A 144,179-nucleotide genomic window follows, 5' to 3' on the forward strand; every position below is an offset into this window, starting at 1 on the left:
CTATAAATTAACAGTTTAACAACTTTAAAAAGCAGTAAACAAAAAACAATGCCCCAATTTGATTTTTTTCCCCCTGAATGACAGCAGTATTACACAGAATTCTGCCATGAATTCCAACTATTCTATTTTGTTACTTTGGTTTTGGATGTTTTTACACATAAAAACATTAATTCCTTCTGAATATACCATTAGCTCAAGAAATTTGGTCAATTATCATGAAACATCACGCTATTCAGACCAACAAGTAAAAAACCACTGATGTTGTTATGTATTAAAATAATAGAGTTTCCTTTCTACTATCTAAATTCTTGCTTCAAATGATAGTTTCCATTACTGTTCTTAACCTGTGTGATGAAGCAGTGTTACTTTGGAGTCGTGAACTACCTTACACCACTAAAAAAGCAAGGACTGATGAAGTAGCCTCTCTCTAGGATAGGAGGTTTGAGGCAGCACTGGCAATGTAACTATTTATTAAGGTAAAGGTAAAGGCCCTCCCGTTGATCGTCGATTTGCTCGAGCGGGCCCAGTAACGTCTCCATTGGAGACTTTGTTGTTACTGTGTCTGGCATATCGAATACTCTCGGTAGCTTGCCGGGCTCTCCGAGAGGGGCGGAGGAATCGAACTCGGGTCGGCCATGTTGGCCACTTGTAAGGCGAACGCCCTACCCGCTGTGCTATCGCTCCAGCCCAACTATTTATTAAGTAACTTAAAACTCATTCCTGGGCCAAAGAAATAACTCAAGGAGCTGAGCACATGCTTTCTTTGAAAGGGGTCCATCAGATCCCCAACACATCACGATCCCTCAAGTATGATGACAAGGAACTATCTATAAACAGAACTGCAAGTAGCCCCTGAGTATGGCCAAGAGTAGCACCACCAATTCCTCAATTATCCTATTTATGTTTTAAGTATATAATAGCTAGCATATAATAATAATGAATAAGCATAGTATAATGTGCACAAAATGTTCTATTGGACAGCTATTCTAGAATGTGAAGCCCTATCCCTATGTATCAATGTAGAATCTAGAAACAGCTGTAATACAGAGTGGCATGTCTTCTTTGTTAATTCTCGCCACTCAACTTGGCTCCTGTGGGATCAAACTCAACTGGAATTGTTTCTGGCTGGTGTACCTATCATTTGGGGGGGAGGGGGGAGGGCTCAAAACCATGGCGCCTTCCATGAAGTCAAATGCTCTACTACTGAGCAACACCAAAGCCACAAAATATTTTTTATTTTGGGTAGAGTTGTGAACTGAAAGCCCTACACTTGCAATCACATCTTGCCACCAAACAGACTGGTTTCTGTATTTTTTTGGTTTTGGAGCCATACCTGGTGCTAGGGGGCTTTTTCCGACTCAGAGTTCAGGGCACCATGGAAGGCTGGAGAAATAACCCAGATCTCTATGCAAAGCGTGCACTCCAGTCTGCTGAGCTCTCTCCAGTGCGGAACCAAGCTCAAGATCAAAGTAAATCTCATCATTTCAATACAAAAAATTTAATTAAAATACTGATAAAAACAATCAAATTATTTTTCCTCAACTATGTAAAAATAAAAGGACGCTAATTTTAGACAATATGACTTTAGATTTAATAGTTTCAAGATTAAAGGTCAAGTTTTTGTTGTTGTTAAAAAGTAAATATACAAAATACTCAGTAAAACTGACTAAAACTCAGTTTACTAGATTTTTTTACTTTTCTTTGATGGGGCTCTGAGGAGGTAGGAGGGTAGGGTCACACTCAGGGGTGCTCTAGACATACTCCTGGTTCTACTCAGGGATCACTTCTAGCAGGACTCAGGGATCAGACATGGTTCCGGGAATCAAACCCAGGTCAGGCATATGCAAGAAAAGTGCCCTACTGACTACTACCTCCATAGGCCTAGATACACAACTTTAGGATATGTACCTAATGCATGGTCTTTACACTCAAGATTTGTATTTACACTGACTTTATAGTCTGAGAGCACAAATATTCTAACAGAATTAAGTTTTTAAAAAATGAGTCAAATTCACTACACTTAAAATTAAACAGAAACAACAATTAAGCATCAAGACAATAACAACATGATTAGGAACTAACCTAGTAATATTTAGTTTTCCTCGAATGCAGAATACTCCAGCAGCATCTGAGTCTAAACGAAATACTTCAAATTCTAGTTCATCACCTACATTTATCTCCAGAGTTTGCCACTGCTCAGCTGGCATCTGCTCAGGTTTAGGAATGGAGGCATTGAAACACCCATGGACTAAACAGCCAATGTGGCTGAACGACACTTTATTGACTATACCCTGTGAAGAAGGAAAAGACAGCATAGCATCAGAAAGAAATCTCATGATTTGGAAAACAAAGTTTACAAACTTCAAACTAAAGAGAAAGCATCAAAACAATCGTTTAACAGGAAAAGTGTATCTCAGTTACAATGTATGACACATTTTACGAAAACATCATTTTAGACAGAACTTCTATGCAGTGGCTGTGTCTCAATGATCTAACTCAGTATTTCCAAAGTGGGGGACACCAGAAAGGAATGGGCAGTGGATCAAGTAGCTTTGTTATCTGGCGGCACTTCGTTGGCTAAAACGAGGTAGATTTTCAAGGAGGATGGGAGGCACTGAGTGATTTTCTATTTTTCTTTACTTTTTTCCTGAAAGAGGGATAGTAGGTCTCTGGACTGTATAAACAACTATGCACCCACCCATGTTTTCCTCAAAAAGCCCAACTTAACTCCCACTACAGGATTCACTAAGGTGTAGATTACTCCACAGCTGTATTTAAACCAAGGAGCAGCTACTCTTTGATATAAACTACAAGTCAAAAAAACCTCAAGGCAGAAAGCATACGCTTTTTATAACTCAGATCTACATTATATTTCTATAAACAGTATGGATTTCCAAGCCTGAAGAGTATTCTTTAATGATTCAATTTAGCAAGACGTAAAAGAGTCCTTACCAGAAAACAGTTTACCCTCTATGTATAAATCTTTGGGGCATTGGCTTTGACTGTATCACAAAACATTATAGAAGCTTTTAAATTAAAAGTATGTGCTATATCATTTTACACTTAAAACTTTTTCATAAAATTTAAGTTTCCATTTTCCCAATAGAAACACTTAAAAGGCATATGAACAAAAACTGAAATATTAAAAATAATATTAAAATACTTAACTAAATATTTTACAATCCTTTTTTATGTAAAAAATTCCTTACACTTGGAACAGAATAAAACTCCACTATCTGTCCACTTCAACTTGATATCCCCAAAGGTTGTTTCTGGATCTTCTGGACAACTACTTTTATACAATTAACAATATTCAGTGATCAAAAAATGAGCTATCAAGCCAAAATCATAAATTAAGACATGGTAAGGATTAAAAGCTAAACTAAACACCTCCAGTTAAAGAAGTTAATCAGAAAAAACTCCATACTGTATAATTAAAACTATAACATTCTGGAAAAAGTAAAACAGAATGAAGAGAAATAATCAATGCTAGGGTTTCAGAAAATGAGAAAAGAAAGAAAACAGTAAAGGTAAAGGTAAAGGTAAAGGCCCTCCCGTTGTTCATCGATTTGCTCGAGCGGGCCCAGTAACGTCTCCATTGGAGATTTTGTTGTTACTGTGTTTGGCATATCGAATACATCACGGGTGGCTTGCCAGGCTTTGCCGTGCGGGCGAGATACTCTCGGTAGCTTGCCGGGCTCTCCGAGAGGGGCGGAGGAATCGAACTCGGGTCGGCCATGTTGGCTGCGTGCAAGGCAAACGCCCTACCGCTGTACAGAATGAAGAGAAATAATCAATGCTAGGGTTTCAGAAAATGAGAAAAGAAAGAAAACAGTACAGATAATATTTCTTTATTCTATAGCATACTGTAATGGTAGGTGCCTAACACTATACACGTGTCAAAACCAATATAAAGTACAACACAAAAAAGTAAAAGCTACTGTAAAACTACTCTATAATATTGTATCCATTAGTCTCACTAGTGGGCTGGAGCAATAGCATAGCAGGTAGGGTGTTTGCCTTGCACGTGATCAACCTGGGTTCGATTTCTCCGCCCCTCTCGGAGAGCCCAGCAAGCTACCGAGAGTATCTCACCCGCAAGGCAAAGCCTGGCAAGCTACCTGTGATGTCTTCGATATGCCAAAAACAATAACAAGTCTCACAATTTGTTGTGAGATGTTCCTGGTGCCCGCTCCAGCAAATCAATGAACAATGGGAGGACAGTGCTACAGTGCTACAGTCTTACTAGTTTTAATACACATACCAAGCAAATGCAAGATGTTAATAGGAAAATTCTATCAGTGAGAAAACTATCCAAAAAGGAATAGTATATGGGGCTGTAATAACTGAATATGGACCAAAAGAAAAAAAAAAGATCTTACCTACATCAAAAATAAATTTAACACTGATCACAAACCCATGTGGAAATGCTAAAACATCTCGAAGAATATTTTTACAACCTGGAATAAGTGGGTTCTTAGTGACTCGGAGAGCAATAACCAAAAAAAAAGAAAAAAGAAAATTCCAATTCCACCTAAAAATGGGGGAAAGAAATTAATAGAAACTTCCTCAAAAAAGGTATTACAGATATAATAAAAAATGCTTCGCATCACATATCACCAGGATCAGGAACGCTGTCTCATTTGCCAAGGCATCAAAAATCAGATGGGCTGGACATGTAATGAGGTTTACAGACAACCGCTGGACTAGAGCCATTACTGACTGGATTCCACGGGACGTCAAAAGATCGCATGGACGCCCACCTACAAGATGGTCAGACTTCTTCGTCAAGACCCTGAATGATCGGTTTGAGGCTCTGCATGTTCCTAGAACGAACAGATGCCATTGGGCTACGCTAGCATGCAACAGGGATGAATGGAGACGTTACTGGCTCCCGCTCGAGTAAATCGATGAATAACGGGGATCAAGTGATCACCAGGAAAATGAAAATCATACTACAATGCATTATCATCTCACACAGTGAGGCTGGCACACATCACAAATAACAAAAACAATCAGTGCTGCCATGAGGGGACAAAGGAACCATCATATTCACCGCTGGTGGGAATGTAAACTGGCCCTGGGTTTTTATTTTATTCTCCACCACCACTGATCGCAGTCCCCCTCCCACCCCCCTCATCTCACGCCACCCCTGTGGCAGGGCATTCCCTTTTGTTCTCTCTCTCCTTTTGGGTGCTGTGGTTTGCAAAAGAGGCATTGAGTGGCAATCATGTTCGGTCTATAGCCTACTTTCAGCATGCATCTCTCATCCTGGGAGGATCCTCCCAACACCCTTTACTTGGTGCTCCCCTCTCTATCTGAGCTGCCTTTTCCCCCAGCATGTGCGGCTTGGCCCTGGGTTTTTGTAAAATATGGACACCTACAAAAGCAGAAGCTTATCTTCCATATGACCAGCAATTTCACTTCTTGGCACCTACCCCAAGGGCACAAAACTCTATCCTGAAAAGGTATCTGTATTTCTATATTCACTGCAGCACTATTCGTAACAGCCAAAATAAGACAGGGAAAAAAAAAAAAGAGTGTCCAAGAACAGGTGACTGGCAAAGAAACAGGCATATGCACTATGGAATGACACTCGGCTACAAGTAAAGAGTAAATCATGCAGTATATGGCTATGTACATAGATCTAGTTACTACACCTGTCCATTAGTAAAATCAAGACTGAAAATAAATGTTGGAAAGCAAGCAACGGTGACTTAATATATCAAATGGGAAATTAATCTGACAGTGCTTCTTTTCAAACATATTTATTCTGTGACCTCTAAATTCTTAACTAGGAAAAACAAAAAGATCTACGCTGACAATCACTGTCACTGTCCTCCCACTGTTTATCGATTTGCTTAAGCGGGCCCAGTAACATCTTCATTGTGAGATTTGTTGTTACTGCGTTTGGCATATCGAATATGTCACGGGTAGCTTGCCAGGCTTTGACTGCGGGCGAGATATTCTCAGTAGCTTTCAGGCTCTTTGAGAAGGGGGGAGGAATTGAACCCGGGTCAGTCAGGTAGGCCTGGGTCAGTCAGGTAGGCCTTGCACAAGGCAAAAGCCCTACCGCTGTGCTATTGTTCCAGCTTTAGCTTTAGCTATAATAGTTTTAGACAGGAATAACCCAAATGAATAAACCAACAGTAAATGGATAATCAGAGGGTGATATGTTCATAACTAAAATTATAAATAATAAAAGAAAAATTACCAACAACAGAACAGCATAAGAGAAACAAAACAAAAAATGTTTTTGTTGAGCAAAGAAGCAGAGTTCAAAAGATCATATAACAAAAATTACTGTTACATGGAATTAATGCACAAGCAAAACTTATATATTAAAATCAGAACAGTGGTTTAAAAGAGGTATAGCCAGAAAAAGGCATTGTCATTTCTAAGGAGAGAGAATATTATATGCACTTATTCATTAAATTAATAAAATTCATCATTCAACTTTATACACTATGACCTGTGTAGTATTTTTGCCTGAAAGTTGGTTTTTTTAAAATTATATGATTAAGAAGGGGCTGCAGCGATAACACAGCGGGTAGGGTGCTTGCCTTGCACGTGGCCGACCAGAGTTCGATTCCTCCGTCCTTGGAGAGCCCAGCAAGCTATCAAGAGTATCCAGTCCGCATGGCAGAACCTGGCAAGCTCCCTGTGGCGTATTCGATATGCCAAAAACAGTAACAAGTCTCACAATGGAGACGCTACTGGTGCCCACTTGAGCAAACTGATGAACAAGAGGAGGACAGTGCTACAGTGCTATGATTAAGAAGTAAAAATTTTAAATGGTCAAATATCTGAGAATTAAAAAAGTGAAAAAGAATAAAGTATAAGGGGTACTTTTCACTTTATATTTTCTGTACAATTTGAATGCTATTTCTAGACCCTGAACGAATGGTTTGATGATCTTCATGTTCCAGGAGCAAGCAAACATCTTGCTACACTAGCACGCAACAGGGACAAGTAGAGACGTTACTGGCAGTCACTAGAGCAAATCGAAGAACAACAGGATTACAAGTGATTACAAGTGATATTTAAGAGAGCAATTTAAAGATGAAAGTTTTAAGAGCAAACCTACTGCCAGTTTTAATAGTACAAAGGCTGATTGTGGGATCTCTAGTAGATTGGGTAGGTTAGTACTCAAGGATACTATTTCTACTAGTATTAACTAAAATCAAAAAATTAAACTTGTCCTATAGATCATTTTGTCATAATAAAACCTGACTATGACTTACAAAATCAAGTTAGTTATCAGGTCAAGTAATTCCTGTGTTTAAAACTTTTTAAGAAAAAAATACATAAATATATGGCATATGAAAAGAGAAGAGTTCTTTTTTATGCCAGCAGTAATCTCAGAGCGCAGAAACAGGAGTAAGTCAGAGCACCACCAGATGCAGTCCCCAAACTCACACTCAAATCAGTAGACATCACAGTCATTTTATTTTTGTACTCCCAGCAACTTCCAAAAGCTGGAAAACTTTCCATACATGGCCTTCTTTCCCAATATACAATATTCCCACAGTCCTGACTCCCATCCTCCATAACTTTCACTACAAATCCTTGAATTGCAAATCCTGGTTTTATAGTATTATGTTGTCTGAATATTTCATAAAAATCTGTTTACAAAACTGAAATACTGAAATATTTCCCCTTAAGATCATTATGGCGCAATGCTCCCTCCCCCACCAAAAAAGAGCTGGAGTGACAGCACAGTGGGGTAGGGCGTTTGCCTTGCTCGCGGCCCACCCCGGGCAACCCGGGTTTGATTCCTCCGCCCCTCTCAGAGAGTCTGGCAAGCTACCGAGAGTATCTCGCCCACATGGCAGAGCCTGGCAAGCTCCCTGTGATGTATTCAATATGCCAAACACAGTAATAAGTCTCACAATGGAGACATTACTGGTACCCACTCGAGCAAATCGATGAACAACGGGAGGACAGTGCTACAGACAGTGCAGTGTTATACTATAGGCACGTGATTAGAGGATGATATTATAAACTGAGAAAGGGCAGGAGTGATAGTACAGCAGGTAGGGAACTTGCCTTGAGCTCAGTCAATCCAAGTTCAATCCCCAGCACCATATATGGACCCCTGAGGTCCAACAGGAGAGACCCCTGAGTGCAGAGCTAGGAGTAAGCCCTCAGAACTGCAGGGTGCAACTCTAATACAAACCAACCACCCCCCATTCCAAACAAACAATAAAAACACAAAACTGAAGTAGGCTGAACTGACAGAAAATGTTTCCATTAGTTTTACTGTTACTTTTATGTATGTATACATATTACATATACTAGGAATCCAATTGAGTACCAAGTAGTAATATTTCCTAAAATTTTCAAATTACACTATAAAACTACACAAAGAAGACAAGAAAAAAATATATACAAACCATAAGCTTTTGCCCTGGCTCAGGGCAGAAAATAACAAAATCTGCTTCAATGTTAAGATGAATGTGTCCTTGATCATCATAAATATCTCCCAATTCACCCACTACTTTGATGTTATCATATGCCACAGGGACACCTAAAAGGCTGTTTAAAAAAAAACAAAAAGGTTATCTTCCATTCTTTTAAAGACAGTAGTATCATAATTAGATATTCTGAGTCCTAAAGTATGCACATACAAAATAAAGCCATCCAAGACTTGAAAAAAAAAGAAATATATATATATATATAGTATAAATATTCTGTAAAAATACTCTGAAGATCTCAATGCAATGACTAGTAGGAGGCCAGGTCCAACCCAAAGTACCACAGACTGCGTCAGAACCACTGGGAGTAACCCCAGCCCCCAAGCTAGGAGCAGTTGAGTCCTACTGGGTGTGGCCCCAAAGCAAAAGCTAAAACCACTGCCAAGTTCACAATCACAACTACCAAGAAGGAAGATCTGGTGGCATCACCACTACTCCCTCCTCCACAGAATGCTCTGACCACTGCTTCTCTAGTCCAACTGCACTGCCTGCACGGTAAACGGCCCAATCACTTCTTAATCTCTTCTTAATCTCATTTTATGGAATCTGCTCACAAGTTTGCATTTCACACACAACTCTAAGAGACTTGAGAGCAGAGAACATTTAAGTCAAGCTCTGTGACATTTTTGAATGATTCAGAGTAAGTAACAAGATTCACCCCCCACGGCTTCCCTTTAAGTAAAACAACTGAGAGCAACTGGAAAAGTACAGTAAAGACAACCAAAATAAAAAACTAGAAACACTGAGACTTCCTCAGGAAAGCACTGTCAAGTTATTACTTTCTGCATGTAGTGTTCCTGAAGAAAAACTTTTCCACCACTAAGACAATTTTTGGGACAGAGAAAAAAAAAAGAATTGAGAGCAAGAAGTGGGGAGAGATAACCGCTGTATTTAGACAAAGTGGAAACTAAAATAACTTCCTTTATAGACTACTAGAGTTAGTATAAGTGGAGGTAAACAATACTGTACCAGAGGAAGTATTGGGGCATTTGTGAAGTTAAGGTGGTTGTTCCAAACAGTGGTAAAGTCAAGTAGGGGTTGGGGGTGTGGTTTTAAGGTACTTGCCAGGGAAAAGGACAGGCCTAATCCTGAAGGACCTTTATAAACTGATTGTCTTTGGGGAAGCAATTCACAGCACAGAACTAGGTGGGACCCTCCCAGACATTCTGAAAACAAAGAAACTAGGTTGAGGGAATGCTTTTCTAATTGCCTATTTAAAAGTTCACCTGGAAAGAATGGGGTTAGAGAATAAGAACACACACACACACACACACTTTAAAAGCAACAATGAAAAAACACGAGTTGTCATAAAGCAAGAGGATTGGGATTTTCTTCTTGGGTCCTCTCAAAGATGTAACTTAGAAGTTATGATGCGATTTTGAACACTTTCTCTACGCAGACTTCCCAAAGTCGAATACGAAGTATCTTTAAACACGAAAAAACACAATCCCGTCCGCCACTAGGCACAATCCCGTCCCGTTCTGCAGGTGCAGAACCTCTCCAAAGGGTGGCTGCTACTGAAACGGCAGGCACATAAAGGGGAGAGCCGTAATTCTCAATCCCCTGCCTGTCCTCGTTTTTAAAATAAGAAGCAGCCAGAACTCTCCTTCCACAGGCTGCGCCCCAGGTCTGGAAACAGTAACGGTAAAAAAAATTCACGCGCGCGATTATTCTCCACTTCCTCTAACTTAAAATAATTCTGGACGACTCGGTCTTTTCATTCCCGTGACGGGAGGTCTCGGTTTTGCGGTGCAAAGAGAAACTGTTGGGGGGGCGGAGGGGGAGAGGGGAGAAGGCCACCCGGCAGTGCTCTCCCGGCTCTGCGCTCAGGGATCACTCCTGGCGGGGCCCAGGGGCCACGAGGAGGTGCCGCGGATCGAATCTGGGCGGGCAGCTTGCAGGACAAGTGTCCTACCAGCTGACCCGCCCCCCCCCCCGTCCCTCCTAGCCGGGCTTGGGGAGCCGCTCTGACTTTTCTCACTCGCTCTTTTCCGGCGGCGCCTTAAGAGCGTCCACAGCCGCCGAGGACGCTGCCCGTGCCCCGAAGGCCGAGCGGCTGACTACGCTAAGGACGTGCTGGGCAAAAGGAAAGAGCTGACCGGCCTGATACCTCTCGGAATAGCGCAGGAGCTCGGCGTCCAGCTGCTCCCGGATGCCCGTGCGCTTCCGGTGAAGGTAGCGCGGGGACAGCGCGATGTGTCTGCGGTGCGGCCCCGCCACCAGGCAGGAGTAGCGACTGCTCACCAACGCATAAGCGGCGGCGTAAGTCGGCAGCTCGAGGCAAGGCAGAGCCGCGGCTGAGCCGACCGACGGCCCATCACTGGCCGCCTTTGGCCGCGGGGTCTCCGAACAACCCGCAGCCATGTGGATCTACCTTTCCCGCGGCGCGCGGTAAACACGTCACTCTCATCCCCTTACTTCCGGTCGCCGGTATCTGCGTCATCCACAAGCTGCCACGCCCCCTCGGAATAGTTTCGCTTCGAGCTGCAGCTTGTTAATTCAACCAGCAGGGGGCAGATATCCTTTTACTCTTGGAAGAAGAGCGCCGAGCCAGGTGTGACGTATGGAGCATGCGCACAGAGGAAAAAAAAAAATCCGTCCAGCAAGGTAAACCTGTGTTCTCGCTAGCGCCTCAGCAGATTTACTACGTAGATTGAACCTGATTTTGCGCTTTGATCACATTCAGTAGCAAGTCGAATTGGCGGGGTTTTAATAGTTTGGACGGTAGAAGACAGTACAATGGTAAAAATACATTTATGGAGTATATTTTATGCTGAGATGTCATTCCTAAAAAGTAACCCTAAAATATCTAAAGAAACGTATTGAAAATGAACTCATCACTTCTCATTCTGCAATGGCTAATTCAGAAGCTCGTACTACTGCGTTCCAAGTGGCTCAATATCCTTGTCATCCTTGAGTCTTCTCCTGGATCCTCGAGCATGAACTATCCTCAGTGTGTGTGCAACCCTCCTCCCGTACCCAAAAAAACACTATTTAGAGCTTCTCTGTCCTGGCTACTAAAACTGCAAAACTACAGCATTCTTCAACCTGTGGGAGCCTAGCCTAAAGGTTACAAGGATAGAATAAAAAATCTCACTAATCTCCGAAATACAAATAGGGCTGGCACTTGTGCTGTTAAAGACCCCATAAGAGCATAAATTTCCTCAGTTTAATACAGTTATAAGTAAAAGGAAAAATTATGCTCTGTTTCTGGTTGCTTTTATCACATTCTCCGGCTTGTCCACCCCCAGTCCCTTTTGGTCACTTTCTCACACCCCGTTGCTATTCTGCTCCTTCTGAAAAACAGAAGCTTCTCATATTCATTTTCACCTGCAACCACCCCTACCCCCACTACAGGAAACTTCTAATCTCTAATCTGCTTTTCGACTTGAACAAATACTGCTGTGATGATAGGAGGTCCAAATAAGCTAAAAGCAGTGTCTTCAACATTCTTTGATTTCAAACTCAGGATGAGATGACAGTGAAACCTCTCCTAAAGTGCAAAGAAAAACAGTGTAAGGGGGCTGGAGCAATAGCACAGCAAATAGGGTGTTTGCCTTGCACGCCGCCGACCCAGGGTTCTGCATCCCATATAATCCCCCGAGCACCCCAGGAATAATTCCTGAGTGCAGAGCCAGGAGTAACCCTTGTGCATCGCTGAGTGTGACCCAAAAAACAAGAAAGCAAGCAAGAAAGAAACACAGTTTAAGTCCATAAAGGAGAGTGTTAATAGTCATTGCTTTTGCTCTGAAGTCTCACAGTGGTCCTACATAGGGCCCCTTTGTGAGGTGCTCTCAACAGTTCTCAAATTCACTTGAGGATTAATCATTAAATTACAATTTATTTCTGCAGTCAAAAATGAATCTAAATTTTGTCAGCATGTGATTCATCCAAAATACAGTTTAGTTGGGGTTTTGTTGTTGTTGCTGTTTTAAGACAAATTAAGCTGAGCACAATAAAAATCCCCAGTAAAACAATATTTTACCTTAAATTAAAAAATCTTAATGGTGATTTTTCACAGGTTTCACTTGTACCCCTAAAATGCCATAACAATTTTTTTGGTTTTGTTCGCTGGCCACACCCAGTTGTGCTCAGAGCCTGCCCCTGACTCTGTGCTCATGGGCCACACCTGAATATGGTACCCTGGATCCAGATGTGCTGCTGGGAATCAACCCTGAATCAGTGGCAGAGGTGGAAGCCCCTTACCGTCTTTGTCCTCTGGCTCCTGTCAGGAGAAATTTGGGGAGTTGTCTGGGTCATAGCAGGCAATGTTCAGGGATCAATCTGGCAGATATGGAACCATATTCTGTGCCAGGGATGGAACATGGGTCCATTTCATGCAAGGCTGGCACCCTCCCCTCTGTACTATCTCTCTGACCCCTCCATAACATTTTTTTTCTTTTTTTTTTTTATTTCTTTATTGAATCACCGTGGGAAAGGTTACAAAGCTTTCAGGTTTAGGTCTCAGTCATGCAAATATCAAACACATTTCCCTTTACCAAAACTTATTTTTTACCATGAAGAACCCCAATAAAACCCCACCCCGCACCCCTCCCAGTCCCTGTGGGGCAGATGAATTCTAGTTAACACTCTATCTGCTTTGATTAGATTCATTGTTTCAATAAAAGATTCACCACTATTATTTAGAGTTTACCCACCCACCCCCAAAACAGACATGCTGAAAAAGCATTGTGAAGTGATTTGCTTTCTACAGCTGGGTTCAAGAATTAAATGTTGGTTTTGGATTTCTGCTATTTTACTTATTGAACCTGGAAGTATTTCTACTGAAAGTCAGATAGTTAAGAATTTGGTTTCCGTGCACTGGAGACGTGGCCGTGCTGGAGAGCCACTAGTGGGGGGCAACTGGTGGCCTCGGTAGGGCGTGAAGGGCGGACCGAAACGCCCCCCTTCCCATGAGGTTTTAGTCGCCCCCACTCCCCCGGCTCATACCTGCTGTCCACAAGGCTCCCATGCGGCCGCCATCTTTCTTTCCAGAGAGGAGAAGGCGACTGGGGCAACACCCTTTCCCCTCTGGACAGACCTGATGGCCTGGATTAACGCATAGTCCATTCACTTTTCTGCTCCAAGCTGCCGGGTTCTGCATTAAGTCCTTCTGCTTCTGGGGCCGAGGCCGTGCTGGAGAGCCGCTCGCGGGGGGCAACTGGTGACCTCGGTAGGGCGTGAAGGACGGACCGGAACGCCCCCCTTCCCATGAGGTTTTAGTCGCCCCCACATCCCCGGCTCATACCTGCTGTCCACAAGGCTCCCATGTGGCCGCCATCTTTCTTTCCAGAGGGAGGAGGGCGGAAGGGACCAACACCCTTTCCCCTCTGGGCAGACATGATGGCCTGGATTAACGCATAGTCCTTTCACTTTTCTGCTCCAAGCTGCTGGGTTCTGCATTAAGTCCTTGTGCTTCTGGGGCTGTGGCCGTGCTGGAGAGCCGCTCATAGGGGGGCAACTGGTGACCTCGGTAGGGCGTGAAGGGCGGACCGAAACGCCCCCCTTCCCATGAGGTTTTAGACGCCCCCACACCCCCGGCTCATACCTGCTGTCCACAAGGCTCCCATGCGGCCGCCATCTTTCTTTCCAGAGAGGAGAGGGCGAATGGGGCAACACCCTTTCCCCTCCGAACAGACCTGATGGCCTGGATCAACGCATAGTCCGTTCACTTTTCTGCTCCAAGCTGCCGGGTTCTGCATTAAGTCCTTGTGCTTATGGGGCTGTGGCCATGCTGGAGAGCTGCTCGCGGGGTGCAACTGGTGACCTCAGTAGGACGTGAAGGACGGACCGCAACGTCCCCCTTCCCATGAGGTTTTAGTCGCCCCCACTCCCCCGGCTCATGCCTGCTGTCCACAAGGCTCCCATGTGGCCGCCATCTTTCTTTCCAGAGAGGAGAGGGCGAATGGGGCAACACCCTTTCCCCTCTGGACAGACCTGATGGCCTGGATCAACGCATAGTCCGTTCACTTTTCTGCTCCAAGCTGTCAGGTTCTGCATTAAGTCCTTGTGTTTCTGGGGCCGTGGCCGTGCTGGAGTGCCGCTCGCGGGGGGCAACTGGTGACCTCAGTAGGACGTGAAGGACGGACCGGAACGTCCCGCTTCCCATGAGGTTTTAGTCGCCCCCACTCCCCCGGCTCATACCTGCTGTCCACAAGGCTCCCATGCAGCCGCCATCTTTCTTTCCAGAGAAGAGAGGGCGAATGGGGCAACACCCTTTCCCCTCCGACAGACTTGATGGCCTGGGTTAACGCATAGTCCGTTCACTTTTCTGCTCCAAGCTGCCGGGTTCTGCATTAAGTCCTTGTGCTTCTGGGGCTGTGGCCATGCTGGAGAGCCGCTCGTGGGGGGCAACTGGTGACCTCGGTAGGGCGTGAAGGACGGACCGGAATGCCCCCCTTCCCATGAGGTTTTAGTCGCCCCCACTCCCCCGGCTCATGCCTGCTGTCCACAAGGCTCCCATGTGGCCGCCATCTTTCTTTCCAGAGGGAGGAGGGTGGAAGGGACCAACACCCTATCCCCTCCGGGCAGCCATGATGGCCTGGATTAACGCATAGTCCATTCACTTTTCTGCTCCAAGCTGCTGGGTTCTGCATTAAGTCCTTGTGCTTCTGGGGCCGTGGCCGTGCTGGAGAACCGCTCGCGGGGGGCAACTGGTGACCTCGGTAGGGCGTGAAGGACGGACCGGAACCCCCCCCTTCCCATGAGGTTTTAGTCGCCCCCACACCCCCGGTTCATACCTGCTGTCCACAAGGCTCCCATGCGGCTGCCATCCTTCTTTCCAGAGAAGAGAGGGCGAATGGGGCAACCCCCTTTCCCCTCTGGCAGACTTGATGGCCTGGATTAACGCATAGTCCTTTCACTTTTCTGCTCCAAGCTGCTGGGTTCTGCATTAAGTCCTTGTGCTTCTGGGGCTGTGGCCGTGCTGGAGAGCCACTCGTGGGGGGCAACTGGTGACCTCGGTAAGGTGTGAAGGACGGACCGGAACGCCCCCCTTCCCATGAGGTTTTAGTCGCCCCCACTCCCCTGGCTCATGCCTGCTGTCCACAAGGCTCCCATGTGGCCGCCATCTTTCTTTCCAGAGAGGAGAGGGCGAATGGGGCAACACCCTTTCCCCTCTGGACAGTCATGATGGCCTGGATTAACGCATAGCCCATTCACTTTTCTGCACCAAGCTGCTGGGTTATGCATTAAGTCCTTGTGTTTCTGGGGCTGTGGCTGTGCTCCAAACTTAACTATGATTTTCAGAGAGAAACGTTGGGTGGTTTACTTTGTATATATGGATCACTTTGTATGTAGAGAGATGTCGCGCGGCCGCACAAGCGGCCGCGCAGTTTTGAGGAAAAGTCCTAGTTCCTGCATACTCGAGCTGTGGTTGTAGAGGTTTCTGGTCACCGGGGTTCCATCTGGGGGAGGCGGGATGCGAAACCTACCCCATCTGGGGCTTCCCGATGATCTCGGCTCTTTTTGGAACCTGTTTTTTTTTTTTCCTTCAGGATCTGCGGGTCCCGCCCTCCATGTTGTCCTTCTCTTTGGCTAAATGCTGTAAATATGGCGCTGGGGGGCGGGCTGTGGGTGTGACTTCCGGAATCAGAGGTTACCTGGGAGGTGTAGTCCCGGGAGATTTGAGGAAAAGTCCTAGTTTCTGCATACTCGAGCTGTGGTTGTAGAGGCTTCTGGTCACCGGGGTTCCATCTGGGGGAGGCGGGATGCGAAACCTACCCCATCTGGGGCTTCCCGATGATCTCAGCTCTTTTCGGAACCTGTTTTTTTTTTTTCCTTTGGGATCTGCGGGTCCCGCCCTCCATGTTGTCCTTCTCTTTGGCTAAATGCTGTAAATATGGCCTCCATAACATTTTTTAAGGTTTGTTTTTTAATTATGAAAATTGTTTTCAACTTTTTTAGTTGTCTGTTGTAGGATAACATTGCTTTGTCCTTTCTGCCTTGCCACAGGGAGTTTGGGTTTGTTGGGTTACTCCCATCTCAGTACTCCCATTCCTTTGTGTTTATTCGTAATCTCTTTTTTTTTTTGTGCTCTGCTTCCCTAACCTGCATTCACCTTTATCTCCAAATCAGACTCTGTTAACTTGTAAATATTGCTTTTCTCTTCTCCTTAAATCATTTGCATAGTTAATTCAGAGCACTGTCTCTTTTGCATAGACAAAAGAAAACAGTTAATGCTATGCTTTTGTAACTTAGAAGTTAATTGACTCCTGGGCATCTATTCTCTTGACTTAAGTCTTAGTTGCCTTTACTTCCTAGCAACCCAAAAGCAGGGACCCAACTAGGGACTGAATGGACCCAGGGCAAGTTGTGAGTGACTCTGGCATTGATATGTACCTGGCCAAAGAGTATTCGATATGCCAAACACAGTAACAACAAAGTCTCCAATGGAGACGTTACTGGGCCCGCTCGAGCAAATCGACGATCAACGGGAGGGCCTTTACCTTTTACCTTTTAAAGAGCCATAATACTTAATTACAAGTTAAGGGTATGGTCATGGAAAAATTCTGTCATGATCCAAAAGGTAATAGCTGGACTAGGACCCTGCTAGGGTTAGGAAAGATTAATCTGGTCTGAACACTGTAGTCTGAGATCTATAGTGAGATGTCCCCAGGAGAGCCACCCTACTAGCTTGATGTATTTCTTACTGTGTCCATACAAAATCACTAATATTAAGAAGTGGAATTAAGATGTTAATTAAGTTATTGTACTAAGGAGAGGAGAAACACCCCTAAGTGATATTATGCCCTTGTGCAGAAGAAGGGCTTTCATATGTTGATTTTGCTACCCCCAAAGTTGGGAGTTGGAGAGAGATGAGAGAGTTCAGGCTGTGAGAAGGAATGGGGAGAGATGAGCTAGGGAGACAGGAGGAGATAGGAATGAGGGTCAGAGTGAGACTAGAGTGAGGGGCTTAGTGAGATTGGAACAGGCGCGTGGGGAGAATGGAATAAATGGCGACTGATCACCAATCAGCCTGGTGGCCCTGTTCCCTCCTTCATGCATCTGTTGTTGGCGGTGACTGCAGGCTGGGTGGGAAAGCGCTTGGGACCACTTCCCCAGAGACAGCTGCTGGGTTCCCTAGTCACATGGTGATTACAGTCTGTTATTGTGATTTTGTTTTGTTTTGTTTTGTTTTTCTGATTTGGTAGTCACTACCGTACTGTGTGATTTGGAGGAATGAAAAGGTAGCCTCCCTTCTGCCACCTAGGGAGAAGAAAAATAGAAATTCTGTGAAAGCTCTCTTAACTACCTTTCATCTCAAGCACATGCATAGAGTTTTTATGATCAAGGTCTTATAATTGAACTGTAACACACTCCTTTTTTCTGAAACTTGATCAAGGCAGTCATGATCTCTCCCGTGATGCCTTATCAAGTCAGAGTCAAGTAGAAGCCAAAAAGCTGCTTTTCTACAATGAAGGGGGACCACAGATGACTTTTACTCAATGTACACTAATCCCAGAGAGAGAGAGAGAGAGATGGATTCCTGTAATGCTCTGTATTTTTTAAAGATTGACATTTCCCCTGTTACATGTTGACACGTACTTGTATTATATCATTAAGAATGTCCCCTATAATCAACAACAAAGCAATGTAATTGTGAAGTAATTGGTAGCTTGATGAGTTGTGAAATAATTTGTGCAGCATGTTACAATATTTTGTTTTTTGGGGGGACACACCCTGAAGTGCTCAGGGCTTAGCACTAGTTCTATAATTAGGGGTGACTCCTGGTAGATGCAGGGGACCATAATGGATGCTGGAAAATGAACCTGTTTTGATTGCATACAAGGCAAGTGCCCCACCAGCTGTACTATCTCTCCAGCCCCTGTATATTAAAATGTTTATAAGAAATATAAATACTAATATGCTTTTAAAAATAAACCAGGTATATAATTGCAATGTATAAACATTATCTATGGAAGGTAGAACTCTTGCTTTTTTTTTTACTTGTGTAGGTTTTAATATGCTTTTTTGAGTGAGTATTCATTTTTTTAATGAATTAGTGTAAGTATTGTTATTACTGAAATTTTGTTTGTTTTATGATATCCTCTATATTTAGTTTGTTAATTTTAATTCAAGACTAAGGACCTGAGTGTCTACGTCACTTTGTTTAAGTCTGAATCCTGATTTCTACCATTTTTAGGTAGTGTTAGAAAATTTGCTCTTTTTTTTTTGGAAGCTGAAATTATGTGTAGATTTCAATGAAGAGATGGAATCAGGAAGTTTAACTAGGTTTATATAAAAGAGCTTCTTAAAATGACCACTCCTGATAAACATGTTATTGCATCAGTTGACTTTTGCTACATAACAAGACATCCTCAAATTCAGTGACTTTAAATAACAACCATGAATTTAGATGGTAATTCTCCAAATACAGATTTGGGCTGGACTCAGCTGGACTCACATATGCATTTGTGGTCACATATGGGTATACGAGTCAGTGTCCAGCTGGATAGAAGCCTAGATTGGAATGGCTTTTCTGATGGTGTTGGAGGAAAGATGAAGGAGTGGGGGGCGAGTGCAAAGGTGATGGCCAAGAAGATGAAGAGAGACGAGATAAGCACAGAAGACCTGGTCCAGACCATGAAACTTATACAATGTCAGTACCACACATGGGACACTTCTAATCAAGTATATTGTTTTTGCTTAAGAGAAGATGAATGACTTTCTAACACAAGACATGCAGTGGATGTCAATCAAGGATTCTAACTAACTCAGGTATAACTCATTGCAATGTTCATACTTTGCAAAAAGCCTTATCTCTTTTCTTTATATATGATCAACATTGATGAAGGCTTAAGTTGTAAAAATCAGGAAAATGGTTTTCTTACTGTAGCTTCTGCCAACAACAACAAAAACAAAATGTTAAGGGGGGAATCAGAGCACCTTGACTTAGCAAATTGTGGCACTTTAACAGACATGGCCAGATGTCCATGAAACACCAAGTTTATTCAAAGAATAGATGCTGGAAATCTTGCAGAAAATAAGTTAGGCAACATGGTCTTATAGATTGGACCAAAATCAGGCTTTCTGAGTGTCATTCAAGGGTCTCTCAATTCAGACAATTTACCTAGTCCTTTTGAAGGTAAAGTTCTTAATCTGTAGTATAGACATGGGATGACATGGAGAATTTGTGCAAATTAAACAACATATTACCAGAGCACTGAGACTGGCTTTTATTAAGTGCTCAGTAGCTTTTTTTTTTGAGTCCATTATCAAGGTTTTGGTTATAAGAACATTTGTTCTACAGTTAAGGTTGTAGAGCTGAATTTGGGAGCTGATGCATATATCATTTTGAATGAACAGAGAAGTAGAGCTATACACTTTAGAGAAAAATTTAAGTACGAATATAAATAAATTCTGAGGAGTGCCTTGACTCTGATTCTCTGAGACTGATAACTTTGTTCACACTGGTTTTATTGGCATGATTAATTTTAGCTATTGTTATACTCCCCCTTGGTGTGTTATCATTTTAAAGCCATACTAATACATCAGTATTTGATACAGTTTATTTTATTTTTAATTAATTTAATTTGTCTTGATTGTAGGAGTATGACACCCTGTAGTATTTGTCCTCCACCCAGTAAGCCATCTCTCTGGTCTTTTTATTCTCCTTAAAGTAAATATATCAATGTAGTATATTCGTAAAACATTTTATTAATAAAATATACTTTAGATATGAACCCGAAAGCACAGCGGGTAGCACGTTTGCCTTGCACGTGGCTGACCCGGGTTCGATTCCTCCATCCATCTCAGGAAGCTACTGAGAGTATCCTGCTCTCACAGCAGAGCCTGGCAAGCTTCCCATGGTGTATTCCATATGCCAAAAACAGTAACAAAAACAGTAACAATAAAAACAGTAACAAGTCTCAAAATGGAGACGTTATTGGAGTCTGCTGGAGCCAATCGATGAACAAAGGAGGACAGTGCTACAGTGCTTAGATATGAACTGTGTATACTGAGATACAATTTATAACTTCATTTATCAGTAGGAAGAATTAAAATCAGTTCCATATTAGTTGCTTGAAATATGTTTAGTTAGGGAAATAGTTTTCTTTAAGCACTCTCAGGATATTGCAAAACATCATTCTTAGGGAAAATACATGCTTGAATTTTGCCAAATGGGTTTTGGAAAAGAAAACAAAACAAAGAAAAACAAAAACATCTGAGCAGTGTTCTGTCAACCAGCTCACTTGCAATTTATAGATGTGTCAGCAGATGGCAAACGTGAGCTTTAAATGTAAGTGTGAGAATCTTGACTTTAATCCCAGTGTAAGAACTGAGCGAGCGAGTGAGCAAGAGACAGAGAGAGACAGAGAGACAGAAAGAAGAGAGACAGAGAGACAGAGAGAAGAGAAGTGCCTGCCATAAAGGCAGGGGTGGATGACATGGAGGGGAGGGTAAATGTCCACTGGGGAAGTAACAGTGTGTTGAAACATTGTATCACTGAAACCCAATCATGAACAACTTTGTAACTCTTACCATGATTCAATTTAAAAAATAAAATTTAAAAAAGCTTTAAAAGATGACAAAAATCAAGACAAATGCCTACAGTGTTTTGATCTGTACTCCTTCAAAAGAAAGTTTAAGATCAATTTTTTTACTTTTGATCAACTCATACTTATTAGATTGTTAAATTAACATGTTTACCATGTTTGCAATGGGAAAAGCATAATATATACATTGCATTACACTTTATTGACTACAGCAGATGTTAAAATGGGCAAACTAAAATTATTGCTAAAAATGCACCTAAGTGAAATGACTCAAATCCATTTGTTTATGAGTTAATATTCAAACAATTTAATAAAGTTATATTTTATTGATTATTAAGTCATTTCCAAGCAGCACCTGGAGAGTGGCTAGACATGTATCTTTTGTGGGCTGGAGAGATAGTGCAGTGTGTAGGGTAGTTACCTTGTATGTGTTTGATAGACTTGATCCCAGGCATACCATTTGGTCACTTTCATACCCTTCCAGGTGTGATCCATGAGTCCAGGACAAGGAGTAAGCCCTGTGCAGTGCACCACAGGTGTTTCCCAAACCCCAACAGTACTCTTCTCTCAAAAATAATGGGTGGGAGGGATACTGGGATCCATGGTGGTGGAAAATGGGCACTGGTGGAGGGATGGGTACTTGACCATTGTATAATTGAAACCCAAGCACAAAAATTTGTAAATCTACAACTGTACATCATGGTATTTCACCCACAAAAAAATCAGAAGGAGAAAAAAAAATAATGGTACAAATTCTTAGTGTACACTGCAGACTTAATTGAATCAGAACTGTGAAGAGGGAGTTTTACGAAGTCTGTCCTGTGACTATAATACCTGCTTAAGTTTAAGGGTTGAGTTTCCCTCTCCACCCTGAAGACCTCCTGGACCCAGTCACAACCATGCTGAGACCACTCTCCACATGCTCAGATGAGCCTCACACATGAAGGAAGCGGCAGAAGAACCAAGGTGTGTGGGATCTGGGGCTGAGATCTCCAGGTTTGCTCGGATCAGGACTGGTCCTCCTCCACCCAGATCCCCCATCTTCCAGTAGCTAGATAGTTACTCCCACCAGCTGCCATGTAACCCCATCAATGGCCAAGAGCCAGAGACTATAAAACCAAGCTCCCAGAAGTGCATGACCGCATTTGAGTCGCACGACCTCTTGTTGCTAGTTTTCGCTCTCAGAGAACCCGGCAGGCTACTGAGAGTATCTTGCCTATATATATGCCTGACTGGAAGCACCTGTAAAGGTGATTAGAGGCTGCCCCAAAAGCTTTCATCCCTCTCGGAGATCCTGGCAAGCTACCGAGAGTATCCCGCCTTCACGCAGAGCCTGGCAAGCTACCTGTGGTGTACTTGATATGCCAAAAACAGTAACAATGATGGTCCTCATTCCACTAACCCTGAGAGAGCCCCCAATATGCCATCGGGCTACACTAGCACGTGACAGGAACAAATGGAGATGCTACTGGTGCCTGCTCAAGCAAATGGATGAACAATGGGATGATAGTGATAGTGATAGACATTTAAGAATAGAACTCCTAGATACACTTGAAATACTAAAGTGAAGTTCTAAATTACATACTTTCATTTTACTTACACATAGCGGTAGGGCGTTCGCCTTACACGCGGCCAACATGGCCGACCCGAGTTCGATTCCTCAGCCCCTCTCAGAGAGCCCGGCAAGCTACCGAGAGTATTCGATATGCCAGACACAGTAACAACAAAGTCTCCAATGGAGACGTTACTGGGCCCGCTCGAGCAAAATCGAGCATAATTGTTATAATGCAATATAATCAACAATGAGGTTGATCATTTCTTTTATTTGAATTAGTTTTCAAAGCATGAATTTGGGTAAGGAATGAACATTAAATAGTATACAAATTATATGTGTTTGGGGGGTAAAATCCCATTGCTTATTTTCCACAAATGTCTCATACAGAATGAAGAATTTCAGGTTTTGTTCTTCATTAAAAGGAATGCCACTGTTACATTCTACATATGAAAGAGATATCTATTTGCCCTTCTCCTGACTGACTTCATTCAGGATTATACCTTTCAGTTCCATCCACAGAGAAACAAATTCCATTATTTTATCTTTTCTTATAGCCAGTAGTATTCCATTGGATACATCGATCACATTTTCTTTATCCAGTCATTTGTTCTTAAACACCGTTGTGAATAGTGCTGCATTTAAACATACAACCACAAGAATCTTTTCAAAACACTAGTTTTAGGCCCTTAGAGGAGATGTCAAGAAGTGGATTTGCTGGCCAAATGGAAGCTCAGTTTCTGATTTTTTGTGTTGTGTCCATATTATTTTAGAAAGAGATTGGAACCAGTTGACATTCCCACCAGTGCTGAATAAGGGCTCTTTTCCCCACAGCCATGCCAACACTGGTTGATTTTATTCTTTTTAAAGTGTGCTAGTTTCACCAGTCTGACTTTCAACACCTCTTTTGAAAGTTTTCAAGTCAAGAATCAGGGTAAAAAATAACTATTATGCTGGCAAGAACATTTTTGAAATGCTCATGTATGTTCTTTTGTCTTTATCCTACTGCAGAGCAAAAATAGAAAGCCTTTGACATCTTTATATTTAAAATATTATTTTTAAATTGTAGTTTAATAAAAATCCTTGACGCAGACTTTCTGTGGGCTGTGTCACAGATCTACAACATTAACTATTTTCCAAAGATAATAATATGAGTACTTTAAAGGTGAAACAGCAAAATTGTGAAATTTAGGCTTGTAAATTCTTCTCTGCAGTTTTCTCTCAAATCATTAAGCAAAAACTTTAATATATCATATAATATTCTCCTTTTTTCCCTTCGGGAGGAGACACACTCAACAAGGCTCAGGGCATACTCTTCACTCTATGATCAGGGATCATATCTGGCAAACTTGGGGGACCATATGTGGGGCTAGGATTAAATAACTTACCTCTTACTATCTCTTACTTATCTTACTATCCTCTTCATATCTTACTATCTTGCTATCTCTTTCATATCTTACTATCTTGCCAAAATATATTCTCTTAGAATGACAGCACCATAGAATGGCCATAAAGCTTCTATGCTTTGGAAATTATTTTAATAATTAAATATAGCTCTATCTAAGGTCAAAGTAGTCTTTACCAGTCATGAACAAATTCAGCCTTTATAAAAAAAAAAGATACCACATAAAAACCATGTTTGTTAGCAAAGCAAAAATCTGAACTTTGGAGATTTGCACTTACAGGTTATTGCTTGGTGTGGAGGACTTATTAATAAATGAAGACTAAATTAGAGGTTTAATTTGGTGGGTGGCACACCTAGTGCATCAGGACTACTCCTAACTCTGTGCTCAGGAATGACCCCTGTCAGGGCTCAGGAGACTATATTCAGTGCAGGGATGAAAGAGTAGCCTACAAGTCGAAGGCAAGAGTCTTCCTATATTATCTCTGGCCCTAAATTAGTTATTTAAAGGGACAAGAAGACAAGGAATACAAGAAATGAATAGGCAGAATTCTGATCAAGATAAAGATGTTTTCTCTGGAGTTCTTGGTCTGCACCATTATTTGTAGACCCTTCCTCAGCCTGGGGGTTACAGCTACCTTCTGGTCTTTAGTGACCATCCAGGTATTTCAACCTCTGTGCATCCAAGGTCTATGGAGATCAAGTTTTACCTAGAGTCATCTGAGATCCTTCCTTTGAATTACTGTTGACAATCTGAGCTTCTAACAGTTTGCCAGGTGACTACAGTCATTGAAGCTACTGGGAGATGCTGAGGGCCTGTAAGTCAAGGCTGCATTCACTGTCTGATTCAGGCACAGGGACTTCTTAAACAATGTCCTATCATATTGATGTAGGAACAGGTGTTGGGGCATTGTACAAATAGAAAAAAAATTTACTAGGCATAACATTTCTAGAAATTTCTCAATTGATTTCCTCTACTATGAGTAATGGACAAGCTCTGACTTATGGATTTGGAATAACACTGTCAGACATTCTGAATAAGGGATATTACATATGCTTCTTTAAGGAATTTAAAAGACGAAAAGCAGAAAGCAATGCCAAGTTCTGCAACTTTAATTGGAAACGGTGTTCAACAGTCATTTAGAAAACTCATTTTAGAAACTGAGTTTTGGCACTGAAGAGTTTTCTCTGAGTTTCTAAAATGAGTTTTCTAAATGACTGTTGCAAATGTAGTATTGGACATAAGATTTCTTAACAAACTTGGGGGTATGGTGCCGCCAGCAGGTCAATCTGTACCGGTGAGGCGAGTGCATCAGCAGCCTCATGGCGCCTTCAGATTTCCAGATACCCCAAAATTGCTGCTCTGCCTTTGGTCAGACCCCAAAAACTTGGGGCAAAGTTTACCAAGAAAGTAAACGGCCAAAAGTTAGGTAAGTGGGAGACACACCCACAAACCACCTCCAGCTCAGCCATATAATTGGCGGCATGGCCTCTCTGGTTCTTGATTGAACTGCTTAACAGCCACGACCCCAGATTCTCAGAAACAAATCTCAAAACCCAATCTCAAATGGCTTTTGGCAGAAATGCGTCCTATCCCTGCAGTAGGTTACCAGCGCTGGGCCACCCCAGGTGGGAATAGGTTTCTTGCCTTGGCCTGTTCCCCCTAGTGGCCTGGTGGCCACATCCTCCAGAGGCCACTGGACAATCAGGTTTGGGCCCGCAATGATGAGACACATGGGGCCTCATGGGATGGGGGTGGAGCCGGCCATTTTCTCCCCACCCCAATGAGACCCTGAGTCACCGCCCATGAACGGCCTCTATAGCTCCTGATCAAGCTGCTTAATGACCATGATCCCAGAGACTCAGAAACAAATCTCAAAACCCAGCGGCTTTTGGCAGAAATGCGTCTGGACCCTGCAGTAGATTACTGTCACTGGGCCACCCCAGGGGGGGAAAGGGCACTGTCCTTCCAACTGCTCCCCTTTGGCGGCTCAGTGACCACCATCCACCAGAGGCCATTGGACAGTCAGGTTTGGGCCCACAGTGACAAGATACGCAGGGCCTCACAGGATGGGGGTGGAGCCAGGCCTTTCCGCCTCATCCCAACGAGACCCAGAGTTGCTGCCCATGAACAGCCTCTCTGGCTCCTGATCAAACTGCTTAACGGCCATGATCCCAGAGACTCAGGAACAAATCTCGGAACCCAGCAGGTTTTGCCAGAAATCCCTCTAGATTTAAGTGTTAAAAAATCAAAATTTCAAAATCGCATGGCCACTACTGCAGCCATGCGACATCATTTGTTATTCATAACCAGCAATAGAACACAAATTGTCTACTGTTGCCTTTTCAGCAGATCTGAGTGTTGGGGCAAAATCTCAAATAATAATGGTGGGTCTGGTGTCAAAATACTGAATGTGATCAAAGTAGAGAGAGAGAGTAATGTGGAAATCATCTGCCTCACAGGTAGAGGGAGGGTATGGGATGGAGGTATACTGGGGTGTGTGGTGGTGGAGAATGGGCACTGGTGAAGGTATTAGTGTTTCATTGTATGACCAAGACTTAAACCCGAACGCTTTGTAACTGCTTCCACGGCGATTCAATAAATAAAATTATTAAAAAAATTTAAAAAAAGTAAGGTGGAGTTCATGCCCAATTCAATGAGCTAATCAGTGGCTGAATAAATAGCAGAACTCCTACATAAAAAAACAAACAAACAAACAAACAAAAAACAAGCTGAGTGTTCCTAAATAGCGAAAGACAACATACAATGCAGTTTTAGTTATTGATGCATGGTATAACCTGAGAAAACTTCTTTTAACATAGAAACTACAAAAAAGAGTTATCTTGCAAAATGTTTAGTAATTTGGTAAATTTTTTTCATAAACAGATTTAGACATGCAATCTTTAAATTAATTTCTCAAGTTGATTATAAGTTTGGCCTTATAGTGAATTTTGCCTAGTTTAGCTAGTTTTGGTCCATGGATTTAGCTGATCCATCAGCTTCAAACTCCATGGAGTCCTTGCCAACATCTTTGCATGATTTATTAATTTTTTAAAATTTTTATTTATTTATGTATTTGGCGTTACTGTGTTTGGCATATTCAATACATCACGGGTGGCTTGCCAGGCTCTGCCGTGTGGGCGAGATACTCTTGGTAGCTTGCCGGGCTCTCCAAGAGGGGCGGAGGAATCGAACTCGGGTCGGCCATGTTGGCTGCGTGCAAGGCAAACGCCCTACCACTGTGCTATCGCTCCAGCCATACCCATCTCTCCACCAGTGACCATTTCCCACAACCACGGATCCCAGTATCCCTCCCACCCACCCCCCATCCCACACTGTCTCTGTGGCAGGGCATTCCCTTTTGTTCCTCTCTCTCCTATTGGGTGTTGTGGTTTGTAAAAGAGGTAAGCCTGATTTTCAGGGAAAAATGTTGGATGATTTACTTTCCATTGATCACTTTGTATATAAGGAGATGTCTCACGGCCGCGTAAGCCATTTGGAATAAAAGTCCTGGTTCCTGCATGCCCGAGCTATGCTTGGAGACGCTCATGGTCACCGGGTTCCATCTGGAGAAGGCGGGATGTGGCACCTACCCCATCTGGGACTCCAGTGCTGGGGAGGGGCCGGTTGTGGGCATGACTTCCAGAATCAGAGGTTACCTGGTAGCCAGGGGAGTCCCGGCAGTTTGGAATAAAAGTCCTGGTTCCCGCATGCCTGAGCTATGCTTGTGGAGGCTCATGGTCACCAGGGTTCCATCTGAGCATTCAGGTTTACCTTGCACCAACACTGCCTATACTACACAAATATTTACATTGACTACTCTGGATCAACTTCAAGGATTTTCCTCAATGATACTAAATTATAGGCAATTCCTCCCTACTAAAGACTCAGTGCAATTTTTTTGTCCCTTAAGATGACCAGATTGCCCTCCTGGCAATTTGTGGAAGAGAATATGCACTAGTTAAGTTGCAGGAAGTCTGCTTAATGAGTTATCTACTCCAAATACCAGTAGCAGTCAATTTGACAAACCCAAATGGGAAGGAAGATTTCCCTCTACATTGTGGTTTTAGTTGTGATGTTCTGAAATCTCAATTCAACCAATAACAAGTTCTGACCTCTATCTATATCATATATCTTACCACCTCCTTAGCAACCTCATTGTCTTACTAATACTCTTTGTCTTTTTCTGTTCCCAAATAACCTGTCACTGTCACTGTCCTCCCACTGTTCATCGATTTGCTCGAGCGGGCCCAGTAATGTCTCCATTGTGAGACTTGTTGTTACTGTGTTCTGGCATATCGAATACATCACGGGTAGCTTGCCAAGCCTTGCCGTGCGGGCGCGGTACTCTCGGTAGCTTGCAGGGCTCTCCGAGAGGGGCAGAGGAATAGAACCTGGCTTGGCCTGGCTAGCTGCACGCAAGGCAAATGCCCTACCACTGTGCTATCACTCCAGCCCTCCTAAATAACCGTACCAGTCTTAATCTCAAATAGTACCCTTTCTTAATTCCATATCTTCTAGCTGGCACCCCTCCATTTACAATATCAAGTTCCCTGACAATCTCGGAATAGTTTATTTATTCATATGGTCATCAAACAAAACTTTTTGTATCGTAATGAAAGTCCACATCATTTGTAGTTTTAAAACACACCATTTTATTACACAAACATATCAATAAAGTCACTATACCATGTTCCATCATACTACTTCTAAACAATTAAATGTGTATCCAAACACACAATAAAACACACAGAGATTCAAACACAGACACTCACATAATAGGTTTTAAAAAAACTCTAGGCAGAGTCTATATTTATTCTTTTATTCTTATATGGCCAACCCTTTTAGCTAGTCTTGACAACAAACCATGTTACTATTCACAATACCTTTTTCCTATTTTAAAACATCACATTACTTTTTCCAAGGGCAAAACTTTAATGTAGTCACTTAAAAAGTCTAATTCATCATTTAAGGTATTGTGAAAAATTAATTTTCAAGTACTTAAAGATCTCTCTAACGTTTCCCTACTTATTTCAAAAAAACTCACATCCCAAATAAATTACTCTAAATAATCAAGTCTTGAAATTATCAGGTAAAAATAATTACAGTTAAAGATGATAGATAGATAGATAGATAGATAGATAGATAGATATACTTGGTTAAATACAGTATTGGATAACTGTGATGAGTCCATGTTTTCTTAACTCTATGTCAAAGCAGTGATAAGCTTAATTTTTGCCTTTAATGTGTGATCTCATAAATTATTCCAAAAGTCATTAAAACATCTCACTAATATATCAAACTCTATATTGTACAAACATGTCTACAAAGAGTACCACCTAAAATTAAAGTTGGTGGTTATTCTTTCAGTACAAAACTACATCCTTGGATAATTCAGTAAAGCCATGTACACACAAAAATATATGCATTGTATTGTACTACTTTTTAGTGATAAACATCATTCCTGCTTGTGACTTCAAATGAGAACAATGATAATATTGATTCACTATTTGAGGTTGTATTTTGGGGGCAACATCTATAATCTACTGTTAACAAAGTGATTTAAATGAGTTGGAAGACTTAAAAAATTACACCAAATAACTATAGTCAAATGATTTTTGAATATATACATCTAGAATATTTAAATAGCTGTTTGAAATATGGTAGATGATGATAACGTTTCTTCAGATTTCCATTAACCAGAATTGCTGTTATTTTGTTAGCACATTTCAAATGCCTATTTTGTTTCTAAATTATTTTATGGTTTAAGTAACTCATAAAAATAACCTGAAAATTAGCTTTGTAGAAAGAAATGTATACAATGCAGTGAGGAGTTATGTGTGTTAAAACATTATAGTTACTTACTTTTTTCCAAAGTTATATTTTCAAAAATCTTTTCAAAGACCTATTGTTTTCTTGTCAATAGTCACATATCATCATAGGTTTCTATTTTACCATTCCATTACGAAATAGAAACATTGAATCAAGCTATGTTATTTTAAAATTTTCTTCTATATTATGTTTTCATGTACCTTGAACCTGTGTAATCCTTAAATTAGTCGATTTTATTATTCCATAATAATTGTAAAAGCTTTAAAATTATAGCAAAGATAATTATAGCTTCATATTCTGGGTGTACACCATCTGTCCTTTTACATAAATTAATTGGACTATACTAAATGATTATGTCTGTATGAATGTAGAAGCATGTGATTTAAAGTTGTTTGATTTGAGAATCAATTTTAATAATTACCATTACATAAATTTTATAATATGGTAAAATATAGACTTATAATGATTTGTCTTATGCTACACTATTCCAAACACCCATGTCCATAAATATTAACCAGAATCTAAATAAAAATAGAAGAAATAATAAAATAAAATTTAAAATGAGCAAATGGAGGAAATAAAATTTTTTATTTTATAGGCATTAAATAAAAAGCCTTTCCCGTCTCTATGGGGACAGTATGTTGAAAATATTCCCCACAATATCACAAATTTCTTTTCTACTTCCTCTGTACATTTATGAATGCTACAAATATATGTTGTATATATTTTCTATATATCCAGTGGTATATACACATACACACTTTTATTCTTCTGCTCATTCAATAAAATGCAGATCAATCTGCATAGTAAATAATTGAAACATGTTTATTTTCCTTAAATGATATGCATGTACAACTTCTCACTCCTGTGCAAAAATGCAAAAATATCATACAGATTAATATTGTCTCTCTCTAAAAAAATCACTTGTTTATGCTTTAGGTTTATGTTGCTTACAAATAAATTATGAAATATAGTTCATTCACAAATTGAAAATAATTACAGTGTTTTTATAACAAGGCATTGCTGAGGTTTTATATTGTGGCATTCCTGAAGCCATCGTCTTTCAAAACAAAGACATCAATAAGTTATAATTATTTCTTGATATTTGCACTTTTAATTTACTTATATGAAACATGTCATTACAAATCTAACACTCATGCTAATCAAATAGTGTTTTATAGAATATGAATCTTTCTGTTTTGTTTCACTTTTCTGATATGTTTTCCATAGAGCAATCAGGAAAGTCTGTTGAAATTTCTGTTCTAGAGCATTTCTGGAAAGTTTCACCCAATAAAAAATATCAAGGAAATAAGTGAGGCAAAATTGAAAAAGAATAATTTTAGTGTTTGCTCAGAAGAGATAACAGCAAATGCAAGAAGTGTTTAGTATTTTTCCTAATCCTTTGGTATTTGAAAATGGTATAAAATGTTCAGTTATTCAAAACATTGATTATACTCTTCCATTAAATATCAGTTGTGGTCCTCCATTGCTCATGTTGTCTGTCATTTCCTGTTATGAAAATAAAATTAATTAATCAACATTCAGAGTAAGATATAAATTTTGTTCATGTGTTTTGCATAACAGAAATTTCAGTCCTTTGAAAAACTTGTTACATTTGGGGGAAGGCCAAAGATTGAAAATTGTTGCATGTAAGGAAATGAAATTTCATGGTATCTTAGAGCACATAAAAATCCTGAAGTGACAATCTGTTAGACCTAAGACCTAAATCTTTCTATCCACAAAAGCAATTCAGTCTCTGGTTCCTCATCTTTTTTTTGGATAGACCTCATCAAGAAGGAAGAGGGTATTATAAGTCCAAGTTTTCCCAATCACAGGCTCCTCCACAGAGCATTGAAGCAAAGTGCTAAGAGAATTTAGAGCTTATCTTTGACTCTATAGAAAAATGTGTGGTCTTTTTCCTAAGAACTGAAAAGCCCACAAGGAAATCATTATTTTTCTTGTTTATAACTATGGATCACTAATAAACCACTATGAGGAAAATTGATTTTTAAGGACACTGCCACTCACAGTAAAAACAAAACAAAGTAAACAGTAAAACCTCTTAACATTTTTTTGTAAGTGATCAGTGACTAAAAAAAACTTAATGGGAAATCAATGAAAATTTAGGCATAAAGGATGAACTAACATAAAAAGTTTCATTTTCAATGTTTAGAAATATATTCATTTCCCCTGGTTCAATTAAAAAAAAAAGAAACATGTTCATTAGAGAAAAAAATTACACGATTTGAATTCAGTTTTATTAAACACTAAATTCTACTCTACACAATAAAAACTAATGAAGAGTTGTGACTCCCTTCACAATTATGAATTTTACCATACATATTATAAATATTATTTAGAAAAAAAAAGCAACATCTTTGTACATTTGAGCAAGCCTATTTGCAAAAATGTGGTAAATAATTCAAATAGAAAATTTTTTTCAATTATCTCGTACCTATCATTTTATATAGAATTTTTAGTTTTGGAGAACTAAAGGTAAAAAATAAAGCATTTTTTTTTGCAAATTAGAAGTACTTCCAAATGTTTATTTCAAATGTGATAAGGTATTAAGCCTCATTTTTGTTTCAGAAAATTCAATAGAGTGGATGAAAGGGGGGAAAAGACACGTATTATTTGCATTAAGTAGTTTTGAAAAATCACTTGGGAGGATCACTTGGGGAAATTGAGGTAGAAATTGTCTGCTTTTGAATTTCTCTTGGAAATTATATTGTCTCATGGAGAGTGGGATAGTTTCCTTAAAGACAATTCTGAGAAAGTAGATGGAATGTTTTGGCGATGCGTTTCAACACCTGTCTCAGGCAAAGTGCTCTGGTCCTTTCAAGCACTAGGGTGGTGTCTTGAACTTGAGCATTTGTTATAATTTTCCCAGTAATCACCAGAATTTGTCTAAAATCTCACATATCTCTAGGTAAATGCTTTCCTAGAGAAAAGAAACTCCTTTGGAGCCAGCAGTCTACTTCTATGGGCTTGTGATGCTCTGGTTGAATGAGAGACTGCCAGAGACAATGGTGAAAGTAGCTTTTATAATACTGAAGTGACTGGGATGAGATAAAGTTTATAGAAAAGAAATCTGATTTAATGCTTCATTTAAGGGTTCATTGTTGATGACAAGGTAAGTAAAAGTCATTCTACAAAATTGATCTTTAACAATACTTGCACCTTTGTTACTCCTTCTGGGTATAAAACACAATTTTGGAATGATGCTATAGAAGAGTCTCAGGTGTTTTTTACTTCTTGTAAAATGATGGTGTATCCAAAAATTAATTTAAAACCTATTTTAATAACAAACCTAATATATGTAATATATCTGTTATTGAAGGCCTTTTTTAAAAAATTCTGGCAAAATTATTGGTAGGAAACAACAGTGAAAATTACCTTTAAAATGCAAGGGTATCTTCAGATTATTTGCAAATAGGCATGTCTAATTTCATAAGAATGATATACTCTAAATTTGAGTAGAAACAAATATGACTATTTGCAGATTATTTGGGGCCATAACATCTATGTGGTATTGAAATTATATCATTTAACCAAAGCAAGAATGATTTTTTAACAATAAAATATAATAAATACATTTGAAATGTAGCACAGCAGATGACTTTACAAGAAGGAAGTTTTCATTCAGAAATTTTACTGTATTAGCGTCAGGCTTAGGTAATCTGCTCATGCAATTTTGACATGAGGGAGATGCAGTTTGTCTTTGTAAGACACATCTATTATTAAAAACAAAATTCTGGCCTGTGAATGATGATACTGGTCAAAATTATGATGTAGCAGAGAAGAAAGGAGTCATGAATCATCCAAACAGAAATGTGTTTGGATGGTTACAGGCAGGCTGAATATTTCACATATTCAGCCACTTTTCAAGCTGCAAGGCTCTGCCATGTACGTCTATGTCAGGTCCTCAAAGTAGGTCTTAGGAAATCACTACTTTGAAGAGCAACATCACAGCATCAGTTCAGACTGATTTGCTGACATCATGGCTTCCTAGAAGATGCAGCTCTTGCTGTCGTGACATTACAACATGGTAACTCCCTAGAAATCAGCGTACCTTGTAGGTAACTCTGGTGTCGGGGGCACCACCGGACAGCTGGGCAAGTCGGTTATTTCAATAGCCCTCAATCTCTAATATAAATATAACAATCATACAATAAATATTGCAAAAACATATACACAAAAATAAAATCACACTAGCATAAAAATAGAGCATGAAAGAGACACTGTCTAAATATATAATGGTAATCTACTTTTAACAACATATTTCTTTAAGTTACTAGCCCTGGTATTTTACTCTCAAATCTTTATGGAAAGACATGCAGAGATTTGTTCAACACTGCTTTCTTGGAACAAATCTACTTTCATTTATATGTATAGATTTCATATAAAATGGAAATATATAAAAGTACACAATAAATGTCTTTTCCTTCAGATTAAGGATATAAAGAAACAAAGTGATAAATCTTGCAGCTCATTCTTGGATGGTTACATAGTTTTATTTCCAAGATATAAAGATAAATATGATGTGGCCATAGTCAATTTTATAGGTGCTTTAGCTTTTTCTTATTAAATGTAAGTAGTTGGAACTGAGATAAAAAATTTTGTGGTTGGAATAGATATCTCTCTGTACCATTTGTCCTTTTATGCAATAAGTATAACTGTTTGAAGGGGTTTCTCAAAACAATTATGCAAGGAACATTGTTTAAGATACAGGCAAAGCTACCCAAATATGCATAAAATTTAGATGAGAATTAAATGAAGCTTTATGTGGATTGTACTATCTGCACTGATAGGCAAGGCTTTTTGTTGCCTAATTAAAAGGTCCCTTTATGCTGGAAAATCTAATTTACATAATCAAATGCATCTACTTTCAAGGATAAGGGATAAACTAGAAAGAGGAATTCATCCTATTTCTATAACTGGTGTTACTGAGGAGAGAGTGTATTTAGTTTACATGTTTCTCCTTAGTATAATACACAAAAATCCATATTTATAAGGCTTTCAATATTTTATAGAATGCTATTTTAGGAGCTTGCTTTGTATAGATAGTCAGGCTAACAATTATATTGAAACTAGGTGTACCCAGCATTGCAGAGTAAAGAAATAATTAAAGTTTTCTATTCTTAGCCTAACAGGCCAACATTTCCAAAAGCCAATTTCTAAACTTCTCCTCTAAAACTGATACACTAACAGTAGACTGTAGTCATCATATGATAGTGATGAGGGGAAGAAGGTAGAATACTCACTTTCTCAGCCATTTCATGGGAGTGATGCAAGGAATGCTCCCTTTCCGAAAACATCCTCCTCTGTTCATAGCTGGCAAGTCGACATGTGAGCCATGAAGAAAGGGTGCAGACACCAATCCCTATGCACGCAAGAGACATGGAGGCAAGATGCAGGGGGTAAAGGGAAGAGGTCTTCTTTGTCACTGCCCGAAGGAACTGAAAATTCAGGATTCCCCCAATGAGTCCACAGATACAGCAGGCAGAAAAGAGGATCATCTGTTAAGAACAACGAGGGAATGGTAAGGTTAGAAGAAATGGTAAAAAATGGAAGCAAAACTGATTCTTACACAGTATACTGTGCACATCCAGGACTGCTGATGTACAATAAATTGAAGGTGTTGGTAGCACTTCTAGAGAACACGAACTGTCCTGAAAGCAAGTGTCATTGAAATCTGACTTAATGGAGATAGTATAGACCATAGTATTGGATAAAGTAATAGCTGATTATTTATTAATAATATATTTAGAAATCTAACACATTCATTAATATGAAGCCCAGAGTTTAAGAAAACTCTAAAATAAACACAATCTAAAGGCAGATTGAGATTTAAATAAATATTGATTATAATAACAATTAAATAAGTTTTATTTTTGATTGGGCTGGAGCGATAGCACAGCAGTAGGGTGTTTGCCTTACAAGCGGCCAACATGGCCGACCCGAGTTTGATTCCTCTGCCCCTCACGGGGAGCCCGGCAAGCTACCAAGAGTATCTCGCCCGCACGGCAGAGCCTGGCAAGCTACCCATGATGTATTCAATATGCCAAACACAGTAACAACAAAGTCTCCAATGGAGACGTTAATGGGCCCGCTCGAGCAAATCAATGAACAACGGTAGGACCATGATGTTGTATTTTTGATTTGTGGGCCATACCCAGCAGTGCTAAAAACTTATTCCTGGCTCTATTTCTCTGGCTACCAATAATAGGTTTTGTTTTATTTTTCCTTTTTCTCAGGGCCTCCATCTGCCTCTGCTCAGGTGTCACTCCTGGTGGTGCTCAAGTGATTATATGGGGTTCCAGGGAACAGACCCAAGTTGGCTATGTGCAAGGCAAGTGCATTAACAACTGTACCATTTTTCCCACCCCAGCTTTTTAAAAAGTATCTATCATGTGTTATTCATATCTGTACTACCATGCTAAGGAATTCTATACGACTATCATCTTAATTAACCCAGCCAGCAACACCTTTAGGGAAATAGAATTACACACTTTAGAAAATGAATAGAGTAGATAGTAGTAGAATTTAGAGACTAAATCCATAATTTTTTTACTACCGATATCTAATTAACTTTTTAATTAAATTACCATGGAGCTTTATAGTCCTCTGGCTGCATGTGCTTAAGAAATTTGGTTAAATCCATACTTTATTCAAACATATTTTTATTGTGTGTGCATATATTTTCATAACAGTCATCTCAGGGGTACTCAGTGAATTGGCCCTGCCTGTATCTTAAAAGTCTTTGTTACTCTGTAGCACATAATAGATCCTCTGAAAGTACAGTTTGATTGACTGCTTTGGAAAAACACAGGATGTAACTTTGGATCCTACCAATAACTTAATCTACATCTTTTTTAATAAAGCCTGAGGTTTATTCAATCTAGATATAATAGTATCCCTGAAATTTTGATGCCCAATGCATTCAATGTACTAAATATGCTGTTTCAAATATATTTAAACAATTATATCAATAGCTTTAATAATTTTACTCTACATTTATATCCTGTATAAATAGCCCAATTAACTCATTAATAGATACTTCACAGTATGATACTTACTTGACTATCCAGCCTCTTCTTCAACTTTTCTGGAACAATTTCTATTCCTGTCCCCTCTCCGTATAATGTCTATCCTCCCCCCATGACTCTTGAACTCCTGCATAAAAGGTCAAATCTAATTCTAACTTCCTCAGATATTCTCCCTGATGTTGCATATTTCCTCCTTTGTTATACTTTTATAGAGCAACCAGCTATGTAACTTACTTTTGGCATTTTCTTTTTCATTTTCAGTTATTATTTGGGGCTGACAGTGGGATTTAGCATGTGCTAAATGAGTCCTTAGCATCTGTTAGATCCCTAAGAAAGGCAGCAGTTAACAATACAAAGCCAAAAAACTCATAGATTTTCCTCCTGAGTAGAGGTCAGTCTTCTAGGAGAAAATTTCCAACATTTCCCCTAAGACATGGCAAAGAATGAGGGATGAATGGATTCGTCCTTGGAGGAGGGAGGAAGAATATTTAAGCCCAACTAGGGATTTCATAAAAACAAAATAAAACCCTCAAAAAACCAGGGATTTGATTTCAAAAAAGTCTTCCTGGATGTGATATCACATCAAAGGGCATGCAGTTTACAGCAGAGACTAAAGCCATTTTGAAGATGTGTGAAAGAGCAATGAAATAGCACAGAGCCAGAACAAAAAACACTCCAGGTTGGTAATGCTGTTTCTCTGATTAGATTCATCAATTTGTTTTGTATTTGTATCATTGTACTTATCACCAAGACAGAAGTCCTAGTAGTGAAAGGGTATCATCTTCCTCTAGCTAAGAAAATAAAATATTTATAATTGATTATCAAGTAATTAAGTGAAACATGTAGCTCCAATTTTAATAATACTTTAATTTGTTTTCCAATTGAAAATATGTTTAGATGGTGTGAAATTTCTTGGGATTATATTTTGATGCTTATTCATTATAAGAAAATATGGAGGGACTATCTAGCCTTCAGATAATGGATCACTGTTAATTAATAAAATAAATGGCAAATCAACTGTATTGATATAAGAAAATATCTCTCCTACTGATGTTCTCATTAATTATTTAAAAATAATATTTTTTAACATGTGCAGACAAGAGTATTGTCATTTAAAAATTAAAAACTTAAAATCTGTAACTTGCCCTCAAATAAAACTTTTTCGCATTTCTCTGGACAGGATATTCTAGATTTCAGAAGTATTTAAAGCAGAGAAATTTTCACACATTTTCACTGCAGGATCAAGACAGACAGCTAAATATTGTCTATGAGAACCTCTGATAGATGACACAAGAGGAAAAAAGTGACGATAGTTTCTAAAAAACTCAGATTCTATGATTTTCTTCTTTTACAGAGTATAGAAGAATTAGAAAGTAAAAAGACACTAGTGCTTTTTAAAGAATTATTTCCTCTATCATGCCCACTTCTCTTCCCTTCTTAGGAACAGAATCTTTATGTCAATTCAAAATTTGTACCTTGAAGTCCTAATTCCACATCTAATATTACTTGAAATTCTATCATTAGAAGATAGTTCGATCATAAGAGTGAAGGCTTCATTCCCTATGGACCACGTGAGGGCATTCTCAGAAATGTGTGACCTAGAAGGGAATTTATCAGATCCCAGCTATTTGCAACTCTGAACCCCAGGACTGTAAGTCTATAGTAGTTGTTTTAGCAGCTCAAACTGACTTAGATATTTCCCCTCTTCCACTTTCTTCTCTCTTCTTCTTTCTTCCTCCCTTTCTCCCAATACCTTTCATTCATCCATCCAAGGTTTAAGTAATATTTAACCACGTAGTAATAAAGTCTTGTAGAAGAAAAGTACGGAAAGAATGAAGGTGATAACTAATGAGCTTCAGGAGAATATTATATAAACTACAAGCCTGGAGAAAAAAGTTATTTCAGAGAGGTTTTTGTTGTTGTTGTTGTTGTTTGTATGCTTGCTTGTTTTTGCTGGTGGTGGGTGAGTAGGGGTGGGCAAGCAAACAACTTGGTGGAACTCAGGGTACTTACTCTTGGATCTGTGGTTAGGGATCACTCCTAGAAGAACTCAGAGAACCATAATGGATGCCACGATGAAACCTGGGTTGGTCATGTGCAAGGCAAGTGCCCTGCCATGTAATATTGCTCTGTCTTCCCAAAAGTTTTTAAGGTAAGGTAAAGGTAAAGGCCCTCCCGTTGATCGTCGATTTGCTCGAGTGGGCCCAGTAACGTCTCCATTGGAGACTTTGTTGTTACTGTGTCTGGCATATCGAATACTCTCGGTAGCTTGCCGGGCAGCATTTAAAAATTCTATCTCAGTGTCTAAAGAAATGGAGGACTGTACTTTTTTTTCCAAAAAATGTTCTCAAAGAAACTATGTGATTAGGGAAAAGTGAGTTAAACAAACATAATTGTAATGTGACCCAGTCCCTGAAACCTGCAGCTATTTCTACTGTACTCAGATTAATAAGCACACATTAAAAAAATGCATGCATGCATACCTCAGCACCTAGAAATTTTCTTCTAACCAATATGTTATATAGAAGCATGTTATACCCACCCAAATCCAGGTTAATAACCACATACTCTATGAAAATATTTATGTTTGCATTTATATTAATGAAATTTTAAATATTTGGGGAATTGATTGTCACTATAACAACATAGATGCTGATAGTGACCCCTACGCACAAAAACAATAATAAAATTTTCAGGAGTAAACACTATGGGGTGTGGCCCCAAATCCCAAATCAAATCAAACAAAAACAACACAGCTGTCTTGCTGCATTATAAAGTTAACCTCATAGTCAGATAAAGCTAGTAATTCTTGGATTCAGATTCATATTTAAAAAGGTAGGTGCCCCATGAATTTAAGCTGTATCTTTTTTAGTGAACTGAAGGATTCATGTGTTATCTAAGAGTCTATAAACTGGGAAAGCAGAGCATGTCAACAACAGCAGTCATTAAGGATCCATATGTATGTATTTAAAGAATATGTCAAAGTCTTCTGTTCATTGGGGCTGGAAAGATAGCACAGCGGGTAGGACATTTGCCTTACACATGGCCAACCCGGGTTCGATTCCCAGCATTCCATATAGTCCCCTGAGCACTGCCAGGAGTAATTTCTGAGTGCATGAGTCAGGAGTAACTGCTGTGCATGGCCGGGTGTGACCGACACCCTCCTCCCGCAATAAAAAAAAGTCTTCTGTTCATCATAGTCTCTAATAATCTTGATGGATTTCTTTGAAAATAAAAATTTCGGATTTAATTGTCAATAATTTTTTACTTAGTAGTAATGCTCAGCATATGAAAGTGGGCTGTTATCATTCCATTTTTTGACTTTATTACATATCAGATATTTCCATGTATAATATAAACAAAACAAAAACTTACGACCAGTCCAGATTTTTTTTTGGCACACAGTATTCCACATATGCCACAAAGAAGAAACTGAAAAGAAAAAGAATAATGATTATTTTCTATCCAGTAATAAAAGAATCTTTAGTTTTAGCGTATTGTTCATTCATAACATTTGCTCCAGGGAAGTTTAAATTTATACATTCCCATAAAAAGTTTCAAAGAAAATACCTCATTCTAAAATAGGAAGGAGCAAAACTGTAAATACTAGTGAAAATCTGTCTTTGCCAGATTAATATAGATGATTGTGGAATTTCAGCAAAATTTGAGTCAGTATCACCATGAGGCAAAATTAAAAAATAAATTAATTTAGGGTTTTGTTCCTCCTGTAATAAAATACTCTCTTCTTAACCCTTCTATCTAATCAGGGAGAAAAGTGTGATATAATGTATTTGTTTATGTCAGCAATTAGAAATCCGATAGCTTCACTAGACGTAGAAAACTCAGCACAAATGAAAATATAAGACCCAACACAGGGAGATGTTTTTCTCTTTCTAGCTATGGAGATAAAATTGTAACCTCCTCATATTACCAAAGATATTCTAACATAGTCCTTGAAGCTAGTTAGAAAAACTCAAAAGGAAAGCAATTGATGGCATATAATTTCATGTTAGCAATCAGATTGGTTATATATTAGTTTGCAAAAGCAACTGCATCAAATCATCTATCAATGACTCCTTTTAACACATTTATTACCACAAAGTAGTAAATTGTTTAATTTTTATAGAAACAAATAGGGTCATTTGAATGCACATTTATACATATCTTTGACTGGTGGTATACCTTATGAATAAAATAATATGTTTATAAATAAATAATAAGCACACTAGGGCTTTTCAGATTTGCAAGAAAATCTTGAATGTGGCTTGGTTTCTTTCCATTTGATTTCCCTAAAATATTGTTATCTCAAGTTACAATTAATAAAATGAATAGTTTTGAGCACTTCACATTTGTACATATTTAAAAATATATACATCAAAATATTCTAAAGATTCTCTGAAATTCCTTTGAGAAGCAAACTTTAATTTTTCAAACAATATTTTTAAACAAATTTTAATTAAAAAACAATGAAGGATGGAACTTTCTCTTTGCAAGAGAACTTTCTGTACAAGGGAATTAAATGATTATAGGGCTGGTAATAATGCATCAAGAGAGATAAAGGAAGACCAGATGACTTTTCAATTATAGGGGAAATAATTGAATCAATTCAATAAGTGGATTTAAGATAGTGTGTTAATCTTTCCTAACATCATGATATTAAACTGTCTATAAAACAATTTAACTACTTAAATGCATACAACTTTATAAATGTGGCAGTAAAAAAAAGAAAATTAAAAGCTTATAAGTCTAGAGAAGTGGGATTATCTAAACATAACGCCAAAGCCATAGTTAAAAAATAAAACACTTGTTAATACAAAAAAAGTGTAATTTTGATACTTTTAAATCTCAAAGGCAAAATAGATCTGACAGAATATTTGAATTACAGTGAAACCATGGGGAGATAAAAACAGAACTCAATGTAGCTTGAATATTTGCCTGTTTCAGAAGCCTCAAAAACACTATTTCTGAATGATCATTTCTCACCTTAAGCCCCTTTTCATCCCTACCTCCATGTGTGAGACCCAGAGAATCTTGTCCTCAGATGGACTCTCCCTTGCTAATCTCATTTTACATCTTTTAGTACTGTGTTCAAACTGTTCCAGCTTGGACCACTCCTGTACCTCTCAGGGTTTCCAAGCTACAGATCAAAGCCTCAGCCTGTCCTTAGCCTTGTTTTGCTGACTAACCCATTATTCACCCTGAAAGTCCATTCACCCAGAACTCATTCTTGAAATAATTTGAAAGCAGTGCAGTTCTGTGTTCCTTGGATCTCTTTTGAAATCTATAAACATTGTCATTATTTATTTACAACACAGCCGAAGGGGACTTCAGACCCATAAGCAGAATTCTCTGTCCAGTCAGTTTTTTAGAACATTGAGATAGCAATAAAATTGCTGCTTTCTATTTACCTACTTTCCTGAGCTTGGGGCTTGGGAGGGGAAATGGTAGAAAAGGAAGGAAATGAAACTTTTTTTTTCATTAATCTCTCAGACATAAAGGTAAATGCAGTGCATATTACTTCTGTTAGAATATCCAATATCTGCCTTCCCCTGCGATCCGAGAAAAGATGAACACATGAATAAGAAGTAAGTAAAACTACGGCATCTGAGGGGACACTAAGAATTGTGGCTCCTGTTTAGCCATCACAATGTGTAGAGAAGATAAATGGTCACAAAGAAACAATAAATAATCTTTCATTTCAATGACTTCCTTATTCCAAGTTAGAGCACTGAGAATTTCAAAGATGACTTAATTCAATCTTTACAGTTCATATTTGGGGTACTATTGTTTCAGAGAGGCTTAATCACTTGTTTAAGGTCACTCAGTGTAGTAAGTCAACCAACTAGGCTAAGGTTTTAATAGGTATCTTAGTTAATTTATTACTAATAATATAATGGGATGCTTTTCAGAAGGAATTTTCATTGCTAATTTTATGTGCAGTATATTTAAAAAATCCAACCAAGTGTTAAATAAGCACTTAATCACTTATAATTGCTCCCTTTACCCTTGTTATTGCTAATTTTTGTGGTAGCAAAACCAGAAAATTTCTCTATTACAAACTTACATTTAACACAAAAATTTCAAGACTAAGCATCCATAAACACAAAACATTAATATGAAAAATAATATGTACACCTATATCCAACTAAAAACTGTTTACAATAGCAATGATCTGAAACCAACACTTGTGACCAACAAGAAATGAGTGGATAAATAAATTATGGTACATATGTACAATCAAATACTATTCAGCTATGAAAAATGTGAAATTTTGCAGGTTGCTGCAACTTAGAGGGAATTGGAATGCATGATGTGAAGTGATTCCAAACGTAAAAGACAGGCAAAAAGTAAAAGACAAAATGACACATGGAATATTAAAAAAACAAAGAAAACAATTAGATAATCCCAATGCAAATAAACCTTAAGACATGATTCATAAAACTGGAAAGTGAGGAATCAAGGTGAGCAGAGTGGGGGAAGGATAATGGTAAAGAGACTGGTGCTGTAGTCGCACAACTGTAAAACAACCACTTCAAAAGTGTTGAAAACAATGTATTCATTTAAAAATATTTTTAATCATTAAATAAAATAAACAAGATTATTGCAAAATTAATGCACTTATTATATCAGAGAATTTATTCTAATGCTTCAAATAATTTGCTCAACATACTTTCTTCAGAATCAAGATACTAAACAAACCTAAGAATAGTATGCAAAGAACGTTTTGGAAAATATGTATGTTATAAAAATTAGTTTTAATACCCATTGCCTCTTTTGCAAACCACAACACCCAATAAGAGAGAGAGAACAAAAGGGAATGCCCTACCACAGAGGCAGGGGGGGATGTGGGGGATGGGGGGTGGGAGGGATACTGGGATCCATGGTGGTGGGAAATGGGCACTGGCGGAGGGATGGGTATTTGATCATTCTATAATTGAAACCCAAGCACAAAAATGTGTAAGTCTGCAACTGTACCTCATGATGTCTCACTATTAAAATTTTTTAATAAAAAAAGTTAGTTTTAATAAAGCAAAAATGATAATGGCATACATTTCCAGTACTATGTGCATTGATTTTGTAGATAGAGATATAGACATCCTAAATGGTATACAATTTTACATGAGAAAAATATAATTCCTGAGAAAATAGGATATTTTTGTGGTATTTAGAATAACTGGATGAGAAAATGCAATGTTTTAAAGAGGAAATGCCCTGATTAACCTTGGCCCCAGAGTATAGGATGGAGAAGGGAAGAAAGAATGGGTGGAAGGGGAAAAAAGACAGATGAGAAACAGAAGGGATGAGGTCAGGGTAATTAGGTACAAAGGCAGTGTTAAGGAATAGTAGAAGCCAATATCCAGGCCACAGAGTCAAAAACACTGAAATCAAGAGACCCAAATGTTGACAACTAAACTTTGAAAGGAACCAGTCAAGAGGGCAGATGGTGGGGGTGTTCGGGGGAGATATGGGAGGGAACCTGGGAAAAATGGTGGAGGGAAGATGACACTGGTAGTGAGATTGGTGCGCAACATTGTATGTCTAAAATTCAGCTATGGGGTTCTTGGTGATGAAAAATAAGTACTGGTGAAGGGAAAGGTATTTGATCACTGTATGACCGAGACTTAAACCTGAAAGCTTTGTAACTTTTCCCACAGTGATTCAATAAATAAATATGAGAAGAAAAAATAAATAAAACTCAACTATGAAGTTTTTTTTAAAATTGCAGTGGTTTCATTACAAAATGTGGAAAGAAAAAAATTAAAACTTATCCAAACTTAACGTATATTTAAATATAGTGAGAATAATTTACTTAGGTCTAACAGTAAAATAATATAAATGAAGAGATCTAATGATAGGGCATCAAGTACAGCTATGCAATAAAACTAATTAGCCCTGCTAGTAGAATTCATTCTGCTCTCATTTAGGTTAAGTTTAATAGATAACTAAAGGTGATTATAGGAGTAAGTAGAGCTGTTATGGAAACAGCGCTCTATATTTTGGGTGTATTTTGGAGCAGCCACCATGGCCATACTTAGTGATGAGGGCAGGAGATACAGAGCCTAAATGGAATCCAGGACTTTTCTATGCTAGGCCTGTGATCACATCAGCCCCCCAAATTTTTTTTAATTAAATGTGCACATAACCATCTGCTTTTGCTTATGATGCATAAAGATACAAAGATAGCGCTACCATCTTCACACTAAATAAGAAAGGATAAACCACAGACTAGTAAATTCTCCAGAGTTCATTAGAGAGCTGAGGATTTAAGCAATTAATTAAACCACAACTCAGACAGGAAAGAGGCCTCCAAAGAAAGTCTGGAGGCAGAGTTATGCCACCTCCCATATAACAGGAGAGAAAGGGACACTGGCTTTCTGAAACAGGGTGAGTGTATGGTGGAGGGTACAGAGTTCTACTTCTTCCTTATGCCTTGTCAGTCATACGCTCCTGGCAAAAAGGTGGACATCTGAAAGTGAGACATTTCACTAAAAATAAATTGCTACTGTAGCTTGAAGGAAAGAATTCTTTACACAGAGCAGGGGAAAACAGTTACTTTGGGTCTATCATTCTGTGTCTATACTAAATGACTCATCAGCTCTAGTGAAGGAAGAGTCAGGAACCTCAGACCAAGATGAAGCACAGATTCTAGGCCAAGTTTGACTTTCTCAGGGAGCTGAGTCCAAATTACCGAGAAAGGCCAGAGGCACAAGGCCTTTCAAAACATAATGGATTAGAAAAACAAAGAATCTCTCTTCCACTCCACCCTCTTTCACCCAGAGCCTAATTAGTTGGAGGAACAAGTAACAGGAGTCTAGAGAGAAGAGAAGCAAATGCACGCAAAAATGACCCTTGTGATGATGTGGGAACAGAGTCCACAAAAAAGTGGAGGGTGAGTGGAAAGAATCGAGGTGACTGGCTGTACAGATTGAACTCAGTAATGGAGCTTTTGCGTTGCCTGTCTGAGACCCTGGATTCAATCCCTGATAACAACTCAGACACACACACACAAAAAAAAAAAGAGAGAAGGAGGAAAAAAAGAATCGAGGCAGACACAACCAATCACTAATAGAATTCTGGTCCTCCAAAAATCTCCATGTCTTCCCTCCACCCCCACCCTCAATCTTGAATGTTAACTTAAGTAGCAAAACAAAACAAAACAGAAAACAACAATCAAATAAACAAAAAACCCTTTGAGGAATGTGATTAAGAATATTGAGAAAAGTCAATTACTGTGAATTTTTGAGGGAGGCCCTAAATGTAATCAGAAGGAAATTTTGAAGGAGAGAGAATAAGGTCAAAAAGAAAGTTTCCTGAAGACCAAACAGAGAAGAGTTGAGGAGGCAATGGAAGAGCTTGAGTGTGTCAAGAGGCAAAGTCTGTGTGTGGTCTTTCTATGCTGGAAAGAACAAAAATGGTCTTTTCTTCAGCACTTTCTGGGAGGAATGAGACACTGAAGACGCTGAAGCTTTTCAGACTTCTAGTTATCATATCTATGATTAAAATTGTCCTGCCATTTTGGAAGTGCATTATTTATGGTAATTTGTCACAGCAGCAATAGGAAAGTTCCAAGGCATTGTTTTACAGCAGCAATAGCAAAGTTCCAATGCATTGCCTTTCTAAGGCATTGTTTCAACTAGCCTACAGTAAGTATTGCTAGGTTGGGGTGAGACTCAAACTGTAGAGTGGTCTAGTGTTTGAGGCCCCTTGCATTCTCTTCCCAAGCATGCCTGGGCCTAAGCACCAAATCAGCACACCCCAGCTTCTCTGAGAGCAGCCCTGAGTCACTCTGCACCATAGGAAGGAACCCATAGAAAAGAATTAGAGGGAGAGATAGTACGGAGGTTAAGCATTTCATGCTTGTAGCCAAGTCTGGTTCAAAACCCTGACACTACATAGGAGCCTCCAAGCACAAAGGGAGGAATATGCCCCCTGTAAGGCAGGGGATGGTGGTGATGGAGCAGCCTAAAAACAAAATTAGAAAAGAAAGAGAAGAATTAATAGATGCTGTTACCAGGAAAACAAAAGGGGGAAGACATGAGAAGACATGAAATGGATAAATAGCCAAAAAAAAGTGAATCAAACTTTTTATTTTTTTAAATAAAAAAAGCACTGAGTAAAAAATTTAAGTGTAAATTTAAATACATGTCTTAAGTTTTTTGAGTATAAGAGATGATGGGTTGAAGGTGAGGAAGATAGAGTTAAAAGTGTTTTAAGTTTGTTGTATCATTTAGCAGAATAATAAAATACCTTCCTAGTTCTAGGTAAAGCTGGGAAGGTAGAACATTAAATTTAGGCATTAAAAAATAGAAGAACAAAAATAGAAGAACAGAATCAAGATTCAACCAACAGATATCAAGAAATTTTTAAAAATGAAAGGGCATAATATAAAATTATAAAATAAGTAGGTCTGAATAAATTTAATAATGTAAGTAATTAGACTGAAGTATAGAAGCATTCAAGTTTTCTAGTAAGAAGAAAAAAACACAGAGACTCTTTTGCTAGGTAAGGAAGAAAAGAGATTCGTTAAAGCTTTCCTGAAATGAATAAAAACCTCTTTTTCTCTCTCAGGGCTGACCTAGGTGCTAGTAAATGAGTTCCTTATTAGTATTTCTTTCTGTTCAGAAAAGTTTATTTTAGGAAAGAACTAAGAGTGAAAAAGGCTATTGTAAAATTTTTCAGTTTAAGTGATGTAATGGAAAAATTTGGAACTGTGGTCGTAATGGAAGCAGATAAAAGCACTAGTTCTATCAGCTGGCCAGGAGAACAAACAAATGTCAGACAGATGGAGTTATGAAAGATGGTGTCTTGTTTTAAGACGGCTTATTAAAGAGTTTCTCACATAATTTTTAACCACCTCGAGTTGAACTAATTTTTACTAAAATTTGTTTCACTTAAAACAGACATGCATTACAAAGTAAAACCAATACTAACATTTTTTTTCTCCTGGAAATAATAATGTTGAACAACAGACTGAACTTAACACTTTGGTCAAATTTAATAATTTACAGAACTTCGTCAAAATTTGTCAATTTTTGAAAAATTACAAGATGATTAAAAAAGCATAGAATAAATATTAAATGCTGACAAACTTATTTAAAATAAATCTAATTCCAGTTTAACTGTATATTTTTCCTTGTATTTTAATTAAAAATTTCATGATTTGCTTTCTACAGACCATTCTATATTTTAACTCTACTTCAGTTATCTTATAAATAATAGTAATTAGAATGTTGTAGGCTAAGACACAAAATTCTAGAGTGGCTAAAGTGATGAATATTTTACTGATTTTGTGCTGATGTGTTTGTGATTTTCTTGCATGATATTCTGTTTAATTTCATGAGCATGTCCTGCCATATGTTTCTTTCATTTGTGGTGTTGTTCTCTAGTATTCTTACATACATTCTCTTTAAATTATTGGATAATATTTTCAAATTGAAAAACCCAACTGAAGAAAGTTATTCTTAAACTTGACTCCATGATAGATTTTTAAATCTTTATACCTTGACTAATTAAAAACCAGACTCTTCAGGGTGTGATTTTAAGTCTGTTCTGGTTACTCCATTGTAGCAGAAGTCTAAAATCAGCACTCAAAGGTGTCACATGAAGAACATTCACCAAGTGTTGGGTCTACAAACCTGCCAAATCACTTTGGCGCTTTCCACAAGCACTAATCCTCCTCCTCATTACTCTCAATGGATATGAGCAAACATGAAGCAGATAAAGTGCTCTTCAGGAAATAAAAGTCCTTGTTTATAATGTAAGGTCAAAGTGTCTGAGATCAATAAGTGTTTCATGAATCTTAGAAATAGAGATCATTATTTCACTATCTGTCCAGTATCTTTTATCATTGCTAATAACTGTTATTTTCTAAGTGCCTGTTGATTTCTAAATGTCTTCAGGTTTTTTAAAAAAAATATTATGTTTTATCCCCAGATCCCAGGTGGTCCCCAGAGCCCTGCCAGAAGCGATCCCTGAGTGCAGAGCCAGGATTAAGTACTGAGAAATGCTGGGTGCAACACACACGGAAAGGTAAAGAGGCTGTCAGTGCGATTATACGGCAGATAGGACTTTTGCTTTGCACACGGCCTACTGGGGTTCGATCCCTTGCACCCCATATGGTCCCCCTGAGCCTGCCAGGAATAGGTCCTGAGCACTGCTGGGTTTATATTGAAGAGTAGGTGGGGTGGGGGGAGGCAGAAAGATAGTTCAGTGGGTAAGACTCTTGCCTTGCATGTGGCTCACCTAGTTTGATTCCCAATACCCAGAGCATTCCCAGGAATAATCCCTGAGCACAGAGCCAGTGATTTACTACCGAGCATGGCCAGGTGTAACCCCAAAAGCGAAGAGAAAACTGAGCAAGGGGTGTAGTTAGTACTAGTTAGTTAGTACTAGTACTAATACTAGTTAGTGCTAGAGCAGGCCCTGCATTGCATTCCATCTCTGGCACCCCAGGACCCAATTACATTGGGCAAGAGAAGCTCTGGGGATGGGAATGATCCAAGCTGGTAGGATATAAGCCAAGAGCAGCACAGTCTTTTTGCGCCCTCCCCCATGTTGACACTGGGGTCCTGCACCAAGCATAGCTCATCTAAGTAGTCTGCACAGCTCAGAGCCAGAGCCAGGGGCAGCTAGCCTGAATGCTGTTACCCATGGACTGTTTTAGTAAATTTGGTTGTGGGTATTTTTTGGTGTTTTTTTGGGGGGGGCGGGAATGGGGTTTATACATGATGGTGCTCATTACTTACTCCTTGCTGTGTGCTTAGGGATCACTCCTGGCCTGGCTCAGGGGACCATATAGGTTGCCAGGGATCAAATTCAGGTTGACCGCATGAAAAGCAAGTGCCCTACACCCCCTCTGTGCTATTGCTCTGCCTCCTCCTCCCCATTTTCCGTTTTTGTTTTTGTTTTGGAGCCACACTTGGCGATGCTCAGGGCTTACTGGTGGTGGTACTAGGGGGACCATATGGGATACATAGGGTCAAACCCAGTTCAGTCATGTGCAAGGCAAATACCCCACCCACTAGCACTATTGCTCTGGCCCCAAATATTTTTCTTTAGTTTCTTGCATCCGCAATATTTGGGGCCAGAGCGATAGTGCAATAGCCCTGAGTGAAGCTGGGAAGGACACACAGACTCGGCATGCGCCCATTTCACAGCTAGAGTGCGTGGTCCCCCAAGCAGCACTGTGAATGGCCCCAGAGTCCTCTAGCACTACATGGCAAGCCAGAGCACTGAACTGTGATCCCTGAGACCCTCAGGCTTGCTGGCAGAAGACCCCAGACCTTTGAGTGTCACTGGAAATGCCCCTATTTAAAATGAAAATCCTGACTGAATTAATATCTCTTTCCATTTTAACTTTTTATTATTTTTGTTTGTTTGTTTTGGGGTCACACCAGTCAATGCTCAGGGCTCCACACTCAGAAACTGTTCCTGGTGGAGCTCCAGGGATTACATGGGATGCCTGGGATCGAATCCAGGTCTGCTGTGTGCAAGGCAAGTGCTCTACCCACTGTATTATCTCTTCAGCCCCTCCATTTTAACATTTTAGACAGTAGGCAGGCCAAAACATTTTTTGTTTTGTTTTTAGGCCACACCAGCTATGCTCAGGGGTTACTCATAGCTCTGTGTTCAGAATCACCCCTTACCGTGATTGGAGGACCATATGGGATTCTGGGAATTGAACCTTGGTTGGCTGCATGCAAGGCAAATGTATTATCATCACTCCAGCCCCCAGGCAGGCTAAAACTGGGATCTGGGGATAACCCCGGGGGGAGCTGAGTATGAAGCAAATGCCTCTGCACTGTGATATCACTCTGCCACTTCAGTCTTTCTTGCCCACAAGTCTCAGTCTTGTCTCTCAATCGCCTGAGTTTTGGCCAATTACAGGGAGACAATGCTCTGATTGGCTGGATCGGGTCACATGATTACTACCGGACTAGGGATTGGCTCAGGCAGAAATGGCAATGGACTCCTTCACTGACAGGGAGCAAAGCTGAGGAGGGTTCTGAGTTAGCTCAGGCTGTGTGCCAGGTAGTCTTTGTCTTTGTGAAGGAAAAAAACTTGAGACTCTACTAAAAGATCAAGAGCCAGGCCTTCCAAAAGGATAAAGCAACAGTTCACCACTAATGGCATGCTATGAACTCTCCTATGCAGTGACCTGGTATTGTCTAGTTCTCGCTCTCAGAGAACCCAGCAGTCTAACGTGAGTACCTTGCACGCACATATGCTTGACTGGGAACACCTGTAAAGGTGATGAGAGGCTGCCTCAAAAGCCTCCATCCCTCTCGGAGAGCCCAGCAAACTACAGAGAGTATCCCGCCCGCACAGTAGAGTCTGGCAAGCTACCCGTGGAGTACTCAATATGCCAAAACCAGTAACAATGGTGATTCTCATTCCCCTGACCCTGAAAGAGTCTCAATATACCATCCGGCTATCCTAGCACGTAACAGGGCTGAATGGAGATGTTACTTGTGCCTGCTCGAGCAAATCGATGAACAATGGGGTGATAGTGATAGTGATTATGCTTTCGTTAGGTAGATCTAGAATTGGACATTATATTCAATTACCCAGAAGAATCTGATTAATTTTGCATTAGGGATTGAGAAAATAGGCATAGAAGGACACCTGTACAAATAAATATCACTGTAGAAAAATATTGATGGGCTGGAGGGATAGTACAGTGGGTAAGGCTCTGTGGTCCACCCAGGTTCAATCCGGAGTCCACCAGGAGTAATTTCTGAATTCAGAGACCAGAGTAACCCCTGAATTTGTTTGGATATGGCCCAAAAAGAAAAAAGAAAAATTTTGAATGAAATATTTTATAATCAAACAAACAATAAGGAAATGAGCACATATGAGGGTCAGGAATGTGGTTCTGTGGTTAGAGCTCATGCCTTACATGTGAAAGACCTAGATTCAATCCCCAGCAATACACACACAAACACATACACAGAGAAAGAGAGAGAGAGAGAGAGAGAGAGAGAGAGAGAGAGAGAGAGAGAGAGAGAGAGGAGAGAGAGGAGAGAGAGATTATAAGAGAAAATAGGAGAAAAGCAAAAGAATCAAATAAAGGCAAATGATTTGAGTAGACATTTGAACAAAGAAGATTATTTGCAGGTAACAAATAATTGAATAGTCAACATAATTTGCCACTAAAGAACGTTGAGGTCAGTGAGACAATATAGTGGATCAGATACTTCCCTTTCACACACAGCTGACCCTGGTTCAATCCTCAGCATGCGATATGGTCCCCCGGGCTTGATCAGGATTGATCCCTGAGTGCCTGAGTGCAGAGTCATTAATATGCCCTAAACAATGCTAGGTATGACACAATTACCACCAAATTATTTTAAATATTCATGAAATATCTATACCTATTAGAATAACTAAACTACAAAAATCAAACACAAGAGTGTATTATCAATTTCTCTTGGTATGGGAAACAGCATTTCTCATTTATTATAAGTATGGAAAATTGTACAACTATCTTGAAGAATAGTCAAATGCTATACAAAATAAACATGGTCTTCTCATATGACAACAAATTATCATGTTTTTAGTTACTTCAAATGTTATGACAGCATTATTTATCATTGCCAATTTGGTAATAGTTACTATAGCTTTCAATCGGTTAAATGGCTAAACTATGGTATATAAATAGAATGCTCTTCAAAAATTAAAAGGAAATTAAGTATAAGAATATTTAAGACCTAGCTGCAATTTGAATACTGGCTGGAGATGTAGTCTAGGGTTTAGTTAAGTTACACACCTTGTATGCTGCTGACCTTTGCTTGATTCCTGAAAACCTGTGATCCCTGAAGCATTTCTGGATATAGCTGCAAAGGTGTGTAAGTACTGCCTGCCTTGATGGCCAGAGTAATTCCCAGCACTGCAAGACCTGAGCAGTATTTCATCCTTGGGCCCTAGAATAGATCTGCTGGCCAATATGACTGAGAATTGCTGCGAGGGGGCCCCAGACCTCCTAACCTGGCTGTGAAAAATGTCCCCCAAAAAAGAAAGAAAAAAGAGATTTAAATGCATATTTCTAAGTGACAAAAAAGTCTAAAAAGCATGCATGTTATATGTATAATTCAACTATGTGACATTATGAAAAGTGATAGATATAATGAAAGGGCGAATAGTTTCCAAGGTTTGGTAGAGAGGTAAAGGGTGGTTGATATGGGATTTTTAAAAGCAGTATAACTAGTCTGAAATATGCTATAATTTTAGATATATTACACTACATATTTGTTAAAACCATAGAGTTTTATAGTTCAGAGGATAAACCTTTTTAAATGAGAATTTAACAAATATCTAGGAAATTAGATCAGAGAATAATACCAAACATCAGCCAAGCGGCACAAATACTGGCCGACTTCGACCATGAGTGTGGAAAGGTCAGTCTACAGCTGAATCTTACGAAGACAATGTTTATGAGAAAGAGCCCCGTTCCTGACACCCCATTCGCTCTCAACAGAATGACCATATCCGAATGCAACAGCTATGTGTACCTAGGTCGAGAAGTCAACATGACAAATGACCTGGCACCAGAGCTGCGCAGGAGGAAGAGAGCGGCTTGGAATGCCTTCAAGAGTGTCAAAAAAATAGATAAGAGGACGAAGAACCTCCGGCTCCAGGCACATCTCTTTGATTCCACTGTCCTTCCTGCATTAACATATGCCTCAGAGACCCGGGCCCTATGCAAACAAGATGAGAACGCTATTCTGGTCTCCCAAAGAGGAACTGAAAGAGCTATGCTTGGAATATCACGTTTCACTCAAATGAGCGAAAGAATCCGGAGCTCCGACATCCGTCGATGATCAAGAATCAGGGATGCTGTCTCGTTTGCCAAGGTGTAAAAAATCAGATGGGCTGGTCACATAATGGGATTTAAAGACGACCACTGGACTAGAGCTGTTACCGACTGGATTCCACAGGATGTCAAAAGACCACGTGGTCGCCCACCTACCAGATGATCAGACTTCTTCATCAAGATCATGAACAATCGGTTTGAGGCTCTTCATGTTCCTAGAGCGAACAGACGCCATTGGGCTACACTAGCACACGACATGGACAAATGGAGACGTTACTGGCGCCCGCTCGAGCAAATCAACGATTAACGGGAAGTCAAGTGATCAAGTGATCAAGATCAGAGAAATTAAAAATTTAATGCCAAAAATGACCAGAGAACCTGATTCTTTTTTATACCCCCATCCAGTGATATTGAGGGGTAAGAGGGGCCGCTCCCTCCCATTATGCTCTATTGGATGATAGAGGCACCTTGAGGTGTCTCAGTAGTGCTGCGTTGAGAACTCATTCAACCTACATACCTATAAATGGACAAAATGATCTGTGCACAGAATTATTTTCTTTAGAGTTGCTAGCATACAGCACAAGAGAGACATTCCCACCTGAATTTAGCAGAGATTTGAAATTGTTTGCATTTTTTACCAAAATAGTGAGAAAAGTCTGTCTTATCACAGATATGGAGAGTTCTTCAACAATATAGAGATTAGTTTAAAGAAAATTTGAGTATGCAATAAATCGTCTTTGTGAAAATGGGTAAGAACTACATAATAATCTGTGTACACATTCAGTCTTACATATATAAAGTCACTGGAAATATATGAAAGAAACAAGCAGCTGTGATTTCATGATTTGAAGGAAAATGTTAACTTAATGAAGAAACTTACAATTAAATACCTCTCGTTTTATTTATTCCTGCACTTTGTGCAGGTTTTCTAATTCCAAAAGTTAAATGATGAGCCTCTTATTTGCTCAAGACAAAATTGTTATTGAATATATCTTACTAGCAAATGTCTAAAGTTCCATGTTCCTGAACACTGAAAATTTAAAACTCCTCCAACCATGTATTTTCAAAATATTTGTTTGGAAGTGATTCTGCAGGCTAGATTTTGGAGTAAAGAAGTTCTGCTCGTATTGCTTCAACTATAACACGAACATAATCTTGCTTACCAAAGAATGCTCATTGAATTGAATTGAATTGAATTGAATTTAGAACCTGCTATCGTCAGAACTTTGAGATACAAACCCCAAAGCTCCACGGAGCAATTAAAAGAATTGAACTCATTTCTTCTAAAATAAATGAAGCCTATGATGGAGAATTGAGATTGAAGGTTGAGTGTGGTTTCATTCTCTGTTACATAAAATGAAACGTTAACCACTGCATATAAAAGTAGAAGAAATTCCCCCTTCAATGACCACCTTAGGAATTAAGTGTATTATTTCAGCACTGTTAATAAACAATTAAAAAAAATTCCCAAATGGAAGTTTCTTAGGAAAGATTTTTAAATGTCATAGTTTCATACATTTATAATAGCAACTAATATACATCAGTTGGGCTGGAGCAATAGCACAGCGGTAGGGCGTTTGCTTTGCACGCAGCCAGCCCGGCCGAGCTGGGTTCGATTCCTCCACCCCTCTCGTAGCCCAGCAAGCTACCGAGAGTATCTTGCCCACACTGCGAAGCCTGGCAAGCTACCCATGACGTATTCGATATGCAAATCACAGTAACAACAAGTCTCACAATGAAGATGTTACTGGGCCTGCTCTAGCAAATCGATGAACAATAGGACAGTGATACAGCAGTTGTCTTGCATTTCTTTTTTTGCAAAAACACTTTGATCATTTTTTAACCCTTTATTAGAAAATGAATTTTAAAAAGGAAATTTTAGCCCATGATGGCAAGATAATGAAGAGAAGAAATAATGGAGTAATGAAGGACTGTCAACCTCATCTAATACTAGTTGGTTGTATTATATCACATACCATTGTGTGTCTGCCAAGGTGAGAGATTGTCTGTTTGCTCTAATAGGTCCTTACACAAAGATGTACTCTTAAAATAAAGTTTCTTTATTATATAATATAATGAAAATGAGTAAATTAATTAGTAGATAAATCAAAGATTGTATTACTAGTATATGTAAGGAGGAACAGATATTAATCAAATTTAGCCAACCACATGTCACAAAATTGGTCACAGGGCCAGAGACACAGTACAGTGGGTAAGGTTCTTGTCTTGCCTGAAACCAACCTTGTTTTGATCATGAGGTCCCTGAAGTCTTGCCAGAGCCAGGAGTAAGCCCTGAGCACTGGGGGTATAGCTCCAAACAAACAAAGAAGCAAATAGGATGCAATTAATTTTTCCATTAAATAAACTTAGTTAACTTTTTTTCTAAAACATTCATTACTGATCAGATTCATGTAATTGTCTTTGCAATAGCAGCATTTGAAAAGAACATGTCTGGTGTTGATCATTTAAATACCACGATCAAAACTGTGTATCTGAAGTTTAATTCTCCAACTTTAGATGTTCTTAGAATGTTAGCTTGAGCAATTCTTTTTACACAAAAAAGATTGAAAATGGTAATCGCTTGGCACTGAGTGATTTTTGCCAGAATATACTTTCAGTGGTTTAAAGTAATTTCTTAAACTAAAAGGGTTCTATTCTTAACTGTGTGAGACATAAAATTATTTGGCAAAACAGCCAATCAATATGTATTCCAGCTGTTGAGCCATTTTATCTCAGAACACCAGACTTGGCTTCAGAATAAATACAGAATCACTTTTCCCTTTGGTGACACTGTCTCTATAGTCTCATTTGAATGCTATGTTATATAATAGACTGGTCTTTCCTGAAATGAACCAACTATTCTGAGTGATTATAGTTCAGTCTCCCCCAAATTCAGTCTTTAGCCTAGAAGCCAACACCAGTCCAATATCAATCATAAATTTGTTACTAGATGAAATCCTGATGTTTTCATTATCAAATAACCCTAAAGCAATTAAGAGATAGCCTAAAAGCTTTCAGACATTAAACTATCAGAATACATTAAAAATTGGATCGGTTGCTTTATTATTTTGTGGTTCTTTTAAGCTATCAGCTTCAATGCTATCAACCCAAGTCTTACAGAAAGCAGAAACTGTAGGAAGGTTAGGAGTTCCTTGCTTTTTTTTTTTTTTATTGAGGACAAGGTGTGCGTTGGAAGAATGACAAAATAGCAATGACTAACTTTGAGTGTTTCTTCGGTGGTAGTTGATGGTGGGCAAGGGGCGGGGGGTGTTGCAGAGGGAGAGTAGTGCTCTAAGACTTAGTCATAATAGATATATAGTAGAATAAGTATCACATTAATAGTGATATTCTGTGTATCTACTTGAAATCCTATCTAAGATATTCTAATAAAAGGAATTGGGGCTGGAGCAATAGCACAGTGGGTAGGGCGTTTGCCTGGCACGCGGCCAACCTGGGTTCAATTCCCAGCATCCCATATAGTCCCCGAACCGCCAAGGGTAATTACTGAGTGCAAAGCCAGGAGTAACCCCTGTGCACTGTTGGGTGTGACCCAAAAAGCAAGAAAAAGAAAAGGACATGTTTCACACAATAATCCCATTTCACTATGTTTTTATCTAATTCCATGTAAATTTTTCCTCCAACACTTTTGGGATTTAAGCTGGGTTTTAGGGCTACTTCTGCTACTTCTCTCTTTGAGTGTACATTCTTGGCTATCAACAATTGGACACACATTACTCCAACTGACTGGAGTTACAAAGGGTTAAGAATTGTTCACTGCCGCTTTGGTGGTGGGCAGCTGCCCCTTAGGCTGGTGAACCAGTTGACCCAAGTACTCGAGGAAGAACCTGGCCTGCCTCACCTTCTGTACCTGCTATTACCTCACGAACAAGTATGTTCTGTCAGTCTTGAAATTTACCTATCCTATATTATTCCAAGTGTCAGCTCAGCCTCCGGTTCGTGACCCCAGGACTTCCATCTCCCTACAAGACCCCAGGTGTCTCCCCAGACGCCTGAAGAAAAGCAGTTTTGAGCGTCTGCCCTCCCCTCTTCACTCCTCACGCGGCGCCCATCTCATTCCAAACCTAGGTCAGCTCAGCCTCCGGTTCGTGACCCCAGGACTTCCATCTCCCTGCAAGACCCCAGGTGTCTCCCCAGACGCCTGGAGAAAAGCAGTTTTGAGCATCTGCCCTCCCCTCTTCACTCCTCACGCAGCGCCCATCTCATGCCAAACCCAGGTTTCCGTAGAGGCGTGGCCTCTTCACAAGTGGGCGTGGCTTCAGAAGTGGGCATGACCTAATTTCTGGCGGGCCAACGCTCACGCCGACGTAGGTTGTTTACCCATACTATGGAACTTAGTCCCCAAGGAATCTAGTCCCCAACCTACTCAGCAATATGAAGAAACAAAGAAAATTCCCACCACAAGATGAGGACAACAAAAATAATCTAGAAGATTCTGTCGATACCGCTTACCTAAGGGACCTCTCTGACATAGAATTCAGATGGAAAGTCATGAAGATGTTCAATCAACTCAATGAAACAGTCAGACAGCCAGCCAGTAACACCACTGAAAAAAATCGACAAATTATGCGAAGAAATGAGAGCAGGAATGTCACGATTAAAAGATTCCGTAGATGAAATGAAAAACTCAGTCTCTTCTCTTAACAATAGAATGACCGCAGCTGAAGAGAGAATCAGTGAACTGGAAGATCAGCTGCACCAAGCCAACACGCAACAACAAGCAGTGACAAGGGACCTCAAAATAGCTCTACAGAGAATCAGAGTCCTAGCAGATGATTTCAAGAGGAACAACATTAGAATCATGGAACTACCTGAAGCTCAGAGAAATAATCCCAATGAAAAAAACACCGTCACACAAATCATTGCTGAAAAATTCCCAGAGCTCCATAGTGCAGCCATTCAGGTTCAAGGAGCCCGAAGGGTGCCAGGTAAAGAGACCCGAACAAAAACACTCCAAGACATATCATAGTTAGAATGATTGATGCTGCCAATAGAGACACAATACTGCAAGCAGCAAGGGCAAAGAAGGAAATCACATACAAAGGAACACCCCTTACATTCACAGCAGACCTATCAGAGGAAATCCTCCAAGCCCGAAGGCAGTGGCAAGATATAGTCAAAAAAACTCACTGAAATGAATGCTTCACCAAGAATACTCTATCCGGCTAAACACAGACTCAAAGTTAAAGAATGGAAAACAATCCTGCAAGCACACAGCTCCTTCAAAAAAGCTGGGGTGGCCATACTAGTATCTGACAACATTAATTTCACCTTGAAAAAGATTAGAAGGGAGAGTGAAGGCTATTTTCTCTTCATCAAGGGATGCGTACAACAGGAAGAAATCACACTCTTAAATGTATACGCACCTAATGAGGGAACAGCTAAATATTTAAAACAACTGCTAACAGATTTTAAGGATGACATCGCTACCAACACAATAGTACTTGGAGACTTCAACATCACCTTATAACCTCTGGATAGATCAACAAAAACAAAACCCAGCAAGGAATTATTGGCTTTGAAAGAAGAAATAGAAGAGAAAGGGCTTATAGACCTATACAGGGCTTTACACCCCCAAAAAGAAAGAATACACATTCTTCTCCAGTGCGCACGGAACATTTTCCAAAATAGACCATGTGCTAGGACACAAAACATATCTCAACAGAATAAGGAAAATAGAAATAGTATCAGCCATCTTTTCAGACCATGATGCACTGAGGATAGAAGTGAATCACACACAGACACGGAGAACCAAACCAAACACCTGGAAATTAAACAACTAGATGCTGAACAACAAGTGGGTCAGGAACGAAGTCAAGAACAAAATCAAGTACAGTTTGAAGTTCGGGAGGTTGATTCCTCCCATTTTCTTTTTCCCAAGAATTGCTTTAGCTATTCGTGGGGGCTTATTGTTCCATATAAATTTCAAGAGTGTTTGCTCCATTTCTTTGAAGAATGTCATGGGTATCCTTATAGGGATTGCATTGAATTTATACAATGCTTTCGGTAGTATTGCCATTTTGACAATGTTAAGTCTCCCGACCCATGAGCAGGGGATATCTTTCCATTTCCTCATGTCCTCTTTTATTTCCTGAAGTAGCGTTTTGTAGTTTTCTTTGTACAGGTCCTTTACTTCCTTAGTTAAGCTGATTCCTAGGTACTTGATTTTCTGGGGCACAATTGTGAATGGGATTGTTTTTTTCATGTTGCTTTCTTCTCTCTCACTGTTTGCGTATAGGAAAGCCATGGACTTTTGGGTATTGATTTTATAACCTGCAACTTTACTATACGAGTCTATTGTTTCTAAGAGTTTTTTGGTGGAAGTTATTGGGTTCTCTAAGTAGAGTATCATATCATCTGCGAATAGTGAGAGCTTGATTTCTTCCTTTCCTACCTGAATGCCCTTAATATCTTTTTCCTGCCTAATCGCTATTGCAAGTACTTCCAGTACTATATTGAACAGCAGTGGAGAGAGTGGGCATCCCTGTCTCGTCCCTGATCTTAGAGGGAAGGCTCTCAGTTTTTCCCCATTGAGGATGATGCTTGCTGTAGGCTTGTGGTAGATGGCTTTAATTATGTTGAGGAAGGTCCCCTCTATACCCATTTTGGCTAGGGTTTTCATCATAAAGGGGTGCTGGATCTTATCAAATGCTTTCTCTGCATCTATTGATATGATCATATGCTTTTTATCTTTTCTTTTGTTGATATGGTGGATTATGTTGATTGATTTCCGAATGTTGAACCATCCTTGCATCCCTGGGATGAATCCTACTTGGTCATGGTGTATGATCTTTTTGATGAGTAGTTGGATTCTATTTGCTAGTAGTTTGTTGAGGATCTTTGCATCTGTGTTCATCAGGGATATCGGCCTGTAATTCTCTTTCTTTGTGGTATCTCTGTCTGCTTTTGGTATCAGTGTGATATTTGCTTCGTAGAAACTGTTTGGAAGTGTTTTTGATATTTCAATTTCGTGGAAAAGCTTAAAGAGTATTGGGAGTAAGTCCTCTTTAAAGATTTGGAAGAATTCACTAGTGAATCCATCCGGGCCAGGACTTTTGTGCTTGGGGAGACTTTTTATTACCATTTCAATTTCCTTGATGGTGATAGGTCTGTTCAGGTATTCCAGGTCTTCTTGGTTCAGCCTTGGGAGTCTGTAGGAGTCTAGGAATTTATCCATTTCCTCGAGGTTTTGATGTTCCGTGGCATAAAGCTTCTCAAAGTACTCCCTGAGGATCCTCTGAATTTCTGTGGTTTCTGTTGTAATGACCCCCTTTTCATTTCTGATTCGGTTAAAACAGCATGGTACTGGAACAAAGGCAGAACTGCAGACCAATGGAACAGGGTTGAATACACTGACATCTCTCCTCAATCATATGCTCATCTAATCTTTGATAAAGGTGCAAGTAATGTGAAGTGGAGTAAGGAAAGCCTCTTTAATAAATTGTGTTGGCATCACTGGACGGCTACATGCAAAAAAATAGGCTCAGAACTCTGCCTAACACCATGTACAAAAGTAAGATCAAAATGGATTAAAGACCTCAGCATCAGACCAGAAACCATAAGGTACATTGAAGATAAAGTTGGCAAAACCCTCCATGACATTGAAGCTAATGGTATCTTCAAAGATTCCACGCCACTGGCCGAGCAAGTGAAAACAGAGATAGATAAATGGGACTATCTTAAACTAAGAAGCTTCTGCACCTCCAAAGAAACAGTGACCAAAATACAAAGACAGTCTACAGAATGGGAAAGGATATTCACCGAATACACATCTGACAAGGGGTTGATATCCAGGATATACAAAATACTGGTTAAACTCCACAAGAAGAAAACATCCAACCCCATCCAAAAATGGGGCAATGAAATGAACAGAAACTTTCTCAAAGAAGAAATCCGAATGGCAAAAAAGCACATGAGAAAATGCTCTACATCATTAATCATCAGGGAGATGCAGATCAAAACCACAATGAGATACCATCTCACACCTCAGAGACTGGCCCACATTCAAAAGAACAAAAGCAACCGATGCTGGCGTGGATGTGGCGAGAAAGGGACACTCCTTCACTGTTGGTGGGAATGTCCACTGGTTCAGCCCTTCTGGAAAACAGTGTGGACGATTCTCAAAAAATTAGAAATTGAGCTCCCATTTGACCCAGCAATACCACTCCTGGGAATATATCCCAGAGAGGCAAAAATGTATAGTCGAAGTGACATCTGCACTTGTTTGTTCATTGCAGCCCTCTTTACAATAGCCAGAAACTGGAAGAAACCTGAATGCCCAAGAACAGATGACTGGTTAAAGAAACTTTGGTACATCTACACAATGGAGTACTATGTAGCTCTTAGAAAAGATGAAGTCATGAAATTTACATACAAGTGGTACAATATGGAAAGTATCATGCTAAGCGAAATGAGTCAGAAAGAGAGGGATAGACATAGAAAGATTGCATTCATCTGGGGGATATAAAGTAACAAAGTATGAGATTAATACCCAAGAATAGCTGAGATCAGCACCAGGAGGATTACTCCATAACTTAGAGGCCAGCCGGGTATCCTAGAGGAAAGGGCTATTCAGATAGAGAAGGGAGCACCAAATAAAGGATGTTTGGAGGATCCTCCCAGGAGGGGAGATGCATGTCGAAAGTAGACTATGGACTGAACATGTTTGCCACTCAATGCCTCTTTTGCAGACCACAACACCCAAAAGGAGAGAGAGAACACAGGGGATTGCCCTGCCACAGAGACGGGGGGATGGGGGGATGGGGGTGGGAGGGATATTATCCATGGTGGTGGAAAATGGGCACTGGTGGAGGGATGGGTATCTGATCATTGTATAATTGAAACCAAAGCACAAAAAATTGTAAATCTACAACTTTAAAAAAAATAAAATAAAATAAAGGGGAAAAAACAAACAAACAAACAAACAAAAAAAAAAACAAAATCAAAAGATACCTGGAAACAAATGAGAATGAAGACACAAACTACCAGAACTTATGGGATGCAGTGAAAGCTATATTAAGGGGAAAATTTATAGCTCTGCAAGCATATCTTAGATCTGTAGAAACGATGCACATAAACAACTTGACCTCACAGCTCAAGACCTTAGAAAAGGATCAACAGAATGACACTAAACCAGGCAGAAGGAAAGAGATCATAAAACTTAGAGCAGAGATCAACGATATGGAAAACAAAGAAACAATCCAAAAGATCAATGAAACCAAGAGCTGGTTCTTCGAGAAAATAAATAAGATAGATAAACCACTAGCAACACTCACAAAGAAACAGAGAGAGAGAGCCCTAATAAATCAAATCAGAAACAAAAATGGGTATATCACAACAGAAACTAAAGAAATTCAAGAGATCATCAGAGACTACTTTGAAAGTCTATATGCCATGAAACAAGAGAACCCAGAAGAAATGGAAAAATTCCTGGATTCCTATCATCTCCCAAAGCTAAATCAAGAAGATATAGAGTACCTGAATAGACCTATTCACATCAAGGAAATTGAAACTGTAATCAAAAGTCTTCCCCAAAAGAAAAGCCCAGGCCCAGATGGATTTACTAGAGAATTTTTCCAAAGATTTAAAGAGGACCTATTTCCAGTTCTTCTCAAGCTTTTCCAAGAAATTGAAAAAACAGAAACTCTCCCAAACAGTTTCTATGAAGCCCATATCTCTCTAATACCAAAAGAAAACAAAGACACCACAAGAAAAGAAAACTACAGGCCGATATCCCTGATGAACATGGATGCGAAGATTCTCAACAAAATACTAGCCAATAGAATTCAACAACTCATCAAAAAGATCATACATCATGACCAAGTGGGATTCATCCCAGGGATGCAAGGATGGTTCAACATTCGGAAATCAATCAACATAATCCATCATATCAACAAAAGAAAAGATAAAAATCATATGATCATATCAATAGATGCAGAGAAAGCATTTGACAAGATCCAGCAGCCATTCATAATGAAAACCCTTGCCAAAATGGGGATAGAGGTGACTTTCTTCAATATAGTTAAAGCCATCTACCACAAACCTACAGCAAACATCATCCTCAATGGGGAAAAACTGAGACCCTTCCTCTAAAGTCAGGGATGAGACAAGGATGCCCACTCTCTCCACTGCTGTTCAATATAGTACTGGAAGTACTTGCAATAGCGATTAGGCAAGAAAAAGATATTAAGGGCATCCAGATAGGGAAAGAAGAAATTAAGCTCTCACTATTTGCAGATGATATGATACTATACTTAGAGAACCCTAAAACCTCTACCAAGAAACTCCTAGAAACAATCGGCTTGTATAGTAAAGTGGCAGGCTATAAAATCAACCCCAAAATCCATGGCTTTCCTATACGCAAATAGTGAAAGAGAAGAAAGTTTCATGAAGAAAACAAGCCCATTCACAATTGTGCCCCACAAAATCAAGTACCTGGGAATCAGCTTAACTAAGGAAGTAAAGGACCTGTACAAAGAAAACTACAAAACGCTACTTCAGGAAATAAAAGAGGACACGAGGAAATGGAAAAATATCCCCTTTTCATGTATGGGGAGAATCAACATTATCAAAATGGCAATACTTCCCAAAGCACTATACAAATTCAATGCAATCCCTATAAGGATACCCATGACATTCTTCAAAGAAATGGAGCAAACACTGCTGAAATTTATATGGAACAATAAGCCCCCACGAATAGCTAAAGCAACTCTTGGGAAAAAGAAAATGGAAGGAATAAACCTACCTAACTTCAAGCTCTACTACAAAGCAGTAACAATTAAAACAGCATGGTACTGGAACAAAGGTAGAGCTGCAGACCAATGGAACAGAGTTGAATATACTGTCTCCTCCCAAACATATAATCATCTGATCTTCGATAAGGGGGCAAGAAAAATGAAATGGAGCAGGGACAGCCTCTTTAATAAATTGTGTTGGCAAAACTGGACAGCTACATGCAAAACAGTGGGCTCAGATCTCTGCCTAATGCCAGACACAAAAGAAAGATCGAAATGGATTTATGACCTCAACTTCAGACCGGAATCCATAATGTTTATTGAAGACAAAGTTGTCAAAACTCTCCACGATATTGAAGTTAATGGTATCTTCAAAGATGTCACGCCACTGGCCGAGCAAGTGAAAACAGAGAGACAAATGGGACTATCTTAAACTAAGAAGCTTCTGCACCTCAAAAGAAACAGTGACCAAAATACAAAGACAGCCTACAGAACGGGAAAGAATATTCACCAAATACACATCCGACAAGGGGTTGATATCAAGGATATACAAGGTACTGGTTAAACTACACAAGAAGAAATCACCCAACCCCATCAAAAAATGGGGTGAGGAAATGAACAGAAACTTTTGCAAAGAAGAAATCCGAATGGCAAAAAGGCACATGAGAAAATGCTCAACATCACTAATCATCAGAGAGATGCAGATCAAAACCACAATGAGATATCATTTCACACCACAGAGACTGGCCCACATCCACAAGAACAAAAGCAACAGGTGCTGGCGCGGATGTGGCGAGAAAGGGACCCTCCTTCACTGCTGGTGGGAATGCTGGCTGGTCCAACCCTTTTGGAAAACAGTATGGACAATTCTCAAAAAATTAGAATTTGATCTCCCCTTTGACCCAGCGATACCACTCCTGGGAATATATCCCAGAGAGGCAAAAAGTTATGGTCGAAGTGACATCTGCAATTGTTTGTTCATTGCAGCACTCTTTACAATAGCCAGAATCTGGAAAAAACCTGAGTGCCCGGAACAGATGACTGGTTAAAGAAACTTTGGTACATTTACACAATGGAGTACTATGTAGCTGTTAGAAAAGATGAAGTTATGAAATTTATATACAAGTGGTACTACATGGAAAGTATCATGTTAAGCGAAATGAGTCAGAAAGAACGGGATAGACACAGAAAGACTGCATTCATCTGGGGAACATAAAGCAACAAAACGGGAGACTAACACCCAGGAATGGCTGAGATTAGTACCAGGAATTTTGCTCCATGACTTGAAGGCCAGCCACACGTGCTAGGTGAAAAGGAAGCTCAGATAGAGAAGAGAGCACCAAATAAAGGGTGTAGTGAGGACCCTCCCAGGGTGGGAGAACTATGCCTAAAGTAGTCTGTAGACCAAAAATGATCGCCACTCAATGCCTGTCTTACAAAACACAGTACCCAAAAGAAGAGAGAGAGAGAACAAGGGGGAATGCCCTGCCACAGAGGCAGGGTGGGATGGGGGGGTGGGGGGTGGGAGGGATGCTGGGACCCGTGGTGGTGGAGGATGGGCACTCGTGGAGGGATGGGTACTGGATTATTGTATAACTGAAACCCAAGCACAAAAATTTATAAGTCTATAACTGTGCCTCATGGTGTTTCACTAATTAAAAAAATTATTGTGAACAACTTTATAAAAATAAAATAATTATAATCTTAAAAACAAAAACAAACAAAAAAACAAAGAATTGTTCAAATGACCTCCAAATATCACTTTTTATCAGAACAGTACACAAACAACACAGAGGTTAAAAAAAAACGAAACAAAACACTTATTTTAAATGCAGATTTATACATCCCTATTGGATCAGATTTGAAGCTGGGTTTAATAATCTGCATCCTAGATAAATCCTGAGATAACTGCTCTGCTCCCAAAGATTGATCTCTTTACCTTCACAGTTACAACAATATCGATTAATTTTTTCAGTTTGACTTAGGTGAATTGGTCAGATTTAGCATGTAGTCTGGCAGGAATAGACTTGAAGGGGAGAGTAATAGATATCTAATAATAGCTCCCCCAAACTCATTTCTTAGTGATGAATTTATTATTTTTACTAAATGATTTAAAATTCACAGAGAATATTAACCTCCTTGGTGCAATGTGATAAAAAATATTGTTAGAAGAACTCTAGTGAAAGAGCTTTTCGTTTGCAAATAACTCTATCAAGCTGGAGTGGTGGTAAATTTCTGTGTGTGACCTGATGTTCATTCCTCTAGATCTCGTAGTAAATGTTTTATGCCTTTGAATGGCAAGATGTGTTTGGGGTGGGGAGGAAAAAAATTAAGTAATTTATCTTTGACATTCATTTCCCCCATTGAAGAACGAGTGAAGTTTTTAGACTTTTAAGGTCTTTAACGTTTTTTTTTTGGGGGGGGGCAGGGGAGGGAAATACATTGGACCATACCTGGTGGTGCTCAGTGTTTACTCCTGGATCTGTGTTCAGTGGTCACTCCTGGTGGGGTTCTGGGGACCATGTGTGTGGTCCAGGGATCAAATAAAATTAGTCACATGTAAAGCAAGTACCTAAATCCTCAGACTATTTCTCCAGCCCTTTAGCCTTTCCCTACCATTTCCAGCCTTCCATTTCAGATGAACTAAACATCCAAACTGAAAAAAAAAAGAGCAACCAATATGCCACATAACACACCTAAAGAATGTAAAAATATACTTTATATGAACAAAAGGGACGTTTTCTTGCTCAGTCTTTCATTGCCTGTCTCCTGTTTTTAAAGAAAGTCAAAGTAGTTGTTTAGGGGTTTGTGAAATAGAGTAATCTCACTTCCACTGTATGGTTCAGCTGTATAGCTTGCTTTATTTACCCAGGAGCTCTCTATTTGTTAGAGTTGAAGGATAAAGTAGAAAGTTTTAGTTTTTTTCCCTAAGTATATTTATACTAGAAACAGAGAGTTTACAAACAATTGGACTGTGAGAACCAAGAGGTCAAAAAGACTAACTAGAATAAAGGATTTCTAAATGCATACCTAACTAAGCAGTTGTAGAATACTGTTTTCTAATTCATCTGAAGCTTCCTGAGAATGAAGTGTTTCTTCTCTCCACATCTCTATTTAATTAAATTCAAACTAGTTTTAAGCAATGGGAAATGAGTCATTATATCTTTTTCATATCTGATTCAATTTGATTACTAGATAGTAAAACAAAACAGAATCAAGCAACCAAACAGATGAAAAAAACAACCTTAACAAGGCAAATTGGGAGATTTTGCAAGTCAGTTGTTGAAACAGATCATTGAAAACCTATAAAATTGAAAATACTGTACATTACTTATAACTTTTAAAATATAAAATAATATCACACAGGAATATTAATCAGGCTATTGAAACTAGTAATTTCTGGGAAGTGAATATGATAAGTGAGGTTTTTGAGAACAGTCTTAGAAAGAATTGTAAATGAAGTGCCATAACGGTGCAAAATATTTATGAACTTAGGCTAAAAAAGGATAAAGATGCTGAGTTTATGATTTGTTTCATATTAGTTCTGAATGGTGGTTTCTGGAGCTCATTGATTTGTGCTATAATTGTGGTGGTTTTAGTTTTCACTGGATAAAGAGGGCCCTGTAAGGTAATTTTTAGCTCCTAGTCTTCTACTGATTCATTTCCTCATACTAAGTAACTTTTTTATGACAATATAGTTGCATAAACACTTATAGGTATTTATAATGTTAGAAAATGGTACTACAGTGATTTTTTAAAAATAGCATTTATTTACTCTCAACAGAGCCAGCCAAAAGGTGCTGCCTTTTAAAGAGGCAGAAAGATTAAGCTTGACAGGTCTTCTATTTCCTGGAGTTACGGTGTGATTTTACTGAAAACCCACAAAGATTTCAGGAAGAAACAATAGTGTGGTAAAAGAATAAAATAAGTTTAGGGCACTAAAAACACTTGGGCTATAAGCTTTGGAGAAATGATTTGGCACTACACTCTATCAATATCCTTTAACACAAAAATTGTTTCTTTTCCTGGAAGGAAGCTTACAAGATGTTTTAGTAGAGATGGAACTGTATCCTCACTATCCAGTCCCATTATTTTGATTCCTGTTTAAGAGTCCCCAACAGAAATACTTTCTCAAGTATTTTATTGGGATAATATCTCAAATTTCAAAGTTTTTCAAATGCTTGCAACACTTCCTCTTTGAATTATTAACCCCAGTGCTTTGAGGAAGGCTGAAAAATCATTAATATTTTCATTTTGTTAGTAGAATGATGACGATGCAAAAGTAATCACATAGAAAATCAGTGGCAGAAGTTCAATGAGAACTAAAGATTGGGATTCTCAAATTATTACTTATTGCAATTGCACACTATACCCATGTGACACTAGCTCTAAAGTATACTAGACATACCTTATACAAAAAAAATTTTATATACATGTCCGAAAATGTTCTCAGTGAAAATCTTTGAGTAAATTTTCTCCAGTGAAAAGAACAAGTATACCTGTCAACTTAGATTTAACTTTCCCCTGAAAATTCTATTCTTTTTTTTCCTTCACTAGCCATCAAGTTTAATAATCCAGTGTAGCTATTCTTTAGCCTAGCTTGAAATAAATCTAAGATAAAACAAATAACTGTTTCTCTCCGCAACATTACTAAAATGAACCAATACTTTTTAAAAAACAATGGGGGGGGGGGGGGAGATTTATGGCCATCGTCCGCTTTGTGCGCGGTGCATTGCTCTTTTAAACCAGGGGCCCCATTTTATCCCTTTTGTCTTGAAAGCCCCAGTACTGATAATTCTAAGTGGATACTAAACTTTAGAATCTAATGAGCAAGGATCACTTCTATCATTCTCTGCTCCCAATTAAAAATGCCTTTCACTACTCTGAATTGATTAAATAAATGTATCTTTAATTCTGATTTCTACTGCAGACATTATTAGTCAAACAACTTAGAATACCTTTATTTTAATAAATGGAGACTGCTGTCAAAGAGATGAATTGATTACTAAAAGATAAACTGGACTGATAGCACAGTGGTAGGGCATTTGCCTTGCAAACGGCCAACCCGACCAACCCATGTTCGATTCCTCCGCCCCTCTCGAGAGCCCAGAAAGTTACCAAGAGTATCTTGCCCATACAGCAAAGCCTGGCAAGCTACCTGTGATGTATTCGATATGCCAAACAACAAGTCTCACAATGGATATGTTACTGGGCCCGCTTGAGCAAATAGGTGAACAAGGGGAGGACAGTGACAGTGACAGTGAAACTTGACATCACAGGTATATTTTGTACTGCAAAAAAAAATGCAAGTTATAGATTGAAAATGGTACTAGCAAACATTCTTCTTGATATATCTGGAAAATAGTCTAAAATGTTAGATTAGTTCTGAATGGTGATTTCTGAGGCCACCATTATTTTTAATAAATTAAAAGTAAGTATATTATTTCTAGATCTAAGTGGTAGAATCAAGAATATTTGACAGGGGTTATATGGAGGGACATTTTTACTTACTATCAAGAAAAATATACTAATAAATAGATCTGCTCACAAAATAGCCACGTCAACAGAGGGAGAGCATGGGCAACCTCCTGGAGTGCAGATGACAGATGCATAACTTCCGATAAGGAGTTGAAATAGGAACTTATAAAATATATTGACATCAAGTTTAGAGACATTTATCACATGGCTGGGTGAATAATCATTAAAAATTATAATTCAGTAACAGTCGTGGTACTGTACACTCTATTGCAGATGAAGCAAGAAAGATTTGGGCTACTCAGTGTCTTGAAATATCTGTTGTATGAGCATATGTTAGCCAGGAAAATGTATAAGGGTATGGACTTACTGGTTAATATAGGACACTGATTATAGAATACCAGATAACAGTTTACTGTAATTGCAGAAACAGCCATCAATTTTTACTTTTATTTTTATTTAAGGTTAATAATAGATGACTTCATTATGGTTCCTAGAATATAATATTACAATTGGCACCTACATCTAGATTTTATAGTGTAGGCTTTCCAAAACCATTAATTAATTCATATTCATTATAGCACTGCTGAGTTAGGATAGCTAAAATAAAACTTGAAAGCTCTGCCCAGAACCTCAATAAGAAGAAACCCCTGCCAGATTCAGATTTAGAGCTTACAGGGTTTCTTCTTTCTGTATTGTTTAGTTTAGGGGGGTCACACCTGCCTAAATTAAGCATAGGACTCCCTTCTGGTTCTGGTTCTGTGGTCATGTGCTCTGGGGACCATATGTGATACAGAAACTAAAGTCCAGCTAGCCCATACAAGAAAGCACTTGACTTCCTGTACTTTTATCTTTTTAAATACCTTTTTCACTCTTTTTAAACTTTCTCTTGGCCCATCTGTATTCTTACCATAGATCTCTGAATGTAGGGTCACTTCCAAAGTTTGTTGACTCAATAATTTATCTGCTTAAAGCAGTAACAACAAGTCTCACAATTTGTTGTGAGACGTACTGTTGCCTGCTAGAGCAAATCGAAGAACAAGGAGAGACAGTGATCAGTGACAGTATGTACTTCTTTAATGTTGGTTTGACTTTTATTAGTTATAAATAAAATGATACAAGTAGTTATTTAGTTAAATCAGAGGATGTGGAATAAGAACCATAGTAATGAAAAAATGGAGTAACATTTGATGCTTGCCAAAGATCTGGCTCTGCGCTAAACCTTTTTACATTTATCATAGTTTAATCTCTATATTCAGAAGACATAACTGATGCTTACACAATTTTTCATACCATACATCTGGTAAGTAGAAGAACTGACATTCATACTCTAGCCTAACATTGGAGGCTGTACTGATTTAGGAATTTTTAGTTATAATTTTATCTCAACGTTCTGCATTCATTGCATTTCTCTCTTTTTCTCATTTTTTTCTGTTTACTCTTTTATTCTCTTTCTTCATTTCTTTCTTTCTCTCTATTTTCTTCTCACTTACTTCTTTTTATTTCTCTCTTTCTCTGTTTCTTTTTCTTTCAGTCTTCTCTGCATTAAAGCATGAGCTTGGATATGAAAATTTTATATTTTTTAAAATGATATAAAAACACTCACTAAAATTTGTATTTTGAGGGGATATTTTGGCAATATAGTAAAGCAATCAAAGAAGGTAGTGCTAAAGATAATGAACGTGTTTGATATAACGGGGAAGGGGTGGATTAAATTAGGTTCTGTCCATAACTAATTGTTCAGATTACTAGCTCTTTCCCTTACAAATTGTTGGAGTCTACTTTCTAAAGCATATTCTTACCGCTTGGTGGCAGTAGCTACCAATTAATTCATGGGATTGTTTTTCAAATTATGCCTTAAATACAGATCTTCATATCTTGTTGGAAATGACTTCTCCAAAATGGGAGAATATTTTGGAAAGTGGATATGCCAGGGGTCAAACACAGGACCTCATATGTGAAGAGCACAGACTCTACAATTGGCAAAATCTCTGATCCTGGAGTGTTATGTTTTTAAGTTTGTTTTTTTTTAAAGTGGCTTCTTTTTCAATAATTAAACTTTACTTATTTAAATTCCACCTGGTCCTCTTTTATGTATTTTGATGGTTATGTTCATTAAGATTTTTTTTCTTAATCTCTTACTTTAAAGTCCTTAGATTTCCCTTTGGAAGACATAGTTGTGGGCAACCTTACAATTTAGGTGGATTCATTCTGTTTGTGACTAAAAGTGGATGATAGAATTTGGTAAGAATGAATAGGAGGTCTTAAAAATGGCAAATGGCAGAGAATCTAGGATCCTTGAATGTTATCTTATCAATTATATATTAACATAAGTTTTATATTAATATAAGTTTTCAATAGTCAAGGAAATTGAAGTTATTGTCTTAAATTGAGAAAAGCCCACTTTACTTAAAAATTTGAGGTTCAAAAAATTTTAATTTAAATGATCTTGTCCAAGATAAGCTGGGATGGGTGCATACAGTTAATAAACGGTATTATCAAGGTTAGGTAAGGTAAAGGCCCTCCCGTTGATCGTCGATTTGCTCGAGCGGGCCCAGTAACGTCTCCATTGGAGACTTTGTTGTTACTGTGTCTGGCATATCGAATACTCTCGGTAGCTTGCCGGGCTCTCCGAGAGGGGCGGAGGAATCGAACTCGGGTCGGCCATGTTGGCCGCTTGTAAGGCGAACACCCTACCCGCTGTGCTATCGCTCCAGGTTAAAATTTAGAACTGAACCCAATCTGCTACACACATACTCTCCACTATTTCATGTCTTTTTTTTTTCTTTTTAGGCCAGGCAAGCTACCTGTGGCATATTCAATATGCCGAACACAGCAACAAGTCTCACAATGTTACTGGGCCTGCTGGAACAAATTGATGAATAATGGGAGGACAGTGACAGTGACAGTTCTCTTTGTGTCACACCTGGCAATGCACAGGGGTTACTCCTGCCTCTGCACTCAGGAATTTCTCCTGGTGGTGCTCAGGGGACCATAAGGGATGCTGGGAATCGAACCCAGGTTGGTTGCATACAAGGCAAACGTCCTACCCTCTGTGCTCTCACTCCAGCCCTCATATCATATTTAAGGAGAAAAGTGCATTATAAGAAATTCAAATTTTCAAGCTCAAACTTTCCAGGTTGTTTAAATTCTTAACTATAGAGAAAAAAATAAATGAGTTTATGGTGATAAGAAAAATGTTCTGGTAAGCTTCAAGGTGATATAAAAAACTTTTGAGTGAACTAAAGTGATTTAAAGCAAATCTTTATGAGGTTCAGATAACATTAGTCCTGCATAAATTCTGTGAAGTTACATGAAGCAGAAAACTCAACCGAACAACTACTAAAATTTAGTTTTTAAAATCATGCTGTTTTAGGATTTGGTGGACCATAAAGAAATGCTTATGATGTTATTTAAAGCCTAACATAACAATAGAAACAATTTATGCATATATTGAGGGTACTTATAACTCTAATAACATCTAGTTTGATAGAAAATAAGTCCTTCCTTTCTATCTTATGTCATGACATCATCACTAACAAAGTTACCTAAGAAAAATCAATGCTTTATTAGTACATGATTAAACCTGGTTATGATATAGAAAGAATGAAAAATAATTGGCTGTTATTTTTGACCGATGGTACTAGAAAAACATTAGGCTTTAATTATATACATTGGGTTTAAGAAAAGTGTGCTAGGATAATTTTATGTGAATTAATTTTCACACATCATAAGACACTCCCTAGCCATTTTTCATAATTACCACACCATGTTTGATAGGATTCAGACAGTAGGAATAAATCATAGGGGGAAATATATATATGCCTCTTGGAGAGCCCGGCAACCTACAAGGAGTATTTCGCTTGCACGGCAGAACCTGGCAAGCTACCTATGACATTTTCGATATGCCAAAAACAGTAACAATAACATTTCCCTGACCCTGAAAGAGCCTCCAATACAACAGCGTTGGGAAAGACGAGTAAGGAGAGCTTGGATCAATGGAGATGTTACTGGTGCCCGCTCAAGTAAATTGATGAACAACGGAATGACAGTGATATAGTGATCATAACACATTTATTGTCTCTAAGTGGGAAAATTGGTGATTTCACTGTCATTTTTCCCTTTTATTTTTTATTTTCCCATCCCTATAGTAAATTTATATAAAATAATAAGAGAATTCAATGAAAAGTTTCAGAAAGTCATTCTGATTCTATCATATAAAACCTATGGCTTTAGTATTGAGGAGATAATGAGTATGAAAAACAAAAAAAAGAAAAAAAGTCAGAAGAAACATCTCTTCCTAAAAGTGGAGGAACACCTGCTTACAAAGTATGATAGGAAAGAGCTAATAAAATAGTCCCTGGCTGGCCTTAAGTTTTCTCTTTATAGATAATGTGTTTTTAATTAAGTCATGGAGTCCCCAGAGGGTACTCTTTTTAAATTCACCCTATAATTCAAGAAGGTTTTACATACAAAGAATTAATAAACAGAGCCAGGGAAAACTCTGTTTTTTTTTTGTCCTGTATGCATATCAAAGCTAGGCTTTGATATTCCAAATATTCCAAAGCTATGCTAAACAAACTGGAGCATTTGGTTTTCAGTGAAAGAGAAGATCAAGGCTTTTTTTTGAGTTAACCTTGTATTCACTAACAGTTCCTCCAGATCCTCTCTCTCTGCCATTTATCCTCCTTCCTTTTCTCTACTTTCTGTTCCGATTTCCAAACACCAACATTCACAAGTTTCTACTAACTGGGTCTCTAGGCTCTCTATTGCACTGGAAACTAAGGTTAGTGAATTACACAATTATAAGATAAAGCACCACTGTTTTTTCATTTCTTTTGCTCGATGATAAATCTTAACAGTTTAAGAACAATCTCTTCCTTTAAGAGAAGTAGACTTTTCACCTTCAAGTGATTGCCAGGAAGTTCTTTTTTCCTCACATTTTGACTAAAGCCATTACCCTATGGGATTTATCCACTGACCACATTTTAATACCTGGTATAACATTAACCCTGTTTTTTCTCCACAGCAAGTGCACAAAAGTTTTCCAGTTATGTTTATGATCACTCCTGAATGTTCTGATGTCTTTCTTTGTCTTTTTAAGAAAAGGGACTTAGCAATGGTATTGCCTAGAAAGTAAATAAATTGGCAGACTTTTTTTTATCTTTCAGTTGGAAGAATTTATTCAGGCAAATTTCCTGATAGTTGATATCCCTAATAATCATATCTAATCTATAATATTTATCTCAAAATGAACATCTATCATTTGTAAACTGGAAAATGACAGATAAGTTATTACAACTTAGCTGTTCTCTACTGGTATTCTTTGTCTATTCCAGGCTATTTTCGATTTCTAAATAAGATATTGGGTCGTAAAATATGTGGGTTCCACAAATATTTGGAAGCCTATAAACAAACACATCCATTATCCAGTTCCTTTCCTCTATCCACAGTTATATACTTATAATGCAATAAAAATAACATTTTCTCATAAATGAGAGAGGCTTTAAAATTTATACACAAAATACATCTTCAGAATGTCTAAAGCAGGAAAATCATGTGTTATCATTTTAAGTATTCGTTTTTTAAAGGTTACAATACTCATTTTCTCTAACAGTTTTGTTTCTGAAGGTGTCTTTGAAGAGTAACTGTAATGTGTGCAACATATTGAGGGGAATGGTTAAAATATATAATGCAGTTTAAAGGCTTACTCTGATTTGGGGCTGGGTGGGTGGGTTGAAGGGGGAAGTAGTTATAGCAGCTGATTAAAGGGAAAAGTCATCATAGTTATTTTGGTTTTCAGTGCAGAATTGGAAGAGGCACTTGGCTAACGTTTTCTGCCAAAAAAACATGAAAAAGAATCACAAATATTGGAAAAGAAAGTAATCCCTTTTCTCTGACAAGAAGATTACAGGATGGTTGTGCATCAGCTAGCAGAATGAGATTACAAGAGTGAGAAAGTTATCTGTGATGGCTTTTCATGTTGAGCTGGGTGCTTTGAAGCTTTATTGTAGCTATATTTATGCTCTAACAATGCTCACGGTTAAAAAGGTTAAATGCGGGTGTGCCCCATCAAAGACTAAGATATAAAACCACTACTCTTAATAGTCAGGGCTTAAAAGAAGTGAGTACAATCACTGTCACTGTCCTCCTGTCGATTCACTTGAGCGGGTCCAGTAATGTCTCCATTGTGACACTTGTTACTGTGTTTGGCATATCAAATACATCACAGGTAGCTTGCCAGTTTTTGCCATCTGGGTGAGATACTCTAGGTAGCTTGCCAGGCTCTCCGAGAGGGGCGGAAGAATCGAATCTGGATCTCCTGGGTCAGCCCTATGCAAACGCCCTACCCGCTGTGCTATTGCTCCAGACTAGCATGATAGTTAATAATAAATATTTTGGAGTTCAAAATTAGAAGTCTTAAATTTGACTAGGTCACACACTCTAGTTACAGTAGTTACTAAAACTCTGAATCTTAGCTTCTTCAGCTATAAAATGGATGCACTACTGTGAGTATCCCAATATTTTTTTACAATTCCATTTTAAAGATTAATGAGATAGTACTTACAATGTACTTGGCTTACCTTATAATACTCAGCATGTCATAAATAAATGTAATTGTAGTAATTATAAAACTTATACAAAATTGTTATCTTCTAATGGGTACAGACCAGTGTCTGAATTCTTCACAGGAAGATTAGTCAATATTAAAGATCTATTACTTCTTTTTTTCTTATTTACAATATCTTGCCTTTTGAAAATATTTTTTATAATTGTTCATGATCCCACTTCACAATATATACTCGATATATACTCAAGGAGTTGGGAATTTGCTTCTATTCTGGGTCTTTATGCTGAGCTGCATAATTATTATGCTAAATAATAATTTAGCGCATTAATTTCTAATTGGATACAAGGGAAATCTTGTAAGTCCTGTCAATAATACTTGTCCTTGAATATGATAATTCAAAGCAAAATATGTCTAATGTGAGTTCATTTTCCAAGAAACCAGAGATTAACACAGGATGTTGGTCATCATGAAAGCTTGTTCTATTTTTAGCCCAGCCTACAATAATTCTGCAATTCACTGTGCTCTTGGCCAGATGCATGGGAGTCAACTAAAGAGATCCAGCAGCAATATTGTCAGTTCCAAGTACTCATGAAATAAATCTCAAATCTGCTCCCACTCATCACATTCATATTTCTATCTCTTACTACTATTTTCTCCAAACTCAGGCATTTTGATTTTTTCCTCCTTGCTCAATCAAATCAATGACTTTGCACCACTGATTCTACGTGTGATTCAGGTTCTCACCAGTCTTCATCTAATTACATCCAAGAGCTTTCTAGATGTGTTGCCTTCTGTTACTCAAATGTCATCTTAAACTCCTAAACATGACATTCCAAGCATGAGTTTCATTCTAAGCATGAGTTTTAACCCCTTACTTCTATGTTCAACATTTTGCAATGGCTCTATAAACTTCTCCACCTTTCATCAAAGTCCAGACAAATGAATTCTACCCTGATTTGCAAATTGGACTTTGGCTGATATTCTATTGCTAAAATGGGCTTAATCCATACATACTTTCAGTTCATCACCTTTGCTTCTAGGCACTTTTCTACTTATAAAGATGTGTTTTATTCTTATTTGTTTTCTAGAGTTCAGCCATCCCCCATCATAAACTCCCCTAATACCTTATGAACACCTCCCTATCAACCTTACTTTACTCAACTTTGACTCATTATAGTTGTTAATGTTTATTCTTCATATCACCGAATGTCGATAGGGAAAAGATTAGTTTTTTCTTTTTTTTTTGTTTCTGGGTCACACCTGGCGATGCACAGGGGTTACTCCTGGCTCATGCACTCAGGAATTACTCCTGAAAGTGCTCGGGGGATCATATGGGATTCTGGGAATTGAACCCAGGTTGGCTGCGTGCAAGGCAGATACACTACCAGCTGTGCTAAGGCTGCAGCCCCAAGATTACTTTTAATTTATGTTTATTACTAATTCTAATATCCTACTCCCACACAGAATAGTCAGTCATCATCCCTGGGTTATTATACACACTAAATTTTGGGAATTTAGTAATAAGTCTCTGAACATTGTGGAGGTGATTTGGGATCCCCAGGACTCAGGTAGCCATTTAGTGCCAGGGATTGAACCCTGGGATAGCTGCTTGAAAGGCATGTGTCTTAATCCCTCTCCCATCTCTCTAGATCTTAACCTCTCTCATTTTTAGATAACCCCTCATTTTTAAATAACTTCCCAACAAGTTTTTAATCTGCCTCCAGAAACTTTTTCATAATTTGTCCTTTTATTTCCTTTTCCACTGGTGTCACTTTTATTTTAATTCTAAATTTTTATATAAAATATGTACATAATTCCCCTGGCTCAAGCTCAAATTCTTTACACTGTTGACTGGGTGAGTTTCTTTAGAAAAAAACAGCTTTTATTGAGAATTTATATTTTAATTTAAAAATATTTTTAAATGTTTCTTTAAAAGTATAAAGCTCAATTTTCATAACATAATTCTCAAGTTCATCACAGTTAGATCAAGCCTTCCTTTACAGATGCTCTTCTTTCTGTATACTCTCTGCTATATAATAAACATTCTCTTTATCTTTATCCAGATCTCCATGGATCATGCCTCCACCTACCTAGAGAAGACTCATGCCTTTTTTATTTTATCTCCAATCATTCACACCCCAACTTCATTTTTTGCACACTTCCATGAAGTCATCTGTCTCCTTTAAAACTTTCTTTTATGTATCTACAGGATTTGCATACACCAAATTCTGTATTAAACTATTTTTATTTGGAGTTAGTAGGAAGCAGGTTAGTAACTGTGAATTACTGTTCTAAAGTCAGTTAGGCTGAATATGAATCATGACTGTTATTTCGCAACTGTTTAACTCTTTGAAAAATTGAAAGCTACTTCAATTACTTTGTCATCCTTTTTTTTTAATTAGAGGCATAAGAGACATACCTCAAAAATTGTTACAAATAATAGGTAAAATAATAGGTATAGAATACTTAGAAAAATTCAGGAGTTTAATATCTGTTATTGTTTACAAGCACATTTCTTCCACCAACTACAACATTTTTGGATTGAGTCTCATATATTATCTATTATATACTTTCAGCAAATTGATTTATTTAAAGATCAATAATTGTTTGCCAAATTTATTTATAAAGAAGTTCTAGAACTCTGTGTATTTTAAGAATTTGTACTACTATAATTATCTCAAGAAGATCAATCTTGTTCATGGAGCAAATACTTAGGATAGCAATGGAAAAGAACAGAAAATAATCAGAAAAGAAGAAAACTATTATTTAAAAGACAATAATAGGAATGGAGAGATAATGCAGGTAACACTTGACTTTTCAAGCACTGTTTAATATGACTCTAGAGAGGCCTGTAATCTCCAGCATGGTACTAGTGATTTATTATACCCTAGGAACAAACAGCATCACATGCTTGATCCTTATGCTGAAATTCTGACCTAATTAGCTGATCAAGAGTGGCCCCTGGACACACTGGATAGGAATTTGTAAGTCCCATCTCTTAAATAAATAAAATGTCACTAAAACTAAATTTGTAGATTCTAAATTATAGAATGCAGGGAGAAACCATGCACAAATAAATAGAAGCCTAAAATAAATTAGTTTACCAAGGGTACATATTTTGATGGAGTTATTTTCTGTAGTCATGGGCTAAGAACATATCAATGGCTACCTATGACCATTCTCTATTGAGATTGCCATGGACCCCCTGGTCTCCAGTTCAGGTTGGGGCACCACTTATTTGCATTAAACTTGCCAGTTGAGTACTCCGGGCTTCATAATTAAAGGAGGTGAGGGGGATTGGATTTGGAGTTCATCTGCGCTGATACTCTCTAACCACAAATTTAAATGACCTTAATCCAATCTCCACATTTATACTTTTAATTTTAGAAGTGCGATCTCAAGATTTGACTACCACATAATGCATGGCTGTCTAACATTAGGAATATCTTTTATAATAAAATTACATTTTTCACTTCTTTTATAAAAGTTGTAAGACTAAAACTTATATTATGATTATGGAATTAAAAGAGACACTGCACAGAAGAGTGCTTTAGACTTGGGGAAATGGCAGGTACTGACAAATATTTATTCTTTCTCCTTTATTTGGAAAGTTCTTCCTTAAACACCAAGATTCAGTGTAAATGTTAGCTTTGTTTGTGAAGCTTTTCCAACCCTTCTAGGGGCTTGTAGTTAGAGTCTAAGAAAATATGAACGATATGCCTATTGTAGAATTTATACACTAATTATATTTTATAACACCCATTCACTATTTAACTATCATCTCAAAGCATTCCAAGTTATTCCTACTCAGTTTTTGCATATTTTTTTAATCTTTGAAAATTTGTCACTAGGGGGCTGGAGCGATAGCACAAAGGGTAGGGTGTTTGCCTTACACGCAGCCAACATGGCTAACCCAGGTTCGATTCCCCACATCCCATATGGTCCCCCGAGTACTGCCAGGAGTAATTCCTGAGTGCATGAGCCAGGTGTAACCCCTGAGCATTGCCGGGTGTGACCCAAAAAGCAAAAAATAAAAATAAAAAATAAAAATTTGTCACTAAAAATACAATACTTTGCATGTGTGATACTAGTTAACAAATAAATGAATTAGTGCTTGTGGGGGGGAGGGGGAAGTATCTTCCCTAAAGAACTTTGCTACTTACCAAGTGATATTTGAAATTCACTTATTATAAAGTTACATAAAGATTTTTATTTCAAACTTTTTGAAAGGCTTGAGTCATGGGAACAGTTAAATTAGTTGTGTATTTTTCCAAATACTGCATTACAATGCTCAGCCATTTCTGGTAGAGATCTACCAACTAACAAAGCCAATGAAACTTTTTTCAGTTGACCAGTAACTCAAATATTCTTAAGTCTGTCCTCATTTATAGTCCACATGTTAGGGAAACAAACATGAAGATTTTCATCACATGTTTTTGTGCTCAGGTGACCCTGTGAAGGCATTCCTGAAGATACTCTGCCATTTGAACAAAATTGTTCAATTCTAAGACTTTTGATATAGTATAACTCAGACTCAATAGTATGGGGTTGGGGGGAGGCACCAGGACCATTCCTGCAGTGCTAGGGGGAGGTCTATGTGGTAGAGAGGATTGATTCGTACCCCCTGAACTATCTCCCTATTCCTGGTGATTCTGTCTTTGGATTAAAAAGTGTTCAATAGTAATCTAAGGTAAACCATAAACATGATATATATGCATAATACTTATATACATAATACTTATCTATACATAGTACTTCATCAACTTTAAGGTCATCATGTAATTAGCTTTTAAAAACTACTTGGAAAAGTAAAAATTCTTTACTTGTGTACTCCTTCTTTGAAATCCCATGTGTATCTTATACTTCCAGCATATCTTAAGTCACACTAGTCACATTTAAAGTCCTCAAAAGCCATATGAGACTGTCTATTTGATATAAATGTACAAATCCAGATGATACTTAATTCAAGTTACAGTCAAACACTACAAAGAAAAACAAGTTTCTTCCCAAATTTCTTCCCATCCTGGAAATGTAATGCTTAGCCAAATGAGTTCATTTCAGTCCGAGCTCCAGAGGTAATTTGCTCTCTGTCAGTCCACTAATAACCAATTGCATAATATCTCCCAATGTGCATCTTTTCATGATGCAGATATTTTCAACTTGGTGTTTAATAAACTCAGGCCTCCTTTGAAAGACTATAACATAAACTCTGAGGGCCTATGTTGTTTGATGATATCACCTGGCCTTCACTGAAAAATTCATTATGGTCAACCAAAAATTCTAAGACTTTTTACAATCAATTTTTCTTTTTTCACTATTCGTATTAGCATGTAAATTACACCAAATTATTTAAAATTTTTAAAAATGACTTCACAAACCTTTCATTTTGTTTGTCTACAAGATCCATTTTTTCTTCACCCTTCCCAAGCTTTTACATTTACCATTTCCACATTTTTACTCCCTGTTTTATCTCTCTCTCTCTCTCCCTCTCTCTCTCATTCTCTCTCTCTCTCTCTCTCTCTCTCTCTCTCTCTCTCTCTCTCTCTCTCTCTAAGCCATATCTGGTGCTGCTCAGGGCTGATCCCTTGCTCTGTGCTCAAGGATCACTCCTGATGGGACTCAGGGGACCATATGGAATGCAAGGGATCAAACATGGGCCAGCTGTGTGCCCACTATTCCTCAAAATTCCCCTCCCTATTCTCTTTTTATGTTAGACTACTCTTATTTCTAGTGTTTACTTAACTATCTTTGCTAAGGTAATTACCTCAGCATTTCAGTCCTCATATCCTGGGATTTGACAACTCATTGTCCTGGTCATTTGTACATTTTTCTGATTACAACTTTATCTTTGTTTTTGGTGGTTTCAACCCATCATTGGTTTTAGATACTTTTTATTCACAGATTGCTTCCACTTTTAAATTCTCAACAGTCACGTATTCTGAATGAACAGACCATAGCACCTCTCCATTTGGCTGTACCGTAGGGTTCTTTAGCTTTTAGCTTTTATTCAGGGGGTAACACAGCTGGTGGGGTTTGGAGTCTACTTCGGGTTCAACATTCTGAGGTTTGCTGCATACAACACACACACTCCAGCTGGCTGAGCTGTTTGGCTTGGCTTATATATCTTAGTGAGTAAAACCCTAAGCAAAAAAAAAATTCTCTCTCTCACACACACAAGAAGAAGAAGGAGGAGGATAAGAAGGAGGAGGAGGAGGAGGAGGAGGAGGAGGAGGAGGAGGAGGAGGAGGAGGAGGAGGAGAAAGGAGAAAGGGAAAAAAGAGATATACAATTTTTAATTTCCTAATCATATAATTCTCAGAACAATAAATGGAAATGCTACCCTATCAGGTATTCAATTCCAAAATCTGAGGCTTTGGAATTCTTGAGTCTTTACTCAAAACCAAATACAAAGTTGGCTGACTCTAAAATATCAAATGTCCTCTATTTTTATTTCTTCTACTCTCACCCAAATCCTACTATATTTTGCACCCCAGTAACCTCATAACTAGTTTTTGATTTCTTAACTTATCTGACTCTGGTGTATCTTCTAAACTGTTGGCCAAAAAGATTTTTTTTTTGGTTGGTGAAAGGATTTGTTTTCACTCTGGCTGATACTCAGAGATTACTCCTGGTTCTGTGCACAAGAATTATTCCTGGCGGGAATAGGAGGACCATGTCTAGTGCCAGGGATCAAACCAAGATCATTCACATACAAGGCAAACAACTTGCCTCTTTTAACAGCTGGTCAATACGAGGGTTTTTTAATGCAAATATAATTATATTTCCTGGCTTAAAAACTATCAATATATTCTAGTTAATTATTATAAAGTCAAAATATCATAGGGTATGTGTAAAACTTTAAGTAAGTTTTGTTTCCTCTCACCTCATCCAGTACCTTCCACCTCCTCTTCTGTATTTACCACACAAACTGCAGTCACCTTGGTCTTATCTACGTTCTCAAATACATTGTCTTCCATATCAGGGTTCTTAATCCAAAACCACTTCTGGAACAATGTTTTTCCACCCTTTCATAATCTGAGCAATATTTCATTATCTTTCAGATATATTGCTTACATAGTGATAGTTTTCAAATTGCTTCATTTTCAATAAATGTTTCATATTCTTCACAAATGTTTTTCCTTTTTATCATATCACATCATCTCATTTTTCATTTGTATATTTTAAAATCAAGTTTCCAAAAATATTTTTCTAAATTTAGTCTCCAAAAATATTTTTTTAAATTATTAGTTCATCAGAAACTAACTCAGCATGGAATGTAGGAGCTATGGGATCAATATTTGTTGGCTGAATCTTGTACAAGTGAGATCTGAGAATGACCTTCTGTCTTATGAGAAAGAAAAGGAAATCATCCCTCTGACTTCCCACAACTCTTTCTCTATTCTAAGCTGTCATTCTTCCACTGAGCTTTCCTAAGTCCAGTCACAGAATAGAGCTCCAGCCTAGAGTATCATTACCGTAGATTTTAATAGTAACTTGGCATTAGCTCCATAAATCTAATGGGGAGGGGAGATATGGGCCAGAATCCAAGTGGTCCTACCTCACAATGCAGTTAACTAGACTTTCTCTGATTATATTTGATTTGTAGATTTCCTCAGTGATCTCTCCTTTTATACATCCCAATTGTCTGCATTTTTAGCAAAGTTGTTCATCTTTAAAAGTAGTCTTTTTCTACTTTCCTATTTTTATCTTTCTTTTCATAGTCTATGGTAAAGCTTGCTAAATATGCAGCATTTTTTTCCTTTAAGCTCAACTAATTTCTTATGTTCAACCTCAGAACAAGCATTAAAATAAAATATACCACATAGGTCCATATATCAGGATTCTTCCATTCCAGAAAAAAATTAAAAAATTTAGCAATCTCAAAAGTCAAATTGGAAAATTAAATAAAAGTACACTTTATCATTAAAGCCACGGCATCTTACAAATACAATCAAATTCACATAAAAATAAATGACTCAGAGTCTGAAACCTGTAACAGATACTATAGCATCATTTCCTTTAACACCGGTCCATGTTAGAGGCTTTATATGTAGCATGGGGTAAGAGGCAACTATAACAAATACAGAAATTAAGCCAAAAGTACTTAAGGACGATATAGAAAGAAAAAAACACCTAGTGGTAAACAGAAATGCACTATGGGTAGCAAGGGAAAACTTTTCAGAGACGGTCAAATAACGAATGAAAACAATACAAAGACTATAGTGAATTTAGAAGAAATCATCAGACATAGAAAGCAGCTGATCAGCATACTAAGCTCTTATAAACGCTCAAAAATCTCAGAAGTTTCTGACTGGCCCAGGACAATCTTTCAGGACACAGGACAAATCAGCCTTAATTCTCAGAATTGCATTCTTCAGAGTTCCCACTCAGTGTTCATTTAGTAAATTCATTTTTGTATTTAATGCATTATGCATTGTGTTCTGTTCCAGTCAGTTCTTCTTTGTCATAGTTTTTATTTTTATGAAATAATCAGTTGAATATTTTGAATATGCTAAGAAAATTGGGCTGTTGATGTTAGAGCTATTTCTGATCCAAAAGTAGCAAAAATTTATAACCAAACTTGTGAATTTGGGGTAAGAGTGATTTTGAATTTGCTTGATATTAAATGACAGTTCTCAAAACAGTTCTTAGATATAGCTGTTACTCATGCTCATTCTTTAAAAGAGGCAAAATAAAAGTATCAGTAACAAAATCAGAAAGTTTTTATCCTCGGTCCACATTTTTATCTTAGCCAAATACAATAAATGGATTTTTTTTTTTTGCTTTTTTTGGGTCACACCTGGCGATCCACAGGAGTGTGGATCTTCACTCAGGATTCACTCCTGGCAGTGCCCAGGGGACAATATGGGATGCTGGGAATCAAACCCTGGTTGGCCTTATGCAAGGCAAACGCCCTACCCACTTTGCTATTGCTCTGCCCCACAATAAATGGATTTTAAAACTTAAAGTATTATAAGTATGTAAGATCATTAATATTTATGAAAGCAGACAAATATATTGACTATTAAGGGAGATATAAAGTTGTGAATAAAATTCTATTTGTTAAAGTACCCCAAATGCTCTATATACAGTATTAGAACTACTATATATATTTTATTTTACAGTAACAACTTAATAGATACTTTATATGATTTAAAGAAATTTTCTATTAATGTGGGTTTTTTTTTTTTTTTTTTTTTTTTTTTTTTTTTTTTTAGTTTTAGCACAGTGGTAGGGCGTTTGCCTTGCATGCAGCCAGCCTGGCCGAGCTGGGTTTGATTCCTCCACCCCTCTCGGAGAGCCAGACAAGCTACCCAGAGTATCTCTCCCGCACGGCAAAGCCTGGCAAGCTACCCATGACGTATTCGATATGCCAAACACAGTAACAACAAGTCTCACAATGGAGACGTTACTGGGCCCACTTGTGCAAATCAATAAACAACGGGATGACAGTGAAAGTGACAGTTTAAGAATGTTTTGTGCTACAACTGTACCTCATGGTGTTTCACTAATAAAAATCTAAAAAAAACAAAGGTGTTATAATAAATTTGGCAGCATTCAAATATAATGCTCAAAATCTAAAATGTGGAAAATTAATCAGATTGAAATTAACAAAATGGATTTGGTGAAGAAAAGAAGAAATTCCCTTGGTTACATGCCAGTTCTGAGACAAGTGTTTGTGAGTAGTTTTCAATGTTGGAAATGGAGGTTTTTAGGAGTGAATGAAAGTTAGGCCTTTCCTAAGAATTGCCAACACAACAGATAAATGTTCAGCCAATATGCCTACAGTTCTGAAAGCTGGCCAGTTATAAAAAGGGAACTTAACATCAACCCAGGGTACTGACAGCAACATAAGCTCAGTCTATATTTCCTATCAGTGATAATTATAAAATTATGTTTTTCTCTATTTCCACTGTATGCATAGATGTGAATACTCTCCTCTACTCCCTACCCCCCTCCCACCACACACACAACACTCTTTCTCCAGGTGATTTAGGTTTGGACCCTAGTTTTTTCACTAATTTATTTTTTTCCCTTACCTTCAGCCACTAAAGTTTAAATCCTTTAGGTTCTCAACATCTAAGTTAAGAAAGATCATCTCATGAGCTAAAAATCAGTTTGAATTCTCAAGCATTATGTTGTATTTTAAAAATAAGCTACAATTGCTGCTATTATTAATGCAATCATTACCATTGTTATTTTGACTCCTCAGAGTAATCCATGTAAGAAAATAATTGGCAGGAAACAAGGAGAGAAAGAACTTAGAATTTCATTAGTCTTGCCAAAAATACTGAGATATCACACATAGAACTCTATTTGGTAGGACAAACAAAATTATGCCTATTTATCCAAATATTGACCTAGAAAATATTCTGGTAGCAGAGAATACCCATGATAAATCACAAATATTCATATCCAAAGTTGCATATGAACAGCACATATTTTTATGAAAGAACATATAACCTAAATAGTTACCAAGTCTAGAGTCTAAGGTCAGTTTTATCATTGGTCTACAATACATTCCCCCTTGGAATATATATAAACAATAAATGTGATATACAAGTAGAAATCATAAAGATTTTAGAAACAGATTTTCCTGAAAAATGCCAAGCACATGCAATAATTATTGTGGACTTTTTTTGCTATTCAACACTTCACATGAGTAAGCCCTTTATAGAAGTATTGCTTTAATTTTTTAGACCAACTCCATGAAATAATGGTCTTGCTGCATTGCAGATACTGATTATACCTAGCTAATTTAACTCAAACTTAAGTTAGAATGTACAAGAGCCAGAGTTGGAGCCCAAGTCCAAACTTATGTTCATTTCTTTGTGTCATGTTGTTACTTCTAATCTATTAAGTGAAACTCTAATTTTACATGTCAGGGCAAATATAAGAATAGTTTACTTGGAGGAATTTATGAATTTATGATTGTGCAAATTTACTAGCCATAGTCAATTAAAGAGATTAGGTTTATGTTAGTAGAGTTAGTCTTCATTCACGTCTTTGATTTTTTTCTCTTTAAAAGTAAAGCAAGATAATTTTTATTGAACAAAATTTACTTAGGAAGACACAAGGGGAAAGACAGAGAGGAATACATGTTCAAGAGAGAACATGAACTATTCCAGAGTGTAAGAAGCAAGCAAGCAAGGATGTGTTCAAAGGAGAACACAGGCTTGAGAGCGCAAGTCAAGTGTTTCCTTTGATCCAGGATAAACATCTTGTACTCAAACTGGAATAGGCCTTCAAATTGACCAGCAGTGCCCAGACTTTCTCTTTATGTGCATGAACCATCCATCCAATTCTACCCAGAGGAACTCACAGTGTCTAATAGGAAATCAAGTCCAGGATAGTTTGCATGCACCATTCTTTGGTCAAGTTGGTCCTATCTTATTAAGATGAAGCAAACCTTCACTCGCCAATTTTTATGTGAGCATGCATCTGCTTCGTCAATTTCAGTCTCTTCAATATTTCCACAAATGCTCCATTTTATTTTCCCTTCTCAGACCTTCATACACATTTGTGTTTCTGCTTTACCCACCTTTGTCCCTCTACCTGCTGGAAACCTGCTCAATAAAGCCATGGAGTAAACAAAATTTTCCTTCCATGTGGAAGGCATCTTGACTCCTCACTAATACCTCTCAACTTGGACTGTGCTTGAATTTGTTGTTTAGTGCCTAGCCCTGATAATGCTTGATGAACATTCTGATCATTTAGTTGTAGAATTTCATTTTGTTTTTTTAAGATTAGACTTTCAGCTTTGAGCGTAGGAACCACGTCGTCTTGAGAACCCGAGAATTGTGCTGCTGCTCGATTGACTATGGCAGTTTCTTCTAAGAAATAAATACAGAGAGGGTCTTTATGCCATCCTGTCTGACCTACACATTCAGGAATGGAAACAGGAAGTCATTCTTAGTGGAATAACGGTTTCATTAAAATTTCTCATGTTTTAACACAGTGCTATGGGAAAAGCACTGGTTTAACATTATGACTTCACTGGCTTAAAATACTAAAAAATAAATAAAAAATAAAAAAATAAAATACTATAAAACTGTGTAACTGTGGACCCTAGGTAAGTTATTCTATACAGATTAACTTTATGAAATAGCACATTCTTTAATAAATTCATAAGGGTAGAATAATAATGTACTTTATAGTATCTGTAACATAGTTGACAATTAACAAATCATTCTTAGGTTTTTTTCCTTGCAGGATAAATAAATTAAGGTACCCTTTTTCCCAAGTTATCTACTTAATCAGTAATAGTTTCTTCTAGTCTTGAGCACATAGTTTTGCTCAAGACTTAATGTTAGTAACTCTAAGAGAACTTAGAATTCTTTCTTAGGAGCCTTGTAACTGCTGTTAAGAATCATGGGAACTGATTAAGGTTATAAAATCATGATTAAAATCTAGGCATTTCATTGGTTCATATGTTTATAATAGCATGCAATAACCATTGCTTAAGAGATACCTTAATAGTTCAAATATACTATGGTAACTCAAGCAAAATCATACATGTCTTCAAACATTCTCTATTAGTATTAACATGTACTTTCATATCAACATGGTAAGTACTTAATGTAATTTTATAATTTGGGGGCGAGGGGAAACAGGGGATACCAAAATGGTGCTCAGGAAGCCATTTCACCTCCAAGTAATTTTCCCCTGCTAGGTGGTCAGTTTAATCCAAGGGCCTGAGAATGTGGGGTTGCTGGGACACTCTGATGCCCAGGATTACCTAAACCATCCTGATGATGCTCAGGAGGCCATGGAGCACAACAGATCAGAGGCTGGCTACATACAAGTCATATGTCTTAATCACTGGAAAATCTCCAACAACTGAATTTTTTCAAGAAATTTTCCAGGTTTCATGAATATTTCAAGAAAAAGTTTTATGGCAAGGTAATAACCATATCTCCACCATCTAACTTGCTTACTTTAGCTGATTTAAATAGATCTGGTTTCCAATTTTTTTTTTCTTTCTAAGTCACATACCTGGCTTTGCACAGGAGTTACTCCTGACTCATGCACTCAAGAATTACTCCTGATGGTGTTCGAAAAACCATATGCGATGCTGGGAATCAAACCCAGGTCAGTCGTGTGCAAGGCAAATGCCCTACTCGCTGTGCTATCACTCCAGTCCCTCCAAATATTTTTATGATAGAGTTTTTGCCACATTATCTACCTCCAAAAGAAAAACAAAAATGAAGGTATCTTTAACAGAGCTATTTTCTCATTTAATGTTAAGCAGCATATTGACATTGCCACTCAAATATAAATATTTTGGTATAGTTTTTAGTTGCTAATGTCTGAATTAACTCTGAATTTAACTAGTCACATTCTGTACATAAAGAGGAAAAATGAGTCAAATTAGTGTTGATTAAGGTTATTGGAGAAATGTTAAGAATCAGTGCACATTTAATGAGCTCTAGGTCCCAGCAGTCAAGGAAGAGCAGGAGGGATACAGAGGAAAGGAATAAAAAATGTTCACTGAGTACCACTCTGTATCTGACTTGGAACTGACAGCTTTTAGCACTGTCTTCTTAGTCTCATAAGTATTCATGAAATTGATACAAGTTTTTCACTCATTTATTCTAAAGAAACTGAGTTAGTGAAGAGACAATAAATTATATCAAATACAGTGTTTGAATATATTGTTATTCAGTATGAATGTATATATTTATATAGACATATATACGTATAGGCATAGAATAGATATGGATTCAGGAGGACTTCATAGTTTTGCATCACAGAGCAAAGAAGTTCCACAGTTTTCTCTTTCTGTTTGCCTCTCTTCGTCTTCTAGTAAAAGTTCAGAGTTTTTAAAATTTCTAACTATTGAGCATAGTCCATTTATAATCACGACCATCCTGTTATTAGTCGATTGCCTCGAGCAGGTCCCAGTAACGTCTCCTTTGTCCTAGCCCTGAGATTTTTAAAAAAGTGCCACATTCAAGGCTCTTTCAGAGTTAGGAGGATGAGACCCTTCATTGTTACTGGTATTTGGCATATTGGGTACGCCACGGGGAGTTTGCCAGACTCTGACATTTATAATATTGAAGGAAATATTTGCAAAGTTGGCTACCTTGCAATTTGACTAAATTACTAATATAAATAAAGTCAAATATTTTGGCCAACATGGTGATAATTAAATTATTTAAATGTAATTTGAAGAAAAAGGTGTTAATATATGTATTATATAGAAATATATTTTTTAATTTTACAAGTAAACGGTCCAAAACAATTTGATTATACAGTTATTGGTATTGTCTCTCTTTGGGGAAGTTAATTTTAGATTCTTGATTTATTCAACTGCACACAAAAGTTTGTTCTGTCATCTATTAAATTTTGAAGACAAACATTTCTATTTGGATAACTGGGTGCTGCTGAGCATTAACTATTGAAACTAATTATTTGAAGGCTAAATAAATAGATTAAAAAGTGAAATTGCTTTCCATATTAGAAACACTCTGATGATCTAAATTATTTAATTATTTTGGATAGCCAATTTAACATTTGGGTAAAAGAATCTAAATGATGAACTGGAGAGATAGTACATTGGGCTTATAAGCTCACCTGGGTTCGATACCCAGATCCCATATAGTCCCCTGAGCAGTACCAGAAGTAATTTCTGAGCTCTGAGCCAGTAGGAATCCCTGAACACTGCTGGATGTAGCACTTTTCCTGCCCACCTCCCACTAAAGAAAACAAACAAACAAAGGGGTTGACTTTTCTCAGATCACGTTTGTATCCAGCAAGTTGCCAATAGGTGACTAATGCAATTATTATTGGTTATTTTATAATATTTCTATACAAAATCTTCAAGATCAGTTCTACTCCTAGGCAAGAACCAAAATGCCAAAGCAGAATTTGATATGGACTTTGAATAGAAATTTCAACACATTTCATTTATAAGCAGATAAAAGACCAAAAATAATATCTTAACAAATAATGACAAAACTTACCATTTGTCTTCCATTAATCAACACAAGATATGGGCTTTCAAGTGATTTTTTTTGATACCTGATTTGCTTGAGCGGGCACCAGTAACATTTCACAACAAATTGTGAGACTTGTTGTTACTGTTTTTTGCATATCAAATACATCATGGGGAGCTTGCCAGGCTTTACCAGGCTTAGCTGTGAGGGCGAGATATTCTCAGTAGCTCTCCGAGCTGGGCGGAGGAATTGAACTGTGACTGGCAGTGTCAGCTGTGTGCAAGGCAAACGCCCTACCTGCTGTGCTATCGCTCCAGACCTTCTGATACCTGATATAGTATTAAATTCATTGAACACTTGTATATAATTATATTTCCCAGTACTTACATTATCAATCTTAGTTAACTACCAATTATCTAAGTGCCTAATTCCAAATGAAAACAAGTGGCATTTCAGATTGAAAATGTAAGTAATATGAAGAAAAGACTCTTTACCTGGTCTTTACAGAGTGCAGATTGGACTTAATTATATCCAGAAACTTAGCCAAAATGAGTTTGACATGCTCAAATTTTTTTTTGCTTGCAAAATCTCTATGAGATTATTAATTATGTGGCTAATTTCAATGTGGCATTAGGAAAGAGAATTTTATTTTTTATTGAAAAAAGTTAAAAGATAATTGAATTATTATTTGTATAATTAAAACTAATTTTAAACTATGACAAATAAAGACTGATTTATTTTTCTGAAAATAGGGCCAATATTTTATATCATTCATCTTATATAAAATCTATTAATCCATGTGTTTAGTTTGACACTAAAGAAAAGTTGAATATTACTTTATTTTTTGGTTGGGGGGGGCACACCTGGTGAAGCTCAGACTGGTGACTCTACACTTACACACTGCTCCTGGTTCTTGAGGGACCATATGGAATGGATTAAACCCAGATTGCATGCAAGGCAAGCATTCTAGCTGATGTATTAACTCTTTAGTCCAATAAAATTGTATATTATTAAAATCAGAGACAGCTAGCTTCAAACTGAGTACACATATAGTAATTATTAAAGGAGTTTCTTTCATTTTATTTTTTTTGTTTGCTCTTCATTAAGTTAATCAGATGAATATTTAACTTTTAAAAACACTTTAGAGCAGCCACATTTATATACAAACTTGTGTTTCCATGGCATGGATCCAATATATAATTGGTGAATTTCAATACAGTCTTACAATTGATCAGGCTGATGAAATAGTGAGTCAATATAATATGTATGTGTCTTGATTATGAGATATATAAAGTATGCTGTAGAAAAGTAAAATAGAACTTACTGAAAACTCATATTTAAATGGAAAATTGTTTTTCGTATTTTTTGAGCCACATTGGCAGTGTTCAGTGTTTATTCCTGCTCTATTCTTAAGGATCACTTGTGGTGGGACTTTAGGGAGGCTGTATGTGGTGCTTAGAATTGAACCCTGGTTGCTGAGTGCAAGGCAAGCACCCTACCTGCCACATTACTGCTCCAGCCCATTAAATAAGGAAGTATTGTCAATGGTTTTGGAATATTATCTTTAAGTAGGGGGTAAACAAGGTTTAGAAAAGCTATTTTAATAAATTAAATTTATATAATGATTATCAGATAGAGACAGAAAGGCTTTAGCATGGCATATTGCATTGTAACACTACATCCTATTTTAATCTTGACACCACCATTTTAATCTCCTGATTTCTCAGTGCCAGTGTAGAACAATGATATCAATTTCTCTTGGATCCAGAAATCTGTGCACTTCTAAATAACAACTCAGTTCTACTATAGATGATAAACTGGAGACCGACAATGTGACTTTGACAACAATTAAGAAACATTGCCCTCTTTATTCAACTGTCTGTCAATAAATATTTCTGGCCAATTATATTTCTCCTAAATCTTATGTAAAGGAGTTTACTTGATAGTTCACTTAATGTTGTCTAACAATAATGTCTGTTATATTCTCACAGGTGACGAACAGGTATTTGAAAAATCAAGACTCAAAAAGGAACACAAATTCTTTAAAGTTATTTTTAACTAGCTTTCTTTCTTTTTCATTTGTCTCTTTGGGGGCCACACTGAGAAGTGTTCAGCTATTGCTCTTGGCTCTGCACTCAGGAATGATCTCTGGAGGGGTTTAGGGTACTATACGTCGTACCTGGGTTTGAGTCAGAATCAACTAAATGCAATGAAAGTGCCCTATCTGCTGTACTATCTCTCTGGACCTATAACTGCCTTTTTTTTTTTTTTTTATAAAATTACACCTTTTATTTGTTTTGTTTTGTTGTTGAGTCACATCTAGCAGTATCCAGGCTCTGAATTCAAGATTCATTCTTGGTGTGACTCTGAGGACTATAAGTACAAGGCTAATACCCTACCCGATGTACCATCCCTCTAGCCCTAAAAGACTATATATTAATGATTGATCTCAATAAGTGATTCTTGCTTGACTATGAAATAGTGACTGGAAATCTATATATGCAATAAACTAATGGATGCATTAAATGCATTAATTTGTAACCTTGTTATTGCTGTACTAATTTATTTTAAGTTATCCTTTAAGAAAATTGTATTTAGAGGTAGAGATAATCAAAATAATTGCCTGAAAATTAGTGCACTTAACCTTGATACATTTTATGATTATGAGCTCCATGTATAAGAAAACTGTCCTTTTATAAGACAGTTTTCTTTCAATTGACTTCTAAAATTTTATTCAAAAATTTTATTCAAAAATCTTGTAATAGTATCATGCTAGGTGAAATGAGTCAGAAAGAGAGGGACAGACATAGAAAGATTGTAGTCATCTGGGCAATATAAAGTAACAAAATAGGAGACTAACATCCAAGTATAGTCGAGATAAGCGCCAGGAGGTTCACTCCATGACTTCAAGGCCAGCCGCACATGCTAGGGGAAAAGGCAGCTCAGATAGAGAAGGGAACACTAAGTAAAGGGTGTTGGGAGGATCCTCCCAGGATGGGAGATGCATGTTGAAAGTAGACTATGGACCGAACATGATTGCCACTCAATGCCTCTTTTGCAAGCCTCAGCAACCAAAAAGAGAGAGATAACAAAAGGGAATGCCCTGCCACAGAGGCAGGATGGGGTGGGGGGATGGGGGGGTGGGAGGGCTACTGGAATCATTGGTGGTGGAGAATGGGCACTGGTGCAGGAATAGGTACTCAATCATTGTATAACTGAAACCCAAACACAAAAACTTGTAAGTCCAAAATTGTACATCATGGTGTTTCACTAATAAAAATTTTAAAAAGAAAAAAAATCTTTTAATAGTACTACGATATTGAAAGAAACTTCATTGCACTAATTAGAACACACTCTGATTTAAAACCATTGTTTTCCTGACAGGTTAGTTATAAAATCTCACCTTGTTTTCATAAATAATATAGATTTTCAATTTATAAAATACCAAAAGGACTAAAATTTTTAAATCTTATTTTCTTCTGTGTCTTCCTAGAGTTTATTTAGGAAATAAGAATTTCTATTATCTGTTATTATTAATATTATTGTTAAAATAGGAAGGGAACTATATTACCTTATGCTCACACATATTCTCCTTCCCATTGTCTGGCCTCAATTACTTTACCCTGCTTATCTTGTCTCCACATACTTTGGTATTAGAAAAATATAAGAGCCTAATCTTCCTAGGCATAAGCCATTTTCCCCCCAGTTCTTTGTCTTACTCTACACTGTCTCAAAAACCTTCCTAATGCCCTTGACTGTCATCCTGTTCATCTAAAACAAGCTATTTGCATTTATTTAGTATTTATCAGATGACATGTACTTTATTAAGAATATTATTTATTTTGTGCCTTCTATCAATCATATTTTGTAAAGTATGATGAAACTTCAGTTACTCAATCTAAAGTTAAATGACACATCTGGTATTTGCACTTAGGTAGCCCCCAAAATTCATGATTGTGATATATTACCTAACACCATGATAGCTAATTTCAAATTCCATTGAACTTTCAAGATCAAGAGGAAAATAATAGGTCTCCCTTGGGTATTTTGTTTTTTATCTCAAATTTTTTCCAATTATTTGTTCCTGTGTTTTTCTAATGTCAATTCTAATTCTCACAATTGATAAGTTAGTGATGTATACATCTTGCTTCCTCAACTAGGAATAAACTTTGTGGTAAGTAGTGAAGCATTGCTCATTGTAAGTCCTCTATAAATTTTGATTATGTGAATTCATCATTGTAAGAATTGAGAGACAATTTATACATCATATTGCAAATGATTTTAGGTCAGTATTTTAAAAATAAATTAATATAGCAAGCTTATAATATTATAAGTAAATAATGCAAATGAGCATCTATTGCTTCACAAAGTTAATTTTTTAACTTTAATTTATAAAAATGACCAACTAGGCATTCTAATTGCAAATTTATTCAGTTAATCACATGAATTGGTTTATTTTACTGAATAAGAGATAACAGAAACCAAGCCTCTTCAAGCTAGCCTGGTAAAAAATGTATTAAAAAAAAAGCAGTTAAAATAGAAATAAGGGTCCAGGGATGTTGCTTAATAACAGAGCACATGCCTAACAGGTACGAGGCCCTGGGTTAAATCTATGCTTCCATAAAATAAGTGAAAGATAGGAATGACTTTATATGACTTTTTAATTTGATTTTCACTGAGCTGATTAAAAATTCTGTGCATTCACATACATGGACTTCTCCATATAATATTATTCTGGAAAGAAAAAAGTCATTTGAATATTTTCTTACACAATAGCAAGCAAATGTAACTGTACCTTTATTTTTGAAGAGGAACAATACTATAGCATTATTAGAGATAATCTAAGTTTATTCTTTCATTTTTTTTACTTCAAAGAGGATTAATTTTGATAAGATCACATTTCCATCCCCTGCTTTAAATACTGACATTACATTTTATTTTGACAATTGTCTGACAGAAGTTTGAAAGGCTGATTATTTCTATTTAAAATAGTAAAATTAATAATATTACAACTTTCAAAATAATTACTACTACACATTAGTTGCTAAATTATGAGATTTGAGATTATAATTTACCTTTTAATATATTATGATACATGTAATAAGAATCAGGTAGCCTTTGGGAGCTTAAAGTAATTTATCACTGAATTCATAACAAGAATTCTTAGAACAATCTAATGTTAGAGTTGAGCATAATGTTTTTAGCATCAGCAATTCAAACCTTTACCTAGTTTAAAAAATTTAAAAGTAAAAACAATTTCTCATAAAACTTATATAAGTTTTAAGATGCTAAAACTTTCTTAAAAAATGAGTTGCTTTTGAAAATTTAATTTCCTTGAGTCCCTTAATGACCTTTTTTTCTTGGTGCTAAAATCCAAAACATTAATTGATGGTTATTAATTACTATAGTGATGACTAGTGACTGAATGCCTTCTTATTAAATAATCTCAAAAAGCCAAATCAAGCTAAAGATGTGGAAGGACATAGCAGCTATATGAGAAAAAAAAGCTGTTTTTGTAATTAAACACACTTTTGGAATAGTGCTGGTTTATTTTATTCTTGGTGAAGGGAATTGGCTTTAAGGTTTCCTCTATTTTATCCAAAGTAAATGAACAAGAAACTTGTTTGAAAAAACTATGGCCTTGTCTTCTGAGCATTTACTCTACTTTTGAGTTGTTCTCCAAGTATCATTTTGTTAACCTATTATACCATTGGTTGTTTAACTTTTTACTCAGGAAACAGTTTTTAGACGTGCGGTACATAAAAACCAACAAGGGGGAAATAGCAGCAGTATTTTCTAGGATAAAAGGCACCAGCATTCTTCTCCTCTCACATTCACACCACCTTTTTTTTTTTTTGTCTTATCAGTGTTGCCTATAGAGTACCTCGGACACTGTTAACTCAAAAATCAACGCCAACTCTCTCCTTGCACGTCCGCGGGAAAAGAAAATGATGTAACATTCTCACTTTGATTTTCCTTCTACCAGAAACCAAAGCAGAGTCTTGCCCTTGACCACTGTGACCCGCAAACATCACTGAGCTGCCCTTTGCAGCCAGTAATACCTACGCTTCCCCCCTCCCCAACCCCCAATCACCAACTTTAAACAAAGCCATTAAATTAGGGCTTCACCCAAGGAAAGGAGAAACAATGAGACATAAATAAAAGAACACCGGGAGAGTCAGAGCCGGCCAACATGAACCTCCATGCAAGTCAGAGATTAGTGATTTTCCTCCCTGGGGAGCGAGGAACTAACGCAAGCACACGGACCATCACCATAAAGAGGTAGAGAGAGTGAAATGGCTCAACGTACACACACCCCGCTCCATACCGGGGACGAGTCTCCCAGCTGCGGCTTGTGCTCTCGGAGGGCCAGGCTGAAGCTGACCGCCCCCACGGCCACGCTGGACACCCCCAGCCCTATCTCCAGTACAGAGAGCACCAAGAGGCTCCCAATAATCTGGCCGCTGGTGCACATCCTTCCACGGTCATCATTCCTTCCAGATCAGAGAGGGAAACCAACCATCCACCTTCTTTTCTCCACTATCCTCCTTACCCCTTCCGCCCCCACCAGACCCCAAAACTTTTCTTTCTTCACCAGTGAAACAACATCCACCAAGGCTGGGATTTGTAGAACCGCAGACTCTCTTCCCAGACCCGGCCGGAGGCAAAAAAAAAAAAAAAGAAAAAAGAAAAAGGGGGGGGGGGGGGAAGCAGCAGCTCCACCCCCTTGCGCGTTCAGTTGCGGATCCTAGATGGATATTCCTGGCTTGGAGGGTCGCAGTCCCCGAGGGGAGAAGACATCCTCCAGGGCTTTATTTGTTTTGCGGGAGTCTGAGAACTGGCGGTGCCGGCAGCTGCTCCCCGGCTCGCCGGGCGCTGTCCAGAGTTCTGCTGCGTCCCAAGTCTCTGCAGGGAAATCCCGTTGGCTCCTCGGCCTCCCGTACCCGCTCTGCTCCGCGGGGCTTGCTCAGCCCGGGGAGGTGAGCTTTGCTTTCCGGAGATCCCCAGCGGAGCAGCTCAGAGCTTCCCTCTAGCCCTCGCCTTTGTTTGCGTGGTCGCACCAAGTGCTTCTGAGAGTCTCTGGATCCCTGGGCTGAGAGGGCGGCTGACATTCAGCACCACGCTCTGGCAGCTGCTGTGTCGCCAGAAAAGGCGACCTTGTCTGATGGCCTCTTTCCCCGTCTGGGTTTCTTCTCCCTCCTCGTAGTCGTCCCCTTCCTCCCCCCATCCACCCCCCCCCCCACTTCATCCGATTCTCTCTCGTTGCAGTGACCTCATTGGGTTTGCAAGAGGTTGGTGGAGGAGGGAGAAGCTTGATCTATTATTTGTGGGTTTAGTCCCAATGTTCTGGGTTGGCCTTTGACCTGCCCCGCCTGGAGGTGGGGGGTGGGGGGTGGGAGGACCCTGATCACAGGGATCACAGTGGTGCGGTGGTCTCTATTTCCTCATCTCTCCTGCTTGTTCTCTCCTGGACTTCTGCCCAGATGGCAGAGTAGACGCTGCTACGTCAAAGAGGGACTCCTTCGGTGTAAAACTTTCTTCCGCGTCGGGTAGTGGGGCAGTGGGCAAAGACAGACAAGAGTGCAGGGATGCAGACTGGCCAAATCCTAAATTCTCTAGAACTCTGCAGGACCCGCATCAAGGAATTCCTCTCCAGAGAGGAGCTACAGGAAGCTGCTCCTAAGGAGTTCCCACACCCGACTGCCAAGTCTCATCACTTGCCACAAACTCTAAACAGCCTAAAGCTACTGGGCTCCTTGCAACCAGGAGATAGACCCTTCTCATCCAGCAGCAAGTACTGCTGTGGCTTCTGGGATAATGGTTGGTCATACAGGGCAGAACTGGGACTGCACATTCACAAACAAATTCAAGAGATGTGTGCATTCCAGTCTTACAATGGAAAGGGCATCGTGGGACCTCCCAAGTGGCCTCATCTCCCACCCCTCACAACTCTTTGTGACAGGCTTTCCTCCTCGGCATCATGAGGGCAGGGACCAAGCTTGGCATGGCATATATTTAGGTCGTGTTCTTTGATGTGTGTGAACTCTAAAGTCTTGGGATCCATGGGAGTTTGGTCTCTATTTTTATATCCCTACTTTTGTTTCACAGAAAGTCACAGAATACTCCAATAGGGAGATCCCGCAAGTGAGTGGTTGAGAAGAGATGTGGGACTGTGTATCATTTTTATCAAATATTGGATTCACCTTTTGGCGATGAACTGAAGAAATAATTGAAGAAAGGATGGTTGCGTGAGGGCACACGACACAGTAGCAAAGCATCTTGAACCCTAAAAAGAAGATTTTGCAACACAGGCACCACTCTGACTAAAGGCTTCTTTAAAAAGAAGATGCTTCTTAAAAAAAAAGATTCAATGCCGAGGCAAGACTGAGCAATATAAAATATGAAGCATAAGTTGCTAGTTTCAACTTTCTTAAATCTGATACAGAGCTTGTTTCACAATTTAAATTCATTTCTACACCGTAATTTACTTTTCTTATGGTATATTTGTATCCTATTTTCTCTAAATGCAAGTCATTTTCCCTCAAAAATGAAAAAACAAGGAAAGAAGAATTGCAATTTATTGTCCTTAAAAATGTTCAGTTATTGTAATCTTTGGAGAGTAACTCATTTCTGGTAAATAATTAGTAGATTCACTTTTTGCTTCTGGAAATCTCAGTTCGCCAAACAACCAGTTTTTTTTTCCCTTTATTTTATTTTATTTTTTTTAAAGTTGTAGATTTACAATTTTTTGTGCTTTGGTTTCAATTATACAATGATCAGATACCCCTCCCTCCACCAGTGCCCATTTTCCACCACCATGGATAATATCCCTCCCACCCCCATCCCCCCATCCCCCCTGTCTCTGTGGCAGGGCAATCCCCTGAGTTCTCTCTCTCCTTTTGGGTGAACAACCAGTTTTTTGACCCTAGTTCAATCCCAGTCCACATATAGTCCCTTGAGCACTGCCAGAGTGATCCAGGGGCTTAAAACTAGAGTCAGCCCTGAGCACACCAGGTGTGGTCCCAAATCAAAACCAAACCAAAAAAATTACTGCAAAGTTTTATTTTATTTTATTTTATTTTATTTTGGTAGAGGCACAACTAATGGTGTGATGGATTTAGTCCTGGCTCTGTGCTGCTCAGGTATTAGTCTTTGCAGTGCTTGGGGGATCAATGTGGTGACAGGAACCAATCCCAGGTGGCCTCATGTAAGGCAAGTATTTAACCCACTGCACTATCTGTCCTGCGCACAAGCCAGCTAATTTTCAAAATCATTCAGATACTTTTTAAAATTAAGCACGATTTATTCAATTCTAATCTCCCAGAAATTATCTAAACTGATTCAGTATATTTGTAGTTACATTGAAGCAATATGAGAATGGGCGGAAATGTAACTCAGGGGCACAGTACATGCTCAGTATTGCAATTAATTAGGCTTATGAGATAGCTCAAAGGCCCGAAATACAATCCCAAGCACTGCCTGGAATAGTCCTACTGGGTTGCTGGGTTAAATAAGCAGCAAGGTCACTTGGCCCTAACGTGGAACTTTGATGCCCAAACTGCTGCTGAGTATGGTAGGGAGTGACCTCCAGGCCCTGCGTACTGAGCCCTCTCCTCCGACCCTCAGATAAATTTGGGGAAGGTGATGTAGCTCTGTGAAAAAGTTCATTCCTCACATATGTGAACCCCTGGGATTGATGCCTAGCCTAGCTGCCAAAGAAAATCATCAGGGTTCACTAGTCTTAGGTTTGTCTTTAGTTAAAGGTAAAGGTAAAGGCCCTCCCGTTGATCGTCGATTTTGCTCGAGCGGGCCCAGTAACGTCTCCATTGGAGACTTTGTTGTTACTGTGTTTGGCATATTGAATACTCTCGGTAGCTTGCCGGGCTCTCCGAGAGGGGCGGAGGAATTGAACTCGGGTCGGCCACGTTGGCCGCTTGTAAGGCGAACGCCCTACCGCTTTAGTTAGAAATTTATAAAAATAAAATTGAAAAAAGACTTCCCCATTAGAAAGAGACTAACAAATTATGTTAGTGGCTAAAACAAATCAGTTAATATAGACATTTATAAGGAATATAGTTTCTAAGGAGAAAATTTAATTCTGTAGAGCATGTAGAGTTATTGCTAACAATAGATGAATTTTATGAAAATAAAAATGAATGAATCATGGTCGGCTGTTTATTTTTGAATGAGTTGGTTAAAAATGTACTTATCTTAATATCCAAAGCCTAATCAAATATCTGAATATAACTAATCTTGATCCTCTCTCTTATTGGTACCTATCCAAACCCTCAAAAAATAAAATAAACACAAGGAATTAAATATATCTTCACTCAAACATAAATATAGGAATAAAGTTTAAAAAGCATTGCCTACAGAATAGATTACTATTTTATGTAATAACACTAAGGTAAAGGTAAAGGTAAAGGCCCTCCCGTTGATCGTCGATTTGCTCGAGCGGGCCCAGTAACGTCTCCATTGGAGACTTTGTTGTTACTGTGTCTGGCATATCGAATACTCTCGGTAGCTTGCCGGGCTCTCCGAGAGGGGCGGAGGAATGGAACTCGAGTTGGCCATGTTGGTCGCTTGTAAGGCGAACGCCCTACCCGCTGTGCTATCGCTCCATCCCAATAACACTAAGAACTATCAAAATTACATTATCTGTCCAGGAATAATATATATGTAATACTTCCTTTTGAGTGATGTAAAGAGCATAACAAAGTAAAATTTACTGAGTCATAGAAAACAGACAAAAATGGGCTCAAATTTAAAAATCTGCATCTCTAAAGGATTAGGGCAGAGGCAAAACCAGAAGTGAAAACAAAATCCCTCTCTAATTACTATTTATTTTTCAAAACCTTTTTATTTAGGTCTCATGATTAGCAATGGGGATAATGGCAGAGTTTATAATGTATCCCGATACTATGCCTTCCTTTAGGATGTCAGCTTTTATCCATCATAGCTCACATGTCCCCCCACTCACATTCCCATCCCACTCCTCTGCCCAATCCTTTTAACAGGAATATTCTTCCTTCTAAAGACCAATTCTTTGTTTTTGTAGCTTCTGGGCATTTGTTGCTTCTTTATTATGTTTCTTTATATCCCAGATAGGCGGGAGATCATTCTGTCTGTCCTCCTCTGACTAACTTCACTCAGCATGAGACTCTCCAGATTTATCCACAAAGTAGTGAATTGCTTTATTTATATAAGATTTCATCTTTTTTGTAGCTGATTAATATTTCATTTGGTGTGTGTGCCATAGTTTCTTTAACCATTCATCTGTTCTTAGACACTTGGGTTGTTTCCAGAATTTAGCAATTGTGAAGAGTGCTACAACGGAACATGAAGTACTAATGTCTCTTTGGAATAGAGGTATTGGGCTCTTGGTATAGATATCAAAAAGTGGAATTGCTGGATCATATGGAAGATCAATTACTGTGTTTATGTGTGTGTTTTTTCAATTTTAGCTTTTGGGTCACCCCAACAGTGCTCTGTGCTCAGGATTTACTCCTGGCTCTGAGTTCAGGTCTTACTCTTAGTGGTACTCAAGGGATCATATAGATACTAGAGATCAAACCCAGGTTGTGTGGATGCAAAGTAAGTGCCTTCCCTATTGTACTTTCACTCCACTTCCCTAGTTTTGTTTTTTTACAAGTGTCCCATCCATATTGTTTAACTAAGAAGGTTGAACCAGTCAATTGTTTCACCAGCTATGGATGAAAGTATCTTATCCCTTATTTCCCTGCTCAAACTATTTATTTTTCTTTTTTGTGATGTGTGCCAGTCTCATTGGTGTGAGATGATATCTCATTGTTGTCTTGATTTGCATTTCTCTGGTGATAAGTGATGCAGAACATTTTTTCATATAAATCTTGATGTCTGTATGTGTTCTGTATGTCTTCTTTAATTATACTCTTTCTTATATAAAACATTATAAAATAAGACATAAAACAAAATACATTGCTAGTGAAATGCCGGTGGCCCTAAACTTGAGGATTTAATTTTTCCAAGCCATGATACAGCAAGAATAACTAATGAGAACCATTGGCACATGGCTCAATATTTTTATATCCTCAACAATGTCAATAGTCAACAAAATCTCATTTACCATCTGCAGGTTTTTATTTGACACAGTGAATATGGATAAATCTGCAGCCTCAAAATAAGTCTTAATAAACTTATTAGCTAGCCAGAAAAAAATCCACCATAATTTCTTAAAAGACCTAAGTCCTGCTAATAAGATAAGTTCTGAGATAGTTCAAGAATTCATTTACCCAAATAACATTTATGAAATTTTTAATATTTGTGTAGAGAAAAAATCAGAGGTCGGGAAACAACAATTGTTTTATTTTAGTGAAGTTATTGAAATGGGTAGTTAAATGACTAACATAAAAAAATCACTTACATAGGATTAATGACTAAAAATGGTAAAAAAATTAATATTCAATTTTGAGATGTGATTTAAAGTGGCCAAGTTATTTTTTAAATTAAATCTATATACTAACCTTAGGAACTGAACAAAATGACCAATGTTATATAGAAGAGTAAGGAAAAGAAAAAATAGATAATTATAAGTCATTCAAACTCTTAAGTGCTATGATTTGATTTTTATTCTTATTTATTTAGGAGTGGGAACACACTCATGCTGATGGATGCTGCTCTCCTCACTATTGTTCCCTGCAGTACTTAAGGTACAACGGGTACAATGTAGTGCAAGGGATCAAATCTGGATATAAAGCAGGTACCCACCCATTGAGCTGTCTTCCTGGGGCATATTTAATGCTTTAATATTTTTGTTTGATTTATTAGAAATGATTGTACTTAGACTAAAAAGAAAATTTATATTAGTGAAAGTAAAACAGGAAATAAATTTTTAGAGCATTTTTATTCATTTATTTTTTTATTTCCTTTTTCAATTTCTTGATTCAAGATCAGGATTCAAAAATCAAGAAGGGGGATAATTAAACCAGAATTTCCCTTTTGTCTTTTATGACTTTTAGTAATAATGTAGTTGAAAAGCCAAAAATACTGTGTAGCAAAAATAGTGAATCAAGTATTAGTATAATGGTCTTACCAAATTTATGAAAAACATCTGAGTTCTTGCACAGTGGAGAAGGTAACATTTTTAGAACAAAGTATTGGAGAATAGGGTATTTCATTGACAAAGAGATCAATAAATCTCCACAGAAGTCCCTTGCATTTGTTGTTAAATTCTAAGCTACAAAATTATTGGATAAAATCTCACAAACTAGGAATGCAACTAGAGTTAAACCTCAAACTTGCAGTGGATCTGAAATGAGAAGATACGTAATATCCAGTGAGAGTCCTTGTTGAACACTGAGTCATGAGCAGAGAACAAAGGAGGGGCATATGTAAGCAGGGAACAAAACTCTGCTTTGGGTTAAAGAACAATATCTGATCACAAGATGATTTCAAACAGAACTCTAAAGTACCAACTTTATTTTAAATTACAAATTCTAACGTATTTTAAAGATATGGGGAAAAAGTATAATGCACTAATGAGAAACTCACAATATACACTAATTAATATCTCACAATATACACTATTAATATCATGATGTAAATCATAACTAGAGTACTAAGTGTAATATAATGGCTATAATTTTAAAGCTTCTATTTTAAGTATTAGTACTAGAAAAATTTATAACTCTAGAATAAGACAAAAATATGAATGAAAGGAATAAAATGCACTAATAAAGATTTAAATTAAAGACCTTACAGAGAACATAATATAATATACTAGATGAATGATGGGCTGGAGCTATAGCACAGCGGTAGGGCATTTGCCTTGCATGCAGCCAACATGGCCGACCAGAGTTCGATTCCTCTGCCCCTCTCGGAGAGCCTGGCAAGCTACCGAGAGTATCTCACCCGCACGGCAGAGTCTGGCAAGCTATCCATGATGTATTCGATATGCCAAACACAGTAACAACAAAAAAAAGTCTCCAATGGAGACGTTACTGGGCCCGCTTGAGCAAATCAATGAACAGCGGGAGGACAGTGGACAGTGGACAGATGAATGATTGGATATTTGAAATGAAAAATAGTATTTCTAAACATTAACTGTAGATTAAAAGCTGAAGAAAAGGGGGATTGATTATCAGTACAATACAAAGTTATTCAGCTACAAAATGGAATGGGGTATAATATGAATGTAAAAATATGAAAAGAAAAGAAACTGAAGAAAAGATTAATGAACATTTAGATTCAGTTACAGAAATTAAAATCACAAAGAAAAATTACAATGTAAATTTAATCACAGAGATAAAAAGTCTAAATCAGTATACAGTTTTAAATATTATTTACAGTGATCATTTTCTTTTTTTTTGGTAGTGCAAGGGTCAGCATCAAATTCAGGTCTTCACCCAAAACATGTACTTTGTTTTGATCCACACCTGGTTCTTTACCGTAAGTAATGATAAACAGATATATATTATATTTTCTTTAATTTTTCGGTTTTAGGCCACACCCAATAGTGCTCAGGGATTACTCAATTATTGGGCTCAGAAATATTCTTAGAGATGTTCAGGAGTTCATATGTGGTCTAGGAATTGAATCCAGGTTGACCGCAATCAGGGCAAACACTTTAACTCCTATTCTATCATGCTGATCTCCCCTTACCAAAACATTCTCCAGGAAGAAAAAGTATGCAGGAAGAAAACCTGGATCTACCATAATGTGATTATCATAATGACACATTTTTAAGTAACTGTAAAGAGTATTTTCTCAGTTTTGTCTTTCCAAAAGTTATTTGTATGCTGAAAGCAAAAAATAGTAGTAACAGTACTTTGGGGGCTTATATTTACGAGTAAGCCTATAGAAGAAGCAAAATAAGACTATACTAGACTGTTGTAATGTTCTTAAATTATACATGGAGCAGTATAATTTAAAATAAGTTGTAATAAATTAGTGATACATATAAAAAGCTCTGCCCTAAAGTAAATACCAAGCAACAATAATAAATAGAAACATAAGTAATAAATGGAGATAGAGTAACAACTAAAATATTTATAACTATATTGTTCTGAAAGAAAAAGAAAAAAAACAAAGAATGGTGGAGAGATAAATAAAAATTAAACAGCAAGATGATGACAGGCAATTGCATAAATAATCACAATAAATGTAATATTCTTAAGCCTCAAATTAAAACTCAAGAAACTATACAGATTCAATGCAATCTCCCTTCCCACTATGACATCCCTAAAGGTCATGGAAACAAATGATGATAAAATTTATATGTAACCATAAAAATCCTGAATGGCGAAAAGGAGGTATCACATCACCTGACTATATGATAACACCATAGTAATTAAAACTATATAGTACTAGAAAAATTTTGCTTCCAGACCAGTGGAATAGAAATAAATGCCCAGAAGTTAACCCTCCAATTTGTGGACAGTTAATTTACAGAAAACTATTTAGGTGTGTTAAAGCCCAACAAGGAAAGCTTGTTCACCAAATAGTATTGGGGGAAATGGTTAGCCACATCCAAAAAAATAATACTGCACCCTTAGCTCACTCCATACACAAATTTTAATTCAAAATCCATTAATTACACTTATGTTGGACCTAATTCTTAAAATAAATGGAGGAAAACAAAGGCAAAACTCTCCATGATATTTATCTGATAGGTTTCTTAAATGATATGACTCCTCCGGCAATGAAATAAAAAAGCATGAATACACAAAAAGGGCTGCATCAATTTTAAAAAGTTTTAGCACTGCAGAAGTGATGACTAAAATAAAAATATCATGCCTGGGAAAAATTCACATTATACAAAAGTTTAGTATCCAAATTATATAAAGCACACACAAAATTCGACAACAAAAAATAATTTCCTCAAAAATAGGGAGAGGAGCTGAAAAGATTTTTTTTTGAAGCAGTCTTATGGTCAACAGGCAAATGTTTATAGTGAAAAAGTGTTTGCCATCACTAATTACCAGGGTAAAGTAAATTAAATGTCATCTCACATGAGTGAGAATGAACTATAACAAGAAATCAGGAAACAAATGCTGATGAGAATTTGGTGTAAAATGAACTATCTTTCACTGATAGTGAAATTGTCATTTGGCTCAGCATTTAGGAAAATGCTAGGACTTTTCATTAAAAAAATGAAAAGATAGGACTTTCATGTGGAATCCAGTGATTTTATTCCTTGGCACCTATTCTGAGAACATTCAAGAAGACAAATGCACACCTATGTTCACTGAAGTGCTATTTGCAATAGCCAAGATCTGGATACAACCCAAGTACTCAACAACAGATGAGCATATCCAGAAACTGTGGTTTATACACAATGGAATTCTACTCAGGCACAAGAAATAGAAAATAATTCATGTTTCTCCAACTTGGATGGAACTAGAGAACATAATGCTAAGTGGAGTGAATCAGGAGAACTATAAAAAACTGCTGTTTTATTTATATGTGGAAAATAAAGAAACAAAGCAAGAAATAGACAATGGCCAGTGGAAACAAACCCTGCTATACTGCCAACATAGCAGAGGTTTCCAAAAAGGGAGGCTGGGAGTGGGAAGTCCACAGATGAGAAGAGAGATGGGATCATGGTAGAGGGATATTGGTGCTATCTCTGGTCGTGGGTGCGGTACAGCAATGTTGAACCTATGAAACATTAATAACACAGGACAGTGAGCCAAAGAAAGCAGTCTGGTGTGTACATCCTTGATTAGGAGATACGTGAAGCTGTTCCAGTTATTTCTTATCTCTGTAGCTTTCAATCTGGGCGAAGGTGCATGCTGTATAATGACAGGCTATATAATAACATTGCTCAGAGAAATGTGCATTCTTTCTGGCCTCTGTAATAACAAGAGTGAAGGTTGAAAATGGTTAGTGCTACTGAGAGTAGGGAACATCTGCTAGAGCAAAAGCCAGGTGGTTCAAAATCTTTAATTGATTCCTGTCCCATACATGTATGGAGTAGACTCAAAGAGGTGCATGAAACAGATTTAAAGTTTTAATATCAGACAAGAACATGAACAGTTAAACCAAAGGACATAATACTTACTGAAATAAGCAACAAATTTCATAATCTTTACATTTTAATATTCAAGATATTTTAGGACTAACACAATGTATAAGGCAAATGGGATAAAATCTCATGAAAAAAGAGATAAAGAAAATCTGAACCACAAAATAAATTGCATGTTGATATTTATAGACAAGGTTTTAGTGCAATAATTGTAATGATCTGTTATGAATTAAAAAAGAACATTTCAACTATGTGTATTGAAAGAGAGAACTGGAAATTTTATATATGACAACTTCAATAAAAGTGCATCAAAATTCTAGAGGTAAAAATATAATGTTTGAAATTTAGAAATAACACTGAAAGGATATAGCTTAATGAACATGACCAAATAGTTTCATTTAAGGATAGATCAATCATTTTTAAATTAATGATTTTAATAAGGTCTGGAGCAATAGCACAGCGGGTAGGGCGTTTGCCTTGAACGCGGCCGGCATGGTCGGCCCAGGTGCAATTCCTCCATCCCTCTCAGAGAGCTGGCAAGCTACCGAGAGTATCTCTCTCACATTGCAAAGCCTGGCAAGCTGTCTGTGACGTATTCAATATGTAAAACACAGTAACAAGAAGTCTAACAACACGTTACTAATATCTTATAGAAGGGCTTAATGTCCCTTGGGTGAAATATAACAATCTCCACGCACTTTACTCTAAGGAAACTTTTTTGGATCATTTTTGGCTATTTTTCATAATAAACAATACAAAATAAATTATTTCAGCTCTGCTTTTTGGGATGGAAACTCCCAAATTATGGTGGTGGGAAGGTGTAATGGTGGTGAGATTGAATGTAATGAAATATTGCTAACTACTTTATAAAAATAAAATAAAATAAATTTTTATAAAAAGAAATATCTGTTAATCTAATTCTCACCAGAAACCAGAAGACAATACATTAACAAATTTCAGGTATTTAAAGAAAAAAAATTCAACCTACGTTTTACAGACCAGTTAAATGTCTTTTAAAGATAGCACAGTGGGTAGGGCGTTCGCCTTACAAGCGGCCAACATGGCCGATCCGAGTTCGATTCCTCCGCCCCTCTCGGAGAGCCCAGCAAGCTACCGAGAGTATTCGATATGCCAGACACAGTAACAACAAAGTCTCCAATGGAGACGTTACTGGGCCCACTCGAGCAAATCGACGATCAACGGGAGGGCCTTTTATAAAATAGAAGGTTGGAAAAAAATAAAGATGAGGGAAAAGGGGTGGAGAGATAATATAGCAGGTGTGTTGGGTGCCTTCCTTGAGTATAATTCATTCAGGTTCCTCTGGCGATTAGATTATCTCCAAGCCCTACCAGGAGCAGTCCCTGAGTGCAGAATCAGGAGTAAGTCTTGTGCATGACCAGGTGTGGGATAAAAGCTATGTACTAAAATATAAAAATAAATGAAAAGTAAATATACCTACACATAAAAGAAAATGACACAGGTGGTATCTAGGGGCACTAACAGTATGTATCAATGAACAGATAGGAGGGAAATCTACGAGGGAAGAAGGTCTGACCAGAAGTGACATACAGACATAGGTGATGGGTTACGGGTATTTCTGTGGTGGTTATATACACTAATTTTGTACTTCTTTGCTATAAACTTAAACAGTATTATAATCCTATTATCTAAACTCTAACAGAAAATGGGAACAACAAATACTACAAATTTATGTTCTTTAGCTCTGAATTATATGAAATCATAAGTTCTTCAAAATTGACATGAATATTTAAAACATAAAACTGAATAAACAGCATCAGAAACTGTCAACATCTGGTTGACAATACAAATACAATACAAATGCAATACAACACAAAGGCTTTTTTTTTGAGAGACTCAATCACTCACCTCTATGATTACTATGCAAAAGATGGTGACTACTATCTTTATTGCTTTGCTCTCATTGTTGTTGCCTTCATTTATTGCAATTTTTTAAAAAACATGATGATATGTTGTAGAGGCCCAGAAATCCCTAAGCCTGTTGATCAATGCTGTTAGTCCAGTTTCGGATGAGGAAATGAATTCTGTCAACTAACACATGAGCATAAAGCAGATTCCTAACTGGACAGATCTTGAGATGACATAGACCTAACAAATATCTTATTACAAGATGTTTGTAATAAGTATCTCTAAACATACTTATTACAGCACACCTAATCTGCACCTGGGTTCCTAAGCTCCAAAACTGAGATAATGTGTTGCCCCAAAGTATTAAACTTGATACAACTTTTCACAGATCAATAGACTAATTAACACAAATACGTACCAATTACAAATGTGGTCACTCCCAATAACAGAACTTTGAAATATTTGAGGTAAAATCGATAGAATTTATAAGAGAAATGGAAGATTCCATGATCATACTTGAACATATTTGTGATCTGATTCCTAGAATAGTTAGAGGAAATATCAGCAAAAGTAAAGAAGAAAAAACCATCAAAGAGCAGTCTCAATCTATAAGATGTAGATCAAGGTAGATCTGGACTTATCTCAAAAGAACCAGCTATTTAGTAATTGAAGTTCTGTGAACTTTGGTGTTGTACCCAGATTTTTGCAACTACAAAAAATCAGCTTTAATATCCCTTTCTGGCTTCTACTACATTTAACAGTTTAGAAGTGAGTGATATGATATGTAATAATCCTTGTCATGCATTAAATTAAGAACTATTTATACATTCCAAAGAGACCAAGAAATTGATGACAACAATGTATTAGGTTATTAGCAAATATAAGAAATAGACTATAATAGAATGATAGAATTGAATGAGCCACGAAAATCTCTTTTAGATTCCATCATATATATGTGTGTGTATATGTATATTCTTGCTCGAGAGGGCCCAGTAACATCTCCATTGGAGACTTTGTTGTTACTGTGTTTGGCATATCGAATACATCACGGGTAGCTTGCCAGGCTCTGCCGTTCGGGCGAGATACTCTCGGTAGCTTGCCAGGCTCTCCGAGAGGGGCAGAGGAATCGAACTCGGGTCGGCCATGTTGGCTGCATGCAAGGCAAACGCCCTACCGCTGTGCTATCGCTCCAGCCCATATATATTTCAATCATCTCTACTGTGATCCTGACCATTACTTAAGATTTTCCAGTGCATGCTATATTAAACGCAAATCTATATTTTTGTGAATCCCATCTACTGCACTCACCTCTATTTTCTGGAACAACAGAGATATATAAAAAACTCTCTGTTGTCATGGTCATTCAAATATTTAAATTTTTTTTCGCTTTTATGAAGCTAACATTTATAGGAAAATATTCAAATCTTGTAAATAGATTACATAAAGTTATCTATTTTATTGTGCCCATTTTTCTCCTGTTTCTATTAAAATAAGAACATTTGTAACTTGAAAAGGACACAGACATTTTCTGGCTAGAGCAAAGTACTAGATGATAATTATATCTGCATACAGATATTATTTTTAATGTGCCCTTCAACAAATGTGGCCATTTTTGGTCAGGCTTTGTACCACTGATTCATGCTGAACTTTTTAATCAATGAAAATCTCTGAGTAATTGTCCTGTTTTCCCAAACTTTTACATAAACAGTTGATATTTTTCTTTAATTCAAGAGAACCTGATTCATTTACCACTATCTAATTTCAGCTTTTTTGCATTGGCTCATCATTATTTCCTAAGAGCTTTTTGAATTCCTTTTATGTCATTTTATTCATTAACTATTCCTTCCAGAATTATGTCAGATGCCCGTAAGCAGTGGGTCTATTCTGGCCTTATTATTCTCGTTCTGAACATTTCTAAAAATGTCATTTTTATTGTATTTGGCATTTTTAGCAATCCTCCACTCATTTAGGCCCCTTTCTTCCTCTTTATTTCCAGATCTCACCCAGCTTCAGGTTATCATTGTGCATATGGTTTAACCCTTTTTCTTTTCATGTTTCCCACAATACATAATCTTAACTGTATAATTTCTGAAGAACAGGTTTAATGGATTTTTATCCTTTTATAAAGAATGAAATAATTACACCAGTCAAGAATTTGTAGTATAACCAGAGTTTCTGGTTTTAAGAGCTCCGGATTCAGCTCAACTATCTTACAACTAAGAATCTGGTCAGGGGCTCATCTTACATGTAACAGAGACTCAAAAGTCTTTAACTTATGCTTATGTTTTCTTCTTTTAATTTGAGATGAAAATCTATAAACTCATTGGAGAGATATTGAGTAAAAATCTGTTGAATAAATGTATAGAAAGTTATGAGAAAAATGGTCAAAACTGAGGGATGAGACATGATTTTTCCCCCAGATTATTCACTTCAATTTCTTTAATGACTTTCATTTAATTTCAAAAATCAAATCAGCATGATAATTTTTATTGCATCCTTCACTGATTCATTCGAAAATAAAATGGAAAAGGCAAATGATACTCTTTAAAGCCTTATTCTTCATATATAAGTAACTCTCCTAAACTGAAAAGAGAGCATTCCAACTGAAAAAGTCACGGTGTAATGAACAGCAAATTTTTATGCACTCCCCACCCCCATATTACAAATGTCTAGTTAACACAAAGAAAAGAGTTGAGACTCAATAATAAGTACAAGTGAAATTAGTCATTAATTCTATTAGACTAATAGTAATTTTAAAATAATCATTGGTGTGTGGTCAATTAAATTTTTATTATTATAAATACTGATACAATATTTTAAAAGATACTTAGCTATATATACAGATATAAAGATTAATAATAATGCTTATATCCTGTGGGTCAGCAATTTAACTATTGGATTTATACTCTAATAAAGTACTCAATGCCTCAAATTATTTATATACAAAAATGTTCATAGTAATATTATTTTAGGAAAACATTAAAATTAGCCGTACTTTTGCAATTTAAGGACAATAAAGAATACAGAGCTATAAAAATAATTCAATCACTAAGATAATTTTATCTAGATGCAATTATGATTCAAAGCAACTTTAATCATGTAAGTAAATAAACAATACAATTTTTCTTTTAGAATAAGGCTATAATTACATAATCATTTTGTAGGTGTTCTAGGTGGTGATTATGTATGTTTTTATTTTTTTATAATTTATATGCTTTTAACTATTGTACAAAAAATTAGAAAATTTTTAGTCAGAAAAGGTTTTACAATGAGACATGAGAACTAAAATGTAGCAGCTTGGAGTCACTTAAAGTGGGTGGGGAAAATGCCTACCTATGAACCTCAATGCTTCATAAATAGTGTTCTGAATTTTGTTTAGAATTTTTAGCAAATAATGGTAATGTTTAAAAATTAAAGTTGTGTTCACCCAATAAGAGAGAGAGAACAAAAGGGAATGCCCTGCCACAGAGGCAGGGTGGGATGGGAGGGATGGGGGGTGGGAGAGATACTGGGATCCGTGGTGGTGGGAAATGGGTACTGGTGGAGGGATGGGTCTTTAATCATTGTATAATTGAAACCCAAGCACAAAAATTTGTAGTCTACAACTGTACCTCATGATGTCTCACTAATAAAAATTTAAAAAAAATTAAAGTTGTGTTATGTTAAATATTCCTAACCTAAGAAGAGAGATAATAAGTTATAAGTTTTAAAAAGGGTTTAATCACAAGTCTTTAAAATATGTATTCACCTACCTGTTAGGGATGATAAAAGAATATGTAAAATCCAATAAGAAAGGTTTATTCTATCCAGTGATATGTCAAAACTCCAGAGATCATAAGCCAGAGAGTGTGAGTAAGCAAAGTTTCTGAGATTTCCAAGAAAACTGCTTCTTCTCAGCCAATGCTGAGTTCTCTTGAGGTGTGCCAATGACTAGGAATAATTAAGAAATACTAGGAGTTCTGTTCACTTTCATAGGTCATTGAGGTACTATTGGTACTAGAGATTAATTTATTTTCTGCATCTTCAATTAGAAAAATCTTATGAAATAAGAGTAAATTTTATATTTATTTGGAAAGGTTTACATCAGAACTCATGCATAGTCGTTGAAAGAATATGTTATTAATTGGCTAACAGTTAATTATTAATAGTTAATTAACAGTTAATTATTCCTTACAGTAGAAAATTTAGAGAACCAAGTCAAAACTTTTGTTGGTTTCTTAGTTTGTTTTCATTGGTGGGGACATACCTGCCTTTGTTCAGGGATCTGTGCTCTGTGCTCAGGGATCACTCCTGTTAGTGCTTGGGGGAACCATATGTAATCTAAGGGATCAAAACTGGGTGGGTCATATGCAAGGTAAAAACTTTAGTTTCTGTACTCTATCTCTAACTTCTTAAACTTTATTTTGAGGTGTTTAGGTTAGGAAGGGGCTGGAGCGATAGCACAGTGGTAGGCCGTTTGCCTTGCAAACAGCCGGCCCTGCCAAATCAGGTTCAATTCCTCCGGCCCTCTCAGAGAGCCCAGCAAGCTATGGAGAGTATCTCTCCCCACGGCAAAGCCTGGCAAGCTACCCGTGATGTATTCAATATGCCAAACACAGTAACAGATCTCACAATGAAGACATTACTGGGCCGTTCGAGCAAAATCAATGAACAACGGGAGAACAGTGCAATGTAGGTTAGGAAGAGAGGAAATTATACAATACCAAATATAAATATGATTAAACTAATTTTGCTTCTGGATTGTTTTCTCATCCACACTGTACACTTCAACTTGGGATTCTATAGTAGGTTTAGATTTCAGAAACATTCTTTTATCAGGAGGACAAGAAAAATATTTGTTCATGCACTAATACTAATACTAAAGATGAATAATGGTAATGGTATCACTGCCTTGCAGCCTAGTAAGTGTCACCCGTGTTTTAGAATGTATTTGTCTTCTAAGTCTTGGAAGTGGTTAAGTTTTGAGAGGGTAGATGCAGGGTGCATAGAATATTTCTTTCATTCTTTCAGCCCTTTCTCCATATCCACTGCCGATTACCTCTCACTGCTGGGGAATCTGCAGCTACTGCAAACAGCAGAGTATTTGGTCTCCCAGCACTTAATAGTGTGAAATGGGATTCTTCGAGTTGCCAAGAAATGCTATATCTCTGGCTCATCGACTTCTGTAGCCAAGTGCAAATATACACCTTAGATGAAGTGACTCTTGAAGGAATACTTGCACTAAAAACTTAGGATCACTAAAGCAGCATAAAATGACAGTTATGACCTAGAATGTGGTAGACCATGTAACACACACACAAATACACACACACACAAGCACACACACACACACGATAAAAAGATGCATCCCAGTTTCCTTTATTTCCTCACAATAGACCAACCTCCTCTATCTTTGCTCTCTGTGTCGTGATTTGAAGGTCAGTAAGCTCAGTAAATACCATAATTCATGAAGAAGCACTGAAGAGTGTGGGAGTCAATTAAAATATTCAATTTGATTGGGCAGGGCATAGTTATTTTCTCTCTTTACATTAAATATTGAATCTAACTCTGTATACAAATTTTCCCTTATGTCTCACTTTTTCATAACATATCTAAAAAAAAGTTTACTGTTATAATGGGTCAGTCACCATTTAATAGATTTTTATAATAATAGAAAAAAACCTACGTTTTTGTTCAAGATCTATAAAAACATCACTTCTTCGAAAAATGCTGTAGAGACACATTAACATTTTCCATAAAACAGATCTTTTATCTTCCTTACCCATCCATGAGAAATAAATAATTGGTAACAAAAGAAAATAAAATCAAACTTATCTATGTCTTAGGTAATAAAGTTTTTTTTTCTTCAGGTATAACATATTTTAAAATAAAACCAAGTTAAGTATTTTGGGTACTAAGTCAAATCAACATTGCTACAGCAGGATTACTCCTCCCTGGAATTCATCTTCTGGCTGATTAGCCTGATTTTGTTTACAATGTCTTAAGAAACGGAGCTCACATAACTGCTCTTAAATGAAAATTCCACAAGTAGAATAGCTGTTACTTTTAAAAAACTTTTTTTTATGGTACCTAACCTAAACTGTTCTTTTATTTGGATTTCTTCTAGTTGGTACCCTTTGGGCCTTCTGAATGTGGTCACATGTTTCTAATCAAGGATATACAAAGTACTGGTTGAACTCCACAAGAAGAAAAGATCCAACCCCATCAAAAAATGGGGCAACAAAATGAATAGAAACTTTCTCAAAGAAGAAATCTGAATGGCTAAAAGGCACATGAGAAAATGCTCTGCATCATTACTCATCAGGGAGATGCAGATCAAAACCACAATGAGATATCATCACACACCACAAAGATTGGCCCACATCCAAAAGAACAAAAGCAACTGGTGCTGGCGCGGATGTGGCAAGAAAAGGACCCTCCTTCACTGTGGTGGGAATGCCAACTGGTTCAGCCCTTTTGGAAAACAGTATGGATGATTCTCCAAAATTTAGAAATTGAGCTCCCATTTGACCCAGCAATACCACTCCAGGGAAATATATCCGAGAGAGGCGAAAAAGTATAGTCGAAGTGACATCTGCACTTGTTTGTTTATTGCAGCACGGTTTACAATAGCCAAAATCTGGAAAAAACCTGAGTGCCAGAGAACAGATGACTGGTTAAAGAAACTTTGGTACATCTACACAATTTAGTACTATGTAGCTGTTAGAAAAGATGAAGTCATGAAATTTACATACAAGTGGTACTACATGGAAAGTATCATGTTAAGCAAAATCAATCAGAAAGAGAGGGATATACATAGAAAGATTGCATTCATCTGGGGAACATAAAGTAACACAATATGAGACTAACACCCAAGAATAGCCGAGATTAGTACCAGGAGGTTTACTCCATGGCTTGGAGGCCAGCCACACATGCTAGTGGAAAAGGCAGCTCAGATAGAGAAGGGAGCACCAAATAAAGGGGGTTGGGATGATCCTCCTAGGATGGAAGAAGCATGCTGAAAGTAGACTATAGACAGAACATGATTGCCACTCAATGCCCCTTTTGCAAACCATAGCACCCAAAAGGAGAGAGAGAACAAAAGGGTATGCCCTGCCACAGAGGCAGGATGGGAGGGGTGGGATGGAGGGTGGGAGGGATACTGGGATCCGTGGTGTTGGAAAGTGGGCACTGGTGGAGTGATGGGTACTTAATCATTGTATAGTTTAAACCCAAGCACAAAAATTTGTAAGTCTACAACTGTACCTCTTGGTTTGTCACTAATGAAAATTTAAAAAAATTGTTCTTTTAGAAATACATGTCTTAGGCTAGAGATACAGTACAGGGATTGAGGCCCTTGCCTTTCATTTGGCTGACCCTGGCTCATCAGTTGTCACTGCATATGGTTCTCCTAGGACTGTCAAGAGTGCTCTCTGGGTAACGAGACAGGAGTAAGCATTGAGCATCTCTGGGTGTGGCGCAACACCAACCTCTCCAATGAATGCCATACTAGTTACAGATATACTTCATATAGTTGATTGTAATCATTTACCTTATTTTGGAATTTTTACCTTTCCCATGTTGTAAACTGTATTGCTCATTTTTCTAACCCAAAACAAAACAAAAACAAAAAGCTAAGCATTTTTAACCCATTTTTTAAATTTTGCAATGGAACTTTATAATATTTTTTTTGTACCACTTCCTAAGTCTCCAACCACTTGTCTACTGTTGGAAGCTCCTAGGCTGCCAAAAATAAAAAGTACTTTTCCAGGTGCAATCTTAACACAGTCATGTTGAAAGTGATAATAATCCTCTCGCCATGACACACTGCCCAAAATAGCATTGGCATCCTTTGACAACAGGAGGGAGAAAGTTTTATTTAATCTTATTTCATTCTGTATCCACTTGGCAGTCATGCCATATGTCAAAAGTGCACAGTACAGGAACCTCTGAATGACTGAGCCTGAGATAATTATTCTCTGGAAAAGAAAAGGGAAGTTATGGAGTTATGGGAAATGAATAGTACAGCACACATTACACTGCATCAGTAGCATGACAATTCATCAGCTTAAAACTTATTACATAATTCAGTGTACTTGGTTGATACTGGTTTTGTGTGTGTCTGTGAAAGAGAGAGAGTCTTTTATTCTGATTCTATAATCCTCAAAATACACTTGGATACATAAGTGGGGTATAGCTTCAGAAATTAAGTAGCTAAGACTCTAAGAGTTAGTACAATTAGCTTATAAAAATACAATGATGTTTAATCCCATCATAGTGCCCTTTTGCTGAGAAGTATTATATGGCTATAGCAGAAGAGCATCAATAAGTGTACTAAACCATAGTATTTTACAAACTTAATATACCATGTAAACTGCATCAAATTCAAGAGGCTCAGAAACTCCCTCATGCCCACTACTAAAATAATCCACATTTAAAATCCATATTTTAAGAACAACCAGAATTGTTCCTAGCATCTATTTTTTCCTATGGTTATGACTTACAGCAGTGGAATAATAAGATGCCTTTTCTTCTATACTTGCCTTCTGTAACACATTATGTTTGTGAAATTAATATATATTATTACATGTAGTTCTGGGTCATTATTCTCATTGCCCCATGCCATTGTATAATTTTATGTATGGCACAGCTATCTGCTATAAGCATATGTGTATTTTAGACTTGAACTATTACAGAGAGAATTATTAGGGATACTGTACTATAAACTAATTGGTAAAGTATATATATATTTCAAAGACACAATTTTTGGAAATGAAATGGCTAAAGCATATTTTGTGAATATTGAATTTTAGTAGTTACTATCCCAAAGGTATACAATGTAGTAAATACTTAAAAATTTTATCATTTATTGTTATTATATAATTACTATTACTTATTTCAGTTATGAACTCAACCATAATCAATATAGGTATTTTAGTACACTAGCACTGTGTCAATGTACGAAACACTATATATATGTATATATATATATATACACCATATATATATAATTACACATGGTAACACAGTCGTCCCGTTGTTTATTGATTTGCTCGAATGGGTCCAGTAACATTGTGAGACTTGTTACTGTGTTTGGCATATCGAATACGTCATGGGTAGCTTGCCAGGTTTTGCCGTGCAGGCAAGATACTCTCTAGCTTGCTAGGCTCTCCGAGAGGGGTGGAGGAATAGAACCTGGGTTGGTCGGATGGGCCACATGCAAGGCAAAGGCCCTACCCGCTGTGCTATCGCTCCAGCCCATATAATTACACATATTTACTTACATATAATTTATTCTGATATGCATATAAGATGCATATGTTCTAATAAAATAACATGACATAAATATAAGTATATATAATATGAAATAATTATAATTATTTTATAAATATTAACATGCATTATATAATTATATAAATATACATATGTATTTAAAGCATCTATAATATAGTAATACTTCCTGAGTGTAGAATACCACATATATTTGTGAAATTCTGTACAAGAGATTTATGTCTTTTCCCTATTTCTTCATTCATAAATTCCTTCACTCATTCATGTGTATCAGTATGAATTGTGGACTTTATTTGATCATTTGGATTAAAAAACAATGCCACTTAATTTATTTTCTTGTTCAAACTTTTCTAATTTAAGCAATTGAGCACTTTTTCAGTGGCAACAGCTCTGATTCTAAAAAATATCATGCAACTAAGTTTCTTGGTTCTTTGAGAGTATAACTTTAGAATCCCCAACCTCTACTACTATGCTGTATAACAATTTCTCTATGTAATTTCACTATCATCACTTACCTGAACATGAGTTTTACTAATTTAAATCTTTCATTTCCACATATATCATATCTTCTCACTCTTATTATTCATTAATTTGACAACAGTGTAAAACAGGACTTTTTAAAAAATAATTTCTCAATTCTCCTCTATATGAGTGGTAGTATCAGAATTGTTAGTCATTCCATCACGGTCATGGTTCTCCCGTTGTTTATCAATTTGCTCTAGCGGGCCCAGTAACATCTCCATCGTGAAACTTGTTGTTACTGTGTTTGGCATAATGACTACATCATAAGTAGCATGCCAGGCTTTGCTGTGCAGATGAGATACTCTCGGTAGCTTGCTGGGCTCTCCAAGAGGGGTGGAGGAATCGAACCCGGCTCGGCCGGGCAGGCTGCGTGCAAGGCAAACACCCTACTGCTGTGCTATCGCTCCAGCCCAGTCATCCCATGAGGGGAAAAAATCTTTAGTACAGTGCTATGTATAGGTCCTTTTGCTTTTAGCCTTACAGAATAAACTCTTTTTTCCCCCCTTTGTTGAAGGGGCAGGGGCCACATCCAACTGTGCTCAGGGCAAATTCTTGGCTCTGTGTTCATAAGGCACTTCTGGTGGAACTCAGGGGACCATAGTGAGTTCTGGGAATTAAACCTGATCAGTGCTGTTACCTGCTATGCAATCTCTCTGGTCCCTGAATCCAATGTACTTAATGTCTATATATCTACTCATTTTCAATGTTCTTAAGACCTATATATCTATTCCATCCTTTGAAATCATTTCCTATATTTGTAACTGCTAGATTTTTCTTGTCACAATCTGCAGTCCTTCTTGGAATCCCCAGTCTTATAGTGATTTTTGTAACATTTGCAAATATTAAAGGTAGCATTCTTTGCTGTAGTGATTTATGAATTTTGACAAATTCATGCTATCACTTAGCTACCATCAGAGTCTGATACAGAATTGCTTTACTCCCAACAAAACTCCATATTTTATCTATTCAGTCACCTCCTGAACCTATAGCTACCACTGTACTTACCTGATCTATAGTTTTGCCTTTTCAGAATATCACATAATTTACTGATAAAATATGTAGCCTTTCAGACAGATATTTTTCATTTAGCATTTTATTTTAAAATAAGTGCATGTGTTTAAATGATTTGACAACTCATTTACCACTGGGACAATATTTCACTATTTGAGTGTATTAGCCTGCTTATCTATTAACACATAAAATGATTTTATATTTGCACAATCATAAGCAATGATATGTAAATATTTATGTGCAGTTTTTATAGGAACAAATTTTGAATTGAATGTTCAATTTTGAATTGCTTCAATCCTCAAATCAGTTGGGTATTTTAGTTTGTGATCATGATATAGGTCTTAACTTAATCTATTAATTTCATCAGAATTACTTAACTTTATATGTGTGTGTTTGTGTGTGTATGTGTGTGTACTCTATAGTTATATTTTATTAGATTTACTCCTAAGTATCATACGTGGTAGATATTATCCTAAATGATCCGTATTCAAATTTTATGATTTTAATTGTATATTGCTAACATACAAAAAGAGATACTTTGACATTTTTGTGATTTTTTTTATAATAGTTTATTAATCCATAAATTCATTTGGTAGTTTTCAAGAATTTCTACAACAAATGCTATGTCACTTATAATGAATTTGGTGTGTTGATTTTTCCTTTTCCTTTAGTTCTCTCTGTTTATACAATGTTGAATAGAGGTATTAAGGCATTTTTGTATTATTTCTGATTGTGGGGGAAGAGGCACCTAGTTGCTATTATGTATGCGATTAATTGTATTTTCAATGATAAAATTCTTTATCAAATTTAGGAAATTCTATTATACTCTTACTTGATGAAAGTTTTATTTTCAGTGGGTATTTGATAGTGTCAAAATGTTTCTTGCACCAATTGATAAGATCATATGATTTTTTACTCATATACTGTGGATATTCTATTACAGAGATTGAACTTTGAACATTGAATTAGTGTCACATCCCTGAATGAATCCTCTCGGAGAGCCCGGCAAGCTACCGAGAGTATTCGATATGCCAGACACAGTAACAACAAAGTCTCCAATGGAGACGTTACTGGGCCCGCTCGAGCAAATCGAATGAATCCTCTTATACAATATTTTTTCACATTTTTATATTCAATGGTCTAGTATTTTGTTCTGAGTTTTTTTTTTTTTTTTGGCTTTTCGGATCACACCCAGCGATGCACAGGGGTTACTCCTGGCTCATGCACTCAGGAATTACTCCTGGCAGTACTCGGGGGACCATATGGGATGCTGGGACTCGAACCCGGGTTGGCCACACTCAAGGCAAACGCTCTACCCACTGTGCTATCGCTCTGTTCTGAGTTTTTACATATAAGCTTATGAGTTTTTTAGTAAGCTTTTCTTGCAATGTTTTTTTTTTCTGGCTTTAGTGTTATGGTAATTCTGATCTCATTAAATGAGTTAGAAACCATTTCTGGATTTTTATTTTCTGGAACAGATAATTGGAAGGAGTATTAACGTCTTCCACTTAAAAATGCTTTCTAGAGTAACAATGAAGGCATAGGGATACAGTGATTTCTTTTATGAAATAATAACTTATTGATTCAATCCATACTCAGATTATTTATTACTCCTTGTGTGAGCTTTGGTGGCTTGTATCTTTTCTTAAAAAGAATTGGATAATTCAACCTAAGTAAAAGTATTGAGAATATGGATATTTTTGTAGAATTCTTTTATTATAATTTTACTGTCCATGTCGTCATAGTGAGCTTTCTCTTATTTCTGATATTGGTAATTTATACTTTCTTCCTCTTGTTAGAATCTTATGCATTTTGGTGATTTTTCAAATAACCAGTATTCTTTCTTTCTTTCTTTCTTTCTTTCTTTCTTTCTTTCTTTCTTTCTGTGAACCTAGGTATTTTTTTATAAAAAGATAGGAAGGGAAAGAAAGAGAGCAAGCACATACTTGAGGAGAGAATATGGGGCTCTTTAGATTGGAAAAATCGAAGAAACAAAGAGACAAACAAGCAAGAAACAGGTTCAAAGAATTTAGACTTGAAGAGCCAGCCTGTTTTCTGTTTTCAATTTCATTGATTTCTACCCTCATAGTTATTATTTCTGATAGTTCTTAGAAACAGAATGAGAAGCTGGGAGAAGGGAGGCTGCCATGAAAATGAGAAGCCAACTGGTAACCATCTTCAGAACTGAAAAGGTGAAAGAGAATGGAAGAGAGAAAGAAAGGAAGAGAGGAAGAAAGAAAGGAAGAAAAAGAAAGGAAGAAAGAAAGGAAGAGAAAGAAAGAAGGAAGGAAGGAAGGAAGGAAGGAAGGAAGGAAGGAAGGAAGGAAGGAAGGAAGGAAGGAAGTTAAACCTACAAAATCATCTGAGCCTTAGAGATTGCAAGAACTTTGAGAAAAGTGAGTTATAGATAAACCACTCATACTTAGTATCAGTTTTCTTTTGGAAACAATTTTCTGATGAAATTTTGTAAAACAAAGTGCTAAGATGACAGCCAATAAAAATTAGAAAGCCCAGTGGAGGTTTTGGCTATCTGGTGGTGCAAAAGTTATATCCTAAACCCTCAGTTAGAAATCCTGAATAATTACTGTGCAGAAGAGAGCAAACTAGAGACAGACAACTCCAAGGTTAGTCTTGAGTCAGTTCAGAATAGCAGTGATCCTAAAATCAAATAACATAAAACATTTGATTTATGACAGTCAAGTGGGTAAAGGAAGTTATAAATGACTATGAATATATTATATAACAAATAGATGCATTTTGATTGTATTTTATATCACATGTAAGTCAACTCCACGTTATTTAAGGAATTCTTTCAAGTAAGGTCCTCTAACGGTGAAGTGACCAAAGAGAGTCACACAGTGGAGGAGTTTGTAATTGGCAGCTTAAAATTGATGGAAGAGTAGAAGGAGTATAGCCAGAAGAATATTTTTTCAAGTATGGAAACTTGATTTGAAAATATCTAGCAACTTTCGAAAATAATTGTAAAAGATAATGATAAGTTTTCACATATCAGAAAACCCGTAATACCTGTTTGATAACCACAATAATATGTACTAGCAACAAAAAGCTAAAATCACCCAAATGTACTGTGATTCAATTGTCACTGGAAGAACTAGAACTAAACCAATTGCAGCTCAGCTCTGACAGGAGTTCTTGTTAATTCTTAGGGTGGCTGAAAAGAAACTGTTTTGAACATGGTCATTCTGTAGGAAGGAAAGTGAGTAGGATTTCTTTTCAGTTGCAAGTGACAAAAACACAACTAAAACTTGCCTTAGCAAAAAGAATTTATATTGATTCATTTAACTAAACATGAAGGTAAACTACAAGCTCTGGGTTTTGATCATGTAGAAACTCGGTGATGACTTCAGAAATGTATATCATTATTCATATTTTAGTTATGGATCCTTTTGTATTGGCTTCCCCCTTATCCCCTTGAGACTGACTCTCTCTAAGAAATGCAGTTAGGAAATTCACTTGGTTTTTGAGAGTTTTAGCCAACATCAGGAGAGATACCTTACCAAACAGTGAAAAGTTTAGTGTGGGACTCTTAAGCCCAAGAGTACATGTATTGTTGTGTATACTGTTCTCACTCATATGAGAATCATAGTTACCCTGATTTTTCATTGAAGCTAGTAGATGAGATCAGTGTCATTATATCACGGTCATGGTCACGGTCCTCCTGTTATTTATCGATTTGCTTGAGTGGGCCCAGTAACGTCTCCATTGTGAGACTTCGTTGTTACTGTGTTTGGCATATCAAATACGTCACGGGGAGCTTGCCAGGCTTTGCCGTGCGGGCGAGATACTCTCGGTAGCTTGCCGGGCTCTCTGAGAGGGGTGGAGGAATCGAACTCGGGTCGGCCATGTTGGCTGCGTGCAAGGCAAACACCCTACCGCTGTGCTAACATTCCAGCCCAGTGTCATTATAACCAACAAGAATTTTTTCTTACTAGATGTGATACTTGTCAAACAAACAAGAGTGTACCATAATCAGGAACAATCACATGTATAATAGCTATATAAACAGTTTTGTATGCTTATTTCATTTATCATTGAGTTCTAGTTTCTTGATTAAAAAATTTGTAGTTAAGGTGGCATATTTACAGTAACGTTAACATTTATGGCTTTGATGTATGATTACTATACCTCACCATCACCTCTGTGCCCAACATTCTCAACTAGTGTCCTTATGTCACTTCTTGTTCATTTCTTCACTCCTTCCCCATCCCTTTCCCTCACTGCTTGGTAATTTGTTTTGTGATCCAAGGCCAAGGGTTTCTCATCATTCATTACTGCCTATTCCCTTGTCTTGCCTTTTTTGTTTACCACAGATAAGTGATATCACGCATTATTTATCTTTTACTCTTACTTATTCCACTTAGAATGATACACTCGGGTTTCATGCTTGTTACAGCAAACCGCATTATTTCACCTTTCCTTACAGTTACATACAATTACATTATGTATTACTATTACATTATCTATTACACAAACAAATATATGTATGCTATTTAGAAACATGCCCCAAAACCAGAGTTTGTAGGTTACTTTATATATATAATAGTATGTGTATATAAATATTATTATGTTATATAAATATAAAAATTATTTTATATGTATATAAATATACATTATTTAATATGTAAATAATAGTATGTAACTGTAAGAAAAGATGAAAATAATGCAGTTCTTTTTAATGCATATGAAACATAATGATATATAAAAACATATGAATTGTTATATGTTTCAACTTTTATATATGAATTATCTATCTATCATCTATCTATCTACCTATATCAATTCATGTGTTTTTGAACATTTGGATTTCTTCTGCATCCTGGCTATTGTACTAAAGTGCTGCAATGAACATAGGTGAGCATACATCTTTGCAAATTAAAATGTTTGAGGAATCTGGAAACAACCTGAGTGCCTGAGAACAGACAGAAAAAAACTTTCTGAATTAAGAAGCTATGGTACATCTACACAATGGAATATTACACAGTCATCAAGAAAAATAAAGTAATGGAATTTGCTTGTAAATGGATAGATATGAAAAGTATCATGCTGAATGAAATGAGTTAGAAGGAGAGGGATAGACATAGAATGATTGCAGTTATTTGTGGGATACAAAAAACAATATGAAAGCTAATAACCAAGGACAGTAGAAACAAGGGCAATGAAGATTGGTCCACGGTTTGAAGCCTGCCTTGAGTGGTGTGCAGAGAAGGTGCTTGGGATAGAAAAGGAACAACTATGACAATTTTAGTTTGACATTATCACTCTGGATAAGAACTACATGCTGAAAGTAAGGAAAGGAACAAACACAATAACTTCTCAGTACCTATATTGTAAACCATAATGCCCCCCCAAAAAGAGAGAGAGGGAAAGAGAGAGTCAAGGAGGTGACTGTTATAGAAGCATTCTGGAGTTGGGGTTTGGGGGAGGGAAATTGGGAATATCAGTGGTTGGAAATGAACACTGATGAACAGATGAGTTTTTGAACATAGTATGACCAAAACTCAATCATAAACAGCTTTGTAACTGTATTTCATGATGATCCAATAAAAAAAATTTTTTGCATGTGTTATTGGGTTTCCTGCCTCCGCGCCTGGCTGTCCTCACCGGGGCCCCTTGGAGGAGGGTGGGTTGAGTTTCCCTCCCCACTCCGAGCAGAGCCCTGGCAGCTGAAGACCTCTAGTTCTAGTCACAGCCATGCTTAAGACCACTCTCCACACGTTCGGACGAGCCTTGTACATAAAGGAACCGGCTGAGGAATGAACCCAAGTGTACAGGACCCAGGGCATAGATCTCCAAACCTGCTCAGATTGGGACTGGGGCCTCCTCCACCCAGATCCCCATCTTCCAGTATGTAGGCATTACACCCACCAACTGCCCCTGGTGCCATGTAATCCCATCAATGGCCAAGACCCAGAGACTATAAAACCCAGCTCCAAGACATCTTATTATCTAGTTCTTACTCTAGAGAACCTGGCAGGCTACCAAAAGTATCCTGTCCATACAGCAGAGTCTGACAAACCCCCTGTGGCATATTCAATATGCCAAAAACCAGTAACAATGATGGGTCTCATTCTCCTAACCCTGAAAGAGCCTCAAAAGTGGCACTTTTTAAAATCTCAGGGTTAGGACGAAGGAGATGTTACTGGGGCCTGCTTGAGGCAATCGATGAACACTGGTACACTGATACAGTGATGTATTATTGGGATAGATGTGAAGAAGTGGGAAAGCTGGGTTATATGGAATCCCTATTTTTGAGAAGTCTCCATACTGTTTCCCCTAAAGATGTATCACACAATATTCGTGTCTACACTGGTAATGTCCAGTCTTTTTAATGTATACCATTCTCACTGGTGTGCACTGATACATCATTGTCACTTTGATTTGCATTTCCTTGATAAGTGATGTGAATGCTTTTAATATGCTTACTGGCTATCTTTATGTTCTCCCAGAGGGAGTGTCTGTTTACTCCTCTCCCCATTTGGAATGGGACTATTGCTTTTCTATTATTTTATATGTGCTTTATGTATCTTGGATCATTAGTCCTTTATCTGATGTACTAATGTGCTAATTTTCTCCCCTTCAGTGAGGTGTCTTTTTATTTAGCCTGTTTCTTTTTCATGAAAAATCTTGCAATTTGATATAATCCCATTAATCTATTTTGTTTTTGTTTTCTTTTCCAGTGGTGTCAGATATTTGAAAACACCTCTGGGGTTTATATCCTCATAGTCACTCTTTTTATTGTTACAGGAACTTTTAAGTTTTACTCTCTTAGCAACTTTCATATACATAATATGGTATTGATACTAGTTGCCACATTGCATATTACATTGTCAGAATGTTTTTAATTATATAGAAAAATTTGTACCTTTTATTCTTCACCTTCACCAATTTCACCCATTCCCTTGTTGCTTACCTTTGGCAACTACCAGTATACGAATCTGTCTCTGCCTCTATGAATTTGAATTTTGTTTTTAATTCCATATGTAAGTGCAATTATTGATTATTTGTATTTGTCTGGCTTATTTCACGTTTGTTTTTATTTTATTTTATTTTTCTTTGTCAAACTTATTTATTGAATCACCATGAGAAAAGTTACAAAACTTTCAGGTTTAAGTCTTGGTCATACAATGATAAAACACCCAATCCTTCACCAGTAATTATTTTTCATGACCGAGAACCCCAATATACACCCCCTCCCAACCCTCCCGATATCTGTGAGGCAGAGATTTCTACTTAACTCTCTCTCTACTTTGATTACATTAATTATTTTGACCAAAGATGCACCATTATTGTTTGGAATTTTCTCCCAACAATCAGAACTGCTGAAAAGTCATTGTGAAATAATTTGTTTTCTATTGCTGGTTATGAAAACCATATGATGTCACGTGGCTGGGTAGCGACCTCATGATTTTGGATTTCTGATAGTTTACTAATTAAGACTGGAGGGATTTCTGCCAAGAGCCGGATAACTGCAAGATTGGTTTGTGTGCCTCTGGTGCCATGGCTGTGCCGGAGAGCTGCTCATGGGGGGCAACTTGTGGCCTTGGTAGGGCATCAAGGATGAGCCAATTCTGCCCCCCATCCCATGAGGCTGCAGTTGCCCCATCACTGCCGGCTCATACCTGGCTGTCACTTTTGTTTTTAAAAATAAATATTATGTTTATTACTTGGAAGAAATGTGGATGAAAACTATTCTCTCTTTCATAAGTAAGTGTTTTAGATGTCCATAATTATAGTAGAAGGAACAGTTTACTAATAATCAAAGTAGTGCTCTATGCTGTAAAAAAGCAGATAAGGATTAATCATAAATATTTTACACAAAGTATGAGATTAATACCCAAGAATAGCTGAGATCAGCACCAGGAGGATTACTCCATAACTTAGAGGCCAGCCGGGTATCCTAGAGGAAAGGGCAGTTCAGATAGAGAAGGGAGCACCAAATAAAGGGTATTTGGAGGATCCTCCCAGGAGGGGAGATGCATGTCGAAAGTAGACTATGGACTGAACATGTTTGCCCCTCAATGCCTCTTTTGCAGACCACGACACCCAAAAGGAGAGAGAGAACACAGGGGATTGCCCTGCCACAGAGACAGGGGGGATGGGGGGATGGAGGTGGGGGGATATTATCCATGGTGGTGGAAAATGGGCACTGGTGGAGGGATGGGTATCTGATCATTGTATAATCGAAACCCAAGCACAAAATATTGTAAATCTACAACTGTAAAAAAAAAAATAAAATAAAGGGAAAAAATTTAAAAAAAAAACAACCAATACCTTTTCCCAGTCACTTTATCATAATTTTAAAGCATAATATGCCACAAAATATAAAAAAATAAATAAATATTTTACAAAGTAAGATTATTTTATTTATTTATTTATTTATTTTTAATACTTTTTTTATTAAAAAATTTTTTTAATAGTGAGGCATCATGAGGTACAGTTGCAGACTTACACATTTTTGTGTTTTGGTTTCAATTATACAATGATCAAATACCCATCCCTCCACCGGTGCCCATTTCCCACCACCACGGATCCCAGTATCCCTCCCACCCCCCATACCCCCCATCCCCCCTGCCTCTGTGGCAGGGCATTCCCTTTTGTTCTCTCTCTCTTATTGGGTGTTGTGGTTTGCAAAAGAGGCAATGGGTGACAATCATGTTTAGTCTATAGTCTACTTTCAGCATGCTTCTCCTATCTTGGGAGGATCTTCCCAACACCTTTATTTGGTGTTCCCTTCTTTATCTGAGCTCCCTTTTCCCCTAGTATGTGTGGTTGGCCTCCAAGCCATGGAATAAAATTCCTGGTACTAATCTAGACCATTCTTGGGTGTTAGTCTCCTATTTTGTTACTTTATGTTCCCCAGATGAATGGAATCTTTCTATGTCTATCCCTTTCTTTCTGAGTCATTTCGCTTAGCATGATACTTTCCATGTAGTACCACTTGTATGTAAATTTTGTGACTTCGTCTTTTCTAACAGAGTAAGATTATTTTAGAAATATTAGTGTATATGTGTTTTTACTTATTTCCTTTTTTGTGGCAGAATCCTTAGTATTGACAAAGTCAATAGATATGGAGGCATGTATTCAAAAAAACCACTCTCAAAAAATGTAAAATTAGTCAGGTAGAAATATCACATATTTGTTGAGATAAAAATTGCATGGTGAAAATTTCGTCACGTATTCTATTCCCTTCATTCTGATTGCGTTCCTCCAGAACCCTCAGGAGGGAGAATACATAGGCATTCTATTTTATTAACAATTCACAAAGCAATAAGATAGCTATAGCTTACAAATCAGCAGTGATCTGAAATGAAACACATACACATTTTTTTCCATTGGCATTATTTTACTTCTTTGTCCATACTGATATTTCTTATTTAGAAACATATGACATATTCTTTCAAGTATGAAGGGTAAAGGTAAAGGTAAAGGCCCTCCCGTTGATCGTCGATTTTGCTCGAGCGGGCCCAGTAACGTCTCCATTGGAGACTTTGTTGTACTGTATGAAGGGACACATGATTATTTTTAATTCATAAAACATTCTTTCTTTGGGTATGCTTATGTGACTGTTAATGAAATAGTTTCTTTGCATCTTGCATTATTTTTGTACTACAAGCCATATTTATATCAGGTTATTATCTTGGGGTCTAAGGAGTCTATAACTGTGTTCTATGCTTTTGATGACTATGGTGCCCTTAAAAGAGTAAGTCCAGGCACTTTACAGGAGAGAGAGTCATTTAAAATAATGTAATTAGGGTCTTTTTCCTCCCCCAGGTCGGTAAGTACTCTAACCCGGGACTTGGATTTCTCTGTGTACGTGCCCAAGGTGTCCTCTAGGACCCTGGAATGCTCACCATCCCTGAGCCTCTTCCTGTTCGTCCCCTACGTTTTGCCTGGTCTTATCCTTCCCCAGGTTGTACCCCCACACACACCAGGTACCTGTAGGGGACGTGGCCTCTTTAGAAGTGGGCATGGCCTCTGTAGAAGTGAGCATAGCCTACTTTTGGGCTGGTGGCTGCTCACATGGCTGCTGATCATTTACTCATACCCAGCAATCTCATGTAACATCTCAGTCTCCATACCTCCACACCAACATGAAGAAACAACGCAAATCCCCACCACAAAGGTAGGATGATGAAAAGAGTCCAGAAGCCTCAGTAGGTGCTACTCACCTCAGGAACCTCTCTGAGAAAGAATTCATATATGAAGTAATAAAGATGTTCAGTGAACTCAATGAAACAGTGAGATAGATATCCAGTAAATTAAAGGAAGACATGAAAGAAACAATCGAGAAAATACTGGAAGAAATGAGAGTAGAAATTGGAAAGCAATGCACAGAAAAGTCACGAATAAAAGATACCATAGATGAAATAAAAAACTCAGTCTGTGCCCTCAACAGTAGAATGGCCACAGCTGAAGACAGAATCAGTGAGCTGGAAGAGCAGCTGCACGAAGCCTACAGGCAACAACAAACAATGGGAAGAGACATCAAAATAGCTCTAGAATGAATCAGAGTAATAGGGGATGATTCCAAGAGGAACAACATCAGAATCATTGGAGTACCAGAAGGTCAGGGAAACAATCACAATGAAAAAGCCACAGTTAAACAAATCATTGCTGAAAGGTTCCCAGAGCTGGACAATGCAGCCATTCAGATTCAAGGAGACTGAAAGGTGCTAGCTAAAATAGGCCCTAACAAAAACACTCCAAGACATATCATAGTTAGAATGATGGATGCCACAGATAGAGACACAATACTGCAAGCAGCAAGGTCAAAGAAGAAAATCACATGCAAAGGAACATCCCTTCGATTCACAGCATATTATCAAAGGAAACATTCCAAGCCCAAATGCAATGGTGGGATATAATCTAAAAAACTCACTGAAATGAACGCTTCACCAAGAATACTTCATCCGGGTAAACTCTCACTCAAACTCGAAGGAATGGCAAGCTATTTTGTCCATAAGCAGCAGATCAGGAACGTATAGACTCAAAGCCAAACCTAAAAGAATGGCTGAAGGGGCTACTATAAGACAAGACAAACCCTACAAGTACAACAGACCCTTACAGAAAGATGACTCAAAACCCCATAACAATAAAATCTCTCTGAACGTCAATGGTCTAAATTCACCAGTTAAGAGACACAGAGTGGCAAAATGAATTCAGAGGCAGAACCCAACATTCTGCTGCCTATGAGAAACTCACCTGAATAGTCAAAGCAAACACAGACTCAAAGTTAAAGGATGGAAAAAATTCCTGCAAGCAAACAGCTCCCTAAAAAGAGTTGAGCTGGCCATATTAGTATCTGACAACATAAATTTCAGGTTGAAAAAGATGAGAAGGGACAGCAAAGGCCATTTTCTATTTATCAAGGGATACATACAACAGGAAGAAATCACACTCTATATGCACCTAATGAGGGAACAGCTAAATATTTAAAACAACAGCTAACGGATTTTAAGGAGGACATTGCTAGCAACACAATAGTAGCTGGAGACTTCAAGATAGCCTTATCACTTCTGGATGTATCAACAAGAACAAAACTAAGCAAGGAAACTTTGGCTTTGAAGGAAGAAATAGAAGAGAGAGGGCTTATAGACCTATACAGGGCTTTACATCACAGAGAGAAAGAATACACATTCTTCTCAAGTGCATACGGAACTTTTTCAAAAACAGACCATGTACTATGACACAAAACATACCTCGGTAGAATCAGGAATATAGAAATAGTATAAACAAACTTTTCAGACCGTGATGTACTTAAGATAGAAGTGAATTACACACAGACATGGAGAACCAAATCAAACACCTGGAAATTAAACAACTCAATGTTGAACAATGGGTGAGTCAGGAAGAAAGTCAAGGACGAAATCAAAAGATACCTGGAAACAATTGAAAATGATGACACGAGCTACCAGAACCTATGGGATGCAGCGCGAAAGCCATTTTAAGGGGAAAATTTATAGCTCTGCAAGTATATCTCAGGACAGAAAAAAGGATGCACATAAACAACTTGACTTCACAGCTCAAGATCTTAGAAAAGGAACAACAGAAAGAGCCCAAATGGGGCAGAAGGAAAGAGATAATAAAACTTAGAGCAGAGATCAATGACATGGAAAACAAAGAAACAATCCGAAAGATCAATGAAACCAAGAGCTGGTTCTTCAAGAAAATAAATAAGATAGATAAACCACTAGCAACACTCACAAAGAAACAGAGAGAGAGAGAACCCTAATAAATCGAATCAGAAATAAGAACGGGAATATCACAACAGAAAGCAAAGAAATTCAAAAGATCATCAGAGACTACTTTGAAAGCCTGTATGCCACAAAACAAGATTACCTAGAAGAAATGGATAAATTCCTAGATTTCTATCATCTCCCAAAGCTGAATCAAGAAGATATAGAGTACCAGAATAGACCTATTCACATCAAGGAAATTGAAACTGTAATCAAAAGTCTTCCCAAAAACAAAAGCCCAGGTCCAGATGGATTTAGTAGCGAATTTTCCAAACATTTAAAGAGGACCTATTTCCAGTTCTTCTCAAGCTTTTCCAGGAAATTAAAAAAACAGAAATTCTCCCAAACAGTTTCTATGAAGCCCATATGTCTCTAATACAAAAAAAAAAAAAACCCAAAAAAGACACCACAAGAAAGGAAAACTACAGCCCTATATCCCTGATGAACATGGATGCGAATATTCTCAACAAATACTAGCAAATAGAATTCAACAACTCATGGGAAAGATTATACAGTATGACCAAATCGGATTCATCCCAGGGATCCAAGGATGGTTTAACATTTGGAAATCAATCAACATAATCCATCATATCAACAAAAGAAAAGATAAAAAACAATATGATCATATCAATAGATGCAGAGAAAGCATTTGACAAGATCCAGCACCTGTTTATGATGAAAACCCTCACCAAAATGGGGATAGAGGGGCCTCTCCTCAATATTGATAAAGCCATCTACAACAAGCATAAAGCAAGCATCATCCTCAATGGGGAAAAACTGAGAGCCTTCCCTCTAAGATCAGGGATGAGACAAGGATGCCCACTCTCTCCACTGCAATTCAATATAGTACTGGAAGTACTTGCAATAGCGGTTAGGCAAGAAAAAGATATTAAGGGAATTCAGGTAGGAAAGGAAGAAATCAAGCTCTCACTATACACAGATGATATGATATTAAGAGAACCCTCTACCCAGAAACTCTAGAAACAATAGACTTGTATAGAAAGTTGCAGGCTATAAAATCAATACCCAAAATTCCATGGCTTTTCTGTACACAAATAGTGAGAGAGAAGAAAGTGACATGAATAAAACAATCCCGTACACAATTGTGCCCCAGAAAATCAAGTACCTAGGAATCAGCTTAACTAAGGAAGTAAAAGACCTGTACAAAGAAAACTACAAAATGCTGCTTCAGGAAATAAAAGAGTACACGAGAAAATGGAAAGATATCCCCTGCTCATGGATCAGGAGAATTAACACTGTCAAAATGGCAATACTCCCCAAAGCATTACACAAATTTAATGCAATCCCTATTATGATACCCATGACATTCTTCAAAGAAATGGAGCAAAGTCTCCTGAAATTCATATGGAACAATAAGCTAAAGCAATTCTTGGGAAGAAGAAAATGGGAGGAATCAACCTCCCTAACTTCAAACTCTACTACAAAGCAGTCATAATTAAAAGAGCATGGTACTGGAACAAAGGTAGAACTGCAGACCAGTGAAACAGGGTTGAATATACTGACATCTCCCCCCAAACATATGATCATCTAATCTTTGATAAGGGAGCAAGAAATGTGAAGTGGAGAAGTGAAAGACTCTTTAACAAATGGTGCTGGCAAAACTGGACTGCTACATGCAAAACATTGGGCTCAGATCTCTACCTAACACCATGTACAAAAGTAATGTTAAAATGGATAGAAGACCTCCACATCAGACGGGAATCCATAAGGTACATTGAAGACAAAGTCTGGCAAAACTGTCCACGACATTGAAGCAAACGGTATCTTCAAAAATGACGTGCCACTGGCCAAGCAAGTGAAAACAGAGATAGACAAATGGGACTATCTTAAATTAAGAAGCTTCTGCACCTCGAAAGAAATAGTGACCAAAATAGAAAGACAGTCTACAAAATGGGAAAGGATATTTGCCCATTACCCATCCGACAAGGAGTCGGTATCAAGGATATACAAATTACTGGTTGAACTCCACAAGAAGAAAAGATCCAACCCCATCAAAAAATGGGGAGATCAAATGAACAAAAACTTTCTCAAAGAAGAAATCTGAATGGCAAAAAGGCACATGAGAAAATGCTTTACATCATTAATCATCAGGGAGATGCCGATCAAAACCACAATGAGATATCATCTCACACCATAGAGACTGGCTCACATCCAAAAGAACAAAAGCAACTGGTGTTGGTGCGGATGTGGCGAGAAAGGGATACTCTTTCACTGCTGGTGGGAATGCCAACTGGTTCAGCTCTTTTGGAAAATAGTATGGACGATTCTCAAAAATTAGAAATTGAGCTCCCATTTGACCCAGCAATACCACTCCTGGGAACATATCCTGGAGAGTAAAAAAAGTACAGTCGAAATGATATCTGTACTTCTTTTTTTTTTTTTTCTTTTTTTTTTCTTTTTTTTTTGTTTAATTTTTGTTAAACACCATGAGGTACAGTTGTAGATTTACAATTTTTTTTTCTTTTTTTTTTTTCCCCTTTATTTTATTTTATTTTTTTTAAAGTTGTAGATTTACAATTTTTTGTGCTTTGGTTTCAATTATACAATGATCAGATACCCATCCCTCCACCAGTGCCCATTTTCCACCACCATGGATAATATCCCTCCCACCCCCATCCCCCCATCCCCCCGTCTCTGTGGCAGGGCAATCCCCTGTGTTCTCTCTCTCCTTTTGGGTGTTGTGGTCTGCAAAAGAGGCATTGAGTGGCAAACATGTTCAGTTCATAGTCTACTTTCGACATGCAACTCCCCTCCTGGGAGGATCCTCCAAACATCCTTTATTTGGTGCTCCCTTCTCTATCTGAATAGCCCTTTCCTCTAGGATACCCGGCTGGCCTCTAAGTTATGGAGTAATCCTCCTGGTGCTGATCTCAGCTATTCTTGGGTATTAATCTCATACTTTGTTACTTTATATCCCCCAGATGAATGCAATCTTTCTATGTCTATCCCTCTCTTTCTGACTCATTTCGCTTAGCATGATACTTTCCATATTGTACCACTTGTATGTAAATTTCATGACTTCATCTTTTCTAAGAGCTACATAGTACTCCATTGTGTAGATGTACCAAAGTTTCTTTAACCAGTCATCTGTTCTTGGGCATTCAGGTTTCTTCCAGTTTCTGGCTATTGTAAAGAGGGCTGCAATGAACAAACAAGTGCAGATGTCACTTCGACTATACATTTTTGCCTCTCTGGGATATATTCCCAAGAGTGGTATTGCTGGGTCAAATGGGAGCTCAATTTCTAATTTTTTGAGAATCGTCCATACTGTTTTCCAGAAGGGCTGAACCAGTGGACATTCCCACCAACAGTGAAGGAGTGTCCCTTTCTCGCCACATCCACGCCAGCATCGGTTGCTTTTGTTCTTTTGAATTTGGGCCAGTCTCTGAGGTGTGAGATGGTATCTCATTGTGGTTTTGATCTGCATCTCCCTGATGATTAATGATGTAGAGCATTTTCTCATGTGCTTTTTTGCCATTCGGATTTCTTCTTTGAGAAAGTTTCTGTTCATTTCATTGCCCCATTTTTGGATGGGGTTGGATGTTTTCTTCTTGTGGAGTTTAACCAGTATTTTGTATATCCTGGATATCAACCCCTTGTCAGATGTGTATTCGGTGAATATCCTTTCCCATTCTGTAGACTGTCTTTGTATTTTGGTCACTGTTTCTTTGGAGGTGCAGAAGCTTCTTAGTTTAAGATAGTCCCATTTATCTATCTCTGTTTTCACTTGCTCGGCCAGTGGCGTGGCATCTTTGAAGATACCATTAGCTTCAATGTCATGGAGGGTTTTGCCAACTTTATCTTCAATGTACCTTATGGTTTCTGGTCTGATGTTGAGGTCTTTAATCCATTTTGATCTTACTTTTGTACATGGTGTTAGGCAGAGTTCTGAGCCTATTTTTTTGCATGTAGCCGTCCAGTGATGCCAACACAATTTATTAAAGAGGCTTTCCTTACTCCACTTCACATTACTTGCACCTTTATCAAAGATTAGATGAGCATATGATTGAGGAGAGATGTCAGTGTATTCAACCCTGTTCCATTGGTCTGCAGTTCTGCCTTTGTTCCAGTACCATGCTGTTTTAATTATTACTGCTTTGTAGTACAGTTTGAAGTTCGGGAGGTTGATTCCTCCCATTTTCTTTTTCCCAAGAATTGCTTTAGCTATTCGTGGGGGCTTATTGTTCCATATAAATTTCAAGAGTGTTTGCTCCATTTCTTTGAAGAATGTCATGGGTATCCTTATAGGGATTGCATTGAATTTATACAATGCTTTCGGTAGTATTGCCATTTTGACAATGTTAAGTCTCCCGACCCTTGAGCAGGGGATATCTTTCCATTTCCTCATGTCCTCTTTTATTTCCTGAAGTAGCGTTTTGTAGTTTTCTTTGTACAGGTCCTTTACTTCCTTAGTTAAGCTGATTCCTAGGTACTTGATTTTCTGGGGCACAATTGTGAATGGGATTGTTTTTTTCATGTTGCTTTCTTCTCTCTCACTGTTTGCGTATAGGAAAGCCATGGACTTTTGGGTATTGATTTTATAACCTGCAACTTTACTATACGAGTCTATTGTTTCTAAGAGTTTTTTGGTGGAAGTTATTGGGTTCTCTAAGTAGAGTATCATATCATCTGCGAATAGTGAGAGCTTGATTTCTTCCTTTCCTACCTGAATGCCCTTAATATCTTTTTCCTGCCTAATCGCTATTGCAAGTACTTCCAGTACTATATTGAACAGCAGTGGAGAGAGTGGGCATCCCTGTCTCGTCCCTGATCTTAGAGGGAAGGCTCTCAGTTTTTCCCCATTGAGGATGATGCTTGCTGTAGGCTTGTGGTAGATGGCTTTAATTATGTTGAGGAAGGTCCCCTCTATACCCATTTTGGCTAGGGTTTTCATCATAAAGGGGTGCTGGATCTTATCAAATGCTTTCTCTGCATCTATTGATATGATCATATGCTTTTTATCTTTTCTTTTGTTGATATGGTGGATTATGTTGATTGATTTCCGAATGTTGAACCATCCTTGCATCCCTGGGATGAATCCTACTTGGTCATGGTGTATGATCTTTTTGATGAGTAGTTGGATTCTATTTGCTAGTAGTTTGTTGAGGATCTTTGCATCTGTGTTCATCAGGGATATCGGCCTGTAATTCTCTTTCTTTGTGGTATCTCTGTCTGCTTTTGGTATCAGTGTGATATTTGCTTCGTAGAAACTGTTTGGAAGTGTTTTTGATATTTTAATTTCGTGGAAAAGCTTAAAGAGTATTGGGAGTAAGTCCTCTTTAAAGATTTGGAAGAATTCACTAGTGAATCCATCCGGGCCAGGACTTTTGTGCTTGGGGAGACTTTTTATTACCATTTCAATTTCCTTGATGGTGATAGGTCTGTTCAGGTATTCCAGGTCTTCTTGGTTCAGCCTTGGGAGTCTGTAGGAGTCTAGGAATTTATCCATTTCCTCGAGGTTTTGATGTTCCGTGGCATAAAGCTTCTCAAAGTACTCCCTGAGGATCCTCTGAATTTCTGTGGTTTCTGTTGTAATGACCCCCTTTTCATTTCTGATTCGGTTTATTAGGGTTTTCTCTCTCCCTTTCTTTGTGAGTTTTGCTAGAGGCTTATCGATCTTGTTAATTTTCTCAAAGAACCAGCTCTTGGTTTCATTGATCTTTCGGATTGTTTTTTGGGTTTCCATCTCGTTAATCTCTGCTCTGAGTTTTATTATTTCCTTTCTCCTGTTCGGGTTGTGCTCCTTTTTTTGGTCCTTCTCCAAGCTCTTAAGCTGTGAGGTTAGGTTACTTATGTGTGCTCGCTCCTCCTTCCTGAGGAATGCTTGTAGAGCTATAAACTTTCCTCTTAACACAGCCTTTGCTGTGTCCCATAAGTTTTGGTAACTCGTGTTCTCATTTTCATTCGTTTCTAGGAATCTTTTGATTTCCTCTTTGATTTCCTGTCTAATCCACTCGTTGTTCAATAGTGCACTGTTTAATTTCCAGGTGTTTGATTTAGTTTTCTGTTTTTGTGTGTGATTTACTTCTAATTTCAGCGCATTATGGTCTGAGAAGATTGTTGATACAATCTCTACCTTCTTAATTTTATGGAGGCATGTTTTGTGGCTCAGCATGTGGTCTATCTTGGAGAATGTTCCATGTACGCTTGAGAAGAATGTGTATTCAGCTTTTTGTGGATGAAGTGTCCTGGATATCTGTACTTCTATGTTCGTTGCTGCACTGGTCACAATAGCCAAAATCTGGAAAAAATCTGAGTGCCTGAGAACAGATGACTGGTTAAAGAAATTTTGGTACATCTACACAATTTAGTACTATGCAGCTGTTTCAAAAGATGAAGTCATGAAGTTTACATACAAGTGCTACTACATGGAAAGTGTCATGCTAAGTGAAATGAGCTAGAAAGAGAGGGACAGACATAGAAAGACTGCATTTATCTGGGGAACATAAAGTAACAAAATAGGAGACTAACACCCAAGAATAGTCGAGGTAAGTACCAGGAGGTTCACTCTATGGCTTGGAAGCCAGCTGCACATGCTAGGGGAAAAGGCAGCTCAGATAGAGAAGGGAGCACCAAATAAAGGGTGTTGGGAGGATACTCCCAGGATGGGAGAAGCATGTGAAAGTAGACTTATAGATGGAACATGATTGCGACTCAATGCCTCTTTTGCAAACCACAGCACCCAAAAGAGAGTGAGAACAAAAGGGAATGCCCTGCCACAGAGGCGGGATGGGATGGGGGGGACGACGCGGGTAGAATGGATACTGGGATCATTGGTGGTAGAGAATGGGAATTTTTGGGGGCATGGGTACTCTATCATTGTATAACTGAAACCCAAGCACAAAAATTTGTAAGTCTACAACTGTACCTTATGGTGTTTCACTAATAAATATAAAATAAAATAAAATAATGTAATTATAAAGGTGCCCAGAGAAACAGAGAGAGCAAGAGAGAGAGTGGGAGACAGAGAAAGACAGAGAGGATATGAGGCAGAGACAGTAACAGAAAATTTCACTTTTTCACTCTTTCCTTTTTGGAGAATCAAGGAATTTCTCAGCTAACTGTCCTTGCCTGTTTCTCAGTGAAATATTGTGTCATTAAATTCTTTCTTTACTTCTTTCATGGATACTTAAAAATGAAGCAGAAAGAATGACTCATCACTTGAAATTTGCTTTTAAATACTTGAAATGGAAAGTTTGTGTATGTGTTTTTCAAAGGAAATTATTTTTCATTCTAGTCATTTGTCACCTTAGCTTTTAGTTCACTTTCCTTTTAATTGAATGAACACGCATTTAATCATGGACTCAGTAAAAGACACTGCTGAGATAAATGTCACATAGTTTCTTAACTTATAATCTGCAGTACAAAAAGAAGAGCACATGATTATTACACAGGGTAAAATTATTTTGTTTTATTATAATTTATGATTTTTATTTGCTCGAGTGGGCCCAGTAACGTCTCCATTGGAGACTTTGTTGTTACTGTGTTTGGCATATAAATGAGATCACTTAATCACTTAATCCCCGTTATTCATCGATTTATTCGAGCGGGTGCCAGTAACGTCTCCATTCATCCCGGTTGCGTGCTAGCGTAGCCCAATGGTATCTGTTCGTTTTAGGAACATGTAGAGCCTCAAACCGATCATTTAGGGTCTTGACGAAGAAGTCTGACCATCTTATAGTTGGGTGTCCACGTGATCTTTTGATGTCTCGTGGAATCCAATCAGTAATGGCTCTAGTCCAGCGGTTGTCTGTAAACCTCATTACGTGTCCAGCCCATCTGATTTTTGATGTCTTGGCAAATGAGACAGCGTCTCTGATTCTTGAGCGTTGACGAAGATCAGAACTCCGGATTCTACCTCTCATTTGAGTGAATCGTGATATTCCAAGCATAGTTCTTTCGATTCCTCTTTGAGAGACCCGAATAGTGTTCTCATCCTGTTTTCGTAGGGTCCAGGTCTCTGAGGCATATGTTAATGCAGGAAGAATAGTGGAATCAAAGAGATGTGCTCGTAGCTGGAGGTTCTTTGTCCTTTTAGTTATTTCTTCAATGCTCTTGAAGGCATTCCAAGCCGCTCTCTTCCTCCTGCGTAACTCAGGTGCCAGGTCATTCATCATGTTGATTTCTCGACCTAGGTATATATAACTGTTGCATTCGGAGATGGTGGTTCCGTTGAGAGCGAATGGAGCATCAGGAACAAGGCTGTTTCTCATAAACATTGTCTTCGTAAGATTCAGCTGTAGTCCGACCTTTCCTTGCAGAGCCTGGCAAGCTATCCGTGGTCTATGCCAAATAGACCAAATTGATATGCCAAATCCAGTAATAATGTAAATGAGATAGTTGCAAAAAATTGTGATAAGGCTTTCGTCATACAATGTTCCAACACCCATCCCTCCACCAAGGTGCATTTCCAAAAACCAATATCCCCCATGACTCTCTGTCCTCCAAGTGTTTTTCTTATCAAGTTCTACCAGTGCTTTATGTATCTTTGATATTAACCCCTTATCATATGGGTTCTGGGTAAATAATTTTTCCCATTTCGTGGGCTGTATTTGTATCCTGGTCGCGATTTCCTTTGAGGTGCAGAAGGTTCTTGTAGTCCCATTTGTTTATTTTTACTTACACTTGCTTCGTCAGTGGTGTTTTGTCTTTGAAGATGCCTTTAGCTTCAAAGTTATGGAGGGCTCTGCTTATGTTTTCCTCTTGTGCCTTATGGATTTGATTTTGATACTGTTAGGGCATGACTCTGGATCTCCGACCGCAAGCAAGGACCACGCAGTAATGCAATCAGCAAGCAGGTAGTTTATAGAGCTGGCTAGCCAGGGTCAAGCCGTCAGGCAAGACCCCGAACTTCTTCAAAGTGGGTCTTATATAGGCCTTCACTGGCTGTTACAGCACAGCCCGCACATTTCATAGCCAATAGATTTGTAACAACATATATTTTCTTAACCAATCCATTTAAAAGTACATCACTCCTTAGCCTATAGATTCAAAGATCAGCATTTACGTACAAAGGCATTATGGCTAGTGGGCATCTGGTAATTCAGACATTTGGTTATCTTCTACATTTACCTGCCTCCCTTTGATTCTGAGCTCATGTCTCCTGCATTCAGGTGGAGGTGGATAAGGGAAAAGTTCCTAACAGAGGTAACAGATAAGGAAGGGCCAACAAATGGTTTCAGAATTTACATCCCAATTAGGAAGAGTCAACAAATGAAGACAGAATTTACATCTCAAGGCTTTACCAGGGAGGGGGCAGGTAAGGAAGAGTTACTAATTAGCAGAGTTTAGCTATGGAATTTCCCTCAGGGTCCCAAGGGACCTTACAATACTAAGGTCTTTAGTCCATTTTGATCTTGGATTTGATGCTAGAAAGAGTTCTGAGTTCATTATTTGCATGTAGCTGTCCTCTTTTCCCAGCTCCAGTTAAGGAGGCTTTTCTTGCTCCATGTCATATTTCTTGCTCCTTTATAAAGATTAACTGTTCAAATATTTGAGGATCTGTGTTAAATAATTATCTCTGTTTCATTGATATGAGGGTCTGTCTTTATTCCAATACCATGCTGTTTTAATTATTACCCTTTGTAGTACAGTTTGAAGTTGGGTAATGTGATGCCTCCCATATTCTTTTTCCCAAGGATTACTTTAGCTATGTGTGTGTGCGGGGGAGGGGGGGAGGGAGGGTATTGTTTCATATGATTTTCAGGAGTTTTTGATTTATTTCTTTAAAAAATGTCACAGGTATAATATTAGGAATTTAATTGAATCTGTATAATGCTTTTGGAACATTGCCATTTTGATAATGATAATTCACTCAATCCATGAGCAGGGGATGTGTCTCCATTTTCTTATGCGTTTTTTTTTTCTTGAAGTTGTTTTGTAGTTTTCTTTATATAGGTCATTCACTTTATATCAGATATTAACCCTACGTGTTTTATGCTTCATCAGTGAATTACCCCTTTTCCTCCTCCCAGAGAAGCTGACTGTGCTCTTCCTAACATCCCCAATTTAGTTAAAATTTACCTTTCACCTTTCCTTTGTGTTTTACTTCTCATTGTCACAGTTCCCCAAGTCAGTCTTGATTAGTTATGAGTCAAACTTTCTGAAAATTCTGGACTTTTTATTTGTGGTATTTTGTATTGCTGTGTATTTGTACCTGCTTTTCTATTTCACCGTTAGCCTGTTTATATTTTATTATAGAGCAATGTTTTTTGGTGAATTGCAGAAAGGCCATTAATGCTATGGTCATAATATTCGGGATCTGATTTACTCTGAAATATATATATACTCCTGGGCATTGGTTATAATTACTTGAGTCAGGTTTCAGTTGCTGTAGTTCCTCCAAAGAGATGGTCCTGCTGTGGGACTGCAATGGATCCAGAGCGAGTGGCGAAGCTACCCCAGCATCAAAATGGGATAATATAAAAAGCATAATGCATGGTTTTGATGCAAGCTGTTATGATTTAAGAGTCAAGATCCCCATAGGGAAGGGTAAGCTAAACTGGCCTGAGGAGACTTAGTCTGGGATTCACGGTAAGGGTCTTGCTTGCTTCAGAACCCAAAAAACTAAGTGCTGGGATCTTTGTCTCTTATTGTGTTTATCAAAAAACTCTAAGTATTGATAAGCAGTAAACTTAATTATTTAACACACACAACTACAAGGAAAGACAAAAGCAATGCAGATGTCTTTGAGAGACAGAGTGTCTCCTTTGAGTTAATCTCCCCAAAAGAATTGCTTCTGCCAAATGTTTTATCTCTGTAAATGCTCAATCACACCTAGGTCCTATATCTCAACCTCCTTCAGATGTTCTATAAGTATGCTAGAAGCTCTTCATTAGAGGGGGCCA

General features: G+C 37.8%; 2 protein-coding genes across 8 annotated transcripts in view; both read right to left on the minus strand.

Moving 5' to 3' along the window:
• POLR1F (RNA polymerase I subunit F) overlaps positions 1-10,876 on the minus strand; it is an 11,479-nt gene extending 603 nt beyond the window's left edge. Inside the window, exons 1-3 of the mRNA XM_056118366.1 lie at positions 10,588-10,876; positions 8,397-8,538; positions 2,083-2,291 (exon numbers count right to left, since the gene is read on the minus strand). Coding sequence (XP_055974341.1) covers positions 2,083-2,291; positions 8,397-8,538; positions 10,588-10,841 — 605 coding nt within the window. The 5' untranslated portion in view covers positions 10,842-10,876. The remainder of the gene's footprint in view (positions 1-2,082; positions 2,292-8,396; positions 8,539-10,587) is intronic.
• Positions 10,877-30,275: 19,399 nt separating this feature from the next.
• TMEM196 (transmembrane protein 196) lies at positions 30,276-98,040 on the minus strand. Of its 7 annotated transcripts, none has more exons than XM_056118217.1 (5): positions 97,913-98,040; positions 40,186-40,242; positions 35,026-35,280; positions 33,834-33,907; positions 30,276-31,270 (listed from the first exon to the last, which is right to left on the minus strand). In XM_056118217.1, exons 3-5 carry the CDS (start codon positions 35,278-35,280, stop codon positions 31,264-31,266), a joined length of 336 nt encoding a protein of 111 aa, XP_055974192.1. In that variant the 5' UTR covers positions 40,186-40,242; positions 97,913-98,040; the 3' UTR covers positions 30,276-31,263. The 7 variants fall into 7 exon arrangements, with proteins under 7 accessions (XP_055974192.1, XP_055974189.1, XP_055974188.1 ...); XM_056118214.1 differs by having other exon boundaries at positions 97,688-98,040; XM_056118213.1 differs by having other exon boundaries at positions 97,676-98,040.
• Positions 98,041-144,179: the final 46,139 nt, after the last annotated feature.

The sequence above is a fragment of the Sorex fumeus genome, unplaced genomic scaffold, assembly GCF_029834395.1.
Source record: "Sorex fumeus unplaced genomic scaffold, SorFum_2.1 ptg000037l, whole genome shotgun sequence".
NCBI classification, from domain to species: Eukaryota; Metazoa; Chordata; class Mammalia; order Eulipotyphla; family Soricidae; genus Sorex; species Sorex fumeus.

Bases quoted from the DNA above. Each gene is read 5' to 3' on its own strand.
- TMEM196 (XM_056118212.1), bottom strand. From the start codon at position 97,834: ATGTGCACCAGCGGCCAGATTATTGGGAGCCTCTTGGTGCTCTCTGTA. The intron at 40,243-97,669 runs GTACGTTGAGCC...TTTTCTTTTCAG, and splicing joins CGGTATGGAGCGGGGTGTGT to TTTCTTCTTTGTGGCATATG. The intron at 33,908-35,025 runs GTGAGTATTCTA...TATTTATATTAG, and splicing joins CCCATGAAATGGCTGAGAAA to AGATTGAGGGCTATTGAAAT.